At 46.3% G+C, this 141,836-nt stretch overlaps 5 protein-coding genes and 2 pseudogenes across 8 annotated transcripts; 2 read left to right on the top strand and 5 right to left on the bottom strand.

The window, feature by feature from the left end:
- Window positions 1-45,673: 45,673 nt before the first annotated feature.
- OLFML3 (olfactomedin like 3) lies at window positions 45,674-49,103 on the bottom strand. The gene is made up of 3 exons (XM_008147188.3): window positions 48,906-49,103; window positions 47,509-47,794; window positions 45,674-46,930 (listed from the first exon to the last, which is right to left on the bottom strand). Exons 1-3 carry the CDS (start codon window positions 49,017-49,019, stop codon window positions 46,110-46,112), a joined length of 1,221 nt encoding a protein of 406 aa, XP_008145410.2. The 5' UTR covers window positions 49,020-49,103; the 3' UTR covers window positions 45,674-46,109.
- A 1,835-nt stretch (window positions 49,104-50,938) lies between these two features.
- On the bottom strand, window positions 50,939-97,326 carry HIPK1 (homeodomain interacting protein kinase 1). Of its 3 annotated transcripts, XM_054712331.1 has the most exons (17): window positions 97,216-97,326; window positions 86,913-87,987; window positions 79,477-79,600; window positions 72,289-72,408; window positions 71,372-71,458; window positions 70,154-70,338; window positions 69,671-69,833; window positions 68,372-68,597; window positions 64,035-64,156; window positions 62,976-63,110; window positions 60,309-60,451; window positions 59,725-59,907; window positions 59,030-59,236; window positions 58,359-58,600; window positions 56,675-56,805; window positions 55,099-55,590; window positions 50,939-54,860 (listed from the first exon to the last, which is right to left on the bottom strand). In XM_054712331.1, exons 2-16 carry the CDS (start codon window positions 87,983-87,985, stop codon window positions 55,102-55,104), a joined length of 3,630 nt encoding a protein of 1,209 aa, XP_054568306.1. In that variant the 5' UTR covers window positions 87,986-87,987; window positions 97,216-97,326; the 3' UTR covers window positions 50,939-54,860; window positions 55,099-55,101. The 3 variants fall into 3 exon arrangements, with proteins under 3 accessions (XP_054568306.1, XP_008145409.2, XP_028009893.2); XM_008147187.3 differs by having other exon boundaries at window positions 50,939-55,590; XM_028154092.2 differs by having other exon boundaries at window positions 50,939-55,590; window positions 60,309-60,448.
- Window positions 97,327-107,873: 10,547 nt separating this feature from the next.
- On the bottom strand, window positions 107,874-113,177 carry DCLRE1B (DNA cross-link repair 1B). Of its 2 annotated transcripts, XM_054711399.1 has the most exons (5): window positions 112,568-113,177; window positions 111,779-111,944; window positions 110,886-111,068; window positions 108,597-109,718; window positions 107,874-107,962 (listed from the first exon to the last, which is right to left on the bottom strand). In XM_054711399.1, exons 1-4 carry the CDS (start codon window positions 112,754-112,756, stop codon window positions 108,616-108,618), a joined length of 1,641 nt encoding a protein of 546 aa, XP_054567374.1. In that variant the 5' UTR covers window positions 112,757-113,177; the 3' UTR covers window positions 107,874-107,962; window positions 108,597-108,615. The 2 variants fall into 2 exon arrangements, with proteins under 2 accessions (XP_054567374.1, XP_008145583.2); XM_008147361.3 differs by having other exon boundaries at window positions 107,883-109,718.
- LOC114233655 (U6 spliceosomal RNA) lies at window positions 111,614-111,713 on the bottom strand (annotated as a pseudogene).
- A 92-nt stretch (window positions 113,178-113,269) lies between the features above and the next one.
- Window positions 113,270-124,606, top strand: AP4B1 (adaptor related protein complex 4 subunit beta 1). The gene is made up of 12 exons (XM_054711398.1): window positions 113,270-113,369; window positions 113,485-113,642; window positions 115,292-115,516; window positions 116,694-116,824; window positions 117,201-117,348; window positions 117,890-118,386; window positions 119,408-119,491; window positions 120,446-120,549; window positions 121,741-121,948; window positions 123,199-123,480; window positions 123,735-124,158; window positions 124,319-124,606. The coding sequence occupies exons 2-12, from the start codon at window positions 113,530-113,532 to the stop codon at window positions 124,326-124,328; spliced, it is 2,226 nt and encodes a 741-aa protein (XP_054567373.1). The 5' UTR covers window positions 113,270-113,369; window positions 113,485-113,529; the 3' UTR covers window positions 124,329-124,606.
- Window positions 124,607-125,261: 655 nt separating this feature from the next.
- LOC129148014 (lactadherin-like) lies at window positions 125,262-129,828 on the bottom strand (annotated as a pseudogene).
- Window positions 129,829-131,300: 1,472 nt separating this feature from the next.
- Window positions 131,301-136,479, top strand: BCL2L15 (BCL2 like 15). Its single transcript, XM_008147182.3, has 4 exons — window positions 131,301-131,704; window positions 132,235-132,356; window positions 135,530-135,754; window positions 136,291-136,479. Exons 1-4 carry the CDS (start codon window positions 131,563-131,565, stop codon window positions 136,306-136,308), a joined length of 507 nt encoding a protein of 168 aa, XP_008145404.3. The 5' UTR covers window positions 131,301-131,562; the 3' UTR covers window positions 136,309-136,479.
- Window positions 136,480-141,836: the final 5,357 nt, after the last annotated feature.

Below are 141,836 nucleotides of genomic sequence, written 5' to 3'. Positions count from 1 at the left end.
ACCCGAACCCCACCTGCCAGGCCATAGGCACGGCCCCTGCCCAGTTCCTGCTGCTGCCTCCACTGGACATGGACCTGCTGCCCCTCCCCCTCCCGTGCTGGCTTGGCTTCTGCTCCCGAAGGGCTGAGCGAGGCACGGGCAGTACCCCGGGAAGCAAGGGCGCCTGGACAGGATCACAGACAGGCGGACAGCTGAGCAGATCCGGAAGACAGGGAGAGAGGAGGGGGATTCAAAAGCATTCTATGTTTTTACATCTGAAGCAGGAGAAAAATGACAGTGCCTTCCAGAAACCAGAAACTCAGCAGAACAAGGGGGAAATGATGAGCCCAGTTTGGGCCAAACTGTTTGAGATGCTGGAGGGATGTCTAGCCGACAGCTGCAGTTCAAGGTGCGGCTTGGCAGAGAGGTCAGCATGAGCCATGAATTCATGGGAAGCCTGCGCACCAAAACGAGGCGTGAAGCCAGAGGGGCACTCTGCCACGAGGGCACAAGTTGACCAGGAGAGATTCTTGGGGCACCATCAACATTTAGAGGTCAAGGACCTGCAGTGGCCTCTGGGTGAGCCATCGGTCACGCGTACTAATTCGATGCCCTCCACCAGGTATTCCTCCAGGAACAGCTAAAGAGTGTGGAGTCCGCCCATCACACCAATCCTGGCCAGTCACCCATAAACGTGCTGTATGTTGGAAAATGCACCCTGGCCCGTGTGGCTCAGTGGTTGAGCCAGGAGGTCACGGTTCCATTCTTGGTCAGGGCACATGCCTGGGTTTCGGGCTCGATCCCCAGTAGGGGTCGTGCAGGAGGCAGCCAATCAATGCTTCTTTCTCCCTCTCTCCCCTTCTCCCTTCCTCTCTGAAATCAATAAAAATATTTTTATTGAATGAAGGCTGGCTGTAACCTGAAAGCGGTGCTGAGCTCAGTCGGGGCAGGAGGGCTCATTACTCTCCAATACTCAGCTCCAAACAAAGCCGGTGCCGTTAGACTTGATGAAAAGAGAAACCCGTGGATGAGCTGCCGTGGGAGAGGGCAGCAGAAGACTTCAGTGTCTGCAAACCAGACACTCACCCAGGCTGCTCAGCGCTCCTGCCTCCTGCGTCTCCCCTCTCAAGGAGGTCTCAGCTGGGACGACTGACTGGCAGCAACTTAGCCCTGGGGCTGGAGTGGGCAGACGTGTGATTCCTTTCCCTGAGGTGATTCTTTTTCCCACACAGATTGGGGGAGTTTGTTGAGACATCAGGGATTATCCAGAGAGACCTGAGCACCCACGTGGCAGGTGCCTCCGGCTTCCTGAGACAGGGAGCGCTTCTTGTCTTCTCTGCATCTCCACCTGCAGCCTGTGCCAGAGCCAGGCCTGCAGGGACCCTTCGGGCTGGGCAGTCAGGAATGAACCCCCATGGCTAGAAATCCTAAGTGTTCGGGGGAATGCGAGTCCCTGAGACGCAGACTAGCTCATCACGGTTGAAAGGGCTGTGCCCTTTGAACCATGGCCTTTCATCTCCCTGGAGAAATGACCAGCAATGACACCCCATTGTGAAATCAAAGAACCAGACGAGCTTTAGACACAGTCTTCCCTAAATGACCAGCAGCTTTCTTTCTCAAATGGTTCCAACATGCACGACTGCCATGCGCTAGTTCTTCCCCTGCCTCCTGGTTCTGAACCACTTTTGTTTCTGCTGCCCGGACGCCCCAGCTCGCTCTCTCCCTGGCACTGAAGCTGGGGGTTGAACCGCATTCTCCCATATTTCAGTCCCAGGGGCCACCTGACAAGGTGGCCATGTGAGGATGGAGTCATCGCTTCGACATCAATGCATCTGGAAAACTTGAGAGCCTAGAGCCAGAGACAGGGGTTCAATCCTGGCTCCCCCACTTCCCCAGTCTACCCTGGGGAGGTCAGATAGCCCCTCTGAGGCTCGGCTTCCGATCTGCACCCTGAGAGCATGTCACAGCGTATCTGCCTGCACACCGTCCTCTTCCCGTGCAGGCCCTGTCACCGCGTATAACCGGGTAACAGAGAACAAAGGGGCTCGGCCACTGCGCTGCTCTTAACCCCGGCGAGGGTGGGAAGGAGCAGGGAGGGGGTGCAGGGAAGAAATCGAGTGGCTGTGTAATTAATTTGGAATAATGTAAGCACTGAGCCGTTGAAGAGAAACAAAAGTGGTGACATTTAATGAATGTGTCAGTCGATATCTCGCTCATTCCAGCTGTCTTTTTAAATGTCAACTATCTCACAGCTCCTTTTCCTTGCAGCTGGAAGGTTTGTGCCAACGACAAGCATCGACTCTGGTTTCTGCCCCCTAGGTTAGCACGGGCACGTGGTTTCAGAAGCAGGAAGTCCTAGAGGCTGCGGGGACGGGGAACAATGACCGTCACCCCAGAGAGCCGGGCACGGCAGCTGCTCCTCGGGTCCCCCCACTGGTCCATTCTCCTTGCCCTTCACCCTCCTTCATGCCATCGACTCTAGAGAACACACGAGGTGTCCACGCCGAGAGGAAGCTGCCCCCCCACGGTGCCTCTTCAAACTTCTCAGCGCTTGAGAGTTCTCAGGAGAAAAACCTTAGCTGAACTCCAGGGAGAGAGAAAGCCAAGAGCCCGTTGCTCCAGGCTCAGGAATTTCCATTCCGAGCCACTGGCCCCTGGTTCCGACCCCTATAAATACCAGATAACGCTTCAGAGAGTGACCAGCTGGATTTTCACTTTGGATAAAAATGTGCAGCCACGCGGCACTGCGCGGTTTTTGTCCCAAACTCCATCCCTGCCCCCAAAGTGAGCTTTCCCACTGTCGGCCACAGCTGAGCGGCCATTCTGTGACCTCCCCAGGCACCGGGGTGGGAGGAGGAGGAGCAACTAAGACCCGAGTGGAAAACTGGCTGGTGAGCAAGCAGCCTGGAAGCTGCCGTGGCCGAGGCCGACGACAGAGCTCCGGCCAGGGCAGCTCACCGAGCGGAGCGCAGCGCTGGCAGGAGGAGCCGAGGAGGGCCACGGTGCTCCAGGCTGCGGGGAGCAGGGCTGGGTGAGCCAGCTCAGGACCAATGGTAACAGCTCGGCCCTGGCCAAGCCCGTGTGCACAGGGAGTACACAGTGACATGTCAGAGGACAGGCCACCCTCGACAGTCCAGCTCTTAGCCAGGAAACCCATGCCAGCCTCTCAGGCAAAGCCACATACACAGGCGCCCCCCGCCCCCCCCGCCAACCTAAATGCACTGTCATCTAGAGGAGAGCCAACCACGTGAACGCTCACCCCCGCTGCCTTCTCACCCCTACGCAGAGCCAGTAGCTTATTACTCTTTCCCAGGCCATCTCTTCGTGACTCCCACAGTGCCTCCCCCATGATCAGCCGTACTTCCTTAAGGTTCTCTCCCTGCCCGACTCTGGTCTCCTTCATGGGATCCACCCCAACTCTTATACACACATCCCTGGAAATGAGAAGGCCCGCAGGCCCAGGCCCTGGCCTCTCCCCAACTCTCATTCTTTCTGGACAATTTCACCCCCATCGCCTCCACATCAGCTACTGCCTCTGTGCTGCAGCTGATCCACATCCCAGCTGCCACGACTCTCGGAGTGCCCAGCCCAGACAGCCACCTGCCACAGACCAGGCCCTCGGATGTCCTGATGCAGCCGAAAGCCTGCCTTTCCCCAAGCGAATGTCTCTCAGAGCTGCTCCTTCAGCTGTCCTTGAACTTCAGAAGCACTGTCTCGTTGGTTTAATGTCTGACTCCCTCTCTCCCTCCATCAGCCCTCAAGTTATATTTATTTCTTCTTCTGAGTGGTCTCACTGCCCACTCTTTCTCTAGACCCTTGTTATTTCCCTCCTGGATTACCCTCCAGGGACTGAAAACTCTGAGACCTCAGCGCTAAAAGGGTGGCATGAATGTGTGAGCTGTAAGACAAAGGATGAGTGGCAGGTTGTGGGCACAGGACAGTGTAAGCTCTATCTAAAACATTCAAAATTTTAAGAATTTAAAACCCTCTAGGCCAGTGATGGGCAACCTTTTGAGCTTGGTGTATCAAACTTCACCAAAAAACTGAGCATAACTCGGGTAGTGTGTCACTTTGAGGAAAAAACTAACTCCAAGACTCCAGTCGCAAATGTTTCATCCTCAGGAGCAGCAAATGTTTCATCCTCGGCATGTGGCCGCGTGTCATCAGAAATGGCTACGCGTGTTAGTGCTGACATGCGTGTCATAGGTTCGCCATCACTGCTCTAGGCAAACTAATCAGAGTTGTTCCCTGGACAGAGACTTTGCACCCCTAAAAAGTCGGCCTCCACTTCCCTGGTAGTGTTATCACTCTAATATGATTAGTATGCCTTCCATATTACGGTACTCAAAACCCTTTCTGACTCCCCTTTTGCCCACAGGGGAAAAGGAATGATTAATGTCTGCGTAAAATTTAAAAATCACCAAGGATTTTGTCTTACAGGAAGCTGGCAGTGGATTAATTGGCATTCGGGACCCTTCATGGGTCTCCACCCTTCCCACAGGCAAATGCAACCCCTCCTCCCACCATGCTGCACTTACCCCGCCCTCCCCTGGGAAACCATCCGATCTCTCCTTTTTTAAAAAATTGATTTGAGAGAGAGAAGCATCAATGTGAGAGAAAGACATCGATTGGTTGCCTCCTGCACGCATTCCAACCGGGGATCGGACCCACAACTTAGGTATGTGCCCTGACTGGGAATGGAACCTGCGACCCTCATTGCACAGGATGACTCTCCAACCAAGTGATCCACACTGGCCAGGGCCCATCCATTCTTTCAGGCCTAACCCAAGCCTCTCCTGGAAAAGCCTTCCCAGACCCCTGCAGGGAGAGGGACTCCTTCCCCATACTCCCAAAGCAGTTGCTGGCCCGCCCTCCCTTGTTGGATGTCAGTGTGCATTTCCTTGTCTTATTATTCTTTTCCGTGCACACATTCCTGTCCTCCACCAGCAACCAGCATCGGAGCCTTTTCCTTGCCTGGCTCCCTCCCTCTGCCCTGCATATCCAGGTGCCCATCGTGGTGAGCCTGCCAGAGAGAAGCGCCGATTGCCAGAAGGGGGAGGGCACACCAGCCACAACCAGTCAAGTGCCCAGATTCAGAATACCAAGCCTCTGGCTCAGGAAACAGCGTCTAGAAAACCCAGCATGATGGGAACTGAGGACGGCCTCCAGCCACGGCTCTCAGACGTGCCTGTGCCTCTGAGCCACCCGGAGAGCTTTGAAAAGGTAAATTGCTACCACGGAGATTCCGATGCTCTAGTGCTGGGGTGGAGCCCAGGAGCCTGCGTTTCGCCAAGCTGGCAGATGCTTGTGATGCCAGTCAAGTTCAGGCCCACGCACCGAGGAACATCTGGTCCCTGAATCAGAGGTTTGGCTTCACCTGGAGTGAGACAGTTGTTTCTCATCAAGAAGACCCTGACCCAGAGCCAGCTCACAGGGTGACTGTGTTCTGAACTCCACAGGCAGGCGGTCACAGAGGGCTGTGCGCATGGACAGTCTTGGGGGGGGGGGGATTATTCCCCGCTGGGCATTTCTGTTTTACAGCCCCATGGGCAGCACACTGTTGACCTGAACAGGAAGGGGGTGTAAGCAGCAAATGGGGTGTAAGGCGCCTGCTCCAGAAGCCCTGCCCAGGGCCCTGAAGGTCACCAACCAATGATACTGCAGTTCAGTCCCTACTAGAGCAGGACGTGCCACCTGCTTCCCATTCCCACATCCTTTCTTCTGTAACCACAGAGCTAAAGCAGAGACAGGAGGTTGATCATGGCTGCGTGGGGGTTCGGAACAGGCTCCCCAAGACATGCCACACTGGCATATGGATTATTTCAAGTTGAAGGCAATGGAGACCCTGCAGGCTCACGAGAAATTTTACCTCTCCCTAGAAGAATCTAAATTTGGGAGCTTTGCCCACAATAAGAGTTATTACGCCGAAACCGGTTTGGCTCAGTGGAGAGAGCGTCGGCCTGCGGACTGAAAGGTCCCAGGTTCGATTCCGGTCAAGGGCATGTACCTTGGTTGCGGGCACATCCCCAGCAGGCGGTGTGCAGGAGGCAGCTGATCGATGTTTCTAACTCTCTATCCCTCTCCCTTCCTCTCTGTAAAAAATCAATAAAATATATAATTAAAAAAAAGAAAAGAAAAGTACAACTTTAAAAAAAAAAAGAGTTATTACCAGATAATCTGTTATGGCCTATCTATGGGGCAAGGCAAACATCTAATTATTTTTTAAAACATTAAAAATATATTTTTATTGATTTCAGGAAGCAATGGAGAGGGAGAAAGTGATAGAAACATCAATGATGAGAATATTATTGATTGGCTGCCTTCTGCACACCCCACCCTGGGGATCGAGCCCACAACCCAGGCATGTGACTTGATGGGGAATCAAACCGTGACCTCATGGTTCATAGGCCAACACTCAACCACTGAGCCACGTGGCCGTGGCGGGGCAACAACTAATTATTGAACGTCTGCTTTGCTTATCTTCCTGTGAATTGCCCTCCTCCTCTCTGAAGCCCCAGGGTGCCTTCCCTCACTCCTTGGCTCAGGATGTCATATATACTTCATTTTCACTTTCTGTTTCAGAACCTCTCATGTATGTGGGGCCTCTGACTGTCTCACATATGTGGGGTTCCCATACGTATGTATGCAATTAAATTTGGCTATTTTCTCTTGCTAATCTGTCTCATGTCGATTTAATTATTAGACCAACTGGAATAACCTAAAAGGCTAGAGGAAAAATTCTTCCTCCCCCACAACTGAGAGCACCTGCTCTAACCAGACTGACCACAGTCTGGGCACCAGCAGGGACAGGAGGCAGCACAAAGTGCTGCCCGGGCCTGGGCACCTCTCCCAGAGCCCCTCCACCAACCGCTCTCCAACTCAATGCTTGTATCTCCTTTCTAGAACCCATTTCATTCTGGTGTACGTTCCAGTTAGGGTCTTCCTGTTTCCACTATACTAGTACTTTACACAGCGCCTGGCACATAGTAGGTGCTTAATAAACGTGTGTTGGATACATTGGGATGTGAATGAATGAGTAGATGACTTCTCCTACAGGCCAAAATCCACATCATCACAATGACCCAGAATTATCCTACACCAGCCACAGACCACAGGCTCATTTCTGGGAGAGATAGGCTGAAGGGAATACATATTTCAGAGGTTCTTTATGGGCTCCCACTGCTGCTATGGCCTCGAGTGGCCACTTATGACCACAATGGCCACTACCTTCCAATAATGCTAATATTGATAATAGCAGCTCCCACCTGTTAAACGATTATGATGTGCCAGTCACCACGCCAGCTTCTTTACATGTGTTACCTGGTTCGTTCTGACATCAAGCCTATGAGGCAGGCACCATTAGTACTGCCTCATGGTATAGACGAGAAAACAAGTAAGAGAAGTAAAAGTCATTTGTCCCAGGCCAAGGGGATGAACCGACATTCAAACGTGGGTGGGTCTGACCCTAGCTGCTCCATCCTGCCTCTGGAGGGCTTGGTGCACCTCAGCCTGCACCACACTGGCTCTTCCTGGGCCAACAGACAGTAGGTTTACCTCTTACAGGGACACTGTGAGCTCCACACAGCAGATTGGACCCAGGCCACGGAAGACAGACCACTGCTCTCTCCTGCCCAAAGCTCAGGTTCCGCCTCAGGCCCCCAAACACCGCCCAGAAAACACCTTCCTTTGTGCCCTAGAAACCTGAGCCCATGCCACTGTTTCCAGACTGTAAGTGCTGCTTCTGACCCATGCCAGCTTCCCTCCCTCCGCAAGGTGGTACCTAGGATCGGTGCCTGTGATGACGGATGCTCTCAATATAGTGGCCAGTCCCGCTAAGAAGGTTTGAAAATAAACTGGGCCAGCAGGACAAGGTAATTAGGCTGAGCTCTCCTGATGGGGTGGGCAGGTCAGCGGGTGCAGGATCAGGGAGCTGAGTCCTGGGGTGCATTTAATTAAGTATCGCTGTTCTGTTCACACATCGGATGGCAAAGCTTGACGCAATCCCCACCATCTCCCCTCAGGACGCCGGGTGGAGGTAGAGCAAGGGGCGCCAAAGAAAAAATCAGCACAACAGAGCAGCCAGCAGCCCGAGCCTTCTCCTTCTGCACCCTCGGCCCTTGATGATGGAAAGAATAACCAAAGGGGAACAGAGTCCTGGGGAGACAGGAGAGGCCTGTGGCCCAGAAGGGCTGGAGGAAGGGGAAGGAATACTTAAAAATCAGTTAGGCAATAGCTGCGCTGTCACCCCATGTAAATTCTAACAAGGCCCTGTACTTGGAGATAACAAAGGCCACCGTGTTTAATTAAGGGTATAAATGGTAAAAATATGAGACAGGAGCTCTTACGAGATGTTAATGAGGTAGATGGGAAACCTCTAAAAATAAACCAGGCAAGTTGAAAGGGTAATTAGGGTGCAAAAATAAACAGAGGGTGTCAGTTTGAGAGGTGCCTGGAAAGGCTCCTCCAACATGCTCTCAGGAGCTGGGCGGGCCAGAGAGAGAGAGTGTCCCCAGGGGTCAGGGCCTGTAGGAGGGGCACAAGCATCCTAACTAGCCTTGTCTCCTTCCTACACTTTTCAGAATGATAATGAGCTCCCCCACCCCACACCAGCCAGCCCCAGCCCAGCAGAGCCTGGGAGGCAGACTATGTCTCATTTAACAGGGAGTCCCCACAAAGACCCGGGCAAATGTCAGGGGATGAGAGGCCTCTGGGCTAAGGGATAAGAATCAACCTGGTTCCTGCCTTTGAGCCCACAGCCAGGAATTGTGCCTACGTGCGAGGGCACATGGACACACACACAACACACACACACACACACACACACGCCCAAGACTTCAAGCCAAGGCCAGTTGCTCCGATATAGAGGAGGGGGTTTCGAACCCCTGAGGTGCATCTGAGATGGTGTCGTAAGCCCCTGGCTTCCCCTCCGTAATATCTTTCTCCCCTTTCCCATTTCTGCTCTAAACCCAACCGTATTCAGAAGTCAAGTAAGTCTGGGAAATTCTTCCCACAACAGGCCCCTCGGGAAGACGCACATTAGCACACTGAACAGGCTGAGAACTGCAGGAAGAAATCTCTTTGTGTTTATTTAACTCAGCATTCCCCAAATCTTGCCATGCCACCCTGTTTTTACACAATACCATTTACCATCTGTCCCCACTACCCAACCCAACTAGTAAAACTTGGGGCACAGACACAGCCTCCTCTAGTCTACGAGATCCTGTCCAAATGTGACTGCTCACTTTCTTACCACCTATGAACTCGAAGATAAATTTAACCTCTGCCAATCGATCCCTAATATCGAATAATGCAGCAAAACCAGGAGGAGGGCGGGGGATGGGGAGTGGGGAGGGACCATTTACGCGAAAACAAGAGGGAAGAACTCCATCTCTAGGGCGGCAGAACCATGGTGACTCCTGGTCCACGCACATCTCAAAAAAATCCCAAAGCAGGAGGGGGCCCCTGGCTGGCACAGAAGGCCAAGGTCCTTGGAAGGTGCCGACCGTAACAGCCCAAATGAATCGCGAAGACCAGGCCCACAACCTGCCTGTCCTCCTCATGGCTGATGCATGGCCCAGAGGAGATGTAGCTGAAAAGGCCTAGGGCGGCCTTTCCTCGTGCACATTCCCACCGCAGCCCTGAAGGCTTGCCTCTTAGTGGGGAGGTTCTTCTCATTCGGTGGGGAAGGCAGAGTGAGAGATGCCTGTTCCCCAGCAGCTCCTTTTCTTCCCAAATACTTCTTTTCCAACGGCCTGAACATCCATCTCTGTCAATCAGGGCTTTAACTTGGTCACTAGCCACTTAATGAGACAGAAAATTAGGACCAGACCACAGTTTGGCAAAGCCCACTGGTTCCTGGACGTGGCTCTGAGTCATCAGAGAGCTCCCGCTACAGGCAGCATGGGCTTCCTGCACCCGAGTCACATGACCGTCCTGCTTGGCTTGTTTGCTCTTAGGCATTCTGGACAGAAACCTGTGTCTGCTGCTGGCCTTTATCTAAGGTTATAAGCAACACGCAATCTGCTTCATTCTCCATTCAGGCAGCAGGCCTCCCAAAGCCCCACCTTCAGTGGGCATATGGTCTGGGTCTCAAGGGAGAGCAGGTGACAACTTAATTACTTGTTTGTATTTTTTTAACCAAAAGTCAGAGGCTGCAAACTTCCTCTCCTGTAATGAAAATTTTTAAATTCTATTTCATCTCAGTAATACCATAGCTAGTCTCAGGTTTGAAGGCTCTATCGCTTGAAACCTCACTCCTGGTACCAACCCTATTCTAATGGCAACTTTTCTGGTTACACACTTAAAACAACTCAAGTAAAAAATATTTAAATGTAAGTTTAATATTTAAATATCTATCTGTTTGTCTGTCTATATCTAGTGAAAGAGAAGGAACAAGGCAGCCAGGCTCAGGGAAACTGGGACTGAAAATTGGGGAAAAACAAAACAAAACAAAAATAGTCATCTTCTCTTTCTTTCTCTCTCTTGGGGGTGGTCACCCAGTTCTCCATCAATCTGTGTCTGCTCCAGCCCTCTCAGCAGCTTACATGTGGCCCAATGGCTGCTGCCACATCCCCTGTTGCTATACAACCTTCTAGCCCCAATGTCCATGAATGACTGGCATACTCAGTGGTGTGGTTGGAACTCTCGCAAGACAACATCTGATTGGTATAACTCAATGGCTTGACCCAGAGCACATGGGCAAAGCTACCTGTCAGCCGTGTGGATGTGCCTGGCGTCTATTCCATGTCTAGTCAGTGTCACAGTCCTGGGAGAACCAGAAGTCTGTAATTCTGTCCTTTCCTGGCGTTATGAGAAGCCCAGCATCGTGAAACAAACATCTGTATGTCTCCACGTGGAATCTCTAGGCTCTGAGAATGAGTCACAGCCCAAACTGAAATGATCATTTCTATAGACATCAGTCTTTCTCCTCCTTCTGTTACCCTGAACTGAATGAATATCACCACCATTCATACAGTTCTCCCAGCTAGAAATGAGAGTGTTACCCTCCCTGTCTCTTCTATCCCAATCCCCATATCTAGTCAAACACCAAATTTTATTGATTTTTACCTCTCAAATATCTCTTGAATCCAGCCACTTCTCTTCAACTCTCCAGCATTATCTTAGACCATGCTATTATAATCTCTTAACTAGTTTATCCCAGGAGCCTTTTAACTGACATTCCTCATTCAGCCTTTCCTCCTTCCAAAATAGTCCCCATTGGCTTTCAGATAAATTGGACCCTGTCACTCTTCAATAGTGCCCAGTGTTCCAAACCCTCCATAACCTGGCTTCTGCCTGCTTCTCCATCTTACCACTTGACTTCCCTCTCAGAGCCACACTGATCCATCCACGGTTCCCAGAGGCCACTATTTCCCAGTCTCTCTTCGGGCTCAGCTTTGCACATGCCCACCACCTCTCCTCGGCAGTCTTCCTGGCCTCTCTCAATCTGCATTAGATGTGTTTTCTGTGCACTCTCATAAGGCACTTAGCATTGCATAGTTCTTATAACTCTCTATTGGAAGCACATGTTTTTTTCATCTGTAAACACCACAAGACTCTTAAGTTCTTTAAAGGCGGGGCCGTGGCTTAGTGATCATTGTGCTGGGCACGTACTCCGTAAGGTTTGTTGACTAAAACAGACACCCTTACCTGTTGCTCTGTATATACCACCCACCTCCTATATTCAGTTCTTTGTTTTACTATAATGATCGCTTGCTTCTGTGCAGGATCTTATATTTTGTAAAGGATCATTACAAGTCATATCTCATGGGATCAGCCCAGCAAACCCTCCAGCCCTGGCTCCATGACAAGGAAGAAGGAAGAAATGCTACTTCCCTAAGAAGGAAATAGGATTCAAATATATTCAGTGACTTGCCTGACGGCAAGTGGTCAGGGTTGGTTCCTACTGGAGAAACCCACCAGACACCTGGGGAGCAGGTGCCAATCTCTGGCAGCAGAGAAAGCACATGAATGAGCATGTTCTAAAAACACAAACATACTACGAGTCATGAGATTTGAGGCCCCAACTCAGGAGACACTAAGCTGTTAAGAAGACAATAGGAGACCCATCCCAGCAGTTTGCAACTGCCACTTGGACACAAGGGAGAGGGCGGCTTTCTGTTCTCACCGTTAGAATTAGATATTATGGTCCGTAAATGATGATGAATGGTGTTCTCGAATGTCTGCGCTCACGGCAGGGCTGAGCAAGGAAGAGACACAACACAACCAGCTCAATAAGCAGCTAAAACCATTGGCCAGGGAAACCGGAGGTACAGGGCGACCCGATTTCCTAGGGAACATGACAAGGTGGGCCAAGCCGAGGGAGCAGATCAGGGACCAGGGAGGACAGCAGAAAACAAAGCAGCTGCTGCCTAGGAGGCAGAGGCCGGCCCATCTCTGTCCCAATTGTGTTTCAAGCATCATTCAGACCCTCAGAGCCTCCACTCTTAAGTCTCGACAACAGCCCCTCCCCCCTTTTTTGTATTTTAGCTATAGGACATCAGAGCACTTTAGCAACAACATCAAAAACAATGCTTCACTCGTAGGGAAAAAACTCAGACAGAAGAAAAAAAAAAAGACCCGGCTCCATTAAACAAGATTATGTCCGGAAAACCCAAGCCATCGATAGATCCGCAATGACAGGCGCACATGTCCATTTGTCTTACCAGATGTACAGGAAGCAAAAGAAAAGAGCGACAACAAAAACAAATAGCTACCAACAAACAGCTTTGCCTCTGGCGGATCGCAGTACCCACTGGGATGGGTACTTGTGGCTGAATTAAAGCTCCCTAAATGTGAAGTCAAGGTTCTGGCAGTTCAATGGGTATTTGCATAATTGATCTAACCAAGAGCAAATCTGCGGTCTGTGTTCCCGGGCCCCACTGATGAAATGCACTATACAGCATGGCCTCGGGTGGAAGAAGCAATGTATTCCAGGAGCACATAAACCAAGGGTTTCACCTGAAGGTGGAGAACTACAACTCCCAATGGGAAGAGATCTGTTCTGATTGCCCACCTTGTAGAATTGTGTAGAATTACAGAATTTCCAGCTAGTCAAACATTTCAGCCAGTCCTCCAGCCCCCGCCCCGCCCCCCTTTGCTAGCTCCCCACAGCTGCGTTGCTAACTTGGGCTCAGCCCCAAGTCCAATAACATGAATTTGACCTGAGACATAAATAATTTGAAGAGGCTTGCTTTCCCATTTGCCCATTCCCAGTCTAGTGGGGATTAATTTGAGAATGTAGCCTCTTGTGTCCTCAGAGTCACTTTGATATTAGTCTGGCCCAGGCGACTACCATACCCTCTCATCTGATCTGCAAGCTCCGTGGGCTCTGTCTCTGAAATCTGTCTTATTTCCAGCTCCACCCCGCCCCTGCCACCCAATACTAAGCCACCTTCTCATCTCTTTGGATTTCAGCAAAAGCCTCCTAACTGGTCTCTGCTCCTACTCCACCCATCCTTACCCCCAGCAAGCCATTCTCCACACAACCGCCAAATTCTTTTCTTTTTAACTTTTAATATGCATATTTAAAACATACCTCAGTAGAGGGCACAGTATAAAGAAGCCCTGGTGCGTGCGTGCGTGTGTGTGTGTGTGTGTGTGTGTGTGTGTGTGTGTGTCTGTATATGTCAACACAAATCTTAAATATTATGGCATATTACCACAAATACCTGTGCATTATGCATCTCAAACTAATAGACTTTCTTTTAACGCAAGAATCATGCTATTATCACACAATTGTTATTTAATATCACCTGATACCTAGTCTGCATTTAAATTTCCTATGTTGCCTCTAATATCTCTTTTCACAGTTTGTTTGAATCAGGATCCACACTAGTTCTAGACATTGTGTTTTGTTATGTCCTTCCAGGCTCTTACTATAAATCAGATCAGGTCATTTCCTGTTCAAAACCCTCCAATGGCTTCCCCTTGCAGTTAGAATAAAATGCTAAACCCTTTCCACGCCCAAGGCCCTGTGTGATGCAGGCCCTACCCCCTTGCCATTGACCTCTCATCACCTACTCAACTCAATCCACCAAACTTGCTCCCACCTGGGATTCTGCACTTGCCGTTCCCACTGCCTGAAATGCACTATCCTCCCTCACCACACACACACACACACACACACGCACGCGCACACACACACACACACACAGCTCTTGGCAAAACTGGCTCCTGACCTTCAGGTCACAGCTCAAAATGCCACCTCCTCAGAGAGGGATGCCTTACTGGATCAGACGTTCTAAATGAGGCCTTCTTCCCCCAGGCCACTCTTTATCACATCACCCCATTTCCACGTCTTCATGCAGCTTATTACTATCTGAAAGCACCTCTGCCTTCACTGGTTTCTTCAGTGCGACAGAACATTAAATAGAAGTTGCCACCCAAACACCAAGAGACAATAGATGTGAAATTTCAAAGCCAGTTATCCCTATATGAAACCCACAAAGGAAAGGGTCAAGAACCTTTCCATCCCCTCAGCCAGATCCAGTATATATATATACAAAAGATAAGAAAACAAAGAAAGAGGGATTTATAGAGGATTTCTCTGAAGGCGCTGTTGCTGTCTGAGAGAGCCAACTCCATCGACAGGAGAGGAAGGGATAAGATGGGGAGAGAGAGGGTTTACAGGACCTCTTAGAGAGCTTACTGTGTTCTCAAAGGTTGACTAGAGAGAAGCAGGGGGGGGAGGGGTCTAGATATTGAACTTGTGCCTGACTCTCACCTGGAAAACAGGACAGAAGGGGCAGTACCAGATTCAGTCTGAACTTCAGAGCCGGTTGGGATGAGAGAGCTTGAGTATTCCCATGGACCGCTGTGAGCCAGGACTTCCCTGCCATATGCAGGGGAACCTAGAAGTGCTGAGGAGTTAACCTTTGGCCAGTGGGTGGAGGACAAACCTCTGACCAGAGAGGGATGGGAACTGATGGATAAAAGCTTTCTCTTTCTTTCCTCCAGGTAGGTGGTTCTGAGATGTCTGTCAAATGGCTTCTCAGTCCCACGCAATCGGGTAACCGGGAAGAAGCCCAACTGACAATGCATCTTGGAGTCCGCTCTCTCCTTCCCTGGCTCACTCCCTCTGGCTCTTACACATGCCTTCTGGTGCCCCCTCTCCGATTAAATCTCACATTTAAGGCTTTGTCTCAGGTTCTTCTTCTTGGTGGCTTCCAGACTCAGACAGAGACAGAGAAGTTGACCCCTCAGAACACCTGGCTGCCCAGGTGGGTCCTGTGAGAAGGCATTGGTCTTGGTTAATTCATTGTTCTCCATGTCTGATCCTCAGCCTTGTTGGTTCAGGAATTTGCATTTTTCAGAATCAAATAGAGGATCTCTCCCAGGGGCAGCTTATGTTGCCCAAGCTCCTCAGGATAAGATACCCAACTATTTAGGTAGCTACCATCCAAAATATAAGTGACGAACCAGAGACTTGAGTGCACCTAACCAGTGTATCTCCTCCTTGTAAGTGAGAAACTTGAGAGGCCACTGAACAAGTAACAGTAAATCCCCCAGCAGTTCTGGGTCTCATCATCTTGGGCTACAGCTCTCAGCTGAGCGCTTGAGGATCTCTTAAACATCTTCTGGACAAGTAGCCTTTCCCAAGCCCTTAGCCTTGACCAAGTAGCTTAGCCAAGAACTCCTTTCCCAAAGCAGCGCTTAGATGGGCACCATCCACAAATGCCCCTGTTACATTCCTATTTTTATGCTTCCATATCATTATTATTATAAAGAAGGCAATATTTTGAACAATTACTCATGTGCTTTTCTCTTTTGCTTTTCAGAGGGTATGACCTTCCCCTTGGATAGCCCCAGGCCCCCCTCTGCCTGGGGAGAGATTAAATTGTTACAGAAGAATGCAATAAGAAATAAAGAATGAATATTCTTCTATTGACACGCAACATGAGATTTCTCAGCAAGACACTAATCTTTAGATCCAGGCTGTTGTCTTGAGAGAGTCAGGATTGCCAGTTAGCGACAATGACAGACTCGGAGGCACAGTACCTGGGCTCACATACAGGTTATGTCATTACCCGCTGTGTGACCTTGAGGAAGTTACTGAATTTCTCTGTGACTTAGTGTCCTTATCTGTAACATGGGAGTCAGACTAGTACCTCCCTCAGAGGACGGTTACGAGAATTCAACAAGCTGGTAGACATAAAGCTTGCCTTGAACAAATTGGATTCCTTCTAGATCCCAAGCGCTGTAACTCTTAGAATTAGTTAGAGAGTGTCTGGAACATAATAAAATATGCAATAAACGTAAGCTGTCGTTTTCAAAATTCCTTTACCTTCCTCTTTAGTGTGTTAAGAACCAGCTCTTAAGAGAGCCAACGAAGCCATGACATAAAATGATGAAAGCCTCTCCTTTGAGTCCTGAGGGATTGTGGGGAGAGGGAGTGAGAAAGAGAGAGAAAGGAGAAAGCCTGCCCCCTCCTTCCCCCCTCCTCTCTCTCTCTCTCTCTCTCTCTCTCTCTCTCTCTCTCTCACACACACACACACACACACACACACACACACACGTCATTGTTGGGACTGAGGACATAGAGAACTCACGTGGCAGAGCTTGGATAATGAGCACCAAGGAACCATGTCAGGCAGAATGAAGGGATAGAGAAGACTGTGACCCGGGTGGGGAGCCAGGTGGGGGACACAAGAGAAATTCTGAGGGATCTCAACCCAGCCAGGAACTTTAAAGGGAGGCTGAGTTATCCAGGGGGTAATGTAGGGCCCTGACCAGGCGGAGAGAGACCAGATAGCAAATTCCTCTAGCTGCCGGCTTCTGCAATGCAGTGACCAGGACTAGGGACAAGCGACAGAGCCCTGGTGACTCCAGGAACCATGGATTCTAGTGCATGATTCAAGGAGGGTGTGGGGGAGGGGGGAGTGGACAAAAGACTCCAAAAGCTGGGAGGCTGAGTATTTTTACACAGAGAGACTGAATATTTCCTAGAGGTATTGTTTACATTGTTGCCTTGGATTGAACTGAACCTAGATTTTTCTTCCAGTCACTTAGAGGCAAGAGACAAAATAAAGATTCCAATTATTTCTGGACATCCAAGATATGGTATAAATCTTATGACCTTGATTCAGTATTTATTTTAGTGGATGTTCTCAACAGTGGAGCCCATTTTATTGGGGAGTTGCCCTCCACACCCACAAGGCAGGCCCAACAAACAAAAGGTCCTGCTCTTTCTCCTCCTCCAACTCCAATCCCAGGGATGATTGGTCCAGGGTGGACACGTGACTCAAGCTGGGCCAATTAAAATGTCTGCCTTGGGATTTGAGATTTGGATCTGGGGGAGATGAGCTGTTAGTTGCTGGAAGTCATGGCCAATTTCCAGAGCATGACTGCAAGTACTACGGGGGCTCCCTGGTGAGCCTCAAACGGACCCAAAACGTAAGTCCGTGCTTCCGTTCTATATAATTCCATAAATTTTTATACACAGTGAGGAACTGTTTTTGAGTAACCTACTGACTGGGTTATTATGGGTTACTAAAATTTAGGATTCACAAACTAAAGTGATTATTCCCATGTTCTGAGCACTGGAACCCCTCGTTCTGCTGGGAAGCTGTCTGCAGGGCCAAACTGGCAATGACGTGACATGACGCTTCACGGCGCAGGCGCACACAGAGCTAGAATCCCTGCAATTTGGGATAATGACACTCTATTGGCAGTGCTTCATCGGTGTTATTTTGAATTGACTGTGAGTTTTGGATAGCTTAATTACACTGATCACTAGCTGTAAATTGCATTCATTGTAAATTGTTGTAAATTTGGCTTTTGGATGATTTAGCTTTATAATTATCAGGTTAGTTTATTGTGGTTGTTGTGTGTAGTGGTCTTTTGGACCTATCCTTTTTTCAATAATGAGGCTTTAAAAATATGCATTATAATTCATTGAGCATCATCATACCCCTATGCATGCATATGAGTAATACTTCTGTTGTAATTTCATTAGTACAGTGATAATTCATGTAATTCTGGCTTTCATCCCATGGAAATTAGAATTAGTTGAAAGGTTTCAGAGTTTTTGCTCCTCTTTAATGAATCACAGTGAAAAATCAGAGACCCCTATTCTGGGGAAGGATTCACAAATATCTGATTTTAAGTCCCAGAGCTGCCCTATTCTCACTGTTCAGGTATCCCATCCGTCAATTCCCTTTTTTCATTCTATAGCTGTACATGACTAACGCTCATTTTGACTTAAATAGTTTGAGTTGGTTTTGGTTATTTGTATCAAAAGAACCTTAACTAATATTGCCACTACATTTTGGATTGGGGCAAAAAATATTATTGTATTCACAATCTTTCTCCCTTTGCCTTCTCAGAAGGCAAGAGGAAGGGGATGGAATAGAAAGGAGTGAAGAAGCCAGATGGGTTGGAAGATTCTGGAAGGAGAGTGAGGACAGCTTTGTGAAGAACAATGGCCATAACGGGAGGTGAGAAATATGGGTTATGAGGGTTTTCTGGAAGTTTTGCTGTGTGCAAAGACCACACAAAAGTGACAAGTGGTACTCAGGTTTGAACCTGACCAAGATTCATTAGTGTACATAGAGTTTTCTTAAAATGGGGGTATCGATGTGAAAAACATCCAAAACTGTAGAGAATTTTTACGAGTTTGAGCCAAACTGATGACAATTACCAGGAACACTATTGGAACAAGCAGTGAGACTCAAATCGAGTCTGAGAAGTAGATGGTAGCAATGTCTCTACCTGAGTTTCTCTATTTCGGTAGTTCGGGAGAATAGTCTTTTTTGTAGAAAATACACAATCAAGTACTTGAGGATGATGGGGCACCATGTTGGCAACTTATTCTGATGATTCAGAAAAAAAGGCCTTTGAACTGTACTTACAACTTCCCTGTAAGTGTGATTGTTTCAAAATAAGAAAGAAGTTTTTAAAAAGGAACTGGGAAACCATAACATCATAAGTGTGTGTTCCACCTTCGATTGTCATCACTTTTCCTCTCAGATTCAGCAAAGCAACCTTACCTGGTCCCCAACAAAGAATGAGAGAGGCCATCAGGATGGCCTTCCTCCACCTCCTGCACAACACCCATGCAGGTACGTCCCTTCTCTTCCATCTGTACTCTGTCCTATGTCAACAAAAGTGTCATCCCTCCACCTGTCCATGGCCAGCCATGCCACGTCCACTTCTCCTACTTCTTCCTCCTCAAGGACATCGATCCATCAATCTGTCCTCAACCCTTTATCTTCTGCCTTCTCTGTTGGCTCTTTCTTTTCAATGACAAGCCATATTCACATATTTTCCACTGTTAAAATATTTTTTCAAAACCCTCTCCCTTGCTCCACAATTATTATTTCAGACCATCACTTTCCTTAAGCTCGCCATTTCATCAGGGAATTCTCAATATTAGGCAACAGAACCCACTCTAATAATTATTTCAAAAAAAGTTATTATTGGGTGTAATTAGGTAACTCACAGTATCTCTAGGAGTAGCAGAAGGACAGACTCAAAGGTATGTGGCTATAAACAACCCTGCCTTGCTCTGACTAGCCCTCTCTCTCACTTCATCACCAAATGTTCTGCAGAATAAGTCCACACTTACTGCTTCTGCTGCCTTCCTTCCCGTCACTCTCCTCCCCCACATTCCACTGAAGCTGTCTTTGCCAAAGTCACTTGCAACCTCCGAGGTGCTAAGGTACATGAACTCTTACATTTTCATTCCCCCGGGAAATTTCTACAGCATCTGAGACTGTTGCTGATGTCCTCCTTCCTGACACTTTCTCCTCACTTGAGTTTCCTAATCCTCCCACCCCCGGTTTGCCTCCTACCTGGTATGATTGGCCCTTCCTATTCTCCTCCAGTTTCTTCTTACTCGCGCAGCTCAGAAATGCTGGTGCTCCTCAGACTCACGCTGTCACTTTTTGTTCCTGTTAGTCTGTATTTCTTCCTGGGTGTACAGCCACTTCACTGGGTTCAGCTCCTGCCCACACACTGTTTGTCTCCAGCTCAGACTGTCTGAGTTTCTGACCCATATAAACTTGCCACCTAACACTTCCACCAAGATGGTCCCCAAACATCTTGACATCGGTGAATCCTCTTGGTTACAAGTGAAAAAAAAAAAATCCAAAATGTTTTAATGCAAAGAAAATTAGTTGGAACAGCCATAGGTAGTTTCAGGTTCACGCACAACTTGATCCACGAGCTCCAATGATCTTACTGGGAGTCAGTTCTCTCTCTCTCCCTTCTTCTCTGTGTGTTGGATGCATCCTCATCACAAGAGAGGTGTCAGTCATGCTACCCCTAAATCCATCAGATACAGCGGAGAATGAGAGCGTCTTTGTCCTTGTATTCCTTTCAGAAGTCATGAAATTCATTGTTTGACAAACTAAGGTCACATGCCCAACCCTGAGTCCATCACTGTGACCAGTGATACTATTGTGAATGGTGCTGTTTTTATAAATTTCATTTTCCAATTGCTCACAGCTGGTATATATAAGTACTATAATTGGTTTTTGTATATCTGCATCCTACAACTTTGCTAAACTCACTAATTCTAGTAGTTCTTTCATAATTCCACCAGATTTTCTACATAGGCAATCATGTCATCTGAGAATGAAGACATTTGTACTTCTTCCTTTCCCATCTTTACAACTTTAATTTATTTTCTTATCAGATTGCACAGGCCAGAACTTCTAGCACAATGTTGAAGGGAAGTGGTGAGAGAGGATGGGGGTGTAATCCTATATAATAAAAGCGTAATATGCTAATTAGACCAGATATCCTTCCAGACCAGTAGTTCTCAACCTTTCTAATGCCACGACCCTTTAATACAGTTCCTCATGTTGTGGTGACCCCCAACCATAAAATTATTTTCGTTGCTACTTCATAACTGTAATTTTGCTACTGTTAATGAATTGTAATGTAAAGATCTGTGTTTTCCGATGGTCTTAGGCGACCCTGCTAGCGGTTCTCAACCTGGGGGTCACGACCCACAGGTTGAGAACCGCTGCTGTAGAGCCCCTTGGACGAATTTCGTGCATCGGGCCTCTTTCTATAAATGTAATTAGATCAGTTAGTAGCATTGTTTAGCCTACTAGATCCTGATCTTTATGAGCAAGCATTTAGCTTTTATTATTAGATATATTGTTAGCTCCAGGTTTTTCATAGATGCCAATTATTAAGTTGAGAAAGTTTTATTCTATTCCTGGTTTTTAATAGTTTTCCCGCATCTATTTAGGTGAGCATTTGGTTTTTCTTTTCAGTTTGTTAATATAGTGAATTACATTGACTGATTTTTTTTATGGTAAAACAACCCTTCATTCCTAGGCTAAAATACATTTGGTCATGATTAACTATCATTTTATATATCATTGGATTTGAGTTGCCAAAATTTTAAGAAATTCTGCATATATGTTCATGAGGAATATTGGTCTGTAGTTGTTTTTTTTCTTATAATGTCTTTGTCTGGTTTTGGTATGAGGATAATACTGGTTTCAAAGAATGAATTGGGAAGTATTCCCTCCTCTTCAATTTTATGGAAGAATTTGTATAAAATTGGGATTATTTCTTTCTTGGATGTTTGGGCCTCGAGTTCTTTGTAAAGAGGTTTTTAACTACAAATTCAATTTCTTTAACAGATTTAAGACTATCTATTTCTTCTCGAAGGAGCTTTAATAGTTTGTGTCTGCCAAGGAATTTTTCATTTCATCTAAGTTGTTGAATTTATTGACATAAAGTTGTTCATAATATTCCCTTGCCTTCCTAATATTGCTAATGTATGTTTTTAAGAGATCACTGTCTTCTCTGTGGATAATAGTCTGGTGGGGAGGTTGGGGTTTGAGGAGGTAGAAACATAACATTCATCTAGTTTCCAAATGGGTTCTGAATACCTGAGAGACTCCGGAGTCAACCATACAGCAGGAAATCAACATAGCATCTTGGTTACTGACAAAAGCTGGATTAGAGAATGTGGCTCAGGTGTGGCAACAATGAGCTTTCTAATACTTTATTCCAGAATTATTCTGTTTCCAACCTTTTACTCCCCAGGAACAGGCAGCTCTATGACAGTGAGTCCCCTCTGGGCCATTCCCATAAACCTCTGGGTGGAGAAGCAGAGCATGGCACCTGCCTCTGTAACAGTCAAACCGTACGGTAACCCCAGCGATTTCCTGCCTTCCGGTGTCCCTGCTTTTATGTAATTCTTTCCCTTTGAGTGCAGGTGGAACCTGTGACTTGCTTCTAACCTTATGGCAAAGGTGATGGGATGTCATTCCTGATTGGGTTAGATTACATGGCAAAGGTGACAGCCTGCCTCTCCATGGTTCCATTGCCTTATACAAGACTCTATCATAGCAGCTGGACTACCACAGTCTTCCTGTTGGCTTGATGAGGCGAGCAGCCATGCTGAGGAGGCCCACATGGCAAGAAACTACAGGTAGCCTCTATGATCAGAGGGTGGCCTCCAGCTGATACCAGCAAAAAGCCAGGCTCTCCGTCATACAATGTCAAGTAAATGAATTCTGCCAACCACCCAAATGAACTAGGAAGCACATTCTTCCCTAATTAAGCCTCCAGACGAAAATGCCCTGGCTGACATCTTGATTGCAGCTTTGCGAGAACCTTCACAGAGGACCCAGCTAAACCATGCCCCGAATCTTGACCCACAGAAACTCTGAGATCATACGTGTATGCCATTTTAGTTGCTAAGTTTGGGGTAATGTGTTACACGGTATTAGAAAACGAATACAGCCTCCCCGAGGCAGGCAGATCATTCTGAAAGAAAGCTAAGCCTTGCATGCTGTTCCATTTCCTGAGCTCGCCACTGAGAGCACTGAGAGGCCAGGACTGTTCAGCTAATGCAGGTGCCTCCACATAGAAACATGAAGCCCATGAGCCCACCCGTGTCATTAGGAAGGAACGTGGAAGGAGAGAGAACCGGTAGGAGACCAAGACCATAGTCCAGGCAAGAGATGATGGTGGCCAGGAGGGGGAGAAGTAAACGGATGTGAGACCTATTGGGAAAATATGTAAGTTGCCAGAGTTGCTAACTGACTGGATACAGAGGGTGAGAGAGAAGGGATCTGGAATGACTTCCAGGTTTTCTGGGTTGAACAATGAGGGCGATAGTGATGCCACTCACCAAAATGGGAAGCACTGGCAGAGGGGTAGTTTGGGGGAAGAGTGGAATCCGGGTGTTTATTCTGGACAAGTTAAGCTTGAGTTCCTGTGAGACATCCACAGAGAGATGTCAGTTAGGGGACTGGATGTGCCGATCTGGAGCTCAGAAGAGAATTCGGGCTGGAGACAGAAATGTGTGAATCATCGGCATACAGGTGTTATTTAAAGCCATGGAAGGAGATAAAAGCACCGAGGGAGGGATGTAGAATCTTGCCCTTCCAGTGTCTCTCCTCCGCACTGCCCTTGGACTTGGACTCAACATTCAAAAATGCAAATCCAGTCTTGCCATTCAGCTTAAAATTATGCAGTGGCAATCAAAGGGGTTTCTTTCTTCTTTTAAGTTTCAATTTTACTAAAATGTTGTTTAAACTGTAAAAGGAAAGTTATGTTAACACGTTGTACATTGACCTAGTTTCACAGAATAAATTACATAGCAGCTGATTAAAAGCCAGTACAATATTTAGAAAGTTGAAAAGCAGAGAGTGCAAAGAAAATATAATGAAGGCAAGTGAATAATTAAATTATAGTAAATGTGTTGCTTTTCTCGGAGAAACGATGGTAATTTATATACCCAGCCCAAGATTTTAATTGCTTAAAAGGCCACTCGCTAGCTGTGTGACCTTGTAAACTGCTTTGCCCTTTATATGTCTCCTTCTGATTTTCCTATAAATTACAAATAGTGATGTTCCCACTGTCCTGGAAAGGTTACTGAGGGTCAAATGAGATAATAAAAGTAGAAACACTGAAAAGCTTACAGGAGGAGGAGGAGTTACAAGCTCCTTAAATTCAAGGACTGCACTGTATTATACGTGTATCCTCTCTGCCTAGCAGAACACCTCGAGTTCATTATAGGGTTGTTATCAGAAAGGAAAACAATGCCTCAAGGGCTCCCTTTTGCCTCCAGAATAAATCTGGGCTGGGTTTCCTGAGAGCAGAACCTATAATGAAGCCTTGGGTACAGGTGGATTAAGAAGTTGTCCAGCCGAAACCGGTTTGGCTCAGTGGCTAGAGCGTCGGCCTGCGGACTGAAGGGTCCCAGGTTCGATTCCGGTCAAGGGCGTGTACCTTGGTTGCGGGCATATCCCCAGTAGGGAGTGTGCAGGAGGCAGCTGATTGATGTTTCTCTCTCATCGATGTTTCTAACTCTCTATCCCTCTCCCTTCCTCTCTGTAAAATATATCAATAAAATAAAAAAAAAAAAGAAGTTGTCCAGAAAGCAGGCATGAGGAAGCGGGAAGAGATACAAAAAGAACAAGCCAAGGTGTGGGTACAATAGGCAACAGGGCTCAGTTCTGCAAAGACCCTGTGATGCACACAGATTGCCTTCCAGAACTGTCCACCTGGAAGACGGGCGGCATCAGCCAGGTTTATACCTTTACCACCCAACACAGGACCTGGCTCGCCTCGCCGTACTTACTCCAATGAGCATTTGCTGATTGAATGAAGGAATGAACAGAGGCCCTTCACTGCCCTCCGCCAGGTGTCTGCGGCTCTGTTCTCTGGAAGGCCCGCCTTGGCCTTGGCCTTGGCCTCTGTCACATGCAGCTGTGAAGAGTGCTGGCTTCGTGGACAGACAGGTGCTAAGGTGGGGCCAGCTCTTCTGTGACTTTGCTGACCTGAGTCACTATCGGAGCTGAGTCTCCTTAGTTGCCTTGTGATGTGGTGGACTGGCACTGCCGCTGCCAACTAAATTCATGCGACAGGTGCCTACAAGTCTCCAAGTGGCACGGGAACCACTTGCCACCTGGTCATCCTCTCTGCCTGGTGGTCAAAGCTGTCGACCCGAGAGTCAGGTGATCACAGAGTGTGGACGCCCCCTTTCCTAGCACAGCCCGGATGCCCTATGTCAGCCCCTATAGCACCTCTCTGCTGGCTGTCAAAGCAGTTCTTTACCAAATGCATCCAAAGCTGGAAAGACCCCAAACCCTGGAATTGTGGCCATTTTGCTTCCGTCTCCTTTCACCAGTGCAGTGCAGGGTTGGAGAGCTGAATTCTAGACTCGCATTGCCCAAGATGGATCCTGGTTCCACCACTCTAGGAATGACCTGGGGCAAGTCACACGAGCTTTCTAATCCTTTGATTTCTCATCTACACAACAGAGCTAGATAAGAACAGTGCCTTCTCTTAGGACTGCTGTGAGGGGTAAGGGAGACCGTGGATGTAAAAGAGCTTAGCACAGACCAGGTCCTCAATAAATGACAGCTACTATTATTTGCACATAAGGGGAGGCAGGGCCCTGTGGAAGTCTCCTCATTCTCTCCCTTCCTTCCTTGTCCCATGTCTTCCCCACACTGTTCTCCCTTTAAGCTGTCCCTCTGCTGGGATATTCTTCCCCAACAATAGGGTGAAGACAGGCTCAGCCCAGATGAGTGGGGAAGGGATGATGAGCAGATAATGGGTGTTTCAATTCCATTTCAATGTCTCTCCACCAGCAAATGCACCAGTCTGCGTTTCTCTGAACAACCTACAAGCGAGTACCCCTTGCTTCGGCAACAATTCATTTTCTTCCTAAGACCGCAGTCGAGGATATGTAAGGAGCACGTATTCTTTCCATTAACACAGCTCTGACCCTGCTCTTTGGGAAGTAATTATCCTGGCCTTATTATGCTCCAGGCCCATTCGCCCATTTCCTGACCTGGTTTTTATTACAAAGCATCTCCCGTTAACTGAAGAGGCTTCCGCCCGAATCAGAAGACTTAATGGCACCATTCGGTATTAATTTCTCTGATCCCCAAATTTCTTTTAGCAAAATAGTTGTTTTTCTTGCTGCTTGTCCTACTGTCCACTTTCCTCTTCCCATTTCGAAGCTCCAGCGCCTGTGGGGACTCCCACTCAGCCATGGTTTCTAGCCAAGGGCACCTCTTGGTCCCAGCTCACTGCAGAGATGACTAACATATCCTACACACAAGGATGAGTCACTCGGGTTAGAGGCTCCAGCCAATTTCCTCCCAGACCCAGTGACCTCCTCGCCAGCCATTGGACTTGAGTTCCTGTGAGAACTTTCCTTTTACAGTTTAAACAACAGGGTCCCCTCCCATCCCTGTCCTCCTTGAACTGTGGTTCTCAACGTTGTCCCTGTCCCCCCACCCGGTGTGCTCTTGTACCCACACTCTAGCACCAGGGCATCCCTGGGCTTTTTCCGTTCATGCTCTGTGGCAGGAACAAGCCAGTGGTACAATATTGCTCCGGCCCCAGTCTGACTCTGACTCCACATCCTCCTACAGCTGAGCAATGCTCCCCCACACCCCTCGGAGGGCCCCCTTCTCTATTGCAGCCCAGTGCTACAATCGCTATGCACTTCTTAAACATGCAATACCAACAAACATTATTCCTTCCCGGGGAAGAGAAGGCCCACCCCTACCCCCCAAGTCTCCAAGACACCAATGAGAGTTAATTACACCTAAATCCCAAGCCCCACGCTCCCAGAGGCCCCCAATAAATAAGGGCCCATAATGGGTACTCCAGTTCACTCCCCTCTTTGCCCCCATTTTATGTCTGCTCAACAACCAGAGCCATTACATCCAGAAACTAATTTGTAAGGAAAACAATGAGAAGAGTAATAGTGTCTCTGTAGGCTTCCAGTGGAAGGTCCCACAGGACCGGTGCTCTGGAAGGAACGGAGACGGGCACCTGGGGAGAAATGTCTATTAACATTCAACACGCCCCTAGAGGGATGGAAGCTGCCCCGCTGCAAACGGAAATGTGCTCCAGCCCACAGGAGCCAGCACGCAGGCTCAGGTTATTTATCCTGCAAACGGAGTGGCTAATAGGAAGCAACCTCGGGCCTGCTCCCACGGCTCAGGGCAGCCCGCAGAGCCATCCCCAGGATGTGTGCCTGGGTTGCTTTGGAGCCGTGCTATTTGGAAAAGGAGAAAAACAAAAGGCAAGTGGGGAAGAGGGAGGGGGAGAAAGAGCTGGAACAGCTGAAGAGACAGTCAGTGGGCGGCGGAGAGGGCAGTCAGGGAGTCTTTGCCGGGCCCTTGCTGGGACAGCCAACCTTGCCGGGAGGGAAGCATCCATGTGTCTTCTGCTCTTCAAGGATGGGGGCTGGGGACTCGGAGATGGGTAGAGATTCACCTTGAGTCATGCCATGAGTCATAGGCAGGAGGCAGAAATAGATCTTATGACCCTGTTCCTTGTCACAGATGTCTTGTAGCAGCTTTCACCAGGACTCCTGAGTGGGGAGGAATTCAGGTGCTCCTTGTAGCCAGGTTGGTCAGTTTGGTGAGATGTCTATCCTCTTCCATTCCAAAGATTAGAGACTTACAGTCAAGAAGGACCAGGATCTTCAAGCACATGTCCCTGCCCAAGCCTACCTCTCTACGCACACCAACCGTCCCCATTCTCGGCAAGGCACAGCTCGTCTGTTTTCTTTCTTCCTTTGCCTCAGCTGCCTTCTCACCCCCACATACCACACACATCCAGTCCAGCTAGGACTCTAGATCTCATGGATGCTCATGCACTCCAGAAGGCCTTCCTTAATTTGATCAACCCAATCTTAACCCTTCCTCTTTCTTGTATCATCTTAGGGCTTGTGACCAACAAGGTGGATTGCCTACCCAACAGCCAAGGTCCCTCCATTACCTTTGTCATCAGAACTCAGATTCAGTTCTGATTTTCTCCTCCCGTGTGCTCCAGGAAGGTGTTCCTTCCCCACCCCATTCATGGTTCTGGACTCCTCATGGGAGGATATTACACTTTTTTAAGCGTAGGTTTTATTACTTTTCAGGTATGGGGAGGCCAACAGATCAGGAGATGATTGCCATTGAAAAGACAGTTTGTCACTCACAGATCCCAGGAGGAGGGAGCACAGCAGGGGGGCCACATGGGGAAGCACCAGGGTCAGTCAGGAGAGCGGGCGGGGCGGGGGGTGGGGATGTGGACAAAAGTCTTCATTGCAGTTTCTGCGGGATGGTACTGATGAGGTAGGGCACTGCAGGACGAAATACATACAGTGGGGGAAACATTATCTAAGAAGTGAGGAGACAAGCTCCCTAGACTTGGCTTGGCTGCTGTCCAAATGTGTGCCCTCTGCCGAATCACAGCACATTTCTGGACTGTGGTGTTCCCAATCACAAAAGGAAGGAGTTGGATTAAGTTGTCACTTCAAACTAAAAACTCCATGATTCTAAGTATAAGCAGATCATCTCAACCCTCTTTCTGTTACATGCCAACCACATACAATCAAGTTCTTTATTCGAGACAAAGACACGGAGTCTCCGGTACAGCTGTGTGTGTCCTGTCCCTGCCCCGCTGTCACCACATTTACCTGAGAGGAGCAAAGTGACCTAAAGAGATTTAAGCTTCGCATTAGCCTCCAAGAAGGAGGCATCAATGTATATGCTGAGCAATATTATCTCTCAACAAAACGATCCAAATTCTTCTTCCTTTGGTAAAATGTGTTGGGAAAGCAATCTAAGCAACATGTTTGGGTTAAGGTTGTTATGGTTGCGAATAACAAAAACCCATCTGAGCTAGCTTACACAAAATAGGAGAATGGCTTCTACGGACGTAAGAGTATCTCACAGAACCCACGAGCAGGGAGAGGATATGGATCTCAGGAGAGACCTAGACCAGGAGCTGGAAAACCCACAGGATCACATGGACTCTCGTCTCTGCTTCTCTCTGTACTTCTATCCCCCCTCCCATCGCCCCCCGACTGGCTTTTCCTGCTTCTCTCTACCTGGCAGCCTTCATTGAACCCTCAGTACAAGCCATACACAGGACCTCACTGGCCCTGAGTCACGGGTTCCAGATTCCCAGGACCGATTCATCCCAATCCCAGCCAAGTGAACACTTACTAACATATGGGGACCATCCCAATGACTGAACAGCATGAGGCAGGGAGGGTTCTCAAAGAGTAACTGAGGGCTGCACAGCAATCCCCTGAAATACCTCTACCATACCATTACCCTGCACGGACAGAGAGCCACTTTTTCACTTGCCACGATTGCTGTTCTGTTCCCTTAACTCCAGCAATTGTAGGGGGTTAAACAATGACTGTCATCTGGCTCTTTATTTATTGCTTTTCTTATCTGAGAAAGTATCATTTGTTATTAAAACTCCTAGAATTGCCTGACCAGTTTGGCTCAGTGGATGGAGCGTCAGCCTTCGGACTGAAGGGTTCCAGGTTCGATTCCGGTCAGGGGCATGTGCCTTGGTTGCGGGCACGTCCCCAGTGGGGGGTGTGCAGGGGGCAGCTGATCGATGTTTTTCTCTCATTAATGTTTCTAGCTCTCTCTCCCTCTCCCTTCCTCTCTGTGAAGGAATCAATAAAATGTATTTTTTTAAAGGAAAAAAAATTTAAAAAATAAAATAAAAATAAAACTCCTAGAATTATTTTTCCTGGAGTAGTTTTGTGGAGGTTTGTTGTTTTTTTTTTTTACTTCTTTCTGAATGTCTTAATAGGGGTCTCCAAACCCCTACCTCGTAATGATTCACCCCCCAAACACTGGGAACTAAGGGAGTGATCCTGGGACCATCTTAATTAAGGCTAAGAAATAATAAAGAAATAATAATAACAATCAGATGAAGAAGAGGGATGGTAATGAAGAAGAAATAGACAGGGAAGAGGAGGAGCGGGTATATCGAACACTTAGGACTGCCACGCATTGTAGTAAGCATCTCAGGGACGCAGTGGCCGGTCCTCTCCTTGAGCAAGTTAGAGACACTGGGAGCTGTAACTATTACCCACCGTCACCCAGGACTGCTGCTCTCCCCTCGCTGCCCCTGCGAGGGCTTGGTTTGATTGCACAAAATATTACTGACAATTCTCATTTACACAAATCGCTTTCATTTATACCTAATCACCATGTAGCACAAAGATGATTGTGTTGATTAACTTTGCTTTAAGATTAATTTCAGCATTAAACTCTGCCCATTATTTTCAGCTTCTTAGTTTATTGCTTGTACAGAATGCATCGTCTCCTCAAACTTAACGATAATTACAGGAAACACCATATCCTGGGATACTAGGCTGCATACAGATGGCACGCGGGTCCTTCGCCAAACAGCAGAGGATAATTGGATGTTCTGAAGGACTGATCTTAAGGTATCTGGATATCCTTTGTGACATGGAAAGAATATCAGGGTTGTGGAGGTGGACTGTATGGGTAAGGCATAGCACCTGTGATCAGTTGCACTTTTAAGGTACTAGAGAGGTGGGCAGCAAGTACTATGGATGAGCACTGGTACTAATGTCAAAAGCCACAGCCAAGCCCCTAGCCGGTTTGGCTCAGTGAACAGAGCGTCGGCCTGCGGACTGAAGGGTCCCAGGTTCGTTTCTGGTCAAGGGCACGTACCTCGGTTGCAGCCTCCTCCCTGGCCTGGGCCCTGGTTGGGGCGCATGCAGGAGGCAACCAATCAATGTGTTTCTCTTACATCGATATTTCTCTCTGTCTTTGCTTCTCTCTTCCACTCTCTCTAAAAATGGAAAAATATCCTCCGGTGAGGATTTTAAAAAGCAAGCCACGGCCAACTTGCCTCCAACAATTACTAGTTATGATACCTGAGTGAAGTGGGGACATGGGGTCAAGGAGGGGAAACTAACACTTGCTGAATGTATACTATAATTTTTAATACTTTGTAATTGATTTTTAGAGAGGGAAGAAGGGAAGAGAGGAAGAGAGGGAAGGAGGGAGGGAGGGAGGGAGGGAGGGAGGGAGGGAGGGAGGGAGGGAGGGAGAGAGACAGACAGAGAGACAGACAGACAGACATTGCTTTGTTGCCTCCTGTATGCACCCCAACCAGGGACCGAACCCGCAACCTGGGCATGTGCCCTGACTGGCAATTGAACTGGTGACCTTTCAGTGCACGGGACAACACTCAACTAACTGAGCCACACAGGCCAGGGCTGAATGTATACTATTATAAGTAACAGTACTGCCTGGTACTTTAGTAATAGCGGTGATAGTAATGACCACAATACAGACACAAGAAAGCCAGCATCTACTGAGCTCTTCCTCTGTGCCATGCAATATTATATTTAATCTTCAGAATAAACCTACGGGATTGGTGCTGTTATCATCCTCAGTTTTCCAGAAGAGGAAACCAAAATTCAGAGATGCGGAGGAAGTTGACAACGACCATGTTGCTAGTTCAGAGGTGGTCTGATTTGAATCCAGGTCTCAGGGCATCAAAACTCAAGGTCTTTCCAGTTCTTCTGTCTCCAAGGTTAAACGATCCCTAATCTCCAAGAATCTCAGCTTCCTCATTTGTAAAGTTGGATAATAATATTTTACTTAAAACACAAAGTATTGATGAGGACACCAGAGAGCACTTTGGAAAATGCTAGCAAATGTAAATTTGTTGGAGACTTAGAAAGTTTACTAGTTTTCCTGGAAAAAAAAATAGATAAGCTTTCCTTCCTTCTTCCTCCCTCCCTTTCTTCCCTTCCATTCCTTAAATCCCTCTCTTTTGTCTTTCCTGCTTTCTTTCCATCCTGCAACAACTCCACTCTCGCCTGCATTCCTGCCTGGCTTGGGAAAGAATGAACCAGGGAGCCCAGGAGAGCGTGCATTTAATTAGTCATGTGTGACTCACAGGGAGATGGTTGTTACTCTGAAGTTCCTCACTTACACAGAGCTGGCTGCACACCCAGCAGGGGCTCTGGGCACAGTTGCTAAATGATGGATGACACTGTTGCTCCAGTTAGGAAACTCACTGGACAGACATGAGCAATTTCCTTTTATAGGGTCATCTTCATGGGGAGTCTCAGGCATCAACCTGGAAGTCTAGAGAAAAACTGGACTTCTGTCCTTGATCAGGTGTAGTGGGTAAGGCATAGCACCTGTGATCAGAAGATCTGGATCTGATTCCCAACTGTGCTACTTGTTTGCTGTGTGGTCTTGGGAAGGTTATTTACCCTCTCTGAGCCTCAATGTTCTCATCTCTAAAAAGAGGATAGTGGTAGCAACATATGTTGAAGGTGTGAGTATTATTTGAAGTAATAGATACCTTATAAACAGTGTGCTTCAAGTAATCACAAATATCAGCTGTAAATATTGACTGGTGGGCTACAGAATGGGTGAGAGATGGTCAGGGATGATGTTCCAGGTTTCTTGTAGGAAACCAAGGTAGCTGCTTGAGTGTCCTCACAACATGGCGGCTAACTTTCCCCAGAGTGCGCAGTCACACTCCATCATTTCTGATATATCCAATTGGTTACTCAGGTCAGCCCTATACAGTGTTGGAGGTGACTACACAAGGACACGAATTACCAGGAGACAAGGATCAGTGAGGCCATCTTGGAGGCTGCCATACAAATATTCAAAAAGTAGAAACTTGCCTCATAACGTGACCCTCATCCTTAACATTCTTATAAGTACATCATTAGGCCAGCGGCATAGCAGGAAAGCCCTGTTCAATAACTAGCCAACCAGAGGCCACAATCTTGTCTTCAGAAGATCTTCTCTGAAGATCTCCGAAGGTCTGACTTATCTATGGGTAAGACTTAGGCAATCTATTCTAGAGGAATGGTAGGAATGTTTGTCTTTTGCCTCCATTAGTGCTATTTTCTTTTGCAACTGAGCATTTGGTAAACGATGAGATGTAGGGCGCTCAAGTTACGCTGCCTGACAAGTCCATGAAGTTCAGCTCCTCCCTGCTACCAGTTAAGGGAAGATCCACATTCTTTATTAGGCTGAGCTCAGGATGGGCTGTCACCTGTGAAAGTTTTGGGGCCTCGCCAGGACACATGCTTGGCGGGAAGGAGAGCCTGTTGCGTGTAGTACCTGCCCTAGCTGCAGACAGCCTTGGCATTCAGGGCATTCCCACTTTAAATCCACACTCCTCCTCCTGGCCCAGGAGCAGAAAAATAATTCATTCCCTCTTTTAAAGTTCTATGGACCCTCAAAGTTCAGCTCAAAAGCTTCCTGTCCATCAAGCCTCCCTCTCTCCTCCACACCTGCTTTTCCACCTCCTCCAGTCCAGTGTCCAGGCCTCCCAGACCCTGCCCTGCCCCCCTGGCCAACCTTCCCGATCCACATGGAACTGACCATGACTGAGGAGGAAGGATGGGCGCAAAGCGTGGTTAACAGGGTGCAAAGAAATGGGCGGATTGACCCCAACAAACTTTACCATCTCTTTCAGATACAGGACACGCCCCATCCGGGTACCAACGGGTCAGCTGTACCTTCCCAGACCTCAGTCCTGTTCACAAGAAGCCCTTGAAGTCACTTATGTCTCTACAAACAGAATGATCCCAGGGGTACCGAGATGCCCACAAAAGATACCCACAAATTCTGTGTTTGTTCAAGCATTTTCTTTTCCTGAGGAAAAGTCCCTGCTTTTCATCGGGTTCTCAAGACCCAAAGAGGTTAAGAATCCTTGTCAGAGAACACGAAGCAGGGCCGCAGGCCAGATGTGGCCTCTGACTTATTGGTTTGGACCACACAGTGTTTTGAAGGGTTTTGGCAACATTTAAAATTCAGAGGATTTTTACACAAAAATATAGATTTCTAGCTTTAAAAAAAAAGGAAACTGAGGAAACTCCAAACCCACATTCCCTGGTGGCAAGAATTGGCTAGAAGGGGCACAGGCTGCCCACAATCCCCACCAGACAATCTCTTTTTTTAAAAAAATATATCTTATTGATTTTTTAGAGAGGAAGGGAGAGGGATAGAGAGTTAGAAACATGGATCAGCTGCCTCCTGCACACCCCCTACTGGGGATGTGCCCGAAACCAAGGTACATGCCCTTGACCGGAATCGAACCCAGGACCTCTCAGTCCGAAGGCCGACACTTTATCCACTGAGCCAAATCGGTTAGGGCCAGACAACCTCTTTTTGATGGTTTTGCCTTCTTGACCCCAGTTGATGTCCTTTGTTTTACATCTTCAAAAGTGGGTAATGTGTCTCTCCCAGCAGTTGGCTTTTACTGTTTTCAGGCCATTGCTCACCACTTTAAGTAAATCTCCACTCTCTCACACGGAGCACATCCTCATGCAAACTCTCCTTGAGTGGCTAGCTCTTTTTCCCAAAGCTGACAGTTACCTTCCTGGGGAGAGACCTACCTGAGCAGAGGAGCTGGCCTGACTCCGCCCCCCCCCCCCCTCCTGACTGGCAGACAAGTGCGTGGAAGCCAGGCGGGGCCTGTCCTCCTGCCCCTCCCTCCCCACCCTGAGCTAGCGTGCTTACCTGGTCTAACAGCCTGAACACAGTAGGAACTCAATAACTGTAATTTAGCATAATTTATGATCTCAGAGATTTATAAATTAAACCAAACATAGTAGGTGTCATTATTGACTTACTGAATTCACGAATGAAATAAAAAAAACAAGGAAACCGAAAACAAAATAGAGAAATGCAGATTTTTTTCTCTGGTTATGGCGTGATCTCTCAGCTTCCCTTATCTCCCTCTGATGACCTCTGCAGTGGCTCCAGGAAACCCCCAGGGGTCCACCCTCAGGGGTCCTCCAGGCATGGTTTAAACCACTAACCCCACCTCCACTAACCTGATATGGAAGCCAGACCCTGAGAGATACTCTTGATCCCTCTCTCTCCCTTACACCACCCCATCCGGCAGTCTAGGTCCTGCTGGCAATCCCTCCTAAATTTCTCCCCATTTCTCTCCTCCTCTCAACCTTACTGCTACTACCCTTGACTTCATGAATTTTTTTTCTTTCACTGAATAATTCACTCATGTAGCCAATGTTTATTGATACCTACTATGTGCCCGGCACTACGAACACAGCAGTGAGCAACACAGACATAGCCTTGCCCTCAAGGAACTTCCATTCCACTGAAGAAGGCAGAAAATGGGTAAGTAAAAGATGTAGTTTGAGGATGGAAACAAAAAAAAAAGCAAAACATGGAAGTGGGACGAAGTCAGTGATGAGGGGAAACTATTTTAAATAAAATGAGGAAGAAGCCTTCATTGCAAAGGAGACTTTAAGCAAAGGCTTGGGGGAGAAGAGGGAGTGAACCGCGCGAACAGCTAGAGGAAGACCATTCAGAGAGAGGAAAGAGAAACTGCAAAGGTCCTGAGGTCAGTATGACACACATATTCAAGGATCGGCTAGCAGGTCAATGTGGCCGTGCCAGGGAACACGGTGGCAGATGAAGTCACAGACAACTGGGCAGCCTGTGGGGGCCTGGCAGGTCGTTGGAATGGTTTTGGTCTTTACGCTGAGTGCACCGGGAAACCTTACTCCCCCGCATTACTGCAAGAGCCTCTCATCCGGCCTCCCTGACTCCAGTCTGCACCCTGCCTGCCCACCTGGCATTGCGGCCATCAGCTTGTTTGTTTCTTTTTTTTTTTTTTTTTTAGTTTTTTAAAATATATTTTATTGATTTTTTACAGAGAGGAAGAGAGAGGGATAGAGAGTTAGAAACATCGATGAGAGAGAAACATCCATCAGCTGCCTCTTGCACACCCCCAACTGGGGATGTGCCCGCAACCAAGGTACATGCCCTTGACCGGAATCGAACCTGGGACCCTTGAGTCCGCAGGCTGACGCTCTATCCACTGAGCCAAACCGGTTTCGGCTGTTTATTTCTTTAAAAACATTTTTTTTCATCACCACTTATCCCCCCTATACCCTCTTCGACCTCTACCCACCTCCCCTCTTTCCTACCCTCTTCCAACCCAGCCCATTAAGCTAGAATTAACCTTCCCTCCACTCTTAACCACTGCCTTGCGATTAATTTTTAGCAGTTACCACAGTGGCTATGTGTATACCTGGGTTATATCCCTTCCTGGGTTATAAACTCACTGGCCAGGAATAGTGGAATGAGTTTTGATAACCACACTCCACCCTCATCCCACACCACCCGTAGCCTCTCACAGGGAGTCTAGTAAAATTAAGAGGACGGGCTTTGGGATGGGACTGGCAGTTTCATCTCGACTTCCTGACCTATGTAGCTTTGGCCAGCCATTTACCTTTAAGCTTCTCTCACTCTCCCTCTCTCTCTCCTCTCTTTTTGCAAAATGGGGGTGGCAATGGTGATGCCTATTTCCTAGCCCTGTGGAAGGAGTTGAATGAGCTACAGTCAGGATTTGCCACTGATGAAGGGCTCAGTAGGGAGGGGCTGTTATCATCAGAGGCACTGCGGAGAATTTCTCTGTAAAGTTCCGGCCCTTTGAAAAGAGAAAAATGTTCAGAGGATCGCCGAGGACACACATGCAAAGACACGGACTTAAGTTACGTTTTGCTTTGTAAATGGTGCAAACACTTTTGTAAAGCTTCTCATCAAATGGAAAAGTCAAAATTCAAGCAATTCTTGGAGAACCTGCAGAGGCTGTGTCCACAGACCCCCATCCGGGGACCTTTGTTTACTCAGTTGACTTGGGGTAGAACCTAAGGCAGAGGAGGGCGGCGGGAGGCCACCCCACGGCCATAGTTTCCTTCCAGAGGACATTCTTCCTGGCGGGCTGCAGAGACCGGCCTTCTGTTCTTCCCATGGGGGTGGGATTAGGGAGGAGAAGCCTGGAGGCCAGCGGTTTGTCCCTGGCCACGCTAGCCTGGAGCCCGTCCAGCCCGTGGGTGTGAGCAACCTCCCACCAGAGCCCTGGACAGGACAGAGGGGAGAGGGACCGTGGGCAAAGGCAGAGGAAGTGCAGAGAAAACAAAGTAGCTGGGAATTTTGTATCTCCAGCAGCTGGGGAATCACCAAGGCAAGCAGAGCAGAACCTCAGCAACTAAAGCAAAGAGGGTCCCCAGTCCCCCTCCTTCCCTGTCCCCCTCCTTCCCTGTCCCCCCTCCTTCCAGGCCCCAGACCCTGCAGGGGCTGAGTGAGGGTCCTTTGGGGTCTACTGCACAGCTGGTCCCTAAACGCCACTTCTCAACCCCACCATGTCCAGAACACACTCCTCACCCCTCCCCTCCTCTCTCCTCCCCTTGCAGTAGCCAGTTTCTGGGCCCACCCAGAGGGGAACCCTCTAGAGATTTCCCAACTTGCATTTCAAAGAGCTCTCCAGAGCTCCCTCCCCATCAGCAGAGGCAGCTCCTCCCACATACTGAGGCCTCAGTAGTAAACAGACCAGCCACTCACCATTCTCCCTCCCAGAAACCTAAATACGAGTCTAAGTGATCCCGACAGCAGGTGGCAAACTCATTCTGCGATGCAGAGATCACCGACATGGGAATGAATCTGCCAGGGCAGCCGCTTCTCTGAAACTGTTTTCTCACGAGACCCTTACTAGAGACCACCAAGCCTGGCAGGTTCTTTTCCTGTCCCCCCAGCCCCCGGTCGCCCCCCAGGAACCGTGGAAAGAGTCCAGGCATTAAGCCAAGCCTAGCACCCTAAAATGGTCCCAGTGGCAACTTTGCAGGGACATGAGGTGCCCTTGACCTACAGCAACTGGGAGTGAAACAGCTCCTTGGGGCGCCCCTTCCCCAGCTGTCAGATCACCTGTGACAGCGCTGGTGGAGGCAGAAACCTGGAGCCAGCCACCCCCAGGAAAGGCTGTAAATCACTGCGCCTCAATCGGAACTTAAAAGACATTCGCCTGGTGACCCACAGAGCCCAAGGACCCAGGCAGGGCTCCCTTCTCCTCTGTCACTTTCTTCTTCCTCTCCTTCAACCGCCTCCTTCCTCCCTTTCCGCTGTAAGCTGGACCAGTTTTCCGAGAGTGATGTGGCGATGTATGACAAAGGTCTCACCGTGTCTGACTTTCAGAAAGCTAACCCCAGAAAATAATGTCTGTTTTGTTTTATATATGTAAGTGTTCTCTTCGGAGTGTTATTTGTAATAAACATAAATGACCCAGCAACAAGAGATTGAGTAAATGATGGTATTCTTGTCCAGTAGAATAGTATAAACTCTTTAAAAAATACTACCGGTAGTATAGGGGGGGGGGGGGGAAACTCATGCTGTATTGGGAATTTTAAAAAGCATTTTTCAAAACATGATTTCAGCATATTTCCAATGATGTAAAGACAGAGCAAAACAAAATACGCACCCAAAAAAGGACTGGAAAGATAGGTTGTTGTGTGGTGAGTATGTGGATGGTTTTTTTCTTTTTTGTACTTTTCAAATTTTCCACAGTTAACATGTATTATTTTTTAAACAGGCCATACAAAGCAATACATGGTCCATCTTTCTAAAAGACGGACACATCATTCTACCCAATACACATACCCATAGAGCAAACTTCTTACACTTTGCTCCCCGAGAAAAGCCAGTGTTAAAAGGGGCAAATGAACACAGTTCATTGACCAATGAAAGAGCCATTAGCAGGCAGGCTACATAATCGGCAGGACCTAGACCAGCGTTTCTCAACCTTTCTAATGTCGCGACCCTTTAATACAGTTCCTCATGTTGTGGTGGCTCTACAGCAGCGTTTCTCAACCTGTGGGTCGCTACCCACAGGTTGAGAACCGCTAGCAGGGTCGCCTAAGACCATCGGAAAACACAGATATTTACATTATGATTCATAACAGTAGCAAAATTACAGTTATGAAGTAGCAACGAAAATAATGTTAAGGTTGGGGGTCACCACAACATGAGGAACTGTATTAAAGGGTTTCGGCATTAGAAAGGTTGAGAACCACTGACCTAGAGCCAAATAAAAATGGAGGGAGGGGCCTTTGTAAAAATTAAGAATTAAGACAGCAAGAGCAGAGCAGTAAACCAGGTGAGGGGCCCTTCTCAGTGTGGGGCCCGCGAGTGAATGCCCAGGAAGGTGGCCTGGTCACTGGCCTGGAGCAGGACACTGGCCCACCAGGTGAGGGTTTGCTGATAGGCACCATCCCAGGGGAGTTGACGGGAGGTCCCACCGCCTCCTCACCTGCTGCTAAACAAATTCTCATTCTTTGCGAGTCCAGCTTCCCAGCAGTCACCCTCTGGAGCAGCAGCATCCTTTATCATATATATGCAAATCAGAAGCCAGTCAAGATTATTTAAACCCGGGTCATCACCTCTTTTTTTTTTTTTTTTTAAGATGAATGCTTATTTATTCTATTTTCAGCCTATCAGAAAAATGCCAAGCCATCTTCTACCCTGAAATTAATGACAGTCCTACGGGGAACAGAACATGAGTTATTTTTAAAGCAATTTCTGATTATTTTTCTCTCCAGAATCATCAAGAACCCTGCCTTATGGAGTACCAAGATCTTTCTCTGGTCCAAGATCCCCCCTTTTTTGCCAGTCACATCTTTTGGGGAGCAGAGAGGACATTCACTAACAAATTCACCACAGAGCGTTATTCATTCCGCATGTCTCACTGGGACGTTTTTAATATGAGGAGCCGCAGTAAATCACCAGAGTTGTGATCACGTGGATCTAACAAGGCGCGCAGAGCAACATCGCTGCTAATGACCAAGCGCAGGCGAGGTGAGGGAGCCTGTTGCTCCCCTTGACGGAGGGGAAGCAAACTCATTAACTAACCGTGGGATTAAATTATGTGCAAATCTCTTCCTCTGCAACCAGTCACGGCAGCTGCCTGCCCCAGAAATGCAAACAAATCAGAGTCAAGCCACAGCCAGACACCTGCCTCACCCCGAGCTTGTGAAAAATGGAGGCAGAGCTGCGCAGGGAGAAATGCACACATTCAACTCCATCCTCTAAACCTCTGCAGGAGACCCCCCCCCCCCCCCGGAGGCCAGGGCAGGAGCGGGGAAGGGCAGAGGCCCAGTTCTGCCCCTCGGCCCAACACCCCTCTCATCTCCAGCTGGATTTTCACTTTGAAGAAAAACGTACAGCCACACGACACTGCACGGTACTGTCCCAAACTCCATCCCTGCCCCTAAAGTGAGCTTCCCCACTTTCAGCCACAGCTGAGCAGCCATAGCCAACATTTCATCAATATGCATTAGATTTTTAATTAATCAACTGGCCTGTCCCGGTTGGCTTGGACATAAAGTGTTCCCACAGACGCTGCCTCTCCCATGGGCTTCATTCAGACTTCACCATCTTCCAGTGGCCTGCCCTGGCTCAGACCCCTGTCTCACTCCCTCATTTTCTTCCTGCCCCATGAACTAGGTAGGCAGTGGGCCTGGCTCTACGCTGTCATGGTGTTTGACTTGGCAGCCCAAACACTGCTTTTTGGCTTCATACAGGGGTGGGCAAAAGTAGGCCTACAGTGGTGAGTATGCAAAAACGGAGTTTATTCCTGTATTCTTATTTATTAATTATTGTATTACTTTCCATATGAACAACTGTAGACCTACTTTTGCCCACCCCAGTATTTTGACTGTCATATATTGTGTAAGTAGCTAAGGGAAGCTTTAAAGCTGTAACTAGAAGCACTAGCTCATTAATTAAGTAGGTAAGGGGAGACAAGGGAAATGCTAGTTGCATCACTGGATTTTAAATTGAGATAGGAGTAATCTCATTTAAACCAAACTTCAGCATTCATTTGAAAGCCTACAAATTGCAGACAAATGACCAGCCGTAAATTGTGATGTATGTTCTGTGGGTTTTTAATGAGGGCCAGTGAGGCAGCTCCACACTCTTACCGGGTGGAGCCAACATAGGTTTACTGCTGTGAGTACTCGGAACACAGAGTTTATTCTTGTATTATTGCTTATTCGTTGTTGTATTATTTATTTGTCTTACAACTGTAAACCTACGTTGGCCCCACCCTGTATTTCACCTCCATCAGGACTAAGGAGGACTGGAAAGGACCGAGAGAGGAAGAGGAGGGACTGTGCTGGGTCATTATCAGGAATGAGAGGAGAAAGTCTCATCTACGTGTGTTGACTTCCCCTGGGCTGGGAGGGGAAACGCTAAAGAATCCAGGTCCTTGGGTAGAGAGAGTCCAGGGGTGGAGACTGTGGTGTCCTCGGCCACTACCAGCATCAAAAACACCTGCTTCACAAGTGACTGGACAGGGCACAGTGAGACAGAAAACACCTGCATGATGTGAGGGGCCAGACCAGGTGATGTTAAGGCCTCTTCCTGCTTAAAACAGGCCACGCTCCTGGCCTGTGGAATACTCTGCCACCCTCAATGAAGGCACCGGGCATGTGTGTCAACTTTAACTCTTTCCAAGCCCTGTCACTCTTGTGCCGTCCCAGCCCAGAGTGGACAGTTGATTAGAAACAGCGAGGAAGATGTCTCGGAGTGGAGCCCCAGGCTCCAGGGAGAACGGACAGGGACAGTGAGAGAGGAGAGAGAAGAAGCAGCGGGTAGACAAGCATGATGGCCACGCTCCACGGGCCCTGCAGGCATCATCGCAGAGCAGCAAGCGTAGTAACTGATGTTGATAATTCTGAGGCATCAAGCGAGGTTAAATCACAGGTGTGTCACTACGAGCTGGTCACTCGACTCATTGGCAAGGTATCTACCGGACACCCAGTGTGCACGAGACTCTGGGTCTGGAAGACAGAAGGCGCGGCCCTTGTCCTCAAAGGCTCTCTGGACTTCTGTTTCTTCATGAAAGAAATGACTCCTGAGATTCCTTCCCGGAGGACACCAAGGGCTTTAGGCATTAGGGCTTGAACCTCGACAGTCCTGAGTGGTAACCCAGGTAACATAACTCTGTTTTGCAAAGGAGCAAACTGAGGCTCGGAAGGGTTGGCATCTGGCTCAAGGTCACACAGCTCAGGAGAAGCAGGGAGGTCTTCTGACTCCCACCCCTGGGCCCTCCCCGCACTGTCTTCCTCCCTCCAACAGCGCAGTCAGAATGGATGGAGAACAGCTCGGGCGCCTGACAACTGCGCGGATTTACGGGTCTGGAACATGACATCCACCAGCCACAAAACGAAGACCTTGCGCAATTGGACAGTAATAAATATCTCGAAGACCAAGTGCAACCAAAGCGGCCTTGAAGGATCTGTCAGAATCAACAGCGAATAAGTCCAAAAAGTCAACAGTGAGGGCTACAAGGGCGCATGCTGAACAGCTAAAATATCTTCAGAGAAAATGTGCTTGAGGAAAAAGGCAGCTTGGGAGCACTATGTTTAAAAAGAAAGAAAGGAAAAGGGAAAAAAGCCAAAACCCAAAACACACACACACACACATACACTCACTCACTCTGCTGGTGGAGTTGGTTCAGGCACTGAGAAGGGGCAGACACGTCCACATCTGACGGCTGTAACTGCCAATGGAGAGACCTAAGGGGTGTGTGTGTGGGGGGGGAGAGGGCGCGGGGCAGGGAAACAGGCACCGTGTTTTCCCACGGACAATGTACAAATGGGGGGAAAAGGTGGCCGAAGAGCCACTGGATCCGGGCAGATGGTCTATAACACCAGACATGGCCACCGGCAGTGTCCGATAGAGGGCACTGAGAGCCATGGCCTGGGGATGGGCATGTATCGAGCTCCAGTTAGTTTACAAACACCGGCTCGTCCGCTCACAGGTCTCTGGGGAAGGTCACACTCTCTGAAGCTCGGGGAATTGATCTGCCCAGGATCGCACGGCCAGCGAGTGCTGCCAGAACCCCGGCTCCGGAGGGGCCGTGCTGAGAGATTGTCGTTTCTACTCTCTCACTCTGCCCTTTCATACATTGGCGTTCACGTGTATAATTCTTCTGTGGAGTTATTAAATCCATAAATAAAGATTTAATCTTTTAAGCTCTGCATGGTGAGAGCGGGGGTTGAAAAGGAGCAGGCAGAGCAGAGCTTCCAGCCCCGGCACCGGGTGGCAGAGGGGCAGGAGAGGCTGCGGCTGCTGCTGGGGGCTGAGGGCGGAGGGGCCGAGACAGCCACAGGGGGCCTGCGCACCCGCCCTAAAGAGAACGATCCTGCCCGGCCAGTGTGGCTCAGTGGTTGAGCACCGCCCCGTGAACCAGGAGGTCACGGTTTGATTCCTGGTCAGGGCACATGCCCGGGTTTGGGCTCAATCCCCAGTGTGAAGTGTGCAGGAGGCAGCCAATCGATGTTTCTCATTGATGTTTCTATCTCTCTATCCCTCTCCCTTCTTCTCACTAAAATCAATAAAAATAAAAATTTTTTTTTAAAGGGAAGTGTCCTGAAGACTGGGAGACACCCAGGAGAGTCTGGCAGCTCTCACTCTGAGCACGTTCCGACCTAAACCGGGCAGAGGAATGGGAGCAGAGGGGTGCTCCCAGGAGCCCGGGGAAGGCGCAGCTGTGTAAGGAGAGGGGCTGAGAAGGCCTCCAGAAAACCGAGAGGAGGAGGAGGAGGAAGAGGGCAAGGGCTCTGGCTCCCATTTTGCTCAGTGCCCGCCCTGGAGTTGAAGCCCTGACAGCTGAGTCAACAACCCATTCCCCACATCTCTGCCCTCCCTCCCCATCACGCAGGGGACACACACTGGCTCGGGTCCGTGATGACGACGACAAGATGGACCCTTCGGTTTCTCTGGCAGGGACACACCAAGGCCAGCGCCAGGGAGGAGGGGATCCTGAGGAGGAGGAGGAGAGCATGGACGTTGGGGCAGGAAACGCTGGGGCCAGAGTCGGGGTGGGGAGCCCTCTGACCCCTGCCTCCTGGTGGAGAGGCAACATCCGGACCCGCCATCCGGGAAGGCTGTCCCCCTGCCTCCGGCCGCCGTCCCCACATCCCCGTCCCTGGCCTGACCGTCTTGGGGCCAGGCGTCGGGGACAGATGTGGGGCTGCCTTCTCTTTGGGCTTTTCGCCCCTGCTCCCCCCATCAGGGTCTCGCTGCCTTTTGTTCAACCCAGACCAGAGGCCAGGCCTCCCTGCAACTCCCCTCCACGTCCTGGTTCGGGACTGGTTTCTGGCACGTGAGGGCCGCGGGGGGTCCGAGAAGGGCCGGAGGCTGGCCGGGGGGTGACGGACTCAGCGGCCCAGGCTCCCCCGGAGCCGCGGATAATGGAATGGATCTGGACAGTCCCCTGGATCTGCCCACACAGCTCCACGCACCTTCCCAAAGCTTCCGAAATAGCACCAGCTTTTGTACAGGAGCCAAAAAGGAAGAAAAGAAAAAAAAAGCGGAAAGAAGTAAATGACAAGGCCCCAGAGATGTCTGCCCTTTCAGAAAAGTCGGAGGGAACTTTCCCAAAGAAATTTTAAGGCCAGAAAATAACAACAACTCTTCTCATGGAGGAACCAGGCAAAGAACGACGCCATGAGCCAGGCAGGCACTGTGGGTGGCGGAGGGGGGGGGAGGTGAACGACCTGGTTTTATACTCACATGACGTCACTGGCACCGAGTCGGACCCTTCTCTCCTCAGGTCCCGTCATCAAAAACCCATCCCCGATGTTTGGTGCTGCATCAAGACAACTCCACCTTCCAGCACCTTCCAGCAGCTTCCAACCCCACGCGCCAGGCGGGAGAAGATTCCCGCCAGATGCGCACACGCATGCGCACACACGCACGCGCAGAGGCGAGCATGCGCACACTCAGCCACAGTGGGGCGTGGCCACCCCGCTGTGGCCTGGACCCCTCTCCAGGCTGCACTGAGAACCCCGCCCCCTCTCTCCTGCCTCCCACCCCTCCCGCCTGCGCCTGCGCCTGCGCTGGAGCCCGATGCTCTGTGGGCAGACCCCTTCGTGGGCTGATAGGGGGTGACGACCACTGCCAGCCCCCCATTAGGAGAGAAGTGGATGGGTGAGCCCCCACCGCCTCCGGCTCCTGCTGCCTTTCTTCCCCCTTCCTCATCAACCTACGTGGGGGGGGGGGGGGGGGGCGCGGCTCAGCCTAAGGAGAGAAGGCAAAGGAGGCTCGTGGGGCCCTGGCAGATCCACCCATGAGGGGGGCGGGGGAAGACTGTCACTGTGGGGAGACCATCTTCCTTTTCCCTCTCCCTTTGGGGTAAATCACCACGAGGACTCCCACGTCCCCATAACAGCAGGGGGTCTGGCCCGTCCAACAGCCTTGCTCCCCAGTGCTGTCCAGGGCGCAGGGAGGAAGCTGGGGCGGGCCTGGTCCAGAGCTCAGCAGATTCCCAGGGACTGGAGTCTCAAACCCGGGGTTTTCCCCCTCCTGTCCCCTCCCTTTCCCCAGATGGTCTCAGGCCATTGCAAACCAGAGGCCAGGGGGCCAGCCAGAGAGGGTTAAGCTTCCAGGACTCCTGGACCGACTTCTGCCAGGTTCCCGGCCCAGGGTGGGTAGGTGTGGGGGATGAGGGTGGAGAGAGGGAGTGTGTTGGGAAACTGGAGGCCTAACATCGGGAGACATGGTCACTGCCCCTCCACCCAAACCGCAGACGCTGTGGCAGCAGGAAAATCCGGGAGACGCAGACCAAGTCCGATTGTGCAACCCTGGGGGCCAGCCCGCCGCCGGAGCCGGGAGTGCGGCCGAGTCCACTGCAGAGGTAGGGCTTCAAGTTCTTACTGAAAACACAGGCGCTCAGGGCGCTGGCTTACACACACACACACACACACACACACACACACACACACACGAGCTTTCCATGCAGCCTCAACCCACTTTCTGGTTCAACACCTCTGAGAACTGGAACTGAGCTCCGCCCCTAGGGGAGCCACTGGTGGTTGTGGGAGGGCTGAGGAGGAGGAGGTGGGTGCGGAGGGCTTTTGCCAGCCTCCTGAAGTGGCGGGATCTGCTGCTTCCCCGGCGCCTCCCAGTGAAATCTGTAACCAGAGAAGTGCCTCTCCCTCAGCCAGGGAACCCCGCCAAGTCCCTAATGTGGCTTAGGGAGCAGGGATGGGGTGGAGGAGAAAAGAGAGGGTCACGGGGTGAAATATGATCTGAGGGCTGCCCCAAACAGACACAGGCGAGGAGCGGTGGATTTTCCCTTTAATGCAAAACCCATCAGTACAAAATGAGGTGGAGAGAGTCCCTTTCTGGAGGGCATTGATGGGAGAGAGGGCTCCGTTGAAAGTCCTCTCTCCTCCAACTCACACGGAGGCAACAAATACTCTGTTGCCTCTCACTGGGGCGGCCCCCATTCGAGGGCCAGAGCTCTGGGTCACCTTAGGCCTGAAATTTGTGGACATGGGCCAGGAGAAAGGAGGGAACCCTTCGGGTTTTCTCTCTTTTAGCTCTAAAAGGGGTACACAAGATCCAGAGTCCCATAGGAAATGAAGGGGCCATCGGAACTTGGCTAAAAGATGAGACTTGAACTACAACTTGCCCACAGTTGGAGAACGAGGAGCAGGAAACGTAGTGGGGCTATAAGTGTATGGAGATGGGAGAGATCCCTAACACGAGGCCAGCTCCTCAGACTTCCTCCTCCTTCTTCCTCATCTCCAGCTTGTAGACCAGCTGGTAGCCATCATCCCAGGCATAGAGCTGGCGCTCCCGGGGATTATAGCGGAGGCTGGCGTGGGCCCCGTATCGGCGGGGGAAGTAAGGGAGCGCCGCCCTCTCAGGGGTCAGGGTGCCGCTGGCATCGAAGGAGCATTGGATGCGGGCCCGGCTGGCAGGGCGGGTGTTATAGACGACGTACAGGGTCCCACAGATGACAAAGGCAGCCTCGGCATTCTCTCTGGGACACGGTGTGTCCCACTGCTGCTCCGTGTCCAGTGTCTGTGGGTCTAACTTGGCCAAACACAGGTGCCTGTCGTCCTCGCGGGTGGCATAGACAGCCCACAGGCCCTCCTCGTCGGCCGCCAGGTCGATGTACGTGTCTGACGTCAGCCCATAGGGGGGGATCAGACCCTCTGCTGGGAACACGGAGCTGTCCACCACCGTGCGGTTGGCCAGGTGGAATTTGATGAGCTGCAAAGTGTCCTCCAGCTCCCCGCCCCCTCCAGGTCCTCCAGGAGGCCTCCGGGCGTAATAAAGGAAGCCACCGTACACCAGCTGCCCTGTGCCCACCCAGGGGAAGGGGACCCGGACGCGGGAAGCTTTCCGGGCGGCCATGGCCAGGGTGAAGTCACGCAGCCTTGGGAACACGAAGGCCGTGTCATTCTGTGTCCCGTCCAGCACATAGATCTTCTCTGCGGGCCCCAGCGGGTCCTTGGTCCAGAGGCCAGCTGAGCCCCCGAAACGCTTCAGGATCTTCATGGACCTCACCTGCGAGATGGTGTAGCCGCAGTCTGTGGGGAAGGAGGCAAGCACAGGAAATACAGGCAAGAGTTAGCCGCCCAACGCAGGAAGCGCCTGCGCCTGGGGTGGGCCACGGGAGAACAGTGGGCAGTTGCCCAGTGCCGTGGTCGGCAAACTGCAGCTCATGAGCCACATGTGGCTCTTTGGCCCCTTGAGTGTGGCTCTTCCACAAAATACCACGGCCTGGGCGAGTCTATTTTGAAGAAGTGGCGTTAGAAGAACTTTAAGTTTAAAAAATTTGGCTCTCAAAAGAAATTTCAGTCGTTGTACTGTTGATATTTGGCTCTGCTGACGAATGAGTTTGCCGACCACTGGCCCAGTGGATGCCTCCACTGCCATGGAGGACTGGGAAAAAGGGTCCCCAGAAACCCTCCTTGATGGGCCCGTCATGACAGAGTTGCCCTAAAACAGATTCCAGAAGATACAGCCCACGCGGGTGGGGGCAAGGAGGGGAGAGGGGACCGTGGTGGACAGCTCAGTATTCCCCGCGCAGGCGTGGGTTCCTCCGTACGGGCCGAGGACCAGGGCACAGGTCCTCCGAGCCAGGGTCTGCCGCCAGGTCGCTCACCTGTCACCATGTCGTACTTCTCATTTCTTCTGCCCTTGCCTTTGGCCCCGGAGCCTCCGGGCACCTTCTCGTTAACCTCTTCACAGGGCAGAGCTGGGTTCTGGGTCTCCAGATAGTCCACCTCCCGCTCCAGACGGTCCACTCTCCCCGCCATGGTGTCCGCCTCCGTCCGCAGGGCCTCCCGCTCCTTCTCCGCCACCTCCAGCAGCGGCAGCATCTTGTTCTTGAAGTCCCGCAGCTCAGCAGCGTGCCGGCTGCTCTGGTCCTGGCACTGGGCCAGCCGTTCCTGAAGGGATTGGGGGGGGGGGGGGCAGGAAGAGGGATGGGGGAAGGAGGAAAGGCTGCAGGGTTAGACTCCCAGGCAGGGAGAGGCCCAACCAGGGAGTCAGGAATGGGGAAGAGCACACACTCAGCCGGGCAGCAACATCCCCTTCCACCTCCGCAGAAAGGAAACCAGATGTTCAGAGACGCGAAGTGTGCAGGAAGCCCGGCTCAGGCTCACCCAGGCCCCGCCACCGAGCACGCCCTCCCGCCTGCCTTCTCTGCCAGCGGGGCCCCTGAGCCACCCGCCTCCAGCCCGTCTAAGTGCGTGGAGGGGAGGGCGCTCTGCCCCACGACACAATTCTCCTGGGATTACGAGGCTCCAGACTTCAACGTGTGAAAAAGGGAGAGTTCTCTGGGACCTTCCAACTTGGACAGAAGCATCAGCTCGGCCTGAGATGCGTCCCCACAGTCCCAGCTCTAGTTTGCCCTCTTCCCTCTAGTCCCGTGGTCGGCAAACAGCGGCTCGCGAGCCACTAGCGGCTCTTTGGCCCCTTGAGTGTGGCTCTTCCACAAAATGCCACGGCCTGGGCGAGTCTATTTTGAAGAAGTGGCGCTAGAAGAAGTTTAAGTTTAAAAAATTTGGCTCTCAAAAGAAATGTCAATCGTTGTCCTGTTGATATTTGGCTCTGTTGACGAATGAGTTTGCCGACCACTGCTCTAGTCCAGGCGTCCTCAAACTGCGGCCCGCGGGCCACATGCGGGTGTTTTTGCCGTTTTGTTTTTTTACTTCAAAATAAGATATGTGCAGTGTGCCTAGGAATTTGTTCATAGTTTTTTTTTTAAACTATAGTCCGGCCCTCCAACGGTCTGAGGGACAGTGAACTGGCCCCCGTTTAAAAAGTTTGAGGACCCCTGCCTAGTCTGTTGAATCCCAGGGGTAAGACGCAAAGGTCTGAATCGCTCTGTGTACGTGGGGAAGAGGACTTAACATTTTGAGAATCTTATTAAAAGATGGAGTTTCCTGTAGGTTCTTACAGAGCCCTGTCTGGTCATCCCTCGATGCCTGATACACTGGGTGCACCAACGAAAAATGTGCCACCCTGCCAGGCTGGGCTGGGAGAGGAGCCACTCACCTCCAGGGCGACCAGCCGGCGTTCCATGTACTCCACCAGGTGCTGCTGCTGTCCTCCCAGGGGCCGCGACCACGACAGAAGGAGCAGGAGGAGGAGAGGAGCCCAGGGTCCCATGGCAGCGGGAGAGGGGGCCGGGGCAGGAGTGCACAGGCAGCCGGGTGCGGGCGCCTCTGCCCCTGGAGCCCGCGGGGGAGCCTGGGAGGCGGGGTGGGGGCGGGCCTTCTCCGCTGGATCTCCGGGTCTCTCTCACTCCTCTGGAATGCTTTCAGGCCTTTACGGCCCCCGCCCCCTCCTTTCTGCCGGGGCTGATCAAACACAGATGGCCCCACTGCAGAGCGGCCAGAAGCCTTAACCACCTCCCGCCTAGGCTGTAGGCTCTCGGGGAGAGGAGGAGAGGAAAACCCTGGGCACAGCCTTTGGGCAGTCACCCAGGAGAAGGGGGCGCTGGGGAGGCCCCAAAGAAAACTCTTATTCCCATGTTTCAGAAGGCCTCCAGCGCTGACATAAGAAATATCCTTCATTAATGTTTTCCCAGCAAAAAAAAAAACGGCATGAGTTGTTTTCTGCCTTGGTCAGTGGAAGCTGGAAGCGGGAGGGGAGGTTGGAGGGGAAGAGGTGGGAAAAGGGTACAGTGGTCTTCTGTATCATGGTCTTCCATAGCTCGTTGGCGCCACCTAGTGCTCAACACCAGGTATCGTCTCAGGATTAACAGGGAAACCAAGGCTTCGACTTCAACTTCTTGTGGAATTTTCCACACAGCAAGCCAAGCAGACTGAATTTATAGGTGTTTTCGTCACTAAATTGCCGATTTCCCCACGGACTACCCAATTACTTATGGGGCTATGCCAGCCTCTCTCTTATTTAGCCTAAAGACGAGAATATAACAGATAAAAAAACAATTTGAAAACAAAACAAACAGGTCATTGAGAAGTCGGTAAATTCTTGATTAACTGGAAGCATGATTGACAGCAGAGCCTTTGTAGATGGCTATCCTTGGCCTGAATGCTTCAAGGTATATTCTCTTAACTGGGGAGTGTGCAGCAAGTTCACACTAACTTTACATTCATTTTTTCAGGGGAAAATCTGAAAAATATGTATATGCAGTCTCAATCAATATAAATGTATCATGACTTCCCCACTTATGGGAGAGGGCTACTGATCATTTGTTTCTTTTGGTTACGGTCCAAAAGGGTGTTTCTGAATGTGTCTCATTTCTAGATCCCCACTATGACTTCAGGAGCCCCAGATGAAGGAATGGCCACTGGAGGGTTGACTGGGCCTGAAACCCGTGTCCAAAGGAGTCAACTGAATGTAGCATTTATTCAGAGACCTGGAGTGATCGATCCAGACAAACCTCTAATTCTTGATCCGGAGGAATTTTACTCCCTTTAGGATGAAGAGAACTCTAATGACACGTGCTTCTTCTCTACAAGGACCTGGCTCCCCACCAGCTGCACGGAGGGGAAGGAGCACTCTGGTGGTGATTTTTTTAAAAAAATATATTTTATTGATTTTCCACAGAGAGGAAGGGAGAGGGATAGAGAGTTAGAAACATCAATGAGAGAGAAACATCGATCAGCTGCCTCCTGCACACTCCCCACCGGGTATGTACCTGCAACCACAGTACATGCCCTTGACCGGAATCAAACCTGGGACTCTTGAGTCCGCAGGCCAACGCTTTATCCACTGAGCCAAACCGGTTAGGGCTCTGGTTGTGATTCTTACTGGTATTTTCACTCTGCTGTGTTAAGTGTCAGGTGGAACTCGCTGGGAAACGACGTTTAATTAGCCTGTGTCAGAGGTTTCTGCCTCTTTGCAAGGGCCAGATCTCCAGTTAGGGCCCTGCAACTCCATTCTTGGGAAAAGTCCCCTCCCAATGCCCACTCATTTCTGCTGTGGAGGTCTGTATGAAAGATGAATTTGTCTCTAACACATAATTTGTCTACTGATTTTCAGGTGTATTTAGGTATCCAAAGATGCCATTTGGTGACTCCCTTTGTATCCCTATAACAAAAGTGAAAAAGCCACATGAATCAGAAAATTTACCCATTTTATTGATGCATGGCAATTGCTCTACATTTTACCATATTATGTAGAAAATACTGAAAATACAAGCTACTTTGTAAAACCAAAGACAAACATTGAATCCAAAGATAAACTATGTTTTACACAATGGACCCTTTTCCCGTAGTTAGTATTAAATTTTAAATATCTATTTATTTTGTTAAAATGATTATTTTACATACTCCCTAAGTACATCTGCATTACAAACATAGCTCAGTAATTCTCAGAAACTGCTTCTAGAGGCTCATTGTCCAAGGGAGAGCACGACCAGAAAAGGGAGAAAGCAACGAAAGTTTAAATCGCACACAATAACTAGCATATCCAATACACTGAATAAAGTTGGAATTCCATTGCAATATCAAGGATTCAAAGCAGAAACACTAACATTACATAGAATGCACATAGAATGTACTGCTACATGTAGTGAGATTATTTTCCAAGCTGAATCAAAACCACACATTATATAAAGTTACGCAACAAACAACCATGAAGACATGCTGCACCATCCATCAGTTAAAAACAAAATCAAAAGAGGAAGCAGGCTTGGGCCATTCCTGTCACTGGGAGGCAACTTCATTCCCTAACTTAAACCACCCTAACCAGTGGGTTTTTGCATAATAATGCTGAATAAAACGCCCTGACTGTACTTGCCTGGCTGTGGGCCCTCAGGCCTACCCCCTCTCCTGGAAGATGGTGGATGGCAGACCGTCTGATGTGGAGTGCTTACTCCGAGGGGGGGCTGGGAGCTGAGCACGGACCGCAGGATCACCGCCTGGGGGCTATTAAGAACTCTAGAGTGATCAGGTGTCCTGACGAGCCAAGAGTGGCTGCATTTAATTAACCCTTCCCCACTGCTCTCTCACCCGGAAGGGGAGAAGCCGGAAGTGCACTCCTGAGAGGGCCTAAAGCCTAAACCTGCTCGGAGGCCAGGCCACTCGGACGGAGGCCAGGCCACTCGGACGCACGCCAGCCGCTCAAGCCCCAGGGACAGGATTGAAAGCCACACGGAGCACATATACATTCAGCAGACACAGGTGGGTTTTTACCTGGGTGAATCTGAAATGCCAATTGATAGACTGGCTGAAAAGCTCTAAAATCCCTAAAGCCGCACAATGCTAGTAAGGTGATTAAGGTAACAATACAAATCTTGGCATCGTCTTTTCCCGCATCTTTAAACGGTATCTAACCTACAGGACTGGGGGCAGGAGTGGAGTGTTTTGTGGTGGTTTTTCCTGCATCTTGTTTTTTACAAAAACAACAATCCCTATCCCTTGTAAAGAAAAGGAACAAAAAAGTTTCCATTAGAAACTAGCTCTGCCTTTGAAGCAAGAAACTCCGAGTGGGCTTGGCACAAAGGAGACACAGAGACCACACACGCCGACCAGAACACTTAACGCACTAGTGACAGAAGCGATACTAACTGCTTGGGTATCTTGACCAGTAGAGCGCTGAACACACAACTTAAGATAATGAAAACGCATAGAGAGCGCCGACACCTTCCCGGCAGGCTGTCCTGACTGGCCCTCCCGGAAGCCCAGACTCCTCACAAAGAAGAAACTCCAAACACCTTGACAGCTCCTCGGTGTTCCACCCCGAGCAGGGCCGGCTGCCCGGGCTCCATGAAATCCCCCATCTCCACCCTGCACCTCCCTACGCCATCTCCGCAAAGAACCCGTCCTAGACGTACCCCTCAACTGTCCTTTTCAATTCAGATGGAACACTTCTGTGCCTTAGGGTTAACCTTCTTCCCCAAAATCTTTATGGGCAGGAACATCCCCATCCGCAGTACCCTCCACTTGACCCCGATCCATGCAGGAGCTGAGAGGACAAGGGCAGTTTCACAGTTGGAAGGGCCCCGAGAATATACAAGTTGGCAAAAAGGAACCTCAAAAGCCCAACGGCTTTGGTACTTTCCTAAGATTCTTCGCTGCCACCAGCGGCACCACGAGACTCTTCGTAGTGTGGGGACACGGGGAGCAATACAACAGGCTCTTTGGTATAAACACATCTGTTATATATGTTTTTCAACAAGCAAATATTTTACTAGGAATGTCAGCTATCTGCAGGAAGGACTACCACATGGGGAAAGGGGGGAATCTCATTCTCAAAGTGATTGCACATCCTTTTTGGAAAGAAGAAACGATGCATATTAAATACTGGCTTGACTCCTCTCACCTGCTCCCTGAATGCTCACAGGAGCAGGTGGCCGCGCAGTGGGGAGCCACGTGGGGACGTGCTTCTGAGAGAGGAGGCTGAGGCGCCGGGATGGGAAGGGGCAGAGGCGGCGGGAGAGGAGGAAAGCTGCTATTTGAAGGTTTCCGTGTCGGCAGGGAAACTGAGCACAACGCATGTACACAGCACAGCTACTAGTCCTGTTCTGATAAACCCGGGGAACAGCTCAGGGTCCACGGGGGCTTGCTGGTCCATCCTAAGGCAAGCTCACTGTAAACTCTAGAACCACTACATTATCATATAAGGCACTACAATAGGGGAGGGCAGAGGGGGAAGGGAGGGGCACTCACTGCACAAGTCCTCACCAGACACACCTGTGCAAAAACAACTCCAACGGTCTCCGCTCCTGCAGGCGACGCCCTGCGCCTTCAGCACTACAGTGATATGCTCTAACAGAATCGCAATTAGTTCACATACATCCCAACAAGGAGCAGTTCATTTTGGTTTAAATACAATGGAGACACCAATTCCATCTCCCGGGTAACACTGGAGGATCAGGTACACACGAAATACACAATTCAAGTGTAATCACTACACATTTGATTACAAATAACATCTTGGGAGAGCAGGAAAAATTGCTTATTATATTTTTCTAATCAATATGTACATATTTAATTATGCAAAATATTAAAACACCACCATTACAAAACTTCTAAAATATTTTTAAATTCAGTAATAAATTTTTAAAATATTTTTTGCAATTCCTACATGCACTTATTGTGTAAGTCTTAATAAGAGAGCATTCAGTCTGCTGCTGGCATACAAAGGAAGCTAGTCTAAAGTATAAAAGCTATACACAATGTTCTCATCTGGTCTCAGATTCTTTCGCTTTCTCCCCAAATCAATCACAGAGAACAGGAGGGAGAGGTGAGGGGAGGAGAGAGAGAGGTGGATTATTGAAAATACTTACTAATCTTTAGGCGAAGCTCATCAATGCCAGTAGCGCATACTACAAAGAGATTTTGCATATAATAAAACCACCACCACCGTACAATAGCAACCACCTCAATGGCTTTTCCATAATAAAATGTGAGCTGAATCAGGACATTTTAAAAAATAATTTCAAAATAATGCACGGTGCTTCGTTTAAGAAGAACACGTGGGGCTTTGTGTTTTCAGGGCAGGCATGGGTTCTCGCGCTGTTACCAGCACACGGTGAGCGGCCTTTTGAACACGACTTTGTAATACACACAGAGCAATGAGAGAATCCCAATAGTCATTCAGAGCAGTACACAACCAGTTATGCAGAAATAACAATTGCCCATTAAGTATAATGTGACATGAAAACAAAACTAAAACACTCTAAGTTTAAATATCTCACAGACAAAAGTAAAATTCTGAGGAGAAGTGCCTGATAGAAAAATAAGGACTTGAGAAAGCTACTCTTAAAACAGGCAATTAAGTCTTGGTTTTTAAACAAGCAAAAAGCAATGATTTTTTTTCTCTCACTAACAGACTCCAAGTCCTTCTATCGGCATTTTTCCTCTGACCAGTAACTACAATAAAACAAAGTTAAATAAAGAGGGGCTTCACTTGTTTTTAAAAGCATTTATAGAAACAAAAGTCCGAGAGAAAATATTTTTCAAAGGGTGACTTCAGAATGACCTCTCTCCCTTGGTCACTGCAGAAGATGGGCATCTGAATCTTCCAAATAGCAGACTGCTGTCGCAAAAATAAGGAATTAAAAACGGGCGGACTTGGGAGACTCCAACAATGCAGTCAACACTGAGACAGGTTCCCCAGAGAAAAACCTTCTGTCAGTGGGCCCTGCAGAGCGAGGGGCTGGCTAAGGAGTTTCAGGAGAGAGTAGGGGAGGAGCTGAGCACAGCCCATTCTGCCATTCTGCAGAACTCGGGGCCAGAGAGGGCAGCCACGGCCCCTCCTCCCTCACGCTCACCAACTACAAGTAGGAATACTGGCTGATCTTGGTAGGACTCAGTGGGTATCCAGTGTAAATTGTTGAGCCTCGGGACGAGCCAATGTAGGACTGGGTGGCAAACTGGTGTTGGTACTGAGCAGGGGCCACACTGGCAGAGGTGAGGAGGCTGGGCCCCACACTGACAGGGACCTGGTGCACCAGAGTGCTGGGGTGGGTGGTATAGGCTGCAGCGTGCCTTGAGGAGCCCTGGGGGGAGAAGAGATGAGCAATGGAGCTGGTGGAGCCCAGTGCAGCAGCAGAGGTGGGGGCAGCGTACGTATACAGGTGAGGCTGGCTTGGCAAGTGAGCAGGGGCTGGGGCCAGGTGTGGGTGCCCCGTCGAGTGTATCGGGCTGCCATGCTGGAAGGCGTAGGGGGCTTGGGAGAGCGGGGCCACAAACGCCTGCTGTCTGCGGGGGGCAGGGTTGCTGCTTCTCTCCTGCGAGGTTGGAGCTGACGATGACTGCTGGTTCTGGAAGGAGGAAGAAGGGAGTAAGGCATCTCGCAGTCACTCTGGGTCAGGGCACCGAAGGCCAAGCTGAGAGCTGAGGTTCTACCTTCCGCTGCCGCCGGGCTGCCAGAGCGCTGACCTCCCAGACGGCCGTGCTATCAGGAGGCAGCCGTCCAGCCCTCTGCCTCCTGGCAGCACATCCTAGCCCAGCCCAGATGGCAGCGCCTTGCTCTTAAGCATGACAGGAAGGGGGTCAGGCGTTCGGAGGGCTACCCACTCCTGCAAGTTAGTAACTGGTGGCTCAACTCACCCTAGTCTGGCGTCAGTGAGTCTGCATTTTTCCTAACCTTTCTTTCTTGGCAATGCTTTCTTTTGTTCTCCTCTAAGTTCTTCATCTCCCTCGTGAATTGTGGAGCCTAAAACACACGCACTAACTCGAATTTACATTTGCACTTGCATGTGTGCGCTCTCTCTCACACGCATACACACACACACACACACACACACACACACGCAGTTACATCCTCATATGTACACTTTCTCACTACTAGGAGACATCACACAGGCACCAGAATTTGAGCTGAGGAAGAGTGACTGCAGACAGAATAGTGACCCCGTCCCCTAGCAGAGGGTCGGACGGGAGGAAAAGGCCCCAAATCCTGGGCTCACACAACATGTAGGACTAGAACCGGTGATAAGGTGGTCAGAAAGCTTTTCCCTGTCTGCTGCCTCAGGCAGTGTGAGGCTCGTGTTATTTATGATCTGGGAGATGAAGCAAGAGAATCTGGTCTCAAAGCGTGTGGTGGTGCAGAACCAGACACGGGCTAAAGCGCCTTAGGCTCCTTCTGCATTCCAGACATTTCTCTCATCTCCCAGGACAGACAGGACAGTCTGATGGAAACCCCGGGATGTGCATCCTGCACACACTTCCACACGGATGCAGAGACAGCATGTGCGGATCTGACACGGGCCACAGAACACCACACTGTTAGACACAAAAGGAGCTTCATTGGGCTTTATTCAGCAGTCCAGCCAGAAGTGGGGTTGTCCAGAGAGTAACAACAGGGGGGGCCCCCAACAGAAGCCAGCAGCCCCTAGCGCTTACCTGGCTGAGGTTGAGTGGCTGTGCCGCGCTGGTCCCCCCGCGCTGCGCTCGGTACCCGGTGGGGGTGATACAGCATCCAGAGGACTGCCCACTCACCGAGGCCACAGGCTTGGTCTTAGTGCTCAGGAGACCTAAGAGAGGGCAGGCCTTCGTTAGGTATGAGGAGACACGGCTCGGAATCAGGGGCGGAGCCTCAGAGGGCATCACACAGCATAACCAGTCCACGTCAGCGTGAGGCTTGCAGGAGTTAAGGTGTCAGGTGTACACACTATATTTCCCTTTCCTTTCTGCCTTGCTCCAAAGCCCATGAAGGATCCTCACTTCCCTCGATATTCTCCAATCTCCTGATGTGCCACGTATTAACTGAAATATAAGCAAGGCACAGTTCCTGTCCCAAGGAGCCTGGCTTTATGTAGGAAGGGAGTAAACAGTGTAGAATGGACGTGGAGCTGAGTAAGACACTGGTAATAGGACAGCAGAGTATTAACAGGGTTGAAAGGAAGGCAAGGTTCTATCTTGTGGGCACTCACTGTCTTCAAATTCTAAGAAACTGCAGGGCAGCTGAATCAGCAAGTTCAACTTGCAGCACTTTGCGTCCTCCTGCCCGCCACTAGGAGGCTGGAGCAGTGACTCAGTGGCTGTGGAGCAGCCTACATTCTTGGCACCCAACCGTGACCAGAGCTCCTAATCTTCTCGCTCAGGGGCCTGGCATCGGGAAGGTCTGCCTTGTCTGCAGTGGACAGTGGTCTACACCTAACACGATACCCTCAGATTAGAGGCAGCAACACAGTTCACTGTAAGACACGAATGCACACAAGTACGGCACAGAGAGCTATGCTGACACCAGGAATGCACGCTCCCCTCCTTCAGGTTAAGTTTCCGCTGGAAAACAGCTGCCTAGTCAAGGACTACGTACCCCGGGCCCCCTTGCTCTGGGTGGGGCCACGTGATTAGTTCTCACTATTTCTAGGGCTAAAGAGGTTAACACATGTGCGTGCCTTCCCCAAACTCTCTTCCTCTTTCTGGCTGGATGCTGAGGAGGCCAAGCTCTGGTCCCTAACTCGCCGCAGGCCTGCCAACCAGAAACACTTGTATGGGAAGTCATGTGGGGGAGAAGGAAAGCTCAGTGTGTTGAGCCAGGGAACCCTGGGGCTTGGTACTGCAGTGAGCATTACCCAACGACTGAACCAAGAAGCCTACACCCAGCATCTAACAGCAAAAAGGATGGAGGGATCAGGCTGATAAGAAAGCCCACAAAAGGACCGCTCTATGACACTGGCAGAGAAAAGGACTAAAGTTCATATTGTTTCCCAAAAACACTTTTGCAGTCATTTCTAATATTACCAGTTCCTGTCCACTTCTGGGTTGTCAAAAGCAAATCACCGATAGCAAAACAACAACAACAAAACATTGCTAATTCTCCCTGCCACATGCCATATGTCTTGTCAACTTTCTCCCATCAACAGTGAGTGTATTTGTGAGACTACAAATTCGTTTTTATATTAATCCAAGCAAAATAAACACAGGAAGATAAACTGACGGCCAAAATTAATTTCACAAGGAACTAGTTTCTGAATTAAGTAATCTTTAAGAAGATCTATGCCACGGTCTCCACCATCGGCATAGCAAAATGTTAAGGATACACACATCCAAGGAGAATTCAACTCCAGCTGGAGTCACTCACCCGAGGCCTGGGCTGCTACAGTGCAGTCACCAAGCTGAGTCTTCAGCGGAGGCACAATGATGGTGCGGGTGCCAGGGCCGTCGCCCACGCCTCTGCCCGGCCCCTCCAGAAGGGGCCCGCTATTGCCCCGGAGAGCGCTCAGGTTCTCGGTGGAATACGGGCTGCTCAGGGAAGAGTCAGAGTCGGGAGAGTCGTTGACAGTGACGTAGCTGATGACATTGGACCTTGCCTTCAGGCCAGAGCTGAGGAGAAGAAAATACATGAGAATTCAACCTCCTTCTAGCAATGTTTCTTTGATGGTCTCTGGTCCTCCCAGGGTGACGATGATGATGATGCCGACAATGACAGTGACAATAGTGATAATAATAGCAGCAGCAAACTTCTGAGGGACTGTTCTCACACTCTACATACATCTCACCGAATACTTGGAACACGTCTACGAAGTAGCTACTATCATTCTTATTTTGAAGATGAGGAAACTAAGGCACAGGAAAATGAAGAAACTTGACCAAGGGCACACAGTGATCAGACAGGATTCAGACCCAGGACAGAATGACTCCAGAGTACACGCCTCTAACAACAATTCATGTTGCCTCAGCCATGCCCATTCCCACTTGCCTGAAGCCAACAGTTTACGGCCAAGGGTAGCAGCCACCATTCACCCCTCTTACCTATTGGGCTTGTATTTGTTGTCCTCTTCCTCGTCGGTGTCACTGCGGATCGTGATGACACTCACAGGAGGGCTGGGAGTGTCTGGAATGATGATTGGCTGATGCTGATCTTGGACGGGGACGAGGGAGTTATAGGAAGATGTGGTTCGGAGGGGACTGCTCCCAACCAGGGAATAGACTTGAGAAGGCAGAACATCCAGAGAAGACCTGTAGGCCAAGGTCGGAAGAAAGACCATTCAGTTCTTGGCCTCAAAACTGTGTACATCTTTTTCCCAAAACTCTCTCCAATTTGCTCTTTCTACCTAATCATGAAGCCAATACACCTAACTATAAAAGTTCCAATAAAAATTAAACTAGCCACTTTAGCCAGGGTTTCCAGGGCCAAGCACACCAAAATACAACATAAATCTTATTTTTATATGCGCTTTCCCCCAGGTTAACTTTCACTCTGTAAAGTGAGCAGAAGAAAATCAAATTGCAGCCTAAAGAAGGCCAGGGTCCCAGGTGGCAGCAGAGAGAAGGGATCAGCACAGCCAGGACCACCTGGTGCGCACGCCCAGAGGAGAGGGTAGCTCCTCCTCGGCCTGGCAGCACTCGCTGCCTCGTTCCAAAGTGTCCACACACCACACGCTGCATGCGAGGCAACATCGCTCCCCAACGGGCCCCGCTGAACTCCCCGCTCCAACGAGACTTACTTAGAGGAGGCTGGAGCCGACTGCTTGTTCTTCTTCGAAGGCAGGGAACTGGACTGCTGTTGTCTGACGACATGGGCAACGCCAACATTCAGGGGCTGCGCAGTGGCCAGTGTCACATGGCTGGTGAGCAAGGACGGCGGCTGCATGACAGTGCTGTACTGGCTGCCATGCGAGTGGGCACTCCTGCAGCCACGGGAAGAGATGGAGAAGAGTGAATGCCCCAAGCAGACCAGGGCCAAGGAGCTATCAGCAGCAATTCCAACGACCCAAAGGAGCTGCATCTGATTGGTCGTGCAACACGTGCACCACAAGGCTGTGGGTTTTCACTGTAGGGTTCCTAATTGCTTCAGACTTCCTTTAAATCTGAAGTACGTGATTCCTGAGCGTAGCACCGATTATTTTCCTGTATTCAAAGTCTGCTTAAAACGCCATCTCCTCGCCTGATATGGGTCCTCTTCTTGAAGGATTTCAAACAGAGATAAATCTCCCCTTTCTTTTCTCCCCAGTCCCCCCAAACACCAGGTGCCCCTGTCCCGGGGGCCCTGCCCTTGCACATCTCCCAGAGAGGAACGCAGGGCACTTGCCTCCAGTCTGCGAGCTGCTGGCCTCCGCCCATGGCCTCTGGGATCACTGCCGTGGGCTGGACAGAGTTGTGCAGAGCTACCCCAGGCAGCTGTTGCCAAGTGGAAGGCAGGAGAATCTGCTGGGTTCCTCCGGGCCAAGCCTGCTGCAAGGAAACACACAGAAAGATCCAGACTGGACTCATTCTTGGCTTTTTCTTTATGAGTGTGTGTGTGTTTTTTTAGATGAAAGAAAAATTCACATCTTAAAAGAAGTCGCTTGTAGATTATTAACTTGCAGAGATTCAAAAAGAAAGACCAGAGGGGCTCAAGGTTATACGTCTTACGTTTAGGGAAAGAGGACACGCTGCTTTCTCTCGGCCACCTCCGCAACCTGACCAGGCCCCTGGTTAAGAGACTCTAGAGCAAAGGAGTCTGGAAGTTCAGAGGTCAACTCTGGTTCAGTGCTGGAGTACCATTTGTGCAGAGATTTAAAGAATATCCCTAGAAAGTGTTAAGACAGCTCCCTTGAGATTCAAAATAGGAATTTAAATTTTGAGCGCCAATCGGATAAGACAGCAGATCCATCAAACCCATAAAACAAAGGGGAGAAGTGTTGCTTTTTAAAAAGGTAGTACTTGGAAAATGGAGCTGGATGTGGATGACCGAAGGCCAAAATCCTGTGGCAATCGAGTTGGTGCCAGCAAGAGAAAGCTGACTCCGTCATTTATGGCCATTTAGTAGAATTTTAAAATAAGGCAGTAAGTAAAATATTTATGAAACAGATGCAGAGAGCACCATATTTTGTTTTATAGTTACCTAAAACATATTGTTTTATGTATCATTTGTAGAAACATACTTCAACATAAAACTAATCACTACAAGAAAATACATAATTTCTCGTTTTTCACAAGCCATGTCACTTGAAATAGACAGCAATGGATATGTCGTCTGTACTTCTTACAAAAATTCTGGCATTTTCTAAGAAAAATACGAACAGATTTGAAAGTTTCCTTTTTAAACCTGAGTCTACAGTACATCACCTACAGTGCTCAGGTACATATGGTTCTATTTCTTGCATTTCAAACTGCAAGGCCATCAGACACTGTTTTAAAAATATTTCTGCAAGTAACACATCCACTTGTTACAAATACTGGTTCCAAACAAGAAGCCTTCAAAGCAGACAAACTGCAAACATGTCTGCTACCATAAGCAGAATTTAAAACAAAACAAAAAAAATAAGAGAAGTATGTTAAGTCACACCATGCGTCTTTCCATAAGCCAACACCTGCACAAGACAAAGCATGTAGTTTAATACAAAGCAAGAAATAACATTCCAACGCGAGGCAGAAATCTGGCGTTCCAAGCGACGAAACTGTGTTGACAGAAGAAGAACAAAAATACGCGAAGCTTAGCAAACGGCCAGTGCGAACTTAAGCGAAGCGGTAGAGGAGAAGTGTCAACCACATCCCAACCTCGGCACTAGAGGTGAGCAATCAAGACCAGTGGCTCGGATCAGTCCAGTTGGAAATAGATCTGGCTTCCTTACACTCGGGTGATATGCTTACGATATAATTAATCTGGAGGCGAGAAAGGGCTTTTTAACCTGAAAACCAAAGTAATTCCAACAACCAAAGTAGGTTTTTGGAAGTGCTTTCACTCAGAGTCCTTGAGAAACAAGAGAACTTGACAGCCTCTCTGAAGGGCTGCAGAAGTATCAGGACTCCTGGTGTCAGCTAGGTTTTAAGTGCTTGTCTGCTTTTAAATTTCAAAGTAATAAAATGATGGACGTCCAATAAGTAATTCTAACTCTCCCAAACAACACTTCAAAAAATCACTCTTAAAGTTACAAATCCTGAAATACTCCTCAAAGTCCTGTTTGTATGTTCTTCCCCTCTCAGCTGTATTTAATAAGTTTTCCTCAGAATCCTTAGGAACAAATCTTGTATCTGCATAAAATTTTTGACCCATATTTTCACCTTTGTATAAAGACTTACTTGCAAAATAATTTATCCATAAACCCCTAAAAATGAGTTCACCTTCAATTTCAATCAACAAATACGATCTATAGTGATTCTAAGGCAGTATCTTTCAATGGAAGATATAAGCTGCCACTGATCATGAGTGGCAAAAAGAGTTATCTTCATGGCCCACAGAGGAAAGTTAATAGCAACAGATGAAGCAATAAATTGAGAGCATCTTAAACATGTCTACAGCACAAAAGTTTTAGAAGCTTAAAACAGCAAATAAAGAAGGATGCTAACTTGCAAGCAGTTCAGATTTTGGCCACCTGGGTGCCTGCAGCAGAGCCATACTAATGGCCATTTCTTCCCTTCTCAAGGAGCAGAGGTCAAGGACTGGGCAGAAGACAGAGGGTGCTGGGGCGCTTCTGAGCTACACCAAGAGCTTTTCCCACACTAGGCTGGCAAAGAGTCAGGGCCTGGCTCCTGACAGAGCCACGCGGCACCCCAAAGTCAAACAGCATCTCAGCAAATGTTGGGGAGGAAAACAATGAGACATTAAAGATGCAGCAAGAACACAGCCACAAGATGGCACATGCTTCCATGCCCTCTGCAAAGACCAAGTTGAAAATGTTTTTGAAAAATGAGACAACAGAACAAAAACGAAAAAATAAAAAAGAAAGAAACCAAAGAAAAAAAAAACTCCGTTAGTAACAAGTGAGGGAATTACCAGTACAGCAGCGGTCTGTTCAACCAGCGCCGGCCGGCCGGCTGCGCAGCTCAGGGTAAAGGGCACCGCATACTGCGGTGTGATGGTGGCTACTTGAGGGTGGAGAGTTGCTACCATTAGTGGTGTACAGCTTCCCTGAAACGTAGATTAGGCAGGTGAGTGAAACAAACACGGAGGCAGGTTATCTGGATTCAGAAGGGCTCTCATTCCCCCCAAGTTATTACCAAGAATAAGCAGTAATTCATTTCCTATCACCTGGAACGCATATACCAAACACAACTTGCCCTTTCAACTCTGCACAGCAGGGGCCCACTGGGTCAAAGGTCAGTGGCCTAAAGCAAAAAAAGTATAGGCATCCTTCTTGGGCCAGATTCAGAGGGTCAGTTCTACAAAACTCAGTTCAAAAAGGGGGTGTGTTAAGAAGTCCTACTCATGAATTAGGGGGCTGGGGTTTCAGAATTGCCCATGCGTCATGGGCCATAAACATTTACACACAGAATGGAAAAGATGTACACTATTGTCGCTTGTATGAATACTCTAAGATTTTCCTGACCTCTTAGTGGTGAGTTCCGGGGCAGGTATAAAAACTCCAAGCTCTATAGGTCAGCGAGGCACAGGGAATAAAGGCATGTGATGCCTGAAGAGGCGTCTCATATATCCAGCCTCTCTCTCAACGGTGGTGAAATTCTGAAAGAGTGACCCAAAGAGGACACTAGGGAGCAAAAGGGGAGCCTTTCCTTTTTAGAATCACACTGTGGTTACACGTGGACTGACCTCTAAAAGCGCCCACCTAAGAAATTAACTTCATCTCACAGAATGATAGCATATTTACTCAAAAGGCAATGTCTCCAAGTCTGGCCATTTGTCCCTGCAAGTCTAAGGCAGACGCTGGCAGAGGTGGGACGAGTACACTGTTCCATTGTAGATGTTTCGCTTTAAGTCCACTGAATCATGGCCAAGAAAGATCTTACACTCAAAGCAAACACCGTTTTCTAGGACAAAATACCTGATTCTCAACAGTGCTTCAGCGACACGGAAGCACACGGCTCTGGCTCTTACCTGCGTGAGCACGCCTGACGGGATCTGCAGTGGCTGAGCCGCTGGCGCCTGGGGGACAATCGGCACAGCGTTATCCATCCTCACAGGGAACCCAGAATGCTTTGTCGTTGCCTGTAGTCCAGCTGCAGAAAACAGCATCACAGTTAAACTGCTTTGCAAGGTCTGGGGCTACTGTTTGCTTACTGGGGAGGGGCGGGGGGTGTTGTTTTTAGCTTTTCTGTTCGAATAATCTGCCACTTAAGTTTTAGTTCTAGACACTTAAGACAAAGTAGTTTCATTGAAGTCTGGGAAATTAAGAAAAAGGAGACATGGTCCCTTTAGGTAGGATTAATGAAAAGATGTCTGATACATGGAGGGCTGATTTAAGGGAATTCTGAAATATTTTTTATCCTACAAAACTTAAAGCATAGCACCCATCCCATTCTCATGAACAAAAAGTATAGGAAAAAAAAATACCCTTCACTTAGTAAATCACACCCAACTTTTAATCCACTAGGGGGAAAAAACGTGTTTTTAAAATGTAATCAATTAAAAAGCATAGACTTAAATATGTATTATAACTTTGGGTTAAATTAGATAAGAAAATGTTATGAGAAACTCAATAATTTATCAAGTAAATTACCCTTTTGTTCAGAGTATTTTAGGGGATGTTTTACTCCACTCCTCAAAACAACCACCTGGTTCGCAAATTAGTTAAATCTTTTTTCTTTAACCAATGTGTGAATTAAATTATGCCCAAGATAAAAATACTCAAAAGGTAGACATGTTGGTTTACAGAAACCCTTTTTTTCTACTATTTTAGAAATCTGCTCTTGTCACTGACAGATTTCTAACAAGGCCCTTTTGTAGCTTGGACAGCTAGGAAAATCAAGGACTTTGAGGTGCCTTTAAAACCATGTCTCACTTATCTTTTTATTCATCACGCTCTGGGCACAAATGCTGAATAAATGTTCCCTACAAACAGGAGTATCTCATTCTGGAGAAAAGAGGGGCTCAAGATGGTCGCCCTTTGCCAAGTTGAGAGAGAGCCGTCACAGCTTTCTTTTAAACCTACACTCTCAAAACTGTCAGTGTAGGGCACTTAGTTTCCGTTAGGCCTCTAACTCACCAATGCCTTCAGTTTTGTTAAGAATGCAAATATTTTAATTATATACTCCATCAGTGATATTTTTTAAACTATCACCAATTAATTTCTCTCAATATTACTATGGAGGTAGCCAATGAGCATAACTCATAAACATAAACTCTAATACTGCTGCTTACAGCAAGTTGCGTTGGATTTCATTTCAGTAATTTCCAACTAATTTAGTAACAAACCGTCATAGAGAAAAACATAAACACAACATACAAGTAAGAGGGACTAGCAAAAATCGTAATTAAAACACTCTAATAACTTTTTTTAAAAGGACACACGGCTGATGACAAAACAATGTTATTGTAATAGCCTCTTACAAATTAGTAGACAGTAAGAGGCAAAACTCAGGAAGAAATGATCACTACAGAAGCTCAACTATGTGTTCCAGGATGATGAAGTAAAAGGGGACAAAAAACTGCAGAATGAAAGTTTCCACTGAGCAAAAGGTACATCTATTTTGGTCAACTAGAGTAGAATAGAAAGTAGTATTTATAGTACTGACCTACAACTGTGACTCTACTATTGCAATAGTAACTTAGGCTAAGCCACAGCCATCAAGCTAGTTTCAGGAAACCCCAAGTGGAAACAAAGAAGTTAATAAAAGGCAACACTTTTGGAAGGTTCTTCCCTGAACTAAGAAGGATTAATATTTTGTGTTTTATTTCTGTGGAACACAGCCCTTTAAATAAAAAACCATGGAAGTCTGGAAAGAAGAGTAGAACTGTCTAATGCCTGAGGGTCCATTTCTCCTCTGAGTATGGGCATTTTGCAAAAGAGCAGATGGTGAAGGAAAAGTAGACAGCCTGGAATAAATAGAACTGCCGGGCAGAAGCCAGCACATGGCTGTGGCTGGCAAATCAACTGTCGTCTCTCTACTGCTATTTGAGTTTAAATACTGAGAGGTTGTATAGAATAAGTAGAGTCCCGGTGCACGACATTCGTGCACTGGGTGGGGGCGGGGGTCCCTCAGCCCAGCCTGTGCCCTCTCGCAGTCTGGGACCCCTCGCTCCTTACTGCCTGCCTGCAGCAGAGGTGGGAGAGGCTCCATGAGCCAGCTGAGCAGCACTCCCCCTGTGGGAGTGCACTGACCACCAGGAGGCAGCTCCTGTGTTGAGCGTCTGCCCCCTGGTGGTCAGTGTGGGTCATAGCGACTGGTCTTCCACCTTCTGTTGATTTGCATATTAGGGTTTTATTATATAGGATACCGCAAAACACATAAACTATGAACCCCACCACCTAGGTTCAAACGGTGGTTCTACCACTGACTAGTTAGTAAAAATTGGGCAGCTGAGGGAATCATGATCAACTTTCTCATCTATATGATGTACCCACTTCCTAGGGTTGATGGTGAGAATGAATTAGTACATAGAAAAGCATTCAGAATACTAACTGGCATGTAGTAATACATTTCAGCTTTCAACATCACCATTACCTTAAATTAAAAACTCCCTTTCATTTGGAGATTTTAAAATGTGCTCTACCTACTCCTCGGGTGGTTTAGACTTCCTAAACAGGAAAAACTTCTCCAGAGCTTATACTTACTTAATTATATCAAAAGTGGTTATACTGCTTTAGCCCTGTACCTCTTTGGTTGACATTTTGTTTTGTTAAAGGAACTAAAAAGGTTGTGTACCTCATCTCTTAACTATTATCTGAGAAGAAGCAAAAAAGCTGGGAGTCCCACATTGGAAAGTTGTTCCAATGAAACTCAACCTGGAAAAGGTGAGGGGGCGGGGAGTGGCTATTTGCTAAATTCAGTAGCGGAACCACTCAACATACAACCACCCGAAGGACAGAATGTACTATGATGAGGCAGACGCAGGAAATAATCTGGTAAGTGAGGCTAGATTTGCATTTACGGGTTTTGAATCTGCTCCTCCGCTTTCCCTGGGGTCTCTCCCCAGTTTACATCACTATCGCTCTCCTCTCCTCCCGGGAATCTCTCAGTCTCCCCTAGCCCCTCTTTGCCTTCTGCTTGCTCCGACTCTGTCAGAAACCAAACAAACAAAGAAGTCACAGTCAGTGAGTAACTGAAGTAAAAAGATAACAGTGCTACCTGCTTCTATGGAAAGTGCTATGAGAAGCCTGAATCTCGGCTTATTCCCACAGGGTACTCACACTGACTTTCTAATGGGAAAGTCACAGTGTGTGTCGTCAGGAAACATCCTTAAAAAAACCTAACCTTTTCGTCCTAGCCTGTTTGATTAAGCATCAGCCCCTGGAATGAAGGGTCCCAGGTTCGATTCCTGATCAAGGGCACGTGCCTCGGTTACAGGTTCATCCCCAGCCCCAGTCAGGGTGGGTGTGGGAGGCAGCCAATCTATGTGTCTCTCTCACATCGATGTTTCTCTCCCCCCTCCTCACTTCCTCCCCTCCACTCTCTCTAAAAAAAAATCAATGGAAAAAATATCCTCAGGTGAGGCTTTAAAACAATTTTTTTAAATTTAACCTTTTAAATAGCTTGCTAGATCAATAAGCACATTTCCCATATTTCAGAAAAAAGGAACTGAACAGACTGAACAACAAGGAGAAAATGAGAAAGGATGGGACTATGAAAATTACAATCTTATTGCAACACCTGAGGGATTAGAGTACCGTCTTCAGCTATTTTGTTCCTCTGTTGAAGAAGTTTGTAGGAACAATAGGACTCATGAGCTGAAACAGATAATCTTAATGCCTTCCCCATACAAGCACCTCAGCTTGTAGAATTTTCCAGTGCAATAAATAACCATCTTTATTTCTAAATGTAACTTAAGAGGTCTCCATATTCTTAAACATGATTTTTACACTTTATAATGAAATTATCTCTTATTTGGAACACTATAATTTTATTTTATATGGAATGATATAGGAAATAAGATTCAATATATAGCAACTGTGTTTACAACAATTTTTTTCAAGATTATAAATTCTGCATATTGAGATACAGGCTTGTAACAAGATATATGACATTGATATTGGGCCTCAATGGACAAGAAAACTGAAATCAGGCAATTCAAATAAGAAAACATTAATTGGACTCCTGTCATGTGTCAGATAGTACCCAATTAGATAAAAATTAAAAAAGGGTAAATCCACTTTGTTATAGTTATCTTCATAATCAGAGATAGTTAAAACTTGTCAAAGATCAAAACTAAAAAGGGTCTGCCTAAAGCAGGAAAGTCTGACATAAGACCATATGGACAGGCGTGTCCCCACTTACTTTGAAAAGCAGGTGGACATACTATAAAGGTTTGTTGGAATGGATCTGTCTGAGTGCAAATCTGGGTGGTTCCAGGCTGCAAGGAAACGCCCTGCTGGGCCACTCCAGGCACTGGGGCGGCAGACGACGGGTACAGAGCCGACTGGTAGTTCAGCAGTGAGACATCCGAGTTAGCCAGAGACAGAGTAGCAGCTGCTGCAGTGGAGCTGGAAGCTAAAACACTGGCCTAAAAACAAAAGGATTATAGTTGTACACTGGTACAGAGAGAGCAATATTTTTATACACAGGGAATCTAACCAGAAAAACTTCAAGTGTTAAAATGTAATGCTGTCTTTGAAAGAAATCTCTGCTTAAGAAATGTTCCCAGTCTCTATATTAAGACATGTTATAAGGTTGAATAAGAGCACAAAGAAGAAAAAAATGGGCTCTGGCCTGGGGGTTCAGTTGATTGGAGCATCGTCCTATGCACCAAAAGGTTTCAGGTTTGACTTGCCATCAGGGTACATACCTAGGTTCTGGGTTTGATCCCTGGTAGGGGTGTGTATGGGAGGCAACTGATCGGTGTCTCTTTCTCTCTCTCTCCCCCTTCCTCTCTCTCTAAAATCAATAAACATATACTCCCATGAGGATAAAAAAAAAAAAAAGCATAAAAAATGGTCCTGTACTGGTTGAGGTTATATAAACCCCTATCTCCCCTTTCTATGCAAAATGTTGCAGGATTCCACCAAATCTCATTTAAAAATAGACCTAGATAAGAAATCAGAAAGCTTACATGCAAAACCACCCTTAAAGTTAATTATTGGAGGGACCCAACTGAACTCATAGAAGCAGAAAGTTAGATTGGTGGTTGCTAGGGTAGAGCAGGGACAGAGAGAGTGGGTGAAGATGGTCAAAGGTACAATCTTCCACTGAATAGATGATTAAGTTCTGGGACTCTAGTTCAGCATATAAAAAACTACTGGAAACTCCCTTCAATACATGTAACAAGACATATAAAATCCTTCTAACAGAGTCATTTGGCTGAAGTTAGTACAACTAACAGCAGTAAGGAGTACAATAGCCAGGCTGCATTTATTTGACAATGCTAAGCCAGAGGGCACAGATAAGGTCTTTATATTTAACTTCTGTCAGCACATGACTGATAGGTATTATCAGTCTACCCTGTCTAGCATCACCTTTGCCAAGTAGAAAATTCTTAAGCAGCAATAAGACCACCAAAGCCAAGACTGATTTCTTTACTTCAACCTGTATTCTTACCAGTTTCTATCCCACTTAAGTTTGATTTCCAAAAGCATTTACCTGATTGTGCACTGTATTAAGCTGGTTGCTGAAGCTCATGGTTAGGTTTGTGCTTGTATTTGGGGCCACGTGCGTCGTGAAGGGACTCTTGATCTGACTCACTGTATCATACATGTGAACCCTCCGCTTGCAGATCTCCATGTTCTGAAAACAAGACTTAACACTAAAAAAAGAGATGAAAGGTTCATTGAAATGAATGCTGAGATTTAAATAGATGAAAATAACTCAAGATGAATATAGATCAACGTCCCTCATCCCGCTCCCCGCAAGTATTTTCAGATCAAATGAATAAGAGTTTTTATAACCATAGGGAAACACACATATCTGATTTTTAAATGCATAATTTTTCAATGAGAAAGAAAAGCATCAGTGAGCCAAATACGTAAGCCCCAAAGCGGCTGCTCACGTGATATTTCCAATTACCTATGGTAACACAACAGATGAGACATCATGGTAAAATGCCCCAAACCATCCCATACTCACTGATTGCTATGTGGAAAATCCAGAAGGTGAGTCATTGTTACAAACTGATGGTTAAGAGTTTTCAGAGGAGTAATTCTCTTGTCTGCATCAATTGTTAGCATTTTTTTTAACAGATCAATGTATTCTCTGCGATCCGCCTTCTCTGCCAACATGTCTGTTCCTTCTAAGTCTGTGGACATGTTCACCTTCCCAGGAAAATTAAGAAACATTATGCTTCGTTACTTAATCTTTAATGCTGCCACTAATTATCTGCTTTCTCTCTAAACTATATACAGTACTCAAAAATTTTTGAGGAAATTATTTTTATTAGACTAATAATCACTTTCACAGGTGGAAGTTCTTCTTATTCTAAATAAAATCTTCAATTTGGTAGAGTATGTTGGTAGAATAAAGCTAACTAATTTTCTGTTCATTCAAAATCTGAATCAAACAAGTTAAGCAAAAATGACTATTATTACTTAAATATAAGTTTCTATTGTTAAAAAGATTAAATGACATAAGTATAAAGTGTTTAACTAGAGTTTGGGACATAATAATACTCAATAAATGTTAGCTCTTAAGTATAGGGTGTCCCCCAAAAATGTACAGACTTTAACAGCTGATAGCTCAGTTGATGTTTTTTTTTTTTTTTCACATTTAACCCATTGGAATTATCAATTATTCAAAGCATGTATACATTTCTTGGGGACATCCTGTATTTATTTAGTAGAGAAAATGGACAAGAAAGAAACTTTCACAAACAATATATCAAAATACTGACAATGCCCTGGCTGGTGTCACTCAGTTGTTTGGGCATTGACCATGCACCGAAAGATTGCCAGTTTGATTCCCAGTCAGGGCACATGCCTGGGTTTGGGGCTCGATCCCTGGTGGGGCGTGGGGAGGGCGATGCAGGAGGCAGCTGATCAATGTTTCACTCTCACATCGATGTTTCTCTTTCTCTCTCTCTAAAAATCAATAAAATATCTTTTTAAAAATGCTGACATGTAGTAAAACCAGTTTAACAAAAGCAAGGAAGAAATATATAAAAGTATCCTTTGTTAGGATTCAAATGTTATTTTATTACATGGCAAACTATCAGTGCATTTTTTTCTGTGAAAAATGAAGACATATACTAAAAGATACCAGATTATTTCAGCCTTCAATATAACCAACAGAAGTATATCTCTGAACAGAGATATGTTAAATGCCTGGCTTTCTGAAAGATACTATACTCACCTGTGCCATGTCATCTAAACAGTTAAAAATGTACTTTCGAGCTTCTTTTGATTTGATTCCAGTTTCCAATTCATGTTCTTCAGGTGTCTATAAAATACAGATTTTTTTAAAAAATTCCATCTTTATATTATTTCCACATTTTATTCTATTAAAAGCCAGAATATAAAGAAACAAGTGTTGTCTCCTTGCCAACCAGAGATGACAACCATGAAAGTAATTTGCAACTAGAAAACCTTCCAGTGCAGAGATGTGGCCTTGATATGAAGCCACCTTTTCCACAAAGTAAATGTGCAAGCAACGATGAAGCCCCGTTCCTGGAGAATGTCAGATAAGATGGGGCATTTCCATTTTTCTCTTACAGCTACCTTCAAAGGAGATGATATTTCAAATGCTAACTATTCAAAGACCCAGGTAGAGAGTCGCAGGGTTAATCAAATTATTCAGGGATCTCTCAAGTTAAAGGAACAGGCTCTGATGTAAAAAGCAGGTATTTGTTTAAATAAAATATAGAAGGACTTACTGTGGGCAGTTAGGAAATTATGTTGTTTTGTCATATTCATTGAGAATCCTCTAAAAAATAGTCATTATTAATTACTCTAATTTTATAAGACTTGATGGTGAGTACTTACTCTCCCTTTCTCAACTGCGGGTTCAAATATTCAAAATAACTTCTCCAACTGAACTAGCATTTAAAGCTTTGTTTTTTAATTAAGGGTAAGGGTACAATAAAATAATTTTTCAAAGTATTCCCTCCTGCAAACGTATATTCACCTCTACCCCTTTTTCCTCCTCCACCCTCAAGAATACACTTTGATAATCAACCAGAAAAAGTGATGCAACCTTAAAAATAAAAGTAAACTTTGAATTTGAAGTTGAGAGTGAGAAGTACAGGTGAGGGTATAGCAGGGGAGACTGACCTTGAGCCTCCACAGTGGGTACCCCAGATTAGGGTCTCTGTTGAAAAACCTGGTGGTTTTGGTCCCGGCACTGAGAAGATATTCAGCTGGCAGACCTTGTGTTTGTGAAATGTAACGAATCTGCAACATCAAAACATTGATTTGGGATGAAAAGGAAGATTTTAAAGAACTTTTACACTAAAACACTATTAGCTCTAGGCAAAAAAAAAAAAAAAAGCTATTGTAAAGAAATTAACTCGTTGACAAATACAAATAAAATTTATCTATAAAGACAAATGTATATGCTAACGCACTCAGAAGTCATTCCCAAACATGTATTCAGAAACTTCCTTGTTACTATATCTGTGATTTACAAGGAAACCTCAGTTTCAAAAATTTGTGTGTAATCTCTTGCTTTTTTGTCAAGTTCTGATACAAAGTTCAGAAAACTTTAGGAAATATTTTCTAGGACAGAACAGAATGGTTTTCAAGAAATTATACTTCATGGATTACCAAGGATTTTTTGGTTTTGTGTTTTGATACACTATCAAATTAAAATGATTAGGACAAATTTCTATAAACCTCTTTCTTCCTTGGCTACGCTAGCTCCTGGTCAACTGCCCGACTCTAAAATGTCACAGAGCTTATTTCTTGTACCATAAACTCAAGCACTTAATTTAGCTTCTCTATAAGTACTGGGTTCATACATTCAACATTTATTGAACACCTACTACGAACTAGGCCAGCAATTCTCAAATGTGATCTGGGGACTCCCATGGGGTCTGACCCCAAGACCCTTTGGGGGGGGGGGGGTGAAGTAAAAAAATTATTTTCATAATAATACTAAGAAGTTATTTGCCTTTTCATTCTCTTCTCATGGGTGCACAGTAGAAATTTCCAGAGGTGATGGGTGATGTCATTGCTCTGATGGCTAATGAAATGTATGTGTATTTGTATATGTTTGTTTTATGAATTTCCCAACTTAACTGTTCACACTTCTGGTTGTTTCTCCCAATCCAGGAAAGCGATAGAAGAGGCAATATGCTTCTCTCCCTACTACTAAGAGCAATACAAGAGGCAATTCTTTTTTTTTTTTTAGAAATTTTGTATTCAGGAACTCTCTCTTTTTAAAAAAAAAAAATATATTTCTTTATTGATTTCAGAAAGGAAGGTAGAGGGAGAGAGAGACAGAAACATCAATGATGAGAGAGAATCATTGATCGGCTGCCTCCTGCACACCCCCTACTGGGCATGTGCCCTTGGCCAGAATCGAACCTGGGGCCCTTCAGTCCGCAGGCCAACACTCTATCCACTGAGCCAAACTGGTTAGGGCGAGAGGCAATTCTTTTCATCACCCCATCTCCATATATGAATGGCTATACTTAAGATAAAATTAGAGAAAAACTTGTAAGCAAGGAAATAAATCTTACTTCCTATCTATCCCTCTCCCCCCTCCCCCCCCCATCTTCAGTTTTAAATACTAATTCAGTATACACTATATAAATAAAGCTCTTTAGGGTCCTCACCAATTTTTAAGAGTATAAAGCACAGGTAAGCCAACTATGACCTACAGGCGAAATCTGGAATGCTTATCTATCCTGAGACAATTTTAGACAACAGCAGGAAATTACCCTGAAACTGTGAAAACCAAAACACAGCATTAGCAAAATAGAAAACTTTTTAAATGCGAATAAAAAAGTTTAAATGGAAACTTCTTTTGCATATAAGAGGTAAAATATTTTTTAAATACAGAATAAAATCTGTACAATGAAATACTATGCAGACATTTAAAATGACAGGGTAGACGTATATTTGTTAACATGTATAGTTTGCAATACACTAAATAGAAAAAGCAGATTACAAATTAAATATAATCTCTTTTTCTTTTAAATTACTACATTTTACTGGTTCTAAGAGACATATTTTTTGATATTCACATCTTTGAAATCAGGATATGTCTTACAGTTGATAATGCCATGGTTTAATTGGCAGCATTTTTTCTTAGAGATACAGAAAAATGGTGCATCTTTTAATCAGTGGTGTTGTAGATTTGAGCATCTTAATCAGTGGTGTTGTAGATGTGATGAAATACTGTATATATGTTCCTCTATGTCCATAAATTTATACTTGGAACATAACTATATATAGCATATATTCATTCATTCTTTCAATAAGTATTTATTGCGCCTGGCAGTGGTGATTTTAAAAATAGATATGGTTCCTGCTCTTATAGACCTTGCAGTCTAGTGAGGAAGACAGACGATGAATGCATAATTCAAATCGGAATAAGTAGGCTTCCATAAAAATACTTAAAAAAGGAACCTGACCTAGACTGGGGACTGGAGAGGAAAAGCTCCTTGAGGAAGTGACACTCGAGCTGATAAATGACGAGACACTGACCGGATGAAATGGATGGCTGGTGGGGAAGCTCCAGACTGAGAACAGTATGTGCAAGGGCTGGCGTGGAAGGAAGCAGTGCTGAAATGAGGCCAAGAGGGCTGAAGTATGAAAACCAAGAAGAAACAGTATAAGACCCATCGAGAGAGAAAGACCCGAAGGGCCAGGACAACCCAGGCAGGGGCTCAGAGGTCATATGAAGGACTTAGCCCTTTATTCTAAAAGTGATGGGAGGCCACTGAAGAGCCGGGGAGTGGAATGATCAAATTTGTGTTTTGAAAGAAATCTCTCTGGAAAATAGACTGAAGGGAGGCCGGAATAAATAGCGGAGATGAGTACATGGTAGCCCAGGTCCATGAGTAAGACAGCCTGGACTAGAGAGTAGCAGTGGAGAAAAAGACGTATATTCAAGAGGCATGAGGGCATAAATGGTCAGAAGATACACTCGTGCATGCACACACACATAGCAAACTACATTTTTTTCTCTTTACAGAATTTATCTTAATTGTAGCATAAAATTATTTGTATGCTTATTTACTTCATCTCTGTTTCCCATACCAAACTATAGCCTCCAGGCAAGGACTGTCTTTTATTCAGCATGGCATCCCCAGTGCCCGGAGTACCTGACACAAAGTCAGTACTCAATAAACACATGATGAAAATTAACAAATTGTATACATACTAGAGGCCCAGTGCACGAAATTCGTGCACGGAGGGGGATTGTCCCTCAGCCCAGCCTGTACCCTCTCCAATATGGGACCCCTTGAGGGATGTCCGACTGCCTGTTTAGGCCCGTGGGATCGGGCCTAAATGGGCAGTCAGACATCCCTCTCACAATCCAGGACTGCTGGTTCCCAACTGCTTGCCTGCCTGCCTTCCTGATTGCCCCTAACCACTTCTGCCTGCCAGCCTGATTACCCCCTAACCACTCTGCTGCCAGCCTGTTTGCCCCCAACTTCCCTCCTCTGCCGGCCTGGTCACCCCTAACTTCCCTCTCCTGCAGGGTTGATCACCTCCAACTGCCCTCCCTTGCAGGCCGGGTGCCTCCCAACTGCCCTCTCCTGCTGGCCATCTTGTGGTGGCCATCTTGTGTCCACATGGGGGCAGGATCTTTGACCACATGGGGGCAGCTATATTGTGTGTTGCAGTGATGATCAATCTGCATATTACTCTTTTATTAGATAGGATAGAGGCCTGGTACAGGGGTGGGGGCCAGCTGGTTTGCCCTGAAGGGCGTCCCGGATCAGGTGGGGGTTCCCTTGGGGTGTGGGGCGGCCTGAGCGATGGGCCTGTGGTGGTTTGCAGGCCGGCCACGCCCCCTGGCAACCCAAGCAGAGGCCCTGGTATCTGGAATTTATTTTCCTTCTACAATTGAAACTTTGTAGCCTGAAGCGGAGCCAAGCCTGGGGCTCCCTTCGAGGTTGGTAGCCATTTGTGTTGGGGTTATAATTGAAACTTTGTTGCCTTAAGCGGGTGGGCCCGGCCAGGGTGTGCGGAAAGCTTTGCTTCCCCTGTTGCCAGCGGCAACCCTGGCCTGCTCTCTCAAGCTCCATTCTGCCGCCATTTGTTTGAATTTGTTTACCTTCTATAATTGAAACTTTGTAGCTTGAGTGGAGGCTTAGGCCTGGCAAGGGCAGGCAGAAAGCTTGGCTTCCTCTGTTACCTAGGAAACCTTGCTCTCTGTGGCTGTAGCCATCTTGGTTTGGGTTAATTTGCATACTCGCTCTGATTGGATGGTGGGTGTGGCTTGTGGCGTGGCTTGTGGGTGTGTTGGAGGTATGGTCAATTTGCATATTTGTCTATTATTAGATAGGATACCAAAAAAGGTAAAATATAACCAAAACTTTAAAAGGTTACCTCTGAGGGGTAGAACAATTGGAGGTTCAAATTTTTGTCTCTTGGCTCACTGCATCTTTTTTACTTTTTACAGTGATGCACTTATGGAATTAAAACATCTAACATTTTTAATATTATCCAGATACTACTTTTCACATAGCTTAAAATAAAGCAACAACAAAAGCTCCATATCTATGTAAACAGAAAGTATTATCATTTGTTAATTTTAAACAATTCTAATGTTTCAAACAAATTTGAAGCCACTAATATCTAGAGAATACACATTTGGCCCTAACCGGTTTGGCTCAGTGGATAGAGCGTCAGCCTGCAGACTGAAGGGTCCCAGGTTCGATTCTGGTCAAGGGCATGTACCTTGGTTGCGGGCACATCCCCAGTAGGGGGTGTGCAGGAGGCAGCTGATCGATATTTCTCTCTCATCGATGTTTCTAACTATCTATCCCTCTCCCTTCCTCTCTGTAAAAAAAAATCAATTAAAAAAAATAGAGAATACACATTTGACTAAAACACTTGTACACTAATGCTCACAGTACCATTATTCACAAAAGCCAAAATATACACGCACGCACGCACACAATGGAATATTATTCAGCCATAAAAAGAAATGAAGTTCTGATGTATGCTACAGCATGGATAAAAACCAAGTAAAAGAAGCCTGTCACAAAAGACCACATTTTGTGATGAATATGATATACTAGAATAAGCATATCTAGAGACAGAAGTAGATCAGTGGTTAATATAGGGGAACTCACTTCAGAGATGTAACATGGCTCTCGCAGCAAAGGCATCTGGGAAATGTTGAACTCTCTGTGACTGTTAAACTCTCTACAACCTCAGGCTTGGCTGACTAGCCAGAAAGCCAGAATGCCACCCAGAGGTAAATGCCATGCCCCAGGAGAGAGGTTAATGCATGTATAGAGTGTAATAACTGCCTGAGGTGATCTTTTAACTTAGGGATATATTATTCCCTCGGTGGTCTATGTGACTACCCACCATATCGTTTGGCTGTTAGTTAACCTCCTTTGAAAAGGGCCCTGTCCTGGAGGTGGTATGGTATCTTCCTGGCCCGTCACCACTGGGAGCAGCTGCTTTGCCTGTGTCCATAAGTTTTTCCTGCTAATAAAGTCCTTAGGAGTCTGGACAAGGCTACATGTAATTTCTTCAGATCAACTGCCAAATCTAAAACTGATGAGCCTAAGTTTTTGAGTTCTTCACCAACAAGTGCCTAGGGCAGGGATTGGGGGAGAATGAGGATTGGCAGCTCATGTTGTGATGGTTCACAACCCTGTGAACATACTGAAACCATTGAACTGTGCCCTTTAAATGGCTGAATTATGTGATATGTGGGTTATATCTCAATAAAGTTGCTTTAAAAAAAAGTCAGCTATAAGAATAAGGATGCTGCCAGAGGAATCTTTCATACAACCAGAGATGCAAGATAAACTGCCCCCCTCCACACACACACACACACCCTTTCCTGCTCTATAACAGCAGCATCCTACTTATTGAGCTTGGTTCAACCAACTGTGATTTTCCTCCTACCACCCACAGTTTCACATTTATGCACCAAACAAAAATTCTCCAAACTACCAGATCATTTTTTTTTCCCAAGGAAAGCACCAGCTGTACCTTAGCTTCTAAATTTAATTTTATTTGGTTCCACTTCCTAGGAAATTTTACAATGGCAATCTGTTTACTAAGGTTGAAGGGATGCCAGTAAACAGTTGGGCTAGGAATGGCACTTTGGTGGCTGAAATTGCTCAGAGCAAGGTTTCGTAAGCAGAGGCCCATGAATCCCCTAAATTTGCAATAAAACACGGTGAGCATATTTTTCTGAGAAGATCCATAGCTTCATCGGATTCTCAAAAAGGTCTAAAACCCAAAAAGGAGAATCAAAAGCTTAGTTCAACCAACTGTGGTTTTGCATCATTTAATCTCCCACATACTTCTTTGTTGTTGTAAAATAAGGAAGCTGCTTTAACAATATAGAACTTAAATTAAAATAAAATAAGGAAGCTGACTTGCTCCTCTCAAGGTAGAAGGTGAAAAAAATTCCAAAGCACAATGTAACAGGTTACTTATGACACAAGTAACTCGTTTTTTATGTTTCACTCCAAGGCATGTCCAAAGAGTCCAATTTTTAGAAGTTGGTAAATGTTACATACTAGTATACTCAATAGATTGAGGAGTCAAAATTCTAGGCTGAATAGGAAAAGGACTATTTGCTCTTTTTGCCTTTCAATTACAGATAACCATTTATTTCTCAAAAAAATATATAAAAATAAAAATAGAAAACTAAAACAACCCCCCTCTTCTACACCTGTGTATCTACTATGTGCAAGACACATGTCAGCAGCTGATGACACACTGGTGGAATGAAACAGTCACTGCCCTTAAGGAGGTTAAAGCATAAAAGGTTAGACCACTTTTTTTAAAGAACAAAAAATTAGAATTTGCAATTTATTTCCATGGCAAAACTGTTCCCCTCAGGACCAGCTCTTTAGGAAATGTAGCATATCTTCTAAAGCTTGTCTGTTTGAGAGACAGTCATTTATTGCAACACTTTTCCAGTCCTCTGACGGCCGTCCTAAATCCCGCCTTACAGAGACCTCCTCTTCATCCCAGCCTCTGGGGCCCAGAGCGTTTGTTTCAGCATGCCGAGAGCGCTCCCTTCAGTGTGTGTCATGTATGAAAGGAAGTATCAGGTGTGAATGAGCCAAAATTCACTCTTAAAATCTCAATTCCTCATCCTTACTTTGCTTTCCTGTCTTAACTCACAAGATGCCTTTGTTAACCAAAGTGAATACTCTAATAAATCATTACAGATCTGGGAAAATACCAATCTAACATAACATAAAATAAAATTCCCTTTTAATTGAAGAATTGCAAACGTAACTTCAGACTAAGAAGCAGGTGGAGAAAATGCTATTCGTTAAAAAATTGAATACACACTCTTACCTGGTCGTATTCCGAAGCACCAGGATAAAGAGGCCATCCCAGGAACAGCTCAGCTATCACACAGCCCAGGGACCACATATCAATAGCTTCACAAAATGGCAATCCAAGAATAATTTCAGGGGCTCTAGCAAAAATAAAAATTGTTGATAAAAAGATACACGTTATTTGGGAAAATGAACAGTATTGACTAAGTTCTGTTTTAGTATCAACTAAAGATACACTGATTTAATGAAACTGAAAACGATCTTTGGTATAAAATCCGTCATTTGAAATTCTTGGGGCCACATGTTTTGGAATTCAGAATTTCTTTAATTTCAGAAAGATATTATGATGAACATACTATATATTGCATAATAATCCCAAAGGAGTTTAGGGAAGTGCTCAGAATCAAACACATTAACCCTTTGCACTCGCTTGCTCTTTTCTCGATTCCTTTATTCTACTCAGGATTTAATTTTTTAAATACCCCAGATTTTACAAAGCGCGGCAGTAGAATAAAAAACTGAAGTTTCTTTTTATACAAACTTATTTATTTGGATTTTTTTATATTTCAAATTATTGATACATTCAAAGAGTATAAAAAGAGCTGCTACGGATGTTAACCGTGTCGAGTCACACTCGACATCCGAGTGCAAAAGGTTAATATTTCTGCGACAAAACATATGAGTAGTCATACTAAGTCAGCCTTCCAATTGCCTTACACTGGTTCAAGTCAGATCTTTCCAATCAATGATTTTATACCAAATTTAGAAAAAGATTTTTAGTTTTTAGAGCTTTCTGAATTTTGAAATCATAAATAAGGAATCGGAGAATTATTCTTTTAGCACCTCTTTAACTGTGGAAAAACCAATTAAATGGCGTGGTCAATAAATCCCTCTTTGGGACAGAAATGCGTTCTACAGAGATACAATGGCCGACAGCACCGACTAGAGCCAGCCTACCTGGGTGCAGAGCCTCAATTCCATTATTTAGTAGCTGCAGACAATCTTAATCTTAATCTCTGTGCCTCAAGTTCTTCATTCATAAAATGAAAACAAGAGGTACCCACTGCATAGGGTGTTATAAGGTTTAAATAAATAAGCAATTAATAATAAGTATTAAAGGTCTTGGACAGTAAGCTCTTGTACTCGGCACATGTAAAGTACTGTATAAGTGTTAGATATAATAATAACTATTAATACTATATGATCATTATTTTTAAACTTTGAGTTATTTTCATTTCCATTAATGCTCCAAGTGAGAAACCAGGAGCCTTAAAGAGAAGACTAAGGCAATCCCATATACTTAGAGCTTACATATAGGAACACATTCAAGGAAAATTGTGTATCCTCATTTATAGAGGAGGAAACCGAGGCAAATTATTAAGTAATTTGCCCAAAATCACATAAGTGACAGAGCTAGAATTTGAATTCTGACAATCTAGCTATGGAGTTGAGTATATTATACTGTGTAAAAGTTAAGTACATACCTATCTATAAAAATCTATCTGGCATGGTGGTATACCATGGCATTTTTCAAAGTGTGTCTAAACTTAAAAGATCAATAAATGGGTTCAGAACAGGCATGATAATAATAGGTAACACTATTATCAATAATACTAATAGGTGACACTCACACAGTGCTTACTATGTGCCATGCACTATTCCAAGTTCTTTATAAATGTGGTCATTATAATCCTTACAACAATCCTATGAAAATATTATTGCTTTTAAGCCATCAATTCTAAGATGCAATTTCTTTTACATTTTAACATCTCTGAAACTAAGAAAATTCTTGCACACCATGGTGTATTTTAGTTTAATGGCAGTGCTTTTGCTTTCTCGTTGGTACATAAATAATGTTTCACCTTATAACCAAGGTATCTTAGATTCTACGTCATACAGTATCATTTGCATTTTACAGATGGGAGAAACTGGGCACCGAGGGGTTAAGTGAGTTGCCCAAGGCCACACAATGACTAGGTGATGGAGTCCAGGCAGGCCTGAGCCAAGGTCTGAGCTCTTAAACACTTTAGCACCTTCTCCAAATAACTTCCTTTCTTCTTACAAGTCATGGCATTTGAATCTGTAAGGACACCAGATCCAGATCCCTCATTTACGGGGAGAAAAATGGAAAAGCAGATCTTTCCAATAGAAAGCATCTAACAGACCGCGTCTCCTTGTGGAGCGCCCACATTCCCAAATTGTACCTTCAAGTAATGTGAGCTTCCTCGGTGTGTGTGGAGGGGGGCGAGGGGCAGAGATTGAGTGGGGGAGGGTATCAAGGTATTTCCCTAAATAAGAATATCCTCCCCAAGTTATTTTCTAAGAAAACAGGGTAAATTAGAGGGCTCTATAGAGTCTAGAAGCTTTCCTGATCTTGCAGAGAAAACAGCAAAAGATCCAGGCCTGTTGAGACTTATACTGTGTGACAGCTGTGAGTGGAACCTTTAATCGACCGTTTTTGTGCTATTTGATGTGAATGAACTGTGGTTTTGTCAGCCAAAGAAACAACCATCAGAAGTGCCATTCCTGTTGCAGGTGGCTAGAGCCACATTACTGATGGAATTTCAGAGTTCAATTAAATCCCAGCCACTCCGGCATGTTTTAAGACAGCACAAGTTTGAGGGTACGAGGACCCAGAGACATAAAAGCTTTTCTAAAATTGAAAAGGAACAAAATTTTACTTTCAGTGAGTAGAATTATTAATTTCCAAGTTCATGACAGTGCCAAAAATAGCTGGCAGGGAGAAGGCAAATGGCTTTGTGCCAAAGTAAAAACTGGGCTTAGAGCATTCCTAAGCATCAACTGAAGAGCACGGACTGATTCTGCCATTCCCACTATAACAGGATATTTTAAAACCCAAAGGGTCCCAGGAAGAGGCCAGCACCCAATAACTTACTTCTCTAAAAAGGTAGCAGTGATATGTGATAAAACTTAAGCTTTCAGAGAAACTAAGAACAACACTAATTCCAGCCCTCAAACCCTATTAAACAAACAAACTAAAAAACCCAAAAGCCTTTGGAATTGGCTGGAATCGGTTTTTCGTTTGGTCTCACCCTGCCTCTGGAGTAATAAAAGCAGCTAAGGATTTCCAGCAAAGCTCACTCAAAACAGTAAGCTCTACCATCTACCATACAAAAAGGTATCAAAAGAGAAAAAATGAAGGCAGTCAAAATAAAATAAAAAGAAGGCTGTTCAGTCTACTGAAGCACTTTTCACTATCGTTACTCCTAGAAATGTTAGACTTACCTAGACACTGAACAGAAAGGAATCATTAGAGCATGTTCATCTCTAAAGACTGAATGTTTTCAACTCGGAATTCAGATGATAATTCTTGCTAATATTTTCATTACTGTATCATCTTGCCCCTTGGCCTCCAGTATTTCTCAATCCCTTAATATAAACTCTAGACTCTGAAATTCTGGTTCTACTTCATCTGTGAAATAAGGAGGCTGAGTTAGATAATTACTCTCCTAGATCGCTTTCCAGCTCTGATGTTCTAACAGCTGGGCAGTAAAAAAGATTACCTATTAAAGCACAGGAAAGAGGGGGAAAAACAAAACTGGCAGTATTCACTTTAGTACAAAAATGGCGTTAATTGCACTTCAGACATGGTGGTCTCCTCTTTGAAGATACATCCCATCCTCAAAGAACAAATACTAAGCGGGCTCTAATTACCAAAACCAGGTGGCAGAAATAGCAATGCCTGCCTTTTGATTTCCCAATCTCAAACTTCTTTAAACTGAAGAATTCCTCCAAGGTCGTAAAGCTTTATTTCACCTGAACCGAGAGCAAGCTGAGGTCAGAATCACCTCACAGCCATCATTCTCCGCTCATGTTCATGAACACACTTGTTTCTTCCTGTCCATTGCAGAGGCATCAGCCTTACTAGATCAGAGATGTTACATAAAGGCAAACTTCCTGCATCTGTGGCTTAGATTAAGCTGCAGTTTCACTGTCAGATAAAACCGGTTTGTTTGTCCAAAGATAAGGTGAAAATACGCTTTCCTTCTGTAGACCTTATCCTTCCAGACAGAACAAATTAAGTGACCTCGGCTTTCCATGAAGGCCGGCTGGTTTGTTCAGAATGTGAAAGCACTGAGCATGGAAACCTTGGTGCATAAAACTCAACCACCAAAGACAGCAACTTTTCTTGGGATTAGCCTCCATTTAGAGTGAGCAGGAAATGAAGTATATTATTTCCACTGCCTGAGTTATTTAGCCTTGCCATGGCCAACAGACACCATGGTGGCAAAAATGTATGTCGACTGGTAATAGTTTGGCGTGCTATTAGCAATGTAAACTAAGAAGGAGGGTTTGAGGACGGCAGCCTGGGAGGCAGAATGTTTCACTGGCCAAAAGAAGTTCACTGAGGTTTTCTGAAAAGTGGGTGAGGACCTAATGGACTCTAATAAGGCAACAAAGCAACATGAAGTCACTGTGGGGTACAACAGTGACGGAGAAGGAATGCCCGAGGCTATTCCATGTGCTTAGGCTCAGTATCAAGTATTCCCGTGACACAATAGAACATTCACGTTAAATCCTAAACACAGTGTAGAACTGGATATTGAACCTCAGGATGCACCAGCATTCCTCAGTAATATACAGAATGAACTCCTGTTTTTAAGAGATAAACTTAGCTCCATTTAAAATTACTCATATAGTCAATAACTAAATGCCACGGATTTACAAGACTTTGTTGAAGAGTAATTACCAGTGGATTTAAAATTCTGCAAATCATATTTTCTATAAAAACAAAACAACCAAATTACTCAAATGACAGCTTAAATTAAAAGAAGAAAAGGGGCAAAGACCAGCAACATAACACTAAAAATTATTTAAATTTCATACTAGAGAAAGCTAAATAGCCAGAACTGTTTAATCCCTCAAATCTCCTTTACCTTTTATGAGAAAATTCCATAAAAAATTATTTCATTGCCTAGCTGGTTTGGCTCAGTGGATAGAGCGTCGGCTTGAGGACTGAAGAGTGTCGGGTTCAATTCCAGTCAAGGGCACATGCCCAGTTAGGGCTCAATCCCCAGTAGGGGGCATGCAGGAGGCAGCCAATCAATGACTCTCCCATCATTGATGTTTCTATCTCTCTCTCTCCTTCTCCCTTCCTTTCTGAAATCAATAATAATATATTTAAAAGCAAAAAAAATTTTTTTTTTCATGAATAATTCTTATCTCAACTGCTCTTTTTCAATCTTAAAAGGGCTTCAGACCTTGTCCTTGTCTTTGTCAGGGCAGACAAACAGTAAAACACCTGCAGGCACTGACAAGATAAAAGATCAAGAAAGCCCTCACCCCTCAGCTGTGCTCTCCTTACTTCCCCAAGTGCTCAAAATAAGACACACAACTGAATTCTTCAGTGCACCTGTGAATGTGCTGTACACATGTGTGTGTGTGGGTGGTGGTGGGATTGCTCAAAGGAGAATATTAGAAGCAAAAATAATTGGAACCTAACTGTCCCAAGTCATGAAAAAATAAATGGAGGTAAGAGTCTCAAAATTAGTCAAGTTGCCTAGAGCAACATGAAACTAGAAATCAAAGGCTCTAGGAATTTCTTTATCTCACTCAAGTAAGAAATGCCATAGTTTTATAGAACTATAAAAGAAAAAAAAATAGATGAGAGTGGACTGGAAGACAATATTGTTAAAATGGCAATACTAACCAAAGTGATTTACAGATTCAGTGCAACACCTATCCAAAGTCAATGAGGTTTTTTTGCAGAAAGAGAAAAACGATCCTAAAATTCGTAAGGATCTTGAGAGATTCCTTGAGATAACCGAACAATCTTGAAAGAGAATAAAGCTGGAGGTCACCTACTTCCTGATTTCAAAACCTACTACAAAGCTACAAGTAAAACAGTGTGGTACTGGCATAAAGACAGACATATAGACCAATGGAGAAGAACAGAGCCCCAAAATAAACCCTCATATATACAGTTGAAGGATTTTGACAAGAGTGTCAAGACCATTCAATGGAGAAAGGATAGTCTCTTCAGCAAATGGTGCTGGGAAAATTGAATATCCACATGCAAAAGAATGAAACTAGACCCTAACTTTATACCACATACAAAAATTAACTCAAAATGGATCAAAGAGCTAAATATAAGAGCTACAACTATAAAACTCTTATAATAAAACACAGAAGAAAAGCTTCATAACATTGGTTTGGCAATGATTTCTTGGATGTGATACCAATAGTACAAGCAACAAAAGAAAAACAGACAAATTGGACTTCATCACAGTTTAAAAATTTTGTGCAAAAAAACACACAAACAGTGAAAAATCAACCCCATGGATGGGAGAAAAAAAACCTGCAAATCACATATCTGATAAGGAATTATTAACACCCAGAATATATAAAGAACTCTTACAACTCAACAAAAAACAACCCAAATTAAAAAATGAACAAAGGACTTGAACAGACATTTCTCCAAAGACATACAGATGGCCTTAAATAAGTACATAAAAAGACGTTCAACATTACTAATCATTTGGGAAATGCAAATCAAAACCACAATGAGGTATCATTTCATGCATACAAGGATGACTGTTATCAAAAACAAATAAACAAAAACCACAGAAAATAACAACTGTTGGTAAGGATGTGGAGAAATTAGAATCCGCATGCACTTCTGGTGGGAATGCAAAATCGTGCAGCAGCTGTGGAACACAGTTTGGTGGTTTCTCCAAGAGTTCAACATAGCACTACCATATGACCCAGCCATTCTATTCTAGCTCTAAACCCAAAAGAACTGAAAACAGACACTTAAGCAATTGAATACCAATGTTCCTCACAGCATTATTCATAACTAGAGGCCCGATGCACGAAAATTCGTGCAAGAGTAGGCCTTCCTTTCCCCAGCTGCTGGCACTGGCTTCCCTCCGGCCGCCAGCAGGAAGCTCCGGCCCTGCCTTCGTCTGGAAGGATGTCTGGAATGATGTCTGGTCTAATTAGCATATTACCCTTTTATTATTATAGATAGCCAAAAATGTAAAAATAAACAAGTGTCCACCGCCAAATGAGTGGATAAACAAGATATGGTCTGTACATACAGTGGGATATTATTCAGGGGCATCTGTGAATTTTGTATCTGCAAGGTCCTGGAAGTAATCCCCTACAGAACAACGTAAGTTTTGGGGGGAGTCAAAAGTTATATGCAGGTTCCCCCTAACTGCCATGCTGTTCAAGGGTCAACTATATAATTCAACTAGGAACAAGCTTCAGAATCAGACAATTAATTTTTCTAGTGTGAAAAAAGACTTCAGATATAAAATAATGTTGCTTATAGGAATACCACACACTTAAAATAAACTAAAACATTATCCTGTTTCAATCTTGGAATCTGTAAATACATTCGTCGTTCTATGTAGCCTTATATAATATATATTAACTATAAAGACAGATCTCGAGTCTAAGACAAGGTTTTTAGCATTGGCCACTTGCCTGTAGTAGCGTGACTGTAAGTAGGTTGAGCACACAGCCTTGGAAACGTGACTGGCAGAACCAAAGTCAATGACCTTCACTCGGTAGGGTTGGCGCACTGGATCGACCAGCATTATGTTTTCTGGCTTAAGGTCGGCGTGGATCAGACCAAGGCTCTTGAGCTTCATCAGGGCTGTGGCCACCTGCTGCAGGATGGGTCTGATGTACTTGAGTGGCAGTGGACTAAACTTGTTCTGCTTTAGAAAATCATACAAGTTCTGCTCCAGCATCTCAAACACAAGGCAGGTGTGATTCTTATGCTGAAAGCACTCGTAAGAACGGACAAAATTATACTCGTCGGCATTTTCACTGCTTAGGCGGGAAAGGATGCTCACTTCGATCTGTCCTTGTCTGGCGTAGGAGGGGTGGTTCTTCAGGATTTTGATGGCCACGATTTCCTTGGTGCTCCGCTTCCAGCACTTCGCCACCTGTCCGAATGTCCCCCGGCCGAGGAACTCCAGGACTTCATAGCTGTTGGTCATCGAGCAAAGGATCTCATGCTGGACCAGCTGGTAATCCCCTTCTCCGCTGGAACTGCTACTCTTCGTGGTCACCGTGGTGGTCGTGGCAGCAGCACCCACCACAGTCCTGTTTTGCAGCATGAGAGGGGGATGTTCTTCGATGATCTGCACGCTACCGTTGCTGTCGACTTCCTCACTTTTTCTTTTCAGTCCGCATTTTTGATATGGCTCCAGCAGAGAAACGTTGCTCCTGTGCGTCAGGGTCTGGCTGCTTTGGAAGGTTGATGTGGCCGCACTGGCTGAGCTGTCAGCGGCCGTGACAACAATGTGCTCCACGGCAGGGGCTGGGAGGAGAAGGCCCTGGTCATAGGCGGGGATGTTGAAGTTTGCTACCTGGTGAGAGGAGTTGGCTTGCCCTTGTGTGGCTGGGAGGGTTTTGCTGTGGGTATAGTATTTGTCGTTGCTGCTCTGTCCAGAAACATCCCAGCCAGAGGGCTCTATCTTCAGTTTCTTCGCACTGCAGAAGGCACTCGACGACACTGATGGGGGGGAAAACTGCAGCTGTGATGCCATACCTGCACGGAGACAGGAAGAGTCAGACCCTGTGTTCACAACATCTGGTTTAGAAAAACCGCCAGGAAATATATCTGGCTGGGCTTTATTTGATACATTTTCCCAAATACGTTTCCGATTATAGAAGGACAAACCTCTTTTGTTTACTTACTAACCAACTGAGCTACCCATCCAAGGCCCCCAATTCTTATTTCTAAATAACCACTCTGCACTGCAACTTGGATATCTTACAGACACCTCAAATTCAACATGTCCAAGATTAAACTCAGGAGCCTGCACCCCACCCCAGTTTTCTATCTCGGTTATGAGACATCACCATACACCCAGCACCTCAAGGCAAAAATCAGGGAGACAATGAGTCTGTTTCTCCATCTATAAAATACTGGCAGCAATATCTACCCGGTGGGGTTATTGTGAGAATCTAAAGGTTTAGTACATGTAATAGTGCCTGGGACTCACTCACTATTATTACCCTGACTCATCCTCTCCCTTATCCCCCACATCTAATCTATAACCAAATCTTCCATTCTACCTCCCAAGTGTATCTCAAATCGGCCGTTTTTCTCTACCCCGGTTGGAACTATTCTAGTTCACTGGAACTTCCAGTAGCCTCCAAACTAATCTTGAAACTTGAATGGGGAGGGAGAGGCAGGGGGAGGGGGATGGATTGGGAGGGAGTCCTATGCAAATTGAAAGACTGCTCTTTTCGTTTTTTTGAGAAAGAAAGTCATCAGGATGCTGCAAAGTCTTCTCTCTCCTCCTGCCTCCCAGGTTTCCACAGCTTTGGGGATAAAGTCCAAAATCCTCAACCTGCCCTAAAGCTCTCCGGCTGCTGTGCCTCCACAATCTTCCCACCTTGATTCCTCCACTCCAGCCATACCACCCTTCTTTCCGTTTTCAGATGGCTCTCTAATTCAACATAGATTCTCTGCTGGGAAAACTGTTCACACACACACACACACACACACACACACACTCCCGCAACAATCACCATCACCACTCCCCCGCCCCATACCATAAACTCCCATAGCACCCTGTTCCTCCCTTATAACTTGAAATTATTTACTACATTCCCAGCTACAGTGTAAGTTCCGTGAGGGCAGGTACCATAACTGTCTTGTGCGTTGCTTGTATTGCCAGAACCTACCACAGACTCTGGCAATTGACAGACACTCAGTATTTGCTGGGTGATGTGACCCCTGACTACCAAAGGCGTAGCTACTCCCTACCATTCATATTAAACTGCAGGATTGTCTGTCGATGCTTGTTTTGTTTGTTAATGTCCCTCCGTTTTAGTTGTGCAGCCCTAGCAAAAGGGGCGAAGTCTCCACTCCAGTACACACAGTATAATTTTACTAGTCGTAAGAGAATAAACACGCACAACTAGAAAGGAAGGAAGTGTGACAAAGGATGTTACAGAACATAAAAAAGCAGTGTGTACATTTCTTCATGCCTGAATGCAATTGAAAACCATCTGCACTGGACAAGACAGCTGGAACGAACAAACCCTCCAGTTTCTAAAAATGTGGTCTGGATCTACTTCAAACAAGAGTTTCCATAATTTATATGAATCTTGAAGAGAGGAAAAGTGTAAATTAAAGGCTAGAGTCAGTGCAATTTAACTCCAAGGCTATAAATTTACAAATCAACTTGTTCTACCTATATCGCTGACATAATACCAAATTATAATAACAGAAAAGTCTGTACTAGTGCCTTTACAAAATGTACCTATTAAAATATATGCAAAAACATTTGTCATCATAAAATTGAGCAAGAAATGGAGAAAATTGCCCTAGCCGGTTTGGCTCAGTGGATAAAGCATCGGCCTGCGGATTGAAGGGTCCCGGTTCGATTCTGGCCAAGGGCACGTGCCCGGGGTTGTGGGCTCGATCCCCAGTAGGGGGCGTGCAGGAGGCAGCCCATCAATGATTCTCTCTCATCATTGATGTTTATATCTCTCCCTCTTCCTTCCTCTTTGAAATCAATAAAGAAATATATTATAAAAAAAAAAAAGAAATGGAGAAAATTTGAGAAATTTGCCTTTCATTGTATATCTGTTGAGTTACTAAAAGAATTTAGTAAATGAATTAGAATACACAGTTTGCAATTTGTAGCTATGTCTAGGAATATGAGGCCTTAATATTAAAAACAATTCATAAAATGTAAATAGCAAATTCTTAAAAGCATGTTCATAACTAGACACTTTTAAAAAATATTGCATTCACCAGAGTAATGTTACTGACCACTCTGCACCCAATAAACAAAATAGCAGGTACGGATGGCTTCTGTCTTCATATTCAGCACTGCAAAAGGCACAAGTTCTAGAAAGTGTTTTGGAAAGTCCAAGTACATAAGTGAATATAATTCTTCCTCAGTGAGACAAATTTAAGTTCCCCCACAGGAAAAGAACAGCCAGAATTTCACTGGCCTTCCCCACAGCCAGGGTGGACGGTGCGCTTACGTCAGTATCGTGGCACCAGGACTTATAGTGTGGCTGAGCCTCATGCTGACCTCATCGAGCGCCAGGAGAGAAGAAAGACAGAACCAAAGATGCCTACAAAAATCAATACTCTTATTTATGGAACACTCTGAAATTCAGCTAAAAACAGCCATTTGTAGACACAGGATAAAGGTACCATGTTCCATGAAATTTGCCTTTGCAAATGGGCAGGCAATTTTCTACCTAGGCTGAGACCTCCCAAACCAAAACATGGAACAGACTGCACGTTGTGGGAAACCTATCGTGTATCAGCCGCCTCTGTTAAGGAAATTACAGCTGACCCTTGAACAATGCAGGGGCTAAGGGCACTGACCCCCTGCACAGTCGAAAACCCTCCAAAACTTAACTACAGTACAAATATTTTCAATTCACATGAGAACAGCTCCCAATAAACTAGAAGTTATTTCTCTGACTTCCTGAAAATGTGGCACTTCGACTCCAGCAATCAACTAGTCTTTTCATTTCGAACCTGACTTTCCAAGGATTTAACCATCTAAACATAATGACAAACTTGCCCACTGCATCAATCCCCAACTAGAACGAAAAGGCAAAAAGCTACTGGTCCCTGTACTTACTACTAAAAAAAGAAATGAGTCTTGCTAGAATCCAAGGCTTCAGAAACAGGAAAATCACCCCACTCCCTGCAATGGTCACATCTACCCAATATTTGCTAGGTGCCGCACACTAAGGTCACTTCATATGGATAATCCTATATAATAAAGAGCTAATATGCTAATTAGATTGAACAACAGAAGGACCGTCCAGACAACCATCCGGACGAAGCCAGAGCTGCGAGGGCCAGCCGAGGCTGTGAGGGGCTGTGAGGGCTGGCCGGGGCAGCCGGGGCTGCTAGGGCTGAGCCCCTTGCACGAATTTTGTGCATCGGGCCTCTAGTCTTACTATAAAGAATTAAGCCCTAGCCTGCTCAGTGGATAGACCACCAGCCTGTGGACTGAAGGGCCCCAGGTTCAATTCCGGTCAAGGGCACATGCAGGGTTGCGGGTTCAGTCCCCAGAAGGGGGCATGCAGGAGGCAGCCAATCAATGACTCTCATCACTGATGTTTCTATCTCTCCCTCCCTGTCCCTTCCTCTCTGAAATCAATAAAAATATTTTTTTTAAAATTCAAATATCCTAACTAGGAATAGAACAACTGGGTATGACAACCAAGGTAATTATTTTGCCTTTAGTCTTCAGTACCTTCCATCTCTTCCCTGACACACCAATAACAAATTTCTACTGCTTTCGCTTAGTGTCCTCTTTGCCTCTTTGGTATAATTTAACACTTGGTGACCTCAATAACCTAAAATCAGTACTGTGTATTGTTTCTTCCTCTAGCACTTGTCCTCAGCTGACATGTACACAGATGTACATATTCCCCAGCACACGATATATAAAGAGTATTCACATCATTAAAGTAGGTAAACAAGAATACATGTTCTGTAAAAATAAAGCAAGACAAGTTTGGCAAGAAAACTCTTTTCATCAGAACACCATCTCTCTACTCCACCCTTTTTTCTCTACCCCTACTGCACAATTCAATAGTCTAACCTGTCTCCCCAATCTGAACTCTCAAAGCCCCCTTTTTATGCCTCCTTCTCCCAATTCACTCTTCACCTGACAAATTTGCTTATCTGTCCCCCAATTAAAACCTTCAAATAAAAGCCCAAAGCCTCTAGCTGGGATCTCCAGGCCTTGTAAGATCTGGACCCTGATTAGTTTTGTAGCCTCATTTCTCCACCCTTTCCCCAGGTTCTCTCTTCCAGAAGTACCACATTTCTCTGAGTTCCTAGAGTAGGCCTTGCCTTCTGCTGCCCTAGTTCCTTCACACATCACGTCCCCTCTCTGAACTTCATTTCCCCCTTAGCCTCCTTTTTTCTAACTTCTACCTATCCTTTTCCTCTCCCCTCACAGCTCACTTTTTCAGTGTGGCACAGGCTGTTGGTTGGGATTAAACCCTCCATTCTCCTCCATCCCAGGCTAGACTATGGTTCCCAGTCCCTCTCTCTAATAGGAAGTGGTGTGTGTGGGTGGGTGGGGGGAGGCTTTGTGTTCCTTACCCTCTCCACCAGCAGGAACTCATGAAGACCCAGCTTCTACCATGAACCCACACTCAAGGATGGCAGAGCAACAAGATGGAGAGAACCAGGGTCCCTGAATGGTCATGTAGAGCGGAGCCACCTCCCCACCAGGAATGATCACTGCAACCTGGAACATTCAGGCTGCTACAGGAGAGAAAAACTATTTTCCTCCAGCTAGGATGTTGTTTAGGCAACCTTTTGCTGACAAACATACTCAGGAAAGCCTTGCCCAGCCCGCTTCATACAAGGTTACGTTCATTTACTAACAAACGTGTCTATCTGCCTGGCACTGTTCTAGCCACTGGGGATGAGGTGTGTCAGATGGATAAGATCCCTTATCTCCTGGAGTCTACTTTCTATTGAGGAGACACACACACACACACACACACACACACACACACACACACACAATAGCAGCTAGTGATAAATGTTGTAATGAAAACAAAACACAATGGCATGATAGTGAGGGTGCAAGAAGGAGAGATACCCTGGCTTTGGTGGTCAAGGAAGCCCTTATAAGGTGGTGGTACTTAAACTGAGACCTGACAGACAAGAAGGTGCCACTGAAAGTGAAAAAGAATAGTTAGTGCCAAGACATATTCTTGGCCTCTTTGAAGAAGAGACCAGTATGGATGGAATGGAACGAAAGAGAAAACAGTAGAAATAGGCCCCAAAGAGGAGACAAGGGCTAGTGACTTGTGGGCCGCTCTGGATTTTATTCTAAATATGACTGTTTGTAATTATTTACTTAAAAGTTGACTTCTAAACTGCAAGTGTCATGGGCAAATCTCAACAGAAGAGTAAGTGCCCCCCCTTTTTTTAATCATCAGCATCTACCACAATGGTTGGCACCTTGTATGTGTCAAATGTTTGCTAGAATGAATGACTACAGAGAAATCACGTTACTTCTCCATATATATAAACGTAAGATTTCAGAAGTCATTTTGACTAAATTAGAGAAATACGTGATGAAAAATAGAAATTATAGTCTCGTGTCTATAAGAAAAAAATTTATATTTATATATATGTATATATGTGTATATATATATATATATATATATATATATATATGTAATTAGTTTTCTAAATATAGTGATATTGAAGGAAAAAATAAGCTTGAAACCCTAAGGACATCATTTGAATCAAAGCTCCCCACCCCCTTTCCTGTAGCACTTCCTTCATATGGAACCATGTGAAACAAGCCAGTTCCCCAAGCAGTACACAAAAATAGGGTGTGAAATAGGTGCTGTCAGCTGACAAAGTAACTCTACAACTCTATATAACTTCCAGCCATTTAAACCAATTTTGTAATCTTTTGGTAAACTGGCTGAGGGGGCTTTCCTTGTAGGCAGGATACTGTTTCCTAAATTCCAATAGCTCTCTTAGATTTGGGAAGACAATCTATAGTAACAGAAAAAAAAAAAAAAGAAAGGAAAGCAGGTGCTTTTTGTGTTTGGTAAAAAGGTGCTATCTCAGTACGTGCACAGGACAGTCTACAGGCCTGTCCGGTTTAAAGTAAAGAAAACTGTGTCTCGAGGAGTTTCCAGCATAAGGAGCATGTCAAACTAAAGCACAGCTCAACTGAAACAGACACTAAAAGGGGACCCTGTTGAGATCAGCAGGCAAAGGCCTAAGGAAAACAGGATCTACGCAAGGTAACAACCATTTGGCCGATGGGAGGTGGAAAGAGCTCTTTCATTTGAATGAGATAACTATTGCCAGTATGCCAGGGGACATGGAAAAATGAAAAACTGTTTAGAATAAGGAGAAAAATCTGAATAAAAAGATGTACTGGATTGGAGAAGACACTGGCAAAAAAAGTACAGGGATTCTTTTAGCTAAAACAGACCTTATATGCTTTCTAAAACTCCCTAATTCCAAGATGAGAAAAAGGAGACCCAAGCAAGCTCTAGTTTGACAGAGTTAATGAGTAGCGAGGCTGGCAAAGAACTCAGGCCTTGTGATTCTTTTTCCTTAAGCTCTCTGGGAAAGCAGTGTACCAGGTGTCCTTAAGGAATCCAAAAGAAACACACAGAACTTTCCCTGCCTCCCAAGAGCTTAGAATGTTGCTTTGGTGATATGACACACCAAAAAGAAAGAGAAAAATATAAAAACAGGATGTAAATTTCTTTAAGTGCCAAATTATGCTCTACAAAAATACATTAGGCCTTTAGAGAGCTGGAAGATTCAGAACAGAAAAGGAATCAGAAGCAAATCCGTGACTGTTGAAGTGATACTTGAAGGAAAATGATTTTGATGACTTGTGTTCAGAATAACATGAAATGTAAGGGAAGACACTGGGGAGGGCCCAGCCTGCGTGGCTCAGTGGTTGAGCGCTGACCTATGGATGAACCAGGAGGTCATGGTTCAATTGCCAGTCAGGGCAGATGCCCGGGTTTTGGGCTCAATCCCCAGTATGGGGCATGCAAGAGGCAGCCAATCAATGATTTTATCTCATCACTGATGTTTCTATCTCTCTCTCCCACTCCCTTCCTCTCTGAAATCCATAAAAATAAAAATAATAATAAAAAAGAAACTGGGGAGGAATTAATAACTGTAACTTTTTAAAAACTAAAAAAAAAAAATAATGGATACTTTATACAGTTGTGAAAATGAAAATAAAAGGGCAGATCAGGAAGTTCATGTCTACAATTTACTTCAAATTACAAAAGGACCGGTTACAATATATAACTAACAACAAGTTGCACAAGTTCCAAGTGTCATAAGTTTACAAGGCAGGGTTGGCTCGCTGGTTTCTACCAACACAACCAACTGAGCTGTGCTTATGAAAACAAAACCACAGGATGAAAGAATTCTATTTTCCTGAGAACTGTGAATTTTGAGATTATCCTTTTTTTCTTTCAGAAGGGAGTTCTGGTTTGGTTTTAAATCTCCAGTTACCCATCAACTTGCTCTGCAATCCATAAAACTACAATGTCCAAAGTTAGGATAAACCATGAGCATGTCACCAGCCAAAGTCCTTTTTACCAACCAGAGCCAGTATATTTACAAGATCTTATTCACCATTTTAATCATCAGATGCTTTTACTGGCTTGGCTGCCTCCAGTTCCAACCACAAGTTGAAGGGTGGCCCTTTTTGTTCCTTCAAAACCAGGAACAGTATCTTTCAGTCAATGATAGCCTTCATCATACCAGTATTATAGCACAGAACCCTGAGATAATTACATGTAAATATCCAAACTCACTCGCTGAATAACAACTATTGGGTAAAGAGACTTGCTAGATTTTTAAAAATCTTTTACAGAAAGCTTTAGACTTCTATGTGAAAAAAAAAAAAAAAAAAGCTGGTCATGATTTGCATCCTCTGTAATCTTTAAAACAAAAAACAAAACAAAAACCCACACACACACACAAAACTGCAGACCAAGAATCAAAAATAGCTTTACACAAACAAGAGCAAAATTGCAGGTTTTGCTGAGGGCATCAGCCACTTGATTTAACCCCACTTCAGCGGGAGCAGGAAGCCACACGGCTGTTTTCGTCAGAGTTACTAGGAAACAAACAAGATAAAGGACCTATTGGGCAGAAAAGGCTACCAGTGGAAATGACTATTTGGATGCAATTACTGAAAATTCCCAAAAGCAAGCATCTAGCTAGGGCTGCCTCAAAACGAGTGCATCTACCACTTGAGTCGGTGGTTTAAGCCGGGGTGGGGGGGGAGACCTAGCGGAGCCTGGGGTGGTTTCCCCCCTGCTCCAGCCCCTGCTCCCCTCCCCCACCTGCACAGGAAAGAAAGCGCGCCCAGCGTCCACGCAGGCCGGGGCTCGGGATTGTCACAACAAACAGGAGGGCTGGCCAGCGCTCCCGGCGACCGAACTCCAGGTCCTGGTTGCTAGGAACAAAAAAGGGCCTCTTTCCCGCAGAGCCGGGTGCAGAGCGTGGGCCTTACCCAGGAGTTTGGGTTGTTTCCTCACCCTTTTAATTTTTTTTTTTTTATTTTTTCCCTTAAACGAAAGCTTTGGGAAAGTGACAGCAGACAGCAAAAGTTTCCCTCGGAGCCAGACCTCCGGATCGGCCTCGCACAGATACGTACATTCGGTGGGCCGGTCCCACGCCGCCTCCCCGTCACGACAAAAATGACAAACTTAACGACTCCACACCGTCAGGGTGAAACAGCACCGGCGGAGAGGGGAGGAAGGCGCCCACACCCACCCCGCCGCCGCCGATCCTTCCACACACCGGTCCCGGGTCCCCAAAAAAGAGCACCGACGACCCGCCGCCGTGGCGATCGGCGGGGCCGTGACATACACACGCACCAGCCACTCCGCCGGGCAGCCGCCACGGCCGCCGGGGAGAAACCGGCCGGGAGGAGACGCCGGGCGGCCCCCTGTCATTTGAGGACAACAACACGCCCAGGAAAGAAGTGGCAGGAGGCAGGGGGAGTTGCCCGAAAACCAGCCCGGAGCCTCCCCGCTCTCCTGGGGGACGCAATCCCCTCCGCGGCCGAGAGCGCTCGGGCCGCAGGACCTCGATCCCGATCCCGGGTGGGGGGCCCCCCTCCCGAGAGAGGCGTCCTTCCCGCCCCGCAGGCCGGGCGCCCCGGACAGCCCGCGGCCCGCCCGGTGCCCCTCGGGGAGCCGATCGGAGGGCGCTCCCGGCCCAGGACCCCTCCCGCCCGCGCCGACTCACCGCCGGTGTGTCTGGTTCTCAGCCGCGAGCTGGGGCTGCCGTGAGGAGGCGGCGGAGGAGACAGGATCCGGGGCCCCGCCGCCGGGTCATCATACCCCCCGCGCGCGCCGGCCCGGGCCCCGGCCCCCGCCCCCCGGAGCCGTCCCCGCACCCGTCCCGCGGGGGGAGCTCCCACAGCCCCCCGCTCGCCCCGCCACCCGGGCCCTGGCCGCCGTCGCTGCCGCCTCAGCCCCGCGCGATGCCGCCTGGGCCTCCCGCAGCCGTCCGGGGCCACCGCCGGGCCCCTCGCTCCGCAGCCGCCGCCGCTGTCGCCAGACCCGACGAGCCGAGCGCCGAGCGGCCGCCCCATCCGGCCGGCCCCGCCCCGCGGGAACTCCGCACCCGCCGGCGCCATGACACCTACTGAGGCGGAAGTGCCGGGAGCCGGCGGACCCGGACGGTCTTAGGGCACCGGCGCGGGGGGCCGCCGTGGGCCCCCGCGGGGGCCTCCGTGGGGAGCCAGCGTGGATCGCGGGCGGGGGGGAGCCGGGCTCCCCGCCCCTCCGCACCGACCCCGCGATGATCTAAAGGTGCCTGGTGGCGGGATGGGGGTCCCGCTGGGAAATCTCAGCCCGGCAAGTGTGACATCACCGCGGGCGGGTGTGACACCCCCAGAAACTGGGCCGCGCGCGGGGAGGCGGGGCCCACCCGGGCAGCCCCCCTGCTGGCGAGGAAGTACCTCCGCCAGGGCTTCGAGGCTTCGTTGCCACCTGCAGAGGGACAGCGTGTAAGGTGCACTGAGCGCCCGCAGGGGGCTCCCCCGTGGCCGCCTGGGGAGCCTGTGTGTGCATTAGGGGGTGAGAGAGAATCGCTGTGCCCTGAACCAACTCCTCAGGACATGCAGCGAGCGGAAGCTGTGCCCTCATTTTCTTTGCCTTCTTGCCTCCACCGGGAGAGCGCAAGGCTGGGTATTCAGGGAACGGGGTGCGTGGGGCACCCGCCGCGCTGAAGACATGGACGGCGTGAGAACTGGGTGACCCTGGTGGAAGGACCATCTCCCAGGGCCCAGAGCTTCTGCAGGACGTCACCTATACCTCCCGCTGCAGAAAATGCTCTGATTTCTGGCGTGGGCTACATTTTCAGGGAGACAGTGGTATTTTTTTTCCATCCCTCAAGTGCTAGAGGCTGCCTGATCGGAGCCCTGGAAAGGGACTGCCCAGCATCCTGGGTACCTGCGCACCCTCTCTGAGAAGCGGGCAGAAGTGGCTAAGGCAAGATTCTGCCCGCAGGCTCTCTTCCTCAGATCTCACTCACACATCCTTGACCTCTTGGGACCCCCATCTGCCCACACCAAAAAAAAAAAGATCATCTTTGTGACGATGTGCTAATGTGGTTAATACTACCTTCGAGTTTTTGTGGGTCCCCCTCCCACCCCCCACCCCCCGCTGTTTTAACACCACTGGGAGCAGTTCTGTTTTATTGGGAACAGGGAAGTTATTTCCCTAGAGATCCAGGGTTAGCAAAACAGGATGGTTGTTTGCTTATTTTCACAGAAACTTAAGAGAACATCAAGTCCTACATTGGGCTGACCTGGGAAACATCAAGACAGAGAAGAGTGTGGGTGCGCATGTCTGGGTGGGGAGCCAGGAACAAGGCAGAGCTTGAGGTCGGAGGTAGAACAGATCCTGCTCAAAAAGCAGGCTGCAAGCACGCTGGTCGCTTACCAGGCCTTGGTTCAACCCAGCTCCGTGACCATGTTTCTGAGCTCCTCCTCGCTTTCCTCTTTTCAAACACCTCTCAAAATTCACCCCCAGGGAGCCTTTTCTGATTGACATCTCACACACACTTTATTCCAATTGTTCAGTTCTGACTACTTATTTACTTATCCTGTTTTCTTTTGAATCCTCTATTTTTGCTGTTCTCAGGTCATCCCCTCAGTCTGTCTCACTGCATGCAGAACTTCTTAATAGCTAGTATTTTCTCCTCTCGGTCTGCCTGCTCTACGCCAAGCACTCTTCTTGACACTGGATCTGATGCAAGATGAATAAGACATGCCCATTTCCTTAAAGAACTTACAGTCTAATGAGGGGAAAAATGAAAGGGGACATATATAAGTTGAGTGACCGAGTCCGGACACGGAATGCGTGGGGCACTGTTTGAGCGTGGTATGCGGTCAAAGACGTTTCAAAGTTTAACGTAGCTGGAGTTCATCTGTCCACTCAGCAAATATCTGTTAAATATCTGCCGTGTTCCAGGCGGTATGTTGGAAATTGAAGATACAAAGAAGGAAAGGTGCGGTCCATACCCAGAAGGAGCTGACAGTTCAGCAGAGAAGTGGCAGAATGTGGAATTAGTAAGGTAGGTTGAGCCAGATTTTAAAAGGCACTGAAGAGGTATTAGAGGTTTAATCAGACTGGTAATAGGAAGGAGCCTGTGTGTTAGAGAGAGGAGTGGTGGGGAGGATGGCTGGCTGGAGTGGGTGAAGACTAAAGAAAGAGACCCTGATTAGAAAACTATGATGAGGGGTTGGTCAAGCAGGGGACCTGGAGACAAAGGGCAGGTACGGGAACTGCTTCCTCCCAGACAAAGTCCGAGCAGCTGGAGGGGGAGATGGAGCTGTTCCCAGCCGGAAGCACTAAAGTCTCTCATCGATATCACTCTCTCCCCCTCCCTTCCACTCTCTCTAAAAATCAATGGAAAAATGTCCTCGGGTGAGGATTAACAAAAAAACAAAGTTGCTTTGACCTCTTACCTGGTTCCAGAGAGGGCAAACCCAGCATTTGTGATGGAGGTTAAAGGATAACCTTCTCCCTCCCCCTAGGACAGTGGTCGGCAAACCGCAGCTCTCGAGCCACATGTGGCTCTTTGGCCCCTTGAGTGTGGCTCTTCCACAAAATACCACGGCCTGGGCAAGTCTATTTTGAAGAAGTGGCATTAGAAGAAGTTTAAGTTTAAAAAATTTGGCTCTCAAAAGAAATTTCAATCGTTGTACTGTTGATATTTGGCTCTGTTGACTAATGAGTTTGCCGACCACTGCCCTAGGAGTTCATTGTCTGTACAAGTACCAGGCACTGAGCTAGAATAAAAAGATGAGTAAAGCATATTCTTTGCCACTTCACCACCGCCCGCCCCCCTCTCCCCCAAGGATCTTACAAGGTGACCAATTAGGAATAATTATCACAAGTCTGTGATATTGGTCTTCAAAGTGGTATTAAAAATACTGAGGAATATAAGAGTTAACTGTATCTGGAGGTCACTGTAGAAGCTTCTAGAAGGATTATTGTTGACTGAGCAGGGAATTAAAGAAGATGGGCCATCAGTGAGATGTTATTTGCTTTTAGTAACTATCTTTTTTTTTTTTTTAATCCTCACCTGAGGATATTTTTCCATTGATTTTTAGAGAGAGTGGAAGAGAGTGGGAAAGACCGAGAGAAATATCAATGTGAGAGAAACATTGATTGGTTGCCTCCTGCAAGAGTCCCGACCAGGGCTCGGGCTAGGGAGGAGCCTGCAACTGAGGTACGAGGTATGTGCCCTTGACCTGAATCGAACCCAGGACCCTTCAGTCCGCAGGCCAATGCTCTATCCACTGAGCCAAACTGGCTAGGGCTTTAGTAACTATCTTAAGTACATTTTAATGCAAATTGGGAACAGAAGAATAAATATGCCATTGTATCATCATATACAGGGGCCATGCGGTCTTAGGTGTGACAAGTACTCTCTTGGGAAGAAAAGGTTATCAGTCTGCTGCTCTGGAGTGTGGCACATACAAAGCTGAGAAGCGTACTCACGTGCATTAGGAACCCGCCCAGAATAATCAGGTGAGTGAGTGGATTTTGTCGCAAAGGTCCCTCCATGTTGGGAGAAGGCTTTGTCTCCTCATCACCTCCACGCTTCCCTCCTTCCCCAGCTTCAACCCACTAAAGCTGGGTCGGTTGCTGGGCTAAGTAGTGTGACCTGCCTGCTCTCAAGTCTAAGTCTTACTGGTCTGCCTTCTTTTTGCATCAGAATAGGGCATTCTGGGGACTGGGTCCCAGCAGAAATGATGGCTTTGGTGGAATAAGAGTTTGGATGAAAGAACAAGAGTCAAATACCAGTAATGAAAAGAAAGGGAAGGTGAATCTAGGGAGAGGTGGTAGTTGCCAACATTGTGAAGGCACCCAATGTCACTGAATTGCACACTCTAAAAACGGTTAATTGTATATTATGTGCATTTCACCCCAATAAAAAACAGATGGGAGGTTCGTGGGAATTAGAGATGATGGGCAAGAGACTTTCTCCCTAATTTAACTAATTTTCAAGGGTCGACCCAGAGACTGTTCTGGGGGAAGAGCAAATACCTTGAATACTCATACAACCCATGTTTATTCCTCCTCACCGCCCCCCCCCCCCAATCATGTCTATTTCCTCCCTCATCCACACATAACCATCTTACTCTCCCTCACGTTCTTCGTATACCAACTCTTTATTCAACAAAACTAAGGGACAGTGCTTTTCTCTTCCTTTCCCTGGATCATCATTATTTCTCATCATGCCTCTGCCATTCTGTATCTTCTCACCTTTCCTTTGACCATCTTTGACCAACTGTTAAGCCTTTGACACCTGCATTCCATATGTCTTTCCCTCTCATCAGTTCTAAGCCAAAGCCAAAGCCAAAATAAATGCTCTGGGAAGGCACACAGAGACCCACAAGGTAGAGGGCAATGAATCAGGGCAGGAACTCGAAATGTCATAATTAGGTATTATTTGTGCTAAGTCATTTTGCACTTCCTACAAACTCAGAAATGAAAAAGGCCCCCACGCAGTATCCCTTGCCTAACAAAATTCCTGATACGTGGTTGGTACTAAAAACTATTTTAGTGAGTAAATTACTGAGTGGTTTATTCACAGCGTTCAAAGCAGCGAAATTTGGTTAACTATAGAATAGAGTGTAAGAAATCTCAAAATAACAATCTTCGTCTTTGGCTGTAAATTTAACTTATTTTTTTTATTACTTTTGGAAGCATTTTTATAAAATCAGTAAGCTGTCATCAAGTGGTTAGCAAGTGGTTCTCTCCACTGAGGTGGGGTAGGAGGTGCCTTATCAAAACTAGAGGTGGACAGGCCAGTGTGGCTCAGTGGTTGAGCATCAACCTATGAATCAGGAGGTTGAGGTTCAATTCCTAGTCAGGGCACATGCCCGGGTTGCGGGCTTGATCCCCAGTGTGGGGCTTGCAAGAGGCAGCCCATCAATGATTCTCTGTCATCATTGATGTTTCTGTCTCTCTTTCCCTCGCCCTTCCTCTCGGAAATCAATTATATATATATATATATATGTATATATATATATATATATATATATATATATATATGTGTGTGTGTGTATATATGTGTGCATGTGTGTGTATATATATGTATATGTATGTATATGTATATACATACATATACATATATATATCCTATCTAATAATAGACAAATATGCAAATCGACCGCACCTTCGCTATGCCCAAGCCATGCCCACCAGCCAAGCCATGCCCACCAGCCAATCAGGATGAGTATGCAAATTACCCCAACAAAGATGACGGCTAATTTGCATATCAAGACAGTGTTGAAAGAAGCCAAGAGCTGCAGAAGGGAGTAAAGCTTAGGAGAAGCAAGCAAGCTGGGGGGAGGAGAAGGGAGGAGCGAAGGCAGGGCCGGGGGTGAAGGGAAAAGCAGGTGGGCTGGCGGAGAAGGCGGGGCGGGCGACAAGGGCAGAGCGGAGGCAGGGCCGGGGGAGAAGGGAAAAGCAGGCGGGCTGGCAGAGAAGGCGGGGCGGGCGACAAGGGAGGAGCAGAGGCGGGGTAGAGTGCAGCAGGAAATCCTATTGCAGGATTTTTCCTGCAACGGGAACGCTAGTATATATATATATATATATATATATATATATATATACACATATATATATATATATTAGAGGTGAAATTCTCTAATGTGAAGTAGGCTCTGCCTGACCAACCTCAGTGCTCCCAGGATGTCCAGTGCAGAAGCACATGGGCTTTGGTGCCTGTCAGTAGGAAGCCTGACTCTTCTAGTTACTAGGGTGTGAGTGGACTTGCTCGATTTCCTCATCCTTGAAGTGGAGGTGATCATGCTTTTTCTTACCTCCCTCATTCCATCCATCAGAGCATTTCCCTAATGTTACTTCCAAGATAACTCGGAATCCATTACTATTCATATCTGCTGATCCTGTCTGTGAAACCAGAAAGTCTGTGAGCAGTGAAAGCTGGAATGATAACAGGTGTAGACTTTCACTACCTTGATTGAAAGGTGTCAATTATGTCTGTACTGACTCGGCGCCTTGCAGAGGGGGGATGCACTCTCATCAGCTAAAAATCACCTTGCTCATCCCGTGCTCTCTGTAAGGATACAGAATAGTACAACTTGGTGGATTAAAAAGGCTCAGTTCACACTGAATCCAACTATGCCCCGTTCTCCTTTACATCTCTTAGATCTCACAGACACAGACATTCAAAGATCAGGACTAATGTTTTTCTCATAAACGTTTACGGTTAAAACATCATCATAATTTAAATAATTTAAAAAGCAAGTGTTCTCTGATGAGTGCAGTTTTTTTCCTGAAGACTCTTATTCTCTCAGGAAGTGTAACCTCTAACCCCAAGGCTTGTGTTGACTCCAAAGCAAATAAACCGTATCTTTTTTCCTAAGTACATAGTTGGAAAACGTGTCTATTATAGGAAATAGTATTAATTCATAAAATATTCCAGATATTCACTTATGTTGTAAATAAACGCGCACATTATTTTCTTCTTCCTTCCCTCCAAACATGTGCATCTACATGCTATCTGTGGGTGTATATATGGCTACATATACATTTCTCCTTTGGGAAAGCTTTGGTGAGAGAAAGATTTATCTTATAAGTGCTTGTGCTAAAGAGGTAACGCTAATAGAGTCTAATAGATCTGAATACCATGCAAAGCCCCTTTCTTCCCAAAACCCCAGTTCCGCTCACCAATACCTCTCACTGCTGTCAAGTGCTTCCTAACTGGTATTCCTGCTTTCATCCCCGCCCCATTCTCCATCTTTGATTTTATTTGTTTGTTTTTTGTTAATCCTCACCTGAGGATATTTTTCTGTTGATTTTTAGGGAGAGTAGAAGAGAGTGGGAAGGACAGAGAGAAACACGTGGATTGGTTGTCTCTTGCATGCGCCCTAACTAGGGTCAGGGCCAGGGAGGAGCCTGCAACCAAGGTAGGTGTCCTTGACCGGAATCAAACCCGGGACCCTTTGGTCTGTAGGCTGACACTCTATCCATTGAGCCAAACCATCTGTTGCTTTTGAAAGTATGTATCATCAGGGGACATTTGTAATACTTTAAACCATAAAAAAACACATTAAAATAAAAGTATGTATCAGGTTGTATCACTCCCCTACAGGGAAGCATTCCAGTAGCCTCCCATTAATTACACTGAGATAAAAACCCAAACTTCTTTAACTTATAAGTCACTTCTGATCCAAGGTCTGTCTCCCTCCCTGAGCTCATCTCCTCTTCTTCCCTTTGGCCATAAGCTCTTCTCGTTGTGCCTAAGGCACAAAGTTAACGCCCATCACATGACCTTTCACCTGACTGGCTCCTTTCCCTCACTCAGGTCAATCCCTAGACACCTTCCTCCACCTGTATCCCACTTCTCCCCAACTCTCTTGGTTGTTGTTGTTTTTCTTCTTCTTAGCACTTACCACTACCTGGTATTTATTTACCGCCTCTCCCCTTTAGAATGTAAGCTCCATGTGGGTAGGACAGTTTCTGTCTCGCTCACTATTTTATGACTAGAAGGGCAAGCAGAATCATTCTGTACCAGTGTCGGTGGGATGTCCCAGGGAAGTGCCATGAACCTAAGACAGAAGAGCTTGTGGTGGTTCGGGAGGGTTGTGAGTGCGAGGCAGGTAACAGACCGACAGCTACTCACTAGTGGCAGCATCAAAATATGTACCCCCGGCGTTTCTCCTGCTGAAGGACCACTTCAAGAACGTAGAGGGAACTCTCTCCGTGGGAGTGGACTTGAGACAGAGAACCCAGGTCCAAATCCCCTTTCTTGAACAAGCAGGCCCACTTACCTCATATTTCCTGCCACAAAGGGAAGTCTGAGTCAGGAGTGAGAGATGGTCCCCCAAAGCCAGCGAGGCCGATTTTCTCCTCTAAAGGGACGTAAGTCACTGTCGGTTTCCTGGTGGAAAAGTACAAGTTTTCCCACAGATCCTGCAACAAAAAACGAATTGACCTCCAGGGAACTTCCTTTCTCCCAGTACCTTCAAGCCTAATGGAAGATCTTCATAGCTCTATGGGGGTCATCCTCAGATTCTAAAAACAAACTGCCTACTCAGATCTATGCCATGCAGCAGTTTTATATGCGTATTGAGAAACAAAAACAAATAAGGCAGTTGCCAATCTCTACTAGAAACCAGGCAAATTGACTTTAGAGTAGTATGGAATTTTCCCATTACTAAAACACAAACTTGTACCAACAACTAAACTCCAAGCCCTTTGCTTCTACTCCCCCACTTGAATTCATATAGATCCCTCTTCAAGGAATAGGGGTGACACAGCATCCGCCAAGAGTGGACAGGCTCCCTCTGTTCCCAGGAGATAAAGCCAACTTGGGTACCTTATCTCTCCCAAACACCTTCGGGCAGCACGAGTGAGCCAGCTTGAGGCTCCGAGAGGAAGCCAGGCTAAGCCTTGCCCACACAGCTTAGTAAATCTTAACACGTAAGATGACTTCCTAAGTGTTTACATGTACCGTTCTACTAACCTCATTGAACTGAAGAGCCTTCAGGGTATTTTAATGCTATCTTCTTCTGCAAAAAGGAGGGTAAGAAACTCTTTCTAGAGGGCAACTGGGCACAATTTGCATTAAGAACTTAAAACTGTAATCCTGCTTCCAGTAATCTAATAAACGAAAGTACCATGATATATGCACAAGGATGCTCATTGTGATATGCGTAATTGTGAAAAGGGGCCCACAAAATGAATAATGGAAATGATTTTAAGATATACCCACACGAGAGAGCATTATACTATTAAAAAATGACATTTTGAATATTTAATGATACAAAAAATGCTTAAGCTATTAAGTAACCCACAGGATATGAAAATATATACAGCATTACCCAAATTTTGAAAAAATTACATATTTAATACATTTACATGCACAGAAAAAAGTTAAAACAATTGCTCCACATGGAGCAATTATACTTAGTTTTTCTTTATATTTCCATATGATTCCCAAAGTTTCTTATTTTATATGTAAACTTTTTTTCTTTTTACTCCTCACCTGAGGATATTTTTCCATTGATTTTGAAGAGAGAGTGGAAGAGAGAGGGAAAGACAGAGAGAAATATCAATGTGAGAGAAACACATTGATTAGTTGCCTCCTGCATGTGCCCGGATCAGGGCTCGGGCTGGGGAGGAGTCTGCAACTGAGGTATGTGCCCTTGATCTGAACCAAACCCAGGATCCTTCAGTCCACAGGCTGACACTCTATCCACTGAGCCAAACTGGCTGGGGCTATAAACTTTGTGAAGAACCAGGAGCCAAGAGAACCAGTATTTCAAATACCCATCACGTAGAAGGCACTGAGATAGGAATTTCCCCAATTATCTGACCTCCACGACAACCAGGAGAGGTAGGTAGCTCAGCCCCCGGTTCTCAGAGGCTCTGCTGTTCAAGCATGGATTCAAGCCCAGGACAATGCCCGTTTCCTGCCGCCCCACAGGCTCACCTGCTGCGGCTCCCAGTGGGCCCACGGGCGGCTTACAGTGAAGGCCACTGACAAAACACAGCTGTGGCCCTAACAGGTTTGGCTCAGTGGATAGAGCATCGGCCTAGGGACTGAAGGGTCCCAGGTTCGATTCCGGTCAGGGGCATGTACCTTGGCTGTGGGCACATCCCTAGTATGTGTAGAAGGCAGCTGATCGATGTTTTTCTCTCTCATCGATGTTTCTAGCTCTCTATCCCTCTCCTTTCCTCTCTGTAAAAAATCAATAAAATGTATTCAAAAAACAAAAAACAATAACAACAAAAACACAGCTATGGACAGCTTGCCCAAGAGCAAGGCCCTGTTTCAATATCTAAACTCGTCATATCTTCCTCCCAAAGGATGAAACTGTTTTTCCTGGACAAGGAACAGGCTTCATCACTGCAAGGGCTTGTGTGTCCATTCTGAAGCAATGGATCTACACGCCTGTGCCCTGTATCTCTGTCCTGCTTATTGGCTTGGCATTTCGTCAGGCTGCGAGCAGAACAGGGCAGAACTGCACACCCCCACCCCTTCCACCAGCTGGCTCCTTGGTCTCTGCCCTGGATACTAAAACAAACAGGCTGTGTGCTCTGGCTCCCTACTCAACCCAAGGGCGGGGGCCTGCCGGGGGGGGGGGGAGGGGGCAGTAAACATCCCAGCTATGTGAACAATCAGGAATATCCGACAGCGCATTTCATCTTTTGTAATTTTATTTCAGTCACCGTCAGGGCCTCCAGGCAGCTGGGAGGCCCATCATACCCTCAGCCTGGTTCCAGGTACCGCCCTGGGGAGGGTGCCCAATGCTCCAGCTGGCACCATTCCAGGCAGGTCTCCAGTGACAACTACAAACTCTCGTGGAGGCAAAGATGGAATTTTTTTCTCCATGTTCCAAGGCTCTTCACTTCCTGTTCCCTCCCCAAGGCAGAGACAGGAAGTAGCTGGGATGGGGTCACGGCCTGGATCACCACTGTATCCTCCAGCGCCACAGTTCCTAAGTGAAAAAACAGAACTACCTAGGGACTTCTGTCTAGGAAAAGGGAGGAGGGGACATGGAGAATGGCACATGACACACACAATAACGGGAATACCCTGGGCCTTTTGGCTTCAGACTCTTTAACTATTTCTGCAGCCACTTAAGAGGATTGCACATTCAAAAACGATGGAGAAACACTGTGTTAACAAATTTAAACAGGCCCTAGCTGGTTTGGCTCAGTGGATAGCACGCCGGCCTGTGGACTGAAGGGTCCTGGGTTCGATTCCGGTCAACGGCACATGCCCGGCTTGCGGGCTCAAGCCCCAGTAGGGGGTGTGCAGGAGGCAGATGATCAATGATTCTCTCTCATCATTGATGTTTCTATCTCTCCCTCTTCCTTCCTCTCTGAAATCAATTAAAAAAAAATTTTTTTAAAAATGTAAACAGATTGTTATTGCAGGCCTTCTTACAACCTTACAGAGGCTCACAATGTAAAGGGGTTTTAATGAAAATTATTTTTCAAACAGTCAACTATATACTGAGGATTCCATAAGCATTAGGCTTCTAATGGCCACACTTTGAGGAGTGTTGCTCCAAGGTGAGCCCAAAAGAATCCTGGGAAGACAGAAAAGGCCCTAAACACACTCCCCACCAGCCATCAGCCGCTCTCTTCAAAACTGTAGCGCTGGATCAAACGAGGCCGTGCTCCCCCGTCTGCACTTCAGCAAGGATTTATGGTATTTTTCCATTTGCTGGTCGAAGCCCCTGGAAGAGAACTTTGCTTGGAAAAAGTTCAGTGGAGTCAGGAGGTATTTCAGGGCCAGGCCGCTGAACTCGGGAGCCAGAAGCGGGACAGCCTTGCTGCTGTGAGACTGGGGTGAATCCTGGCCCCTCCACGTGGGCAGGTTCCCCGAGACTGCTGAGCCATCACTGTCTCCCCTGGGGACCAAGTGGGGTCCTGCACCCGTTTCCTCCCCAGTTTCCGGAGGGAGAAATTCCTTCTCTGGAGGCCTTAAATGAACTGAAAAACCCAAGGGGGCAGTCAGCACGGTCACCCTCTTCTGGGACTCAGAGAGAGGGACCGCCTCCTCCCACTCCTTGCTGCAGAGCTCTGGGAACAACTGCTTCTTGGCCCGCAAAGGATGGAGGGAAGGCTGCTTCTCAGGGTTCCCAGAAAGGTTATGGTTCTTGGCCTTCTTGGCATCCCTGTCAGCTTGAAATCTATCAGCCTTTTCCTCAGGAGATTCGAACACGACACCCTGGGTTCTTGGCCTCCGGAGCTTCCTTTCTAGCAGGCAGAGGGCGCTTGGTTTGCCGGAGGAGGAACTCATGTATTGCTGTACAGAGTCTGGAATCAAGGGCACGGGGAGCCCGGGGCCCAGACTGTCCTGAAAGTAGTCCCTACAGGGCTGGCGACTGACGATGGGCAGCACCTGGCAAGGCTTCAGCGCCGTCACGAAGGCGCGAAGCTCCGAGTAGGAGGAGTGGTCGGAGTAAGGGATGATGTGGATGTTGGGGTGGGAGCTGTGGATCTTCCGGCTTGTGGGAAGGATAGCAATGGTAGGGCGGGTCTGATTCCAGCGCAGCATGGCAGAAGGGCAGATGTCCACGTGGCTCACAGCCTGGATGCGGCCAGCCTTCTCCTCCGCTGTGAACACATCTGCCAGGCCCAACAGCTGCACCAACTCCAGGCGCCGAGGACTCAACACCACCCAGGTCTGAAACTCCAGGGCCAGCTGCTCCAGCAGGGACTCCTTCCCCAGGCTATAGAGTCCTGAGTAATGGTAACAGCATTGGGGAAAGTAAGAGAAGAAAGAGAATGAAGCTATTGGGGAATCCCTAATAAATCAACCGAATGTTCAACAAAGATACACAATATAACGGGACAATCGGAGTGCATCAGGGATGGGATGGCATCTGAGCTGAGATCTATGGAAAATGGGGTAGGGAAAAGTTAGCACAGAATTCACTCATTCATTCAGTTCCACACAGAAAAGCATCTACCAATGTTAGGCACTATGGGAACAGAGAGTCTCAGTCCTCTCACAGTGTCATCTACATGGGAACCCAGAAACCACGTGGTTAGGGCACTGTTAGAGGCATGCACACAGTAATGTGAGGGCACAGAAAAGTATCTTCCCGTTGATGAAGTTAAGAAAGGTTTCCTGGAAAATGACAACTGCGCTGTCTTAAAGGATGGGTCCAAGTTAAGCTGGCAAGCGAAGGAAATGGCAGAACGTTTTAGTAACAGTTTGCTGTTACTAAAGCACAAAGAAGGAACTGGTAAGAAATAACATTAGACCCTCAATGAGTAATTAAAGATGTGGTACATATACACAACAGAATACTACTCAGCCATAAGAAAATATGAAATACTACCATTTGCGACAACATGGATGGATGATCTTGAGAGTAACATGCTAAGCGAAATAAGTCTGATGTTAAAGGACAAGAAGCCTATGATTTCACTCCTATGTGGGATATAAAACAAAGCAACAAACAAACGCATAGATGCAGATAACTCAGATGCAATCAGGACTTGGGAATGTGCGAGCAGACGGCAATTTTAAATTAAAGATGGACAGCACAGCCCAGCTGGTGTGGCTCAGTGGTTGAGCATCGACCTATGAACCAGGAGGTCACGGATTGGTCCGATTCCCGGTCAGGGCACATGCCCGGGTTGGGGGCTCCATCTCCACTAGGGGACATGCAGGAGGCAGCCGATCAATGATTCTCATCACTGAGGTTTCTCTCTCCCTCTTCCTTCCTCTCTGAAATCAATAAAAATACGTTTTTTAAAACTTTAAAAAAAAATGTTGTGTATATGTGTAGGTTTCTTGGAGAAGGGGGGTCTGCACAGAGACTTGAAAGCTGAGAGACACCCACAGAGAACCTAGGTGCACCCCTATGGGCGAGAGAGAAAGGAAGGGAAACCACTCACCGATCTTGACGTCATGCTGTGGGTGCTTTCGAATGAGCTCCACGATCTGCTGGGCGGCTTCCTGTTGGGAAGGAAGATGCAGCGCCGGGTTGCAGTTGGTGTTGTCTAGGTATAAGGTGTGGATCTGCTTCCCCACGCTCAGGGCCGGCTCCCGCAGCATGGACGGTGTATACCGGAAATCACCTGGGGGCAGCGTCAGAGACAAAAGTAGAGAAGACGAGCCTCCCACCTCCAACAACAAATGGGCGTTAGCTTTCTGGCCCGTGGAAGACCTGGAGTCTGGCACGGGACCACTACGCCCAGTACAGCTTCCGTGTGGAAAAGTTTCTCTCCCGCTCCCTTCCAAGGTTTGGACCCTTAAAGAGTGAGAAGTCCATTCAGAAAGGGTCAGTGCTCATATGGGATTAAGCGAGGAGGCCTTCAGACTTCTTTTGATAAAAATTAAATTTATTGGCCGAAACCGGTTTGGCTCAGTGGATAGAGCGTCGGCCTTCGGACTCAAAGGTCCCAGGTTCAATTCTGGTCAAGGGCATGTACCTTGGTTGCGGGCACATCCCCAGTAAGGGGTGTGCAAGAGGCAGCTGATCGATGTTTCTCTCTCATTGATGTTTCTAACTCTTTATCCCTCTCTCTTCCTCTCTGTAAAAAATCAATAAAAATATATTTTAAAAAATTAGATTTATTGGGTGTTAATAAATCGCTGGTTAATGGGATTACATAGGTTTCAAGAAAAATACGGGAACTTCACGAATTTGCGTGTTATCCTTCTGCAGGGGCGGTGCTAATCTTTGCATTGTCCCAATGGTAGTATGTGTGCTGCTGAAACGAGTTAAGTCTGGTCAAGAAAGCAGTGTCCAGGCTGAGAAAGCGGGAGGGATTGCGGGGAGGCCCACCTGTGTAGAGGATGGTTCCAAAGTAGCCTTCAAAGAGAAACATGACGGAGCCAGGGCAGTGATTGGCATCCATCAGGGTTACAGTCATGGTCTCTCTCCCAATTTCATCCAGAGGCAGGACGTGGCTCTCCCCGACCTCCAGGGCTCGGATCCACCGCTTAGAAACCTGAGGAAACAGTAGCAGGTCATGGCAGTGAACACAGACTCCCCGCCCTGACACCTCCCTGGGACGGGAGCTATATTCCTTTCCCAAATGGAGGGAAAGCTGACCAAATGCTGAGCAGAAGCTGTACTGCAGATTCCCAGATGCCCCCTCCCTTCTCCCACTGGCCACCCCACCCTCTGTACAATTTTAAATTAAGATTCCAGCAAACAGTCTAGTCAGCGATGCTCACACTTTCCAGATTATGTCCAGGACCTGCACCAGCTGTATCTACTGAACCAGATGGGGGCAAGGGGAGGAGGTGGAGAATCTATCCACCCAGCACATTAGGTGGATTCTTATGATGAAGCAAGTTGGGGAAACACTAGCCTAGCTGATGTGAAAAGGTAGGGACAGTTTCCTTGGTTGGGCTAAACGATCTCCCCAACTTGTAGCTGAAACATCCCCAGTCCGCCAGTTGGAATCCACACGCTTGCTCTGGCTAACGATCTATTTCTGGGATGGAACAACGGCCACATGTGTAACAACCAGTCCCTCTGGGCCCCTCTAGGGCTCCAGGGCTGAGACAGGTGGGAGTCCTGGACGCCGGGACCAGCGCTCGGGAGGCCGAATCCAGCTCGCCGTACCTGTAGGTGACGGTGCAGGAGGAAGGCCGAGATTGGGGAGCAGTAGAGGGGCCGCGCCCACGTGCTGGACAGCCCCACGGTGTGGTCCGAGTGCATGTGCGACAGGAAGAAGAGCCGCGCGGAGCCGGCCCGGCGCAGGCTCCAGAAGTCCACCGCGATGGGCGTGTGCGGGATCAGGACCCCGTTCATGGCTGGCGGGGTTGCAGTCGCCGTGGGATCCGCATGGGAACAGCCCTGCGGCGTGAGCCTCCTGCAGCAGCCCCGAGAAAAGTCCCGCCGGGGCGAGCGCGGGGCCAGGGACCCTGAGGGGGAACAGCCAGCCTGGGAGAGGAATAAGTCACTAGGGCGGGCAGGAAAGAGGAGGAAGTGACCGTGCCCCGCGGAGCGCCATGCCCACCCGCGCGCGGGAGCCGGCCGGGCCGGCGCGGAGCCCACTCAAAGCGCGCGCTGCCGGCCGGACAGGCCGAGGTAGCCGACTTCCGATCGCCCGCCGCCGCCCCGCCGGACCGAGCTCGGCCGCACTCTCCGGGAGCGGTTGGGGGGAAGGGCACTCGAAGGTCTGGGCCCGGCTGCGCTCGGCGCTGCCTGGGAGAGGGTGAGTGGCAGCTGCTGGGCGTGGCCTCTGGAGGAAGAGGCGGGACTTCCGCGAAGCGTGAGATAGGACCTCTCGGCGACGGCGGCCGCGAGGAGGCGCCAGAAAGGCTGGGACTGAGAGGCTGTGTCTGCGGCCTGCGGGGTTGGAAATCCGAGCGGTGCGAGCCGGCGGGAAAGTCCGGGGGCAGGAACCCCCGGGCCTGCGGAGGTGGGCGGCTCGCCGGGGGCGGCGGGGTGGAAGCCCGAGCGCGCCAGGCCCTGGGGGAGGCCTGGCTGCGGCGGGTCCCGCCTCTGGTCTCCTCACTGGCGCTTCCTTTGCGCAGGTTCCCGGGTCGGGCTGTGGGCACTGCGGTGGAGTGAGCGGGAAGATGCCGTACCTCGGCTCCGAGGACGTGGTGAAGGAGCTGAAGAAGGCTCTGTGTAACCCTCACGTGCAGGCGGACAGGCTGCGCTACCGGAATGTCATCCAGCGCGTGATTAGGTACCAGCCCGCGCCCTCGCGCCCCCGCGCAGGCCCGTCGGGGGCGGCCGCCTCCGACGGAACGAACGCACTTTCCCGCGCGTGGCGGCTGGGCCTGGGGCTTCCTGCCGCCCCGGAGTGCCCTTGCCGCCTCCCCGCGAGGCCGAGTTTCTACCTCGCTTATTCAGCTGGGTGGTGTCATCCTTGTCATTAACTTAAACTGCTGACTCCCAGGCCTGTAACATATCCAGGACAGACTTTTTTTTTATCTTCAGACCCACAGATCCTAACTGCTTGCTTGGCATTTCCGCCTGGATGTTTCTTCAAAGTCATGCAAAACAGTACCTAACTAATCCTTCCCCCGCCCCAAACCTGCTCTTCCACTTGGACGTGTGTTGGTGAACACTGCTACCCCGCTGACCAAGCGTGGGAATCAATGTTGATGACACTTCACTTCTCAAGTCAGATGGATTCATAGTTCTAAAGATCCATCCTTTTTTTTTTTTTTTTTTTAAGGACACTCATGTTGTCCTGGTTTCATTGCCAAAGCAATTGCAGTGGCCTAGGTACTATTAGGTCACCTTGCCCCCCCATTTCAGGCAGAGTGATTTTTCCAACATACGAATTTGAACGTGTAAGTCTTGCCTAAACTGTGGGTCACAAACTTTAGTATACACAAAAGTCCCTTAAGGTGCTTTTTAAATTTTAATAAAAAATTTTCATCCAATCCAGTAATTCTGATTTCAGTAGGATGGGATGAAACCCAGAAATCTGCACTTTTAACAAATATCCCCATCTGATTCCTGTAGGAGACCATAGTTTGAGAAATGGTGATCTACAGAATCATGTCGAAATTTATATATATAAATTGTGTTGATTGATTTCAGAAAGGAAGGGAGAGGGAGAGAAATAGAAACATCAATAATGAGAATCATTGATTGGCTGCCTCCTGCATGCCCCCTACTCTGGATCGATCCCGCAACCCGGGCATGTGCCCTTGACCAGAATTGAACCTGGGACCCTTCAGTCCAAAGGCTGACGCTCTGTCCACTGAGCCAAACCGGTCAGGGCACGTCCACATTTTTTATCATAGCACCCAAGGAATACCAGGCTAACTCAACTACCTGCAGACTCTCAAAAGAATGTACCATTGTTGCTCTGCCATATGGCAGGTATCATTACCTGTCTACCACACCTGCCTGGTGAGTCCTGCCCATTCAGCTAAAGTGATGCTTCCTCTGTGGAAACATTTTATGACTTCCTGGCATCCGTAGACCTCTGGATTCCCACCGTCCCTTGTCTTCTGTTATCATACTTCCCTGTTGTACTGTAATTGGTGGTGCTCTTATCTGGTTCCTTAGTAGACTTTGAGGTTCCTAGAGATCTGAGACCATTCCTTTTCCAAGATTGTGTCCCCAGAGCATATCGCTGGGATGTAAAAGCTGAATTTCACTGGAATGTATTCGGAATTTCAGTAAGTGTTGAACAAATAGAAGAATGTTTATTGCAGGCCCCTGGGTGACATAATAGACTATGTGGATGTGGCTGCTTCCCTCGCAGAGATCATAATCTAGTTAGATAACCAGGACACATAGAAAATAAAATAAAAACCTTCATTGTAGGTTGGGAATTACATGTTTTTGCTTCTTCCTATGTTGTGTTGGTTTCAGGCACATGACTCAGGGCGTGGACATGTCTGGTGTTTTCATGGAAATGGTGAAGGCCAGTGCCACCGTAGATATTGTTCAGAAGAAGTTGGTTTATCTCTACATGTGCACATATGCTCCCCTGAAGCCAGATCTGGCTCTCCTGGCCATCAACACACTGTGCAAAGACTGTTCAGACCCCAACCCGATGGTGCGAGGGCTGGCACTACGGAGCATGTGTAGCCTCAGGTGAGCACCCTCTTTCTTGCTTGTTTCTCAGTGGCTGATGAATTTAGGAGGTCAAGGGGTAGGTTTTTATTTCACTTTTAAATTTAACTTTTTTCATCACCGTTTATCCCTTCTATGCCTTCTTCTATCTCCCTTATCTGCCCCCTGCCCCCTGCAATCACCACACTGTTGTTCATGTCCGTGAAGGGGTAGGGTTTTTGTTTGTTTTTATTGATTTCAGAGAGGAAGGGGGAAGGAGAGAGAGATAGAAACATCAATGATGAGAGAATCATTGATAGGCTGCCTCCTACATGCCCCCTACTGGGGCTCGAACCTTCAACCTGGGCATATGCCCTTGACTGGAATCAAACTCAGGACCCTTCAGTCTGCAGGCTGACAGCCTGTCTACCCACTGAGCCAAACCAGCTAAGGCAGTGGTCGGCAAACTGCGGCTCGCCGCTCTGTTGGCTAATGAGTTTGCTGACCACTGAGCTAGGGCAAGTAGGTTTTCAATGATGACAATTTATTTGAGCTCGTTTATCCTGAGAAAAACATTGTTGTCACAGTGTTCAGCCATCACTTTAGCTTAGAAAACTATATCACACTAAAGGCCTGGTGCATGAAAATCGTGCAATCGGGGGTGGGGGGATCCCTCAGCCCGGCCTGTGCCCTTGGAGAGGGGGCCTAAGCCATCAGTCGGACATCCTTAGTGCTGCTGCGGAGGCAGGAGAGGCTCCTGCCACCGCCTCTGCGCTCGCCAGCCGTGAACCCCACTTCTGGCTGAGTGGTGCTCCCCCTGTGGGAGCATAGTGACCACCAGGGGCAGCTCCTGTGTTGAGCATCTTCCCCCTGGTGGTCAGTGCGCGTCATAGCGACCGGTCGTTCTGCCATTCGGTCAATTTGTACATTAGCCTTTTATTATATAGGATAGGGTGGGTTCGTTAGAGGGAGTTTTTCATTCTCACTCTAGGTGAAATAGTTCTTGGTTTTGGTTAAAGATTTCTAAACAATTGTGTGTAGCATTATTCCAAATATAAAGTTAAATAGGCTTTTTTAGTTTGACAACAGCTTTCTCCAATTCATGATCTGATAGATGTACATTCAGATACCCACTGAACCGTCTGTTAAGTTGTTAGGGGCTGAATTGTGTCAAAACTAGGGTTTCAGGATCTGGCTGATTCCAGGATGTGTTGCTTAGGATGCCTGGTGTACAGGAGTATATCCAACAGCCTATTCTCAACGGTCTGCGGGATAAGGCTTCATACGTCAGGAGGGTGGCAGTCCTTGGCTGTGCCAAGATGCATAATCTTCATGAAGACTCTGAAGTGGGTAAGTTTCAGTGTGATACATCCTAATCAACATTTATTTGTGCCTGCATTATATATATGACTTTGTGAAAGATTATGTAGCTTTGGCAGAAAGTAATAATGTGGCCCTGACTCTGTGCATGACCCTTTAAGCAGGATTCAGGGCTTGATATTTTCTGAGATTAGAGGAATCCTTTCTTTGAGGCTCAGGTGCAATCCTTTGCCTTAGTTACGCAGCAGATGGCAGTTTTTTGGCCTTGACTTTGTATTGCCTTCATGATTTTTATAGCAGAGAAGTTCAGCTTTGTCTGTTTACACTATTACTTGGGCTCTATTCCCTTATCCCCGTGACTCCGGAGCTTTTCTTCTTTATCTGAGGTCTCTGTTCTCTTTTCTAGATGGTGCCCTGGTAAATGAATTATACAGTTTGCTACGTGACCAGGATCCAATTGTGGTGGTGAACTGCTTGAGGGCTCTAGAGGAAATTCTGAAACAGGAAGGAGGTGTTGTCATCAATAAGCCCATCGCCCACCATCTCTTAAATCGGTTTGGATGCCTCACCTTGGTGCTCTTTTAATTATGAGATCTGCTCCTAGTCGGATCTTATCGATGTATTGAGTTAAGGAGTAGTAAAGAAAGTTAATTTTTTTAAAAAGAAAGTTAATCACAGCTATTAACTTCCCCATATTTCATTGAGAGAATTTCTTTCATTTGCCTTAGTTCCTTTCAGTGATATAGAGAAATGGCAGAAACATCCTGTGGGTTCTGTCCTCCTTTTAGTCATTATGTCCCTGAGACTAAGCCATTTATGCTGTCTTAAAAGGTAGAGGATCTGAATCGAGGGTAAAGTGATCATGATCATGTCTTTGGCCTCAGATGAATGGAATGTGCATTTGTGCCGTAAACTCGTATTAGATTTTAAAGACTATCTTGTGTAAACTTTAAGTAGTATATAAAAAGAATAATTTGATTACGGCACAGCCTATTTTTAAGAATTCGCCCTTTGTTATGGTGAACAGATGCAGTAGTATGCAGATGGTCCTAATTTTGTTGCTAAAATAGCACTTTTGTTTTCTCTTTTGGATAGAATGTCCAAATTGGACCAATGGGGCCAGGCCGAGGTATTGAACTTCCTGCTACGCTACCAACCCCGCAGTGAGGAGGAGCTGTTTGACATTCTCAATCTGTTGGACAGCTTTCTCAAGAGTAGTAGCCCAAGCGTGGTGATGGGAGCCGCCAAACTCTTTCTGATCTTGGCAGAAAAATTCCCCCACGTGCAAACGGATGTGCTCATGCAAGTGAAGGGACCTTTACTGGCTGCCTGCTCTTCGGAGAGCCGCGAGCTCTGTTTTGCTGCCCTCTGTCATGTGCGCCAGATCTTGCATAGTTTGCCAGGTCATTTTAGCAGCCACTACAAAAAGTTCTTTTGCTCCTACTCGGAGCCCCACTATATCAAGCTGCAGAAGGTGGAGGTGCTGTGTGAGCTGGTGAACGACGAGAACGTGCAGCAGGTGCTAGAGGAGCTGCGAGGGTACTGCACTGACGTGTCTGCGGACTTTGCACAGGCTGCCATCTTTGCCATAGGTAGGTGTCTGCCTACATTACCCAGCTAGAAAGCGGTGGGACCATAGGGAGCAAAAGGGAAGGAATCTTACTTCAGAGACAGAGTACCACGCACCGAAGAATCGGGTCAGTGATGACAAATGAGGAGAGGAAGGGTTTTATTGGCCCTATCTTCCGGGATAGAGTATACAGGTAACTCAAGCTATAATACTTAAAATTGATGTTGCTTTTTGTTGTCTACTATCCAAAATGCTTTCCTGTTCATCATCTTACCACTGTCTTGTGAGGCAGACAGGAAAAGTGGGCAGTGTTATTAGCTTCATTTTAAAGAGGAAGAAACTCAGGCATCAAAAGGTTACCTTCCCAAAAGGTCATAGGGTTCCTGAACTGGAACTGGAACCCAGCTTTCCTGATCCAAGTCCTGTGTCAGTTCACCAGTCGTTTATTGAGCTTCTACTATGGGCTATGTATAGTGTGCTAAGTATGGACCAACACAGAGTAAATCCTAAAATTCACAGATTTTTTCATACTACTTGTCTGTCTGGAATTTTAAAAGAGGAACTCCCAAAATGGAAGCAGCTGGGTAACTAAGTGTTAGAGGGCTTCAAGTGGAGGAGTGGAAGGAACCCTCCCTACATAGAATAAAGTGGCTGTTTTTAGGGGCCGAGACAGGGAACTAGGAGAGGGGAAATCCTGCAGCCAGGACACTGCTGCCAAGTGTTCCCAGCAGGAACATTCCTGTGCACGTATATTTCAGCAAGTGCTGCTGCCTCCTATCTGGTTGCCAGATAAATACCTTTGTTTCCAAAGTTTTCAACCTCGGTCAGTGGAAAATTCTTTTTCTGTGAACTTTCGGTTTTCTACTGGTCTGTGAAAAACAAACAACGGATTCATTTGTGCCAACTTTCCCTTTATAACAAACTTAGATTCGTATTTCATCGTTTTTAGGTATCTCTGTTGTCTTTGGCTGGTGGGAAATTATGTTAGAACGAGATGCTAGTATTTGACTTAACAATTTCCTCTGCTTTTTCCTCCTTTGTAGGTGGTATTGCCAGGACCTACACAGATCAGTGTGTGCAGATTCTAACAGAGTTGCTGGAGCTTCGACAAGAGCACATTACCACAGGTAATGGCTACCTTTCTAGGCTTTTTGTCACTTGTCTGGCCTAGAATAGTTGCTCAAAAAATATTGTTGAATGACATAGATGTTTAACCTTTTTTTTTTTTTTTGCATCATCACTTTTGCCATCAGACAAATGTAGTATCTATGGATGTAACACGGTAGTCTTCGGGTGGCCATGAGTCTGCAAGCTGTACTGTGGACAGTGAAGGGTGTTAGGAGGACCTCACTTGTTATGTCCCCGCCTTTACTTCTCTTTTTGCAATGGCAGCATAATGTAAGCGGTGGCTTCTAGGGCTGGGACTCGGGTGAGGCAAGCAGAGTGCCTAGGATGCAAAAATTTTAAGAGTCACTCAGTCCCAGGTTCATGCGTGTGCTAACCCTGCGTGTCTTCCTCAATTAAACACCTTGGGCCCCTTGCTTGGCTCACCATAGTCCCAGCCCTGGGGGCTCCATTTATACTGTCTGCAGAGTATAGCTCAACAACACTACCCCACATTTGCGTTTTACATCCATTAGCTCATTTATCCCCACAGCACTCTCATAAGAGCAACATTCATGTAAGAAACTGCCTAAGCCCTGGCCAGTGTGGCTCAGTTGGTTGAGCATCATTCCATGCACCAAGAGGCCGTTTTTTGATTCCGGTTAGGGCACATACCTAGGTTTTGGGCTCAATCCCCAGTAAGGAGCATGTAGGAGACAGGCGATTGATGGTTCTCTCTCATAGATGTTTCTTTCTGTCTCTCCCTCTCCCTTCCTCTCTCTCTCAAATAAATAAAAAAAAATATTTTAAAAAATTATTGCCCACATCAGACATTTCTCAGATAATCTTTGACCAACCCTCCAACATCCATTAAAGAAATTCACCTAGAATCTAGTCTGAACATAGGACTTTTCTTAAGGTTCCTTCCTGCATGGAGGCTCTAATCCTGTGCTTTTGTGCCCGGAGCTGTGTTGTAGTGGTGGTGCAGACTTTCCGAGACCTGGTGTGGCTGTGTCCTCAGTGTACGGAAGCTGTGTGCCAGGCGCTGCCCGGCTGTGAGGAGAACATTCAGGACAGCGAGGTAGACTGTAATTCTCCTTTCCTTCTAGGCAGAGGGCGATGTGTGGGAACCTGACCTCTGAAATGGAATCTATTCTTTCTACCCAGTGTCTGATATGCTTAGAATTGATGGCCGCCTCAGATTCTGTTTTAGGTGCAGATGGGATGTAAATGATAAAAACATTAGGATTTACCTATGGTTTTTATTACAGATACTTTATATCACTGTTCTCTTGAACAGTTTTTTTTTTAAATATATATTTTATTGATTTTTTTACAGAGAGGAAGAGAGAGGGATAGAGAGTTAGAAACATCGATGAGAGAGAAACATCGATCAGCTGCCTCTTGCACACCCCCTACTGGGATTGTGCCCACAACCAAGGTACATGCCCTTGACCGGAATCGAACCTGGGACCTTTCAGTCCGCAGGCTGACGCTCTATCCACTGAGCCAAACCGGTTTCGGCTCTTGAACAGTTTTGAGTCAAATTTAGACCATGGAGTTTTCAGTTGGAATGAATGTCAGAATCATTTGTGGAATTTTTACAAATATTCGGGCTTCACCGAGGTCTACTGACTTCAGTGTGCCAGGAGTGAGGGACCCAGTGCATATCTTTTTAAGAATCCTCACATATGACTCTGATGTGTGCTATAGGTTAATTCCCATGATTACCTCAGAACCCCGAAGTAATTTAGAGAAAATTTTCAGTAACTTTCACTGAAACATTAAACCCCTAATTGGGGCAGAGGCCCCAAAGCTGAGGAAGCCTTGTTGCTTCATCACCATAGGCCATAAGAGTCTTGAGTCTCCTTTTGTGCAGTAGAATTTCATTCCTATTTGTTGTAGAAAGTGTAGGAGGTGGATTGATACAGTGCAAGTAGAAATAAATAAAAGATTTTACACCACCCTGGCTGAGTAGCTCATTTGGTTAGATTATGTCCTGATATGCCAAGGTTGTGGGTTTGATCCCGATTCAGGGCTCATACAAGAAGCAACCAGTGAATGCATAAATTGGTGTTTCTCTCTCTCGCTCCCCCTCATTCTCTCTCTCTCTCTTCCTCTCTCTAAACTCTTATCAATAAATAAATAAAAATAAAAGATGACACCTTTTCTGCTGACACCAGCGGAAAAACAAAACCTGTAACTGTGTACTGTCTCCAGTGTTTTAGACATCAAGAGGTTGAGCACCTGTTCTTATTCCTTCGTTCCCCAGGGGAAGCAGGCGCTCATTTGGCTACTTGGTGTCCATGGGGAAAGAATTCCCAATGCTCCTTACGTGTTGGAAGACTTCGTAGAGAACGTGAAGGCAGAGACGTTTCCAGCTGTTAAGATGGAGCTCCTCACGGCGCTGCTGCGTCTTTTCCTCTCGCGGCCCGCTGAGTGCCAGGACATGCTGGGCCGTTTGCTGCATTACTGCATAGGTAGGTTCTCCAGATGGCATGAAGACGTGCCATGATCCATAGTAAATTCCTGGTTTGTGAATCATGTCTGGGACCCAAGAAGAAAATGTTAATGTTTTCTAGGGTTTCTGTCCTTTATTTTCCCCCCCTGTTTTGGTTGGCACAGAGATAGGAGGAGAGTGTGTTTTTTGTTTTGTTTTGTCTTAAGAGTAAAGTTAAACTTTACAGTAATTTTTTTCTATGTACCAAGAATTATAGTACATGTTTATGGCGACTCCTAGCCCAGGCTCCCCTCTTTTCCACTGAAAGTTTCACTCACAGCTGACAATCTATGGGAGTGAGGAGGAGGGAAAAAAAAGTGATGGACCTCAGCTGTCCCCCCACCCCTTTTCTTAAAAATGTAAAAATACATCTCTAGTGTGAGCTTGTTTCTTTGCCAAGACTTTGAAGTCTGCTTTTCCGTGAGCTGTGTGCTGCACTCACCCATCTTCTGCACACGCACCTACATGCACACGCAGGCAGCACCCCCCTCAGACCTGAGACCACCTGTTCTCTGCCCCCTCCTCTGGAAACCTAAAGAACCAGAACCATTCATTTCTGCTCCTACTCCCTGGCTCTCCTCCTGTCCACAAAGCTTTGCTCAACTTCCAGAGTGTTACACCTGAAGCCCCTCAATAGCCTGAGGTTTGGAAAGTCATGGGAAAGCAACTCTAGAGAAGGAACTGCTTAAGAATTTAACGCGTGCTGTGTTTTGCTTATGTTGATAGGAAACATTGCTTTCCAGGCTGTGGATTTCTAATTAAACTTTCTACTTCCTTAACCTTTTGCACTCGGATGTCGAGATTAAAATTACTCTTTGAATGTATCAATAATTTGAAATATAAAAAAATCCAAATAAGTAAGTTTGTATGAAAAGAAACTCCAGTTTTTTATTCTACTGCCGCGCTTTGTAAAATCTGGGGTATTTAAAAAATTAAATCCCAAGTAGAATAAAGGAATCGAGAAAAAAGCAAGTGAGTGCAAAGGGTTAAGAAATAATGCCTTTAATCTTCATAAGCAATAGAGGTTCCCACGAGAGTGAAAGAGGTAGAGAGGGGCAGAAGGTAACTGAGGGAGACCCCATACCTGGAGCTCTCTACCAACCTATTCTAGGCAGTGTGGACAGAGGCTATGGATAAGGTGACACCAGCCCTGAAAAACAGCCACCCTCACCTGGACATGGCATGAGAGTGCTTTTGGTTTTAATGAACTCATCTGTTGTCTTGCCTCAGAGGAAGAAAAGGATATGGCAGTACGGGACCGTGGTCTCTTCTATTATCGCCTCCTCTTGGCTGGCATTGATGAAGTTAAGCGGATCCTATGTAGCCCTAAATCTGACCCTTCTCTTGGACTTTTGGAGGATCAGGCAGAAAGACCTGTGAATAGCTGGGCCTCGGACTTCAACACGCTGGTGCCAGTATATGGCAAAGCCCGCTGGGCAACCATCTCTAAATGCCAAGGGACAGAGCGTCGTGGCCTAGAGCTTCCCAACACTGCATCCTTTGCCGCATCAGGTAAAATAGTCCTTGCTTTATATCTTGTCACACAAAAAATGTTATCTTTTGCAATGACTAGTAGAAAGTAGAATACCCTAAATCTCAGACTGCTGCCCGAACTTGTGAGCAAGAAAAGAAGTTCATCATTGGCTCTCTCAGCCATTTATCCAAAGATAGAAGTCACATTGTATACTTGTGGAAATCTGGGTAAAACAATGTAGTTTCTATAGATTTAAGAACATCTCTTAACACAAGTTCTGTGATTCTTTTAGGACCCCTGATTCCTGAAGAGGACAAGGAGAGGGTGCAAGAAATCTCTGATTCTGGAGCCCTCATGCTAGTCCCCAATCTCCAGCTTACTGCTGAGTATTTTGAGAAAACCTGGCTTAGTCTCCAAGTTGCTCATCAGCAGGTGTTCCCCTGGCAGGGAGCAGTCCACCCGGACACCCTCCAGATGGCTCTGCAAGTGGTGAACATCCAGACCATCGCAGTGAGCAGGGCTGGGGCTCAGCCATGGAAAGCCTACCTCAGTGCTCAGGACGATACCGGCTGTCTGTTCTTAACAGAGCTGCTGTTGGAGCCTGGGAACTTAGAGATGCAGATCTCCGTGAAACAAAGTGAGGCGAGGCCGGAGACACTGAGCAGTTTCATTTCTGTGTTAGAAACTGTGATTGGAACAGTTGGAGACATAAAACCGTAAGAGTCCTGCTACCTGTCCTGAGTGAGAGGAAGAGCTGTCCGAGTTTCTTACTTTTTCTTTTCTTTTTTTTAATTTTTATTTTATTTTATTTTTTTAAAATTTTTTATTAAGGTATTATATGTGTACATATCTTACCTTAGTTTTTTTTTATTGCAGCTGCTTGTAAGTCCAGAGAATATCAAATGCAAAGGAGATTAGGAAATCTAGGAATCAGGATTTTTATGTTTTTGTCCAAAGACCATCAAATTATTCCTCTCAGACCTACTGTTGAACAACCCCATTTTTCCAGGTGCTGTTGTAAAGGTTAGTGGTGGTGAGGGGATGGGAATGGGAGTCAGCATAGGGTGTGGATTCTTTTTTAACCAGTTTAAGGTTGTTTTACTAATTAAAGGCGCCTGATGTGTGTGGAAACTGGAGTCATCATTGGTGGGCATCATTTTCTCTTCTGGATTATTGCAGTACATTTCTGACTATTCTCATATTTCTAATCGTGCTTCTTAGGCCAGAGTTCAAAGTCTTCTGTGTCATGTCTCACCACTCCCTAAGCACCCTGCATGTTGGAGCCACTTGCAGTTCCCTGAATACACCAGATTCTCACCTCTGTGCTTTGACACCTGCTTTTATTTTTTGACTAGAACATTTCTCACTTCAGATCTTTATCTAAGTGACACCTAGTCTATCTGTCAGTGTTCAGACCCTGAAAGATAGACTAGGTGAAAGTTCTGTGAGCATCACAGAAAATTTCCCCATGACCCTCACTGCCTTCTGGAAAGGTCTCTTTCACACTGTAAAAGCAGTGAGTACATTTGTTACTGTTATTGCTATAGCAGTACTATTGTTATTGCTTTCTTGTCATTCTGCCTCACCTTTTTTTTTTTTTTTAAGTGATATAAATGTGTTTTGGAAGCTAGCTGTGCATTCTCCAGTGAAGAGCCAGTACTCAGGGCCTCCCATGCCCACCCACATCCTCCAGTCTCCACAGACCCATCCCACTCCCTTCTCTCTCTTTCTAGGCTTTCTCACAAGTGTCAAGAGGGGTCTCCAGGGAGATGAGGGTGGAGTATTAGAGGTCTGGGTGGCAACAGTGGAAGTGGCAGCATCATGCCTCAGGGCTGAGGGTCAGAGACTGGTACTTCCAGCCTGGCGCCCCAGGGCCTTCCTCCAGCGCCATGGGAACATGGGTGTGGGGGGCGGCCACAGGCTGGAATTGGGAAAAGTGCCAGTAACCTACACCTCCGACTCCGCTCTTCCCCGTCCATCCCAGACCTATTCAACTCCCACACGCCTAAGAAAATGGGATGGCATGAGTGCTGGGCACCAGGGAGAGGTGGGAGGTGGGGCATGTGGGAGGTGAGGTGTGAGAAGGATGGAGAGAGGTAGAGGTAACTGAACCCAACCCATGCCCCTCACACCCATCACTATAATCAGGAAGGAGGTTGGTGGAGGAGGCAGCAGGCCGGCCCACAGAAGGTCAGGAGGACCAGGGAAGGGGCAGGTGTCCCACGGCTGCCCCGGTTACTTTAGCAGGGCCTCCTAATAGCCCAGCAGCTCCACATGCAGTGATTCGGTTGTGCCAGGCTATGGGCAGGATGCACAGAAAGCAAGCCAAGAAGGGCATCTCCAATGTTCTTGTGGGAATTATTGTCCTAGTTGCCTGGGAAGACCTTGCCGTCTACAGCCCCCTGGTTCCTGTACTCAGTCTTGTTCACGTCATCATCACTGTGGGCCACCTTGTAGGCTGCCACACTCTGGGTGTGGCCAGAGTTTCGGGCCCCCTGCATGATGATGTCTGTCACTCGCTTCTAGGAGCCCAGGTCAATCTGCAGCACTCGAAGGCAGAGTTCCTCTCAGCAGTCCAGGCATTGAATTTGCCCTGCCTTTTCAGCCATGCATAGAGGGATGCCAGCTGAAGGAACTCAGGCTCCAGGTCCTGTAGATGCTGGTGGCCGTGCTCTGCTTTTGGGGATGGTGGTGTCCTTCGGGCTCAGGGATTCGGCACATCCGTTCAACTCACAGCCAAGGAGCTCTAAGCATGTACAAGCTTCTAGAACTGTCCTGGGCCAGTGAAGCAACTCCCCTCGATGCCATTAACTTCTGGGGAAGAAAGGATACAAACCGATTTTTAAAAAATATATTTTTATTGATCTCAGAGAGGAAATGAGAGGGGGAGAGAGAGAGATATCAATGATGAGAGAGAAACATTGATTGGCTGCCTCCTGCACGCCCCCTATTGGGGATCAAGCCCACAACCCAGACATGTGCCCTGACAGGGAAGTGAACTATGACCTCCTGGTTCAGAGGTCAATGCTCAACCACTGAGCCACACCAGCGGGGCTTGTGCTGCTTTTTTAATTGTGAGGGAGATCGTCTCTGCAGAGACTGCCCCTGAGGAACAAGAGGTCCCAGCCCCACACCGGACCCCCAACCCAGGGTTCCAGAGCTGGAAAGAGAAGTCCCCATAACTACAGGCTGTAAACACTAGCAGGGATTGTGACTGAGAGACACAGAGGCTGCTGGAGATGCAGCTGTTCCTTTTAAAGGGCCAGTGCACAAATGTACTTGGACTTGATGCCTCTGTGCTCCAGCACTTGAGTGGCTCTGGGGGACCCAGACACATATGGGGAGGAACTGGACTGTCTGGAATAGGGGCAGGAAGTCAGGAGTGACTTTCTATCAGACGGGGGTGCTCGAAAGGGTCATTGTTCCTATGTTGAGACCTCCCCCATCACAGGGCTGACTGACAGCCATAGCTGAGTCTCAATCAGCCTGCCCACACTGTTTGTTCCACCCTGGAGATTCCCTGAGACTCCACCCCATCCAATCTACAGCCCCACCCAAGCCATTTGCAGCAGCTTTTCCATGTGGATGGCCTGTTCTGGCTCAGGCCTCAGACTTTGCTAAAATCTCTCAAAAAAGCTACAGCTGGTGACAGCATGCTCCAAACCTATCAATAAAAGGCCTAAGGCCCAGCATTAATACCAGTTTGCCTTGCTTCACAGCTGGGCCTCGCCTCCTGCACAGCAGCATTCCCCCACTGTAGCTGCAGCTGGTCCTCACAGCCAATTGGCCTGGAGGGTCAATTCCTCCCAGTGACACCAACAGCAATCAAGGCTCAACTACAAGATTGTGCACACAGCCCACACAGGAGCATGTGTAAACTGCCCAGCTCAGGTGACTGGGGAGGCTGAGCCACTGGGCCCTACAGGACACCTACTATACAAGGCCACTCTGCCAATTCCAGGAGACATGGTACATAGAAACTAGTACATAGAAACAAACACAAGGAAGCAGCCAAAATGCAGAGACAAAGAAACATGTCACAAATGAAAGAAAAGGAAGCAAGCAAAATACTGGATACAGAGTTCAAAACCATGGTTATAAGGTTACTCAAGGATCTTGACGAGACTTTCAAGGATCTTAGTGAGAATGTCAAAGACATAAAAAAGGTCCAGTCAGAAATTAAGCTTACACGAACTTAAATAGCAATTTACAGGGACTCAGCAGTAGAGTAGAGGATTCTGAGAAATCAATATTTTTTTAATACGAGGTAGCAAAAACACCCAATCAGAAGAGCAAAAAGAATCCAAAAATATGAAGGAAGTGTAAGGAGCCTCTGGGACAATTCAGGCATACCAACATTCGCATTATGGGGGTGCAAGAAGAAGAGAGCAAGATATTGAAAACCTGTTTGAAGAAATAATGACAGAAAACTTTCCCTACCTGGCGAAAGAAATAGACGTACAAATCCAGGAAGCATAAACAAAAGGAACCCAAAGAGGCCCACACCAAGACATATTATAATTAAAATGCAACAAGAAAAAAGCAGTTACCTACAAGGGAGCGCCCATACAACTGTCAGCTGATTTCTCGACAGAAACTTTGCAGGCCAAAAGGGAATGGTAAGAAATACTCAAAGTGATGAGTAGTAAGGACCTAAACCAAGATTACTCTCCCCAGCCAAGCTCTCATTTGGAATTGAGGGTCAGATAAAGAGCTGCACAAACAAGAAAAAGCTAAAGGAGTTCATCACCACCAAACTAGTATTATATGAAATGTTGAAGGATATTATTGAAGAAGGAGGAGGAAAAGGAAGAAGGAAGAGGAAGAGAGAGAAAAAATACGAACAATAAAATGGCAACAAATACATATCTATCAACAATGGAATCTAAAAATCAAAATAAGCAAACAAGAAATCTAATGAACAAAATAAATTGGTGAATAAAACAGAATCAGAGGCATGGAAGCACGGAACAGACTGACGAATCTCAGAGGGAAGTGGGGAGGAGGGGACGGGAAGAGATTAACCAAAGATCTTATCTATGGACACAGACAGTAGGGTGGTGAAGCCCTGGGGTGGAGTGGGAACTGGGTGGAGAGGGCAATGGGGGTGGGGAGGACATCTGTAATACTCTCAACAATAAAGATTTTAAAAAAGAAAATTAGGTATGGCTCAGCAATTGAATAAATATTACTGAAGGAATCCCAACTATTGGTTGCTTTTCTGTTGTGTAAGGGGCATAGCAGAATATGAAACTGTTGCTTTTGAAAAGTGTAATTTTAAGATGATCTCGACGAGCTGATTGAACTGTAGCCTGGTGTTACTAATTTATAAGCAAAATCACTAAACCATGCATGTCATGCAGTTATTTAATATTTCTTCCCCCTAGGAGCCTCTGCAGACATACAGTTTGATGATATGTTAGATGTTTATTTTTAAAAAGTAGAGGGGGTAGTTGATACTGTACTTTTTAGAAAAATGGTCTTCAAATGTCTGTCTTGGTTGATAAACAGAATGTAACACATGTAATGACAGTGCCGCTTTGGAACATGGCAGAGGCAATCTGCACAGTTTCTGACCATAATTTTATTGCTATGGGTCAGTGATTGTTATATGCCTCCACTCCACCCCTCCTTTTGAATGGGAGTTCTGTTACACTTTTTCTATCCCTTGCTCATATATTGGGTGTTTGGGGAAGACAAATAACTTATTTTCTTCATTATAGGTTTCCACCTTGAGAGGAATTATATCCGAGGATTCTCATCCATGTGTGGATCTGTTATGTGCACAAAACAGGATCCTGGACTTTGAGCCAATGAAATGATAGAATGAGAAGAGGCTTTCGGGAGAAGAATGTAAATTGTGGTCAGAATGGCAAAAAAAGCAAGTGATAGTGAAAAAAAATCTAGCTTCACTTTTCAGTATTAATTAGGAGCCCAGTATTAGAAATGCAAGAGTAAAGGGTATGTGGGCTGGGGTTCAGGAGTGGCCCAAAGAGAAATTAAAAAAAGAAGATTGACTCCACATTGCCCCGGAGAGTATATACTCTGCTTTTATAGCTTCATAACATTGATTATAGAATACGAGAGGCCCGGTACACAAATTCGTGCATGGGTGGGGTCCGGCCAGCCCAATTGGTGTGAGGGGACCAATCAGGGGCAGGGCCAGCTGGCAGGAGGGCCAGCCAGCCCCGCCCCCTGGTCAAACTCCCAGTCGAGGGGACAATTTGCATATTAGCCTTTTATTATATAGGATTAGAGACCACAAATGGCATTTGCCCATAAGCATATCAGTAGTGAAATGAGGAAGGTGGGAAAAGGTTTACTATTTGAGACTTGGTTTTAAATTTCTATTCTGCCACTTACCTTGGGCAAGCTATTTTACACATCACATTTTTTTGATTTGTATATTATTTTAAAAGTATGTTGTAAATGTATGTGTTGGAATCCTTAGATTGTTTATGAAAGGAGATTGGCCTAGAATTATCTCTGAGGGACATTCTTTTTCTTTTTCTTTTTTTTTTCCAATAAGAGTTTATTTGAGCCAAACTGATGACATATGCCGGGAGCAAGATCTCAAATTATCTGTGAGGGACTTTCTGACCCTAGAGGTCTGAAGCCTACTTAGTAGTAACTGACATTTCAACCCTGGAGATAGATAATGACAAATGAAAATGGCTCTTTAGCTACCTAATTCCCGTTCCTAGTGCAAAGCAGTATAGAATCATTTGTTTTTATAGAATGAAATAGAAAACAGAAGACTGGTTCTGATTATTTTACAAGACAGAAATTCCATTCTGAGCAACGGCATTACTGTTTATGCTTGAATCTCTTATTAGTTCACCAGGTCAGAATATCCCGGAAATGCTGATGGGTTTGTGTGCTGCTTCTGGGACCCAAACCCAATATCTAGGTGTAGCTGCATTAAGAAGGAAGCTACTGTGGGCACGTGTCCAATCCTGAGACCTTGTAAACAGTGGGGGAGTCTAACCCTTTTAGGAACCTACTACTTAATCCTGTTAGAGAGTGAGTCCCAGATCCCTTTCATCCTGGTCATTGGGCCTTGGGCTGAAAGGAAGACATTTAATGTTCACTGCCTGTCAGACACTGCTGGGTCATCCCACATAACCTTATCTTATTTAATCCCTGTGAAATACTTTGTATTATCTCCATTTACAATGCCTCAAGTGCCCAAGGTTGTGTGTGTGTTTTTAAAAAGAATACTACTTGTCCCTCAGAGCTCATCTCAGATATTACTACTTCAAGGAAGCTTTCCTAACCCCTTAGGTTTGTTTCCCATTTATACACTAACTAGAGGCCTGGTGCACGAATTCATGCACGGGTGGGGTCCAGCCGGCCTGGCCCAATCAGGGCCAATTGGGCTGGGCTGGCTGGGGGGAGGGGCCGCAGGCGGTTGGCCGGCCAGCTCTGCCCCCTGGTTGAACTCCCGGTCGAACTCCTGGTGGAGAGGACAATTTGCATATTAGCCTTTTATTATATAAGATAACACACTGTATCTCAATAAGCACAGCAATTATGTGATTATTTATTTAACATCTGTGACTCATGCTAAAGTACACTTTAGCTCCATGAGGACGTGGACTTTGTCATTTTTCTGTATTATTTGTAGTGCCAAGTATAGTTCCTTACACACAGCTACTCAGTAAATAATCACTGTATGATGTGGCAAATAATTGTGATCATCAGGAGTTGAATGGCTGTCTGTTAAGCTTCAAAACCTTTCTTCTTTAAGACCCATAAAGGAAGTATTTCTTAATGAAATGACACAAGAGGCTCTTCCTCAATTCTATCTCAGTTCAAAATTGGCAACCTAACTATACAGTTATTCATTAATCTTAGATGTATTGCTGAGGGTGTGGTTCTGAGAAAAGGAACTGAAAGTCTTAAGCAAACCTCCCAGTTCTGGATGGTAAGCTCTTCAGAGCGGTCCCACATATCTGAGCACCTGTTTTTGAAGAAAGTGGTGGGAAAGGCTCTAAGAACTCTGTGTCCCGTTAGGGAACTTTACAAGAGGTAAACACAACTGCTCGTTTACCAGTGTTTCTGACTTCCTGCTGAACTGAAAATTGCTTGTTTGGTGGAAAAGCAAAACTTGGCAGCAAATGCCTAAAATGAAGACCCCCAAAACCTTTGAGGAGCAAACAGAATGCATCATGGACTTTCTACTCACAGATTTATTAGGTGTACCTTCGCAGGTGGCTCCCCGGGACCTATGTGGTGAAGGTGAAGTTGAAGCAGATTCAGGTAAGGCTCCTGATGTGCAGTGTGATTGCAGGGCCATAGGAGAATGGAAGTATGTTTTCTTATTTCCATTTAAGTTTCAATAGGCAAACTCTAAGCTTTCAGCAATACCTGCACCTTTATTTTTGTTAATATATTTTTATTGATTTCAGAGAGGGAGAGAGAGAGAAACAATGATGAGAGAGAATCATGGATCAGCTGCCTCCTGCATGCCCCCTACTGGGGATCAAGCCCGCAACCCAGGCATGTGCCCTGACTGGAAATTGAACTGTGACCTCCTGGTTCATAGGTCAACGCTCAACCACTGAGCCAGCAGGCTGGGCAATACCTGCATCTTTATGGACGGGAACTGGATTCTCAGTAAAGGGAGACTTTCTGACTGTTGGTGTGGACAGAACACTGAAGATGTTCTTGGGAGAAAATGATGCCCAAATTGTTTAAAATTCTGGAGACCTTTCTTTAATGCTCAGATTCCTGGGACTTGCCCTCCCCTCAAACACTGTGACAAATGTGATTGTGTCCCTCTGTTTTAGGAGAGTGTTGCTCTTTTGACGTGGCCATCATTGCTGGTCGCCTTCGGATGTTGGGGGACGAGTTCAACGGAGAACTGGAAGCTTCTGCCCGAAGTGTCATTGCAGAAACCGTTCGAGGACAGGTCAACTTTCTACTGCTTTCTATTTACTGCTTTTTTCCTATTTCAGACACCCTTTTCTTACTACTCCTCTGGGAGTGTGACCGGAAATGTTCTGTGAAAGATTTGGGGACTTATATTTATCCAAGAAGATACAGCAGGAATTCTCTGATGGCCGATTCTTTAGGAGTTAAGCAAAGGCTAAGTGGTATTGAGATGAAAAGCTTTGGGCATAGGCTGGTCAGCTTTCACATTGTTAACATTTGTTTTTTGTCAGAGCTGTGCTTGGTGGCATAGAGCATATATCAAGCACTTTATTCTTTTATGCACCTGCTTTAATGCTTGTTTTTTTTTTTGGATGTGGGCACCTTTTTTCCCCAGCAGTGACATTACATTAGGAAGGATAGGCAGTGGACAAGTTTGATGCAATGAAGGATAATGGTACAGGAGCCCAGTAGGGTGTATATGGCTCTTCAACAGAATGCTCATTACTGACAGAAGCACTTGGGCTCTGTATTGGATATAAAGACAGACCACAGACAATATTCTATAATGTTGCTGATTAATATCAATAGTGATGGTTAATATGAATTCTTCACTTACCATGTGTCAGGGGATTTTGTAAATGCTTTACACTTATCTCATTTAAGCCTTACACCACTTTATGAGGTATTATAGAAACTGTTGTTCAAAGCACAACCTCTCCCCATCTGCATGTAACATTGTGAGAGCGAACACCTAACCCATTTTGTTCACTGCAGTATTCACACAGTCTAGAACGGTGCCTGATACATAACAGTTCCTCAGAAAGTATTTTCTGGCTTGATACCCATTTAAGCAGAAAGGAAACTGAGAACTAGGGAAAAAATTAATTGGGTTATACAGTAAGTAACTTCTTTTTTCTTTTCTTTTTTAAAATTTATTTTTCCATTACAGTTTACATAGCATGGTGGTTAGACAATTACATACTTTACAAAATGTTCCCCTTGATATTTCCACCACCCACCTGGCACCATATATGGTTATTACAATATTATTGACTATATTCCCTATGCTGTACTTGACATCCCTAAGCAATAATTATTGAAGTTAGGATTTGAACCCAGACTGATTCCAAAACTATTATGCTTTATTCTTCCTACTAAATATAGTGTGGCGAGTATACTTACTATATATTCAGGCAGGACTAGCCTTATTATTCCTAGTTGCTCACACTGATGCTTTCCTTGGTAGCTGAGAGCTGAATCTACTTTTAATTTTAAGATTATTTTGAAACAGCCTCAAACTCACAGAAAAGTTGCTTGTGTTATACAAAGAATTTCCCTCTTAAATCATTTGAGAGTAAATAGCCAACATGGTACTCCATCACCCCCTAATCCTTTTATATTTCCTTGAAGCAAGGGCATTCTCTTATATAATCACAATCTAACCATCAAAACCAGGAAATTATCATGGATACATTTTCATCTCATCTTAAGATCCCATTCAAATTTTGCCGATTGTCCCAGTGATGTCATTAATAGCAGCAAGATGTAGGCCAGATTCACAGATATTGCATTAAGTTGTTAATATCCTTTTAGTCTTCTTCATTCTGTAATAGCTTCTTAGTCTTTCACTGGTTTTCATGACCTTGAAATTGAAGATTATGGCTCATTTATTTTGTATGTCCCTAAACTTGGGTGTGATTGATGTTTTCTCTTGAATAGATTTAGGGTATGTAACTTTGGAAAATCATAAAAGTGTTGCTGTGTTGTTATTCTATTAAGTGGCACTGATTTCAATTGGTCCCATTACTGGTGGTGAATTGAATCACTCCCGAAGGTGTCTGCAAGGCTTCTCCACTGTAAAGTTACTCTTTTCACCTTTGTAATTAATTGTTTTATAGGGAGGAACTTTAAAACCATGTAAAAATTCCATATCTCATCAAAATTTCAATCTATTAATTTATATTTTACATCAACATAGATTTATGAATCCCTACTTTATTCAATGCGCTATAATCTGTTACTGTCATTGTTTATTTGAATGCTCACTGTACCCAGCTCTGGCCAGTGGAGTCCTTTCAATCGGGACTATTTCTTTTTGGCATGTCCCTGTCATTTTCCGAGTACTTCCTTAATTTCTAACAGAAGATCTGTATTTTCCCATCTTTATCCAGAAGTCAGCCACTCTCCAGGGAGCTCTGGTTCCTTTTGATGGAAAACAATATTTGGATACCAAGATCTAGCTACTCTTAGGTGGATGCCCTTCTCAGCTTGTTTGGGCTCTGACACCCTGCTCTGATGGCCATGCCCCCTCCCCCTACACCACATTGCAGTAGATCTTGCTTGCCCTACCTAATGGTTTTGTGTTTGTTTGTTTTTTTGTTAATCCTCACCCAAGGATATTTTTCCATTTATTTTTGGAGAGTGGAAGGGAGGGAGAGACAGAGAGAAACATCGATGTGAGAAAGACACATCACTTGGTTGCCTCCTGCACACACCGGAACCTGCAACCAAGGTACATGCCCTTGACCAGAATCAAACCCGGGACCCTTTAGTCCACAGGCCGACACTCTATCCACTGAGCCAAACCAGCTAGGCCTACTTAATGGCTTTTGGACCAAATTTTTTTGGGAAGGCTAATCTTTTTTTTTTTTTTTTACTTTATAACTTCCCAGACTTCAATCGTTCAAACAATATCCAGGGGTCCTCAAACTTTTTAAACAGGGGGCCAGTTCACTGTCCCTCAGACCGTTGGAAGGCCAGACTATAGTTTAAAAAAAAAACTATGAACAAATTCCTATGCACACTGCACATATCTTATTTTGAAGTAAAAAAAACAAAACGGCAAAAACACCCGCATGTGGCCCGCGGGCCGTAGTTTGAAGATGCCTGAATATGACCATCTGTACTATCATGTACTTAACAATTTTCTTTCAAAGCATTTTGTCTCTCTTTCAATCATTTGGTTCATCCTAGGCAATAATATCTGAAATCATGGATTTGATGGGCTACTTCTGGTTTTTCTAATAGTCATTACAATAAATAAAATATTAAAATGAGAAAAGCCTATCCATTTACTCCCTAAAATTACCTTAGATACCACTAGTGGACATTGGCCACTCTCTGGGAAACACTTGCTTAGTAGATTCTGTACCTGCAGACTCCTGCACTTTTTAGTGAAACTCAACTGATATATCCTCTGTTTCTCCCCAGGTAGGAGCTGTCCTTCAGAACACGGTAAAATCTCTCAGCAAGGCCTGGTGTGCTCAGAATTCCAGCTTAGCTTATGAGAAAGCCTTTTTGGCAGTATCAGTGAAACTGCTTGAACGTGTGACCCACATAGCTCCAGAAATGGCAAGACAGGTGGTGACCTCCATTACCGATATGATCAATGGGAATGGCGCCATCCGGGAGTTCATCCAGGGGCAGGGAGGTTGGGTAAGTATGCTGGGGCCCCTGGCTTTGCTAGCCATTTGCTACTAATACCTAGGACTCCAATTTATGATTCTTTCTGTAAGTGGGAAACCAAGCAGGAAAATAACTCTCTACTTTGCTGAAAATGCCAGGATTGCTTTTTCCATGGAAAAGGGGAGCATTCAGAAGCTCAGCCTGTGGATGTTGGGCTCCAGAGTCATGCTGCCTAAAATATTGACTGCTAACTATATAAAGCAGATTTCCATTCCCTATACATCTATAAAGTATATTGATTGAGTTCTAATCTCAGCCTGGCTTCCCTCTGTTAGCTGGGAAATTAGTGGTGTCTGCTGTGGTGATAACTATACGAGGTGTTCTAAGCCCAGTCTTAGTCATCGTTAGACCGTCTGCTCTCAGAGAGCACTTCCCTTCACTGCCAGGGCAGCAGAAGTCCCAGCAGGAGCGGCATTCCCTGGTGGAACCTGCAGATCACTCCTGGTTCCTTAGGAAGTTCCTGATGAGCATCCCTTTGACTGTTGGCTATTCCTTGTCCTTCCTAGGAAAATCTGGAGAGCTGAAGAAGAGGCAGAGCTCTTTCCCAGCCTGAACGTCCCTTCCTCTTTGACTAATCAGGTGACTGGCTTCTGGCAATTAAAACAGAAACAACCAAATCAAAAACCACTTTCTTTTGGACAGAACTGAACTTAGTTGGATGATTTATTTTCTATTGATAAAGTTGGGAGCAGCTTCGAGAGGTCCACAGAGATTTTGTACTTTCTGTTTTGATGTGAGTTTTAATGAGGTTCTGTTGAAGCAAAGACCTCCAGACACAAAGCAGTGCCTTGTTAGCAGCGGAATTCCAGGGCAGGCATTTGCTGGAGTTATTTTGGGGAGGAGGGAGCACACAGTAAACTATTCCTTCAGATTTAGCTCTATCTTTGGTGAGAATCTTACCTACTAATTTTGCAGCCAAGAGAGATTTTTGGTTGGGAAATCTTGTTACTTTAAGTTAAGGATTTTCTTTTAAATTCATAGTCTCAGTTTCATGTTAATTTCATCTGAGCAGAATTATTTTATGCGTTTTCAAGGTTGGCAGTGAAACGAGAAGTTTGCCCTTCTATTAGAAAGGTCAAAGAAAGATAAAAAAGTTGCTGCATTTTTTTTCTGCCACAGAATATGCAGGAAGTGCTGGCCCACATCCAGGACAGGAGGGCCATCTTACCTTAGATGAAGCTAGCTGCCTGCCACATTGACTTTCCAAGAGAGGCACATGCCACTTGTGGACCTTACAAATTGCTGGTTTCCAGGTCCCATCTTAGAGATTCTGCTCCTGTAAAGGGGCGGGGGTGGGGGTCAGAGCCTATGTTCCTACATTTTAACCAGCTCTCCAGGTGATTGGATGTACAGATCGAATTTGAGAACTGTCACTTTAGAGCTAGGGTTGGCAAATGGTAGCCCACAGGCCCATCCAGCCTGCTGCTTTTTTTAAAAAAAAATAAAGTTTTATTGGAATGTGGCTACACTCACTTGTTTACCTACTATCTATGACTGTTTTAGCATGGCTGTGGCAGAGTTGAGTAGTTATGGCAGACACCCTATGGCCCCTTAAAGCTTAAAATATTTACTCTTGGCCATTTAAGTTTGCAGACCTCTGCTGTAAAGCTAAATGAACATGTATCATTGAGTAATTTAAACCCTGTTGCATCCTGATAATTCCTGGCAAACACAAGTGTAGCTAGAATAACTCTTTTTTCAGAATTTAGTTTATGTGTGTTAGTTCTTACATAGTCTACACTTTCTCCAGGACTTTTAGCAAATTAGAGCATTTTGTGACTCCTGACTTGTCCAGAGAGGGTATACATTCCCATGGCCCCAGCACAAGTGAGTGGAGGTAATTGGAAGGAAAGCATATGGTTCCTATGGTCTATATATCAGAATAGTCCTTAACAATCTCATAGATTAGCAGGCAGTCATCAAGTACATAGATTTCTTCATCCAAAGCTGTGAAACCAGATTAGTTCAGGAAGGAAAACACTGCTATATCTATTTTTGAAGAGGTATTAATGTCTTTGGCTAAAGTTTACAGAGCTAACCACATCCCCTCTCTTAAGCCAGCCAGCTATCTGTATAGAAATAAAGACACAGTCCTGCAAATATATTCTGACTTTTTCAAGGTAGGCTATTTCCTCTATTCTTGGATAAATCACAATAGGTTAGTAAGAAATAAGATTTCATGTTTCTCTTTAGTAGAAATTAGCTTTTTTTATCCTTCCAATTGAAGATACTTGATGTATTCTTTTGTCCCTTATATTACTATAAACTCAACATGGTAAGTTTTGTGGTATTTGACCTCTTAAACGAAGTCACTGTTTTCACTTTGACTAATGTTCTTCTGATCATGAAATAAGATTCTTCTGTCTATGCATTTGAACTAATTCTCAGCAAGTGCAACTTCAATTAAATGATATAGAACCAGAACAGACTGGTGGTTGCCAGGGGCAGCAGATGGGGGTTTGGGGGCTTTGGTGAAGGGGGCCAAAAGGTACAAACTTCCATTTATGAGATGAAATAGTTCTGGGGATCTAATGGACAGCATGGTGACTCTATTACATATTTGAAAGTTGCTAAGAGAGTAGATTTTTAAAGTTCTTACAAACAAACAAAAATTGTAACTATGTGAGGTGATGGATGTGTTAACTAACCTTATTGTGGTGATCATTTCACTATATATACATACATATCAAATCATTACATTGTATACCTTAAATTTACACAATTTTCTTTTCTCTGAAATCAATAAAAGTATTTTTAAAAAATTAGCCCAGCCGGCATGGCTCAGTTGGTTGAGCATCAACCTATGAACCAGGAGGTCATGATTCAATTTCTAGTCAGGACACATAGCCAGGTTGCAGGCTCGATCCCCACAGTGTAGAGCATGTAGGAGGTAGCTGATCAATGATTCTCTCTCATCAATGTTATTTCTCTCTCTCTCTCCCTCTCCCCTCCTCTCTGAAATCAATAAAAATATATTAAAAAAGAAAAGAAAAGAATGCATTCAGGTCGTCTGATTTTCACAATTTAATTTCACCATAGATTGATCATGTGATATTGGGTAAGTAATCCAATTCCTTTGTGCCTTAGTTCCCACATTTAAAATAGAGGTGATTTGGTAACTGATGCATAGGATTCTTGTGAGGGGTAAATTAAGCAGTGCACTCTAAAGGGTTTAGCGCAGTGCCTGGGCTATTAAGAGCACTGCTTAAATAGTCCAGAGCCCCTGTGACTTGGAGTTCCTGAAGTTCTAGCTTACCTTTTTTCTCTTTAAAAAAAAAAATATATTTTATTGATTTTTTTACAGAGAGGAAGAGAGAGGGATAGAGAGTTAGAAACATCGATGAGAGAGAAACATCGATCAGCTGCCTCCTGCACACTCCCCACTGGGGATGTGCCCACAACCAAGGTACATGCCCTTGACCGAAATCGAACCTGGGACCCTTCAGTCTGTAGGCCGACACTCTATCCACTGAGCCAAACCGGTTAGGGCTACCTTTTTTCTCTTCATTAACTCTGTTCTTCACAAAGACAAGCCAAAAGTCTATGGTTTTACTTCTCACCTTGATGTGGGTGATTTTTAAGTCTGACTTACTTCAATTTTTCCAACAACCGTATCCACAAACTCTCATTCTTTATTTCTGTATACCCTTCGTATTCCCATACTCTTCCTGATTGCCATCCAGCTGGCTCAAAACCGTCAGTTTTCCCTTCTCCCTCTCCCAGCTCTACTCATCCAACAGTCCTTTCTCACATATTCCTTTCATTTTGTTCTGATTCTTCCTATAAGAGTTTATTACCACCCACCTGGGCTATTGGTAAAGCCTGCTAGTTAAGCTTTCATCAATCCTCCTGTCCCATGCTTGTCCCATTCCAGTCTGTCCTGTACACAGTCTGCCACCAGATCAACCAAAGCTGTGGTTCCTTTGTGCATGGTTTTATCCATTTTTAGACATGCTATAATTCATTTTGAAATTATATATGCCACTGAAGGAGATTATGAGACTTTCAAAACTTTACTAGAAGGGAGCATTTATTTATTTATTTATTATTTATTTTTTTAAAAATATATTTTATTGATTTTTTACAGAGAGGAAGGGAGAGGGAGAGAGAATTGGAAACATTGATGAGAAACATCAGTCAGCTGCTTCCTGCACACCCCCTACTGGAGAGGTGCCCGCAACCAAGGTACATGCCCTTGACCGGAATCGAACCTGGGACCCTTGAGTCCGCAGGCCAACGCGCCATCCACTGAGCCAAACTGGTTAGGGCTTATTATTTATTTTTAAAAATATATTTTATTGATTTTTTACAGAAAGGAAGAGAGAGGGATAGAGAGTTAGAAACATCGATGAGAGAGAAAAACATCGATCAGCTGCCTCTTGCACACCCCCTACTGGGGATGTGCCCACAACCAAGGTACTTGCCCTTGACCGGAATCGAACCTGGGACCCTTGAGTCCGCAGGCCGACGCTCTATCCACTGAGCCAAACCGGTTTCGGCGGGAGCATTTATTTTTAAAAAACCAAGAAACCTTAACAAACAACAAGTGCTGGTGAGGATGTGGAGAAAAAGGAACCCTAATACACTGCTGGTGGGAATGCAGCCTGATACTATGGAAGTCAGTGTGGAGTCTCCTCAAAAAATTAAAAATGGAATTGCCATTTGACCCAGTGATACCACTTCTAGAAATATATCCTAAGAAGCCTGAAACACCAATCAAAAAGGACATATGCACACCTATGTTCCTAGCACCACAATTTACAATAGCTAAGATCTGGAAACAGCCCAAGTGCCCCTCAGTAGACAAGTGGATAAAAAAGCTATGGTACATCTACACCATGGAATTTTATGCAGCAGTCAGAAAGAAGGATCTCTTACCCTTTGAGACAGCCTGGAGGGACCTGGAGAATATTATGCTAAGCGAAATAAGCCAGTCCAAGAAAGACAAGTATCACATGATCTCACTCACATGTGGAAACTGATGAACAAAATAGATCCAGAGACAGAAACATGGAACAGACTGAGGAATCTCAGAGGGAAGGCGGGGGTGGGTGTGAAGAGATTAACCAAAGAACTTGTATGCATATATATGCATAACCCTGGACACAGACAATAGTGTGGTGAAGGCCTGGGGTGGAGTGCGGGGGTGGGGAGTGGGGGCGGGCTAGATGGGGCCAATGGGGGGTGGGGGGAAAGCAGGACATATGTAATATTCTCAACAATAAAGATTTTTTAAAAATCAAACTTTTTCCCAAAGCATTGCTTTGATTGCCATTCTCTTAAAACCTTTCATCAGAACTTTTGATTAGATTAGATATGTTCATTATCTTGATTGTGGTGATGGTTTCATGGGTGTATACACACACCAACACTTAACAAATTGTATACTTTGAAATGTACGGGTTATTGTCTGTCAGTAATACCTCAATAAAGTTGTTAACAAATATCCTCCAGTGGTTTTCCACTACCCATCAAATAAAGCACGACTTTTCAGCCTGGGTCAAATTTCCTCCAGGGTCTGGCCTCAACTGCCCTTTTAGGCTTATCACTCCAGACTCCTCCACATGACCAATTGTAGAGGGAGGGCCCCCTGGGAAGGCGCATGGGCATTTCTTTAATTATTATCAGCTGAACTCAGGGCGACAGGCAGAGCCACACCCTGGGAACATGCTTCCCCAAAAAGGCTGGATGTGTTGTCAGTACTGACTCTTTACTTTGCCCAGGTGACTTTGATATGTAAATCCAGTCAAGCACCAGGAATGCTCGGACCTACTCAAGAATGCAAATAAGCTCCTTTGATCCTAAGTTTTCGTGATACTTCCTAGTATTTGGGGATGTATAAATAAACACACTTTGTGGGCTCTGGGTCCCTGTCCCTCCATCAGAGAAGGCAGCAGTTCCACCCGGCTCCCAGCTTGCTTTCTATCTCTGCGTTCTTTCTTTCTTTTATTTCTCAATCCCTGGCCGCCTCCACTCAGAACCGGTTCATCTCTCTTTCCGTGCTGGACTCGGAAAAGGGAGATCCCCGCCACATCTGGCCCCCGCTGCAACC

This window comes from Eptesicus fuscus, chromosome 22 (assembly GCF_027574615.1).
Source record: "Eptesicus fuscus isolate TK198812 chromosome 22, DD_ASM_mEF_20220401, whole genome shotgun sequence".
NCBI classification, from domain to species: Eukaryota; Metazoa; Chordata; class Mammalia; order Chiroptera; family Vespertilionidae; genus Eptesicus; species Eptesicus fuscus.
Note: the sequence above shows the minus strand (reverse complement) of the source record. Positions and strands in the feature narration are given on the sequence as shown.

Bases quoted from the DNA above. Each gene is read 5' to 3' on its own strand.
- AP4B1 (XM_054711398.1), top strand. From the start codon at position 113,530: ATGCCGTACCTCGGCTCCGAGGACGTGGTGAAGGAGCTGAAGAAGGCT. The intron at 116,825-117,200 runs GTAAGTTTCAGT...TCTCTTTTCTAG, and splicing joins TCATGAAGACTCTGAAGTGG to ATGGTGCCCTGGTAAATGAA. The intron at 118,387-119,407 runs GTAGGTGTCTGC...CCTCCTTTGTAG, and splicing joins GGCTGCCATCTTTGCCATAG to GTGGTATTGCCAGGACCTAC.
- BCL2L15 (XM_008147182.3), top strand. From the start codon at position 131,563: ATGCCTAAAATGAAGACCCCCAAAACCTTTGAGGAGCAAACAGAATGC. The intron at 131,705-132,234 runs GTAAGGCTCCTG...CCTCTGTTTTAG, and splicing joins TGAAGTTGAAGCAGATTCAG to GAGAGTGTTGCTCTTTTGAC. The intron at 132,357-135,529 runs GTCAACTTTCTA...GTTTCTCCCCAG, and splicing joins CAGAAACCGTTCGAGGACAG to GTAGGAGCTGTCCTTCAGAA.
- HIPK1 (XM_008147187.3), bottom strand. From the start codon at position 87,985: ATGGCATCACAGCTGCAGTTTTCCCCCCCATCAGTGTCGTCGAGTGCC. The intron at 59,237-59,724 runs GTAAGTCTCGTT...CTTGGCCTACAG, and splicing joins TCGGCTCCAGCCTCCTCTAA to GTCTTCTCTGGATGTTCTGC. The intron at 55,591-56,674 runs GTAAGCGCTAGG...TCCTCCTTCCAG, and splicing joins AGCCACTCAACCTCAGCCAG to AACCAGCAGTCATCGTCAGC.
- DCLRE1B (XM_054711399.1), bottom strand. From the start codon at position 112,756: ATGAACGGGGTCCTGATCCCGCACACGCCCATCGCGGTGGACTTCTGG. The intron at 111,945-112,567 runs GTACGGCGAGCT...CTGTTTCCTCAG, and splicing joins TCCTGCACCGTCACCTACAG to GTTTCTAAGCGGTGGATCCG. The intron at 109,719-110,885 runs GTGAGTGGTTTC...ACCATTACTCAG, and splicing joins ACAGCATGACGTCAAGATCG to GACTCTATAGCCTGGGGAAG.
- OLFML3 (XM_008147188.3), bottom strand. From the start codon at position 49,019: ATGGGACCCTGGGCTCCTCTCCTCCTCCTGCTCCTTCTGTCGTGGTCG. The intron at 47,795-48,905 runs GTGAGTGGCTCC...CAATCCCTTCAG, and splicing joins GCCGGCTGGTCGCCCTGGAG to GAACGGCTGGCCCAGTGCCA. The intron at 46,931-47,508 runs GTGAGCGACCTG...CCTTCCCCACAG, and splicing joins GAAGTACGACATGGTGACAG to ACTGCGGCTACACCATCTCG.